The 144,179-nt window shown below is 33.6% G+C and overlaps 1 pseudogene; it reads left to right on the top strand.

The window, feature by feature from the left end:
* The first annotated feature begins 138,179 nt into the window (after positions 1-138,179).
* On the top strand, positions 138,180-138,798 carry LOC119530793 (annotated as a pseudogene).
* Positions 138,799-144,179: the final 5,381 nt, after the last annotated feature.

Here is a 144,179-nt window from a genome sequence, read left to right as displayed (position 1 = left end):
GGACTACAGAAATGCTCAGCAAGATTGATTGTATAGATTTAGAAATAGATAGCATAATACTGTGTAATGGTAGCACAATATTTTAAGTACATGGAACAAAGATGTCTGCAAGTAAAGCTGAAAGAGGTGGCATAGTGGAATATATGACACCAGAGGTAAAGATAGATGATGAAGACTGTGACAGTATAACTTGGCAAAAATTGGAGTGGCCAATGACTGTTGCTAAACATACAAATACAAAAATATTCTCACATGTGGGAGAACAAATGAATGCCAACCATGCAAAGTGTTGAAAAAGGGATGTTATTTGGGAAAAAACATAATCAAAGCAAACTGGAGTCTATGGTCAACAGTGACATTATAATATGCTTCCATTACATGTAACAAAGGCAATATACCAAAGTTAAATGTGTGTAAGAGGGGGATATAAGGGAGGGATATGGGATTCTTAGTAGTGGTGTTGTTTTCTGCCTTTATTGGTACATTGTATTGTATGACACTATTTTTCTTTTTATTATTGTCTTTGTCATTACTCACCAAATAAAACTCTTTCATAGTAATCAATATGTTCAAGTACTGACTGTGGTTGATAAATGTACAACTATATGATGATACTGTGAACAACTATACAATGTGGATAATTGTATGTTGTGTGAAGATATCTTTACAAAATTGTAGGAAAAATATAAATAGAGGTAAAAGTGCTGGGGAAAACACGAGGGGGGGATGTACCTGTTTACTGTTGATGAGGAGGCAAAATAGTGTATTCTTTCTGGAGGTCACTATGGTGGTTCCACAAGAAGCTAAGTATGTGGGGGTCATAAGTTCCTGCAAACTTATTATGCGGTATGTACTTGAAAGATCTGAGAGCAGAGACATGAATGGACACTTGCACATTGGTGTTTATAGAGGCAGTATTCATGATTTGCAATGGGTGGAGGTGGCCTAAGGGTACACTGACTGAGGAACAGAATGGTGAACTGTGGTGTATGCATGCAATGGAATATTCAGCAACTACAAGAAGAAGTGAAATTGTGAGAAAGGCAAGGAGGAGAATGGATCCTGTAGACAGCATTTTGAGTGAAGTAAGCCAGAAACAAAGGGAAACACTATAATGCCTCACCAATATGGACTAACTACAATGTGTAAACTCAGCCTAACAGGGAAATGATTATCATAATGGTCCTTATATTGTAAGCTTTTATAGCAGTCAAATCTATTTCTGAATTGTAATGGCTATCTCCAAACTCTGAGATGCTGATCCCTTTGTTTATAACCTGATTGGTCTCTGGAACTTTGAGTATCTGTGTGACACCTGACACTCAGAACTAGAGCTTGGCAGATATGAATGTCAGTATTAATGCATACAGCAACAGTTTAAAAAAAAAAGGCTGAAACAAGAGCCCAGACTTCAATTATAGATAAGAATGAAGCAGATCTGGTTAAGACTAGGGCAAATCAGGCCAAAAGGTAAAGGTTGTAACTGACTGTGTGTTAAAACTTCAACTTCCATGTGAGACCAAGGGAAGAAATCTTTATTTGGTGTAGGATCTATATTTTCTGAATGATACAATTTCTATAGTCAGTTTGTTCAAACACCACAATTACATGGAGCTTTGAACAGGAAGTGAGATATGGTAGGTCTGTATAAGTTAGATTGAAATAGCAACACATCCCAAAGTAATTTAGGCAGAGAATAAAAATAAATATTCAGGGCCTTCCTGAGGAGCTAGGGGAGGATGTGGAGGTATTGGACTTCCTCACCTGGATTGTTGCTGATGTTCTCACAAATACTGGGGACTGATGGCTTGATGTGCTGGGCCCTCTTTCTCGGGGCTTGCCCCTATGAAGCTTGTTACTGCAAAGGAGAGGCTAATCCTGCTTATAATTATGCCTGGGGGTCTTGCCCTGAGTGCCTCTTTGTTGCTCATATATGGCCCTCTCTCCCTAACTAAGCCACCTTGGCAGGTGATCTTGCTGCCCTCCCCTCTATGGGACCTGACTCCCAGGGGTGTAAATCTCCCTGGCAACGCAGGATGTGACTCCAAGGGATGAATCTGGACCTGGCATCATGGGATTCAGAGCATCATCTTGACCAAGGGGGGAATGCAAAATGAAATGAAATAAAGCTTCAGTGGCTGAGAGATTTCAAATGGAGTCGAGAGGTCACTCTGGTGGACATTCTTATGCACTGTATAGATAACACTTTCTAGGTTTCAATATATTGGAATAGCTAGAAGTAAATACCTGAAACTACCAAACTCCAACTCAGTAGACTTGACTCTTGAAGACGATTGTATAACAATGTAGATTACAAGGGGTGACAGTGTGATTGTGAAAACCCTGTGGATCACACTCCCTTTATCCAGTATATGGATGGATGAGTAGAAAAATGGGGACAAAAACTAAATGAAAAATAGGGTGGGATGGGGGAATGACTTGGGTGTTCTTTTTTATTTTTATTTTTTATTGTAGGGAGTTTTGAAGCTGTGTATACCTAGAAAAACATGTTTTTCAATCTAATCCATTCTTATGGGTGTGACTCCATTGTAAGTAAGACTTTTTGATGAGGCTATTTCAGGTAAAGGGTATGGTCTAGCAATCAGGATAGGTCTTAATCCTATTCTGGATTTTTTTATAAGTGGAATAAATACAGATATGAGACAGAGAAAGCCACAGAAAATAAGAAACTGAAATGGAAACTAGCTTTGCCATGTGACAGAGGAACCAAGCATCACTGACAGCCCCAGAAAGCCACAGTTTTGGGGAAGAAAGCATCATGGTGATGATGCCTCGATTTGGACATTTTCACAGCGTCAAAACTGTGAACAAATGAATTCCCATTGTTTAAGCTAAATCACTTCATGGCATTTGTTTGAGCAGCCCAGGCAACTAAAACAACACACTGGTGAAAAAGGGATCAGGTAAAATTGGAGGGATTTTTAGTCTTAGAGATGAAGGGGAAGAAAGAATGGCATCAACCATTAGCAAAATATTGTAATACCAGATGTGAAGGTTGTGGCCCATGTCCTCTTTCACTTTCATCTGCCCTAATTTAGTCTGTTTCTTTCTTCCACAAGAAGCTGCTGATAAGGCCCCAAATGATACAGTTACCTTAAAAGCCATTTCCCTGTACTTGCTATACAGTTGTTACCTTGAATCTATTGCCAGTGCTTTTTTATCCCTCTTAAAAATAAGCTCTTATTTTATATTCATACTGTCATCTTTGATGGAGTGTACCTGATGTTCCTCCGAAAAGCACATTTCTCTCTTTCCTCTGAAAACTAATTTTTTAAGTTAAAACTTTTCCTTAATAATTGAGGCTGTCCTTTTTCACCTACTACTTAAGGTTCATAAAACCAAGATGTTTATTTGTTTGCAATACTATATTTGTATCAAAGAAAATACATAACTTTGGAACTCCTAGGTTATATACATGAGTAATATGGAATAAAGGAGAGATGAGCACTGTTTGCCAGGTACATATGCATGTTTATATGTACATGCCTGGATATGTGTGTGAATGTAATACAATGTGTGGCATTAAGCTGGGTAGCATTTTTGCATTTGCCTGGCATAATTTGGCTGCACAATTCTTAGTTAATATAAAAAGTGTGCAAAAAAACACAATTTCATATTTCTTGTGATTTTTGTTTCCCTTACACATGTCAACAAAATATATTACAAATATGAACTACAACAGAGCTAAATTTTATTTCTAAGTTATATTACACTTCCAGCCTCAGAATGTGCTGAGATTTCATCTATCAATTTTTTCCAGCTTATTATTACTTAATTACAGGATATATCTTTAATAATTTATCACAAGGTTATTTACAATCTTATTATTAATTTCTTTTTTGTTTTCGATCAGGAAATACTATAACCTAATACTAGTTTTCTTGAAATCTCTCCTACAGTTTGTTTGTGGTGGCTAGATCTCATCAATATTCACCACTACAGTCTTTCATACCAAGACTTGAATTGAGATGGAGAAATATTACATTATAAGATCAAGCAGTTTGAAATTTTTATTCAACCAGATTGCATCTAAAATTTTATTTGCATAAAATAAAAATAATAGACTCTTTTTCTAGGGAATTGCTAGTAGTATTTTCAGCTGGAATCCATTAGTATTGCTGGATGCATTTTATGACTAGGACAGTAAAGCAGGTGCTGATGTTTGTCAATACCATATTTATAGTATCTGCAGACACACTAAAAATGAACAAACAGCTTTGATCTGGATAAAGTGAACTTTGCAACTGCATATTGAAGATATAATTGTATAAAGACTCCCTGATGAATCAGGATTTTAAAAAATAATCAAACAAAATGTGTCTACAGAAAAAATACAAAATTAAACTCAAAAGAAATAATACACAACAGTATCCCTCCAAATGCTACTAAGGAATAAAAGGGGAAAATGACAACATTTTGTACTATTTAAGAATAACATGATAAGCTTGGTCAGCATAGAAAGATGAGAGTCCAAGAACAAGCTGACTGGTTTGATCATGGCAGAGCATGGCTTTTTCTCAAATAATACAAATACAATTTTCAGAAGATTTTTTCATTTACATATAATATATACACACATGTGTTTAAAGTATATACATGTTACATCTATATATACATATGTACATCATATATATGATATATATGTATATGTGATATACATACAGAGGCAGAGAAAGGGAGTGACACAGAGAAAGAGATTGAGAGAGAGGGAGGGGGATTCTCCACTCATTTCACATGAACTCAAAGCTGAATCCATATGTTACTAATCAAACCTATTATTACTCAGGTAATTTACTCAAATTTGTCACAAATGTTGACAACTAAGGAATATTTAATTTACCTAGATGATTTTTTTTTTCTGAGTAATGTGTTTCTAGATCAGCATTGTCCAATAAAAAAATAAGGCGTATTTCATATGCAATTTAAAATTCTTTATCATTCTCACTAAAAAAGAGATACAATTAATTTTACTATCATGTTTTATCTCTCCAAATATAATCAATTTATATTATTTATTTTAACCTATAATTGGTGTAAAAATTTATAAATTTTATAGTTTATTCTCACTAAGGCTCCGTAATCTAGTATGTACTTTATACTGACGGCACATTTCTATTAGGACTTAAAGGGGATTTGAAATGTCTGACTGTAACTGAGCTTTTGTCTAGTTTTCCCTGCATTTCTATCCATTTTTTATATATGTATTTTGAATTTCTGTTATTAGGTGAATAAATATTTTGGATTGTTTTATCATCTTGAGAATTAACTCTTTTATCATTATGGACATAATGCTCTATATCCCTAGAAATATTCTTTTGGTGTGAAATCTATGTGCTCTGGTATTAATAGAGACTAACCATTCTATATTTCTGAGATTAACATGCACATCCTTTTACTTTTCCCATCCTTTTACTTTTAACCTTTTTGTGTTTTTATATTTAAAGTGGATTATTAAAGGCAGCAAACATTGGGGTTTGCTATTTTATCCAGTCTGACACTCTGTCTTTCTTTGGAGCTTTTACATTTACATTTAATGTGATTGTTGGTACGGTTAGGTTAAATCTACCATGTTGCTCATTTTCCATTCATACTTTTTCTTCTTTCTCCATCCCTGCATATTTTGTATGCTTGCTTAAGATTTTATTTCCTTTTTTTGTTATTTTAGAGGCTATTAGCATGAATAGTATACGTCTATACAATGAGAATGTGATGTTATTTCACATTCTAATTTCAAGTGACATTACAGTATTTCTCCTATAATTTAATAAAGCCTACAAAAGTGTTCTATTTCTTCCCTCTCAGGCTTTCTGCTATTGTTATCAAACAATTTACTTCCACATTGTATAAACCCAATCAGACATTGTTAGGGTTAGATGATCTTTTTTTTTTTTTTTTTTTTTAGGTTGTATTTTCACTTCTTTTTTATTATTCATTTTATTGAGATATATTCACACACCACACAGTCATACGAAACAAATCGTACATTTGATTGTTCACAGTACCATTATGAAGTTGTACATTCATTACCAAAATCAATCCCCGACACCCTCATTACCACACACACAAAAATAACCAGAATAATAATTAAAGTGAAAAGGAGCAACTAAAGTAAAAAAGAACACTGGGTGCCTTTGTCTGTTTGTTTGTTTCCTTCCCCCACCTTTCCACTCATCCATCCACAAACTAGACAAACGGGAGTGTGATCCCTATGCCCCCCCCTCCCAATCCCACTGTCCCCCCTCATAAGCCACATTTTTATACAATTGTCTTCAAGATTCATGGGTTCTGGGTTGTAGTTTGATAGTTTCAGGTATCCACCACCAGCTACCCCAATTCTTTAGAACCTAAAAAGGGTTGTCTAAAGTGTGCCTAAGAGTGCCCACCAGAGTGACCTCTCGGCTCCTTTTGGAATCTCTCTGCCACTGAAGCTTATTTCATTTCCTTTCACATCCCCCTTTTGGTCAAGAAGATGTTCTCCATCCCACAAGGCCGGGTCTACATTCCTCCCCGGGAATCATATTCCACGTTGCCAGGGAGATTCACTCCCCTGGGTGTCTCATCCCACGTAGGGTGGAAGGCAGTGATTTCACCTTTCAAGATGGCTGAGCTAGAGAGAGAGGGCCACATCTGAGCAACAAAGAGGCATTCGGGAGGAGGCTCTCAGGCACAATTATAGGGAGGCCTAGCCTCTCCTTTGCAGCAACAGTCTTCCCAAGGGCAAATTCCATGGTAGAGGGCTCAATCCATCAAACCACCAATCCCCTATGTCTGTGGGCATCTTAGCAACCATCGAGGTAGGGCAGGCCAATACCCCTGCATTCTCCATGAGCTCCTCAAGGGGGCTCTGCATATTTTTTTCCTTTTTTTTTTTTTAACTTTTGTTTTCCTAAATCAAGTGTATGAAAAATTTGAAAAATTAAAAAAAAATTTAAAAAAACATACAATTAAAGAACATTTCAAAGAGACCATAACAAGGGAGTAAGAAAAAGACAACTAACCTAAGATAACTACTTTACTTCCAATGTTTTCTTACTCTAACCCAAGAAAGTAACCTAATATAGCAACATTTCTGTGAACTTGGTCCTACTATATCCATCAGAAATTAACAGACCATAGTCATTCCTGGGCATTCCCAGAACATTAAATTTACCCATGATAGCTTATCTGTTCTTCTTGGATTATTGTTCCCCCTTCCTTAATTGCTCTCTATCTCTAGTTACCCTACATTCTACATTATAAACCATTCATTTTACATTTTGCAAAGTTTACATTAGTGGTAGCATATAATATTTGTCTTTTTGTGCCTGGCTTATTTTGCTCAGCATTACGTCTTCAAGGTTCATCCATGTTGTCATTATGTTTCACAACATCGTTCCTTCTTACTGCCATGTAGTATTCCATCATGTGTATATACATTTTATTTATCCACTCATCTGTTGAAGGACATTTGGGTTGTTTCCATCTCTTGGCAATTGTGAATAATGCTGCTATGAACATTGGCGTGCAGATATCTGTTCGTGTCACTGCTCTCCGATCTTCCGGATATATACCGAGAAGTGCTATTGCTGGATCAAAGGGTATCTCTATATCTAGTTTTCTAAGGAACTGCCAGACTGACTTCCAGAGTGGCTGAACCATTATACAGTCCCACCAACAATGAATAAGAGTTCCAATTTCTCCACATCCCCTTAAGCATTTGTAGTTTCCTGTTTGTTTAATGGCAGCCATTTTAATTGGTGTGAGATGGTATCTCATTATGAACTTAATTTGCAACTCTCTAATAGCTAGTGAAGCTGAACATTTTTTCATGTGTTTGTTGGCCATTTGTATTTCTTCAGAGAACTGTCTTTTCATATCTTTTGCCCATTTTATAATTGGCCTGTCTGTACTATCGTCATTGAGTTGTAGGATTTCTTTATATATGCAAGATATCAGTCTTTTGTTAGATACATGGTTTCCAAAAATTTTTTCCCATTGAATTGGCTGCCTCTTTACCTTTTTGAGAAATTCCTTTGAGGTGCAGAAACTTCTAAGCTTGAGGAGTTCCCATTTATCTATTTTTTCTTTTGTTGCTTGTGCTTTGAGTGTAAAGTCTAGGAAGTGGCCACCTAATACAAGGTCTTGAAGATGTTTTCCTACATTATCTTCTAGGAGTTTTAAGGTGCTTTCTTTTATATTGAGATCTTTGGTCCATTTTGAGTTAATTTTTGTTTAGGGTGTGAGGTAGGGGTCCTCTTTCATTCTTTTGGATATGGGTATCCAACTCTCCCAGCCCCATTTGTTGAAAAGACCCTTATGACCCAGTTCAGTGACTTTGGGGGCCTTATCAAAGACCAGTCAGCCATAGATCTGGGGTCTCTCTCCAAATTCTCAGTTTGATTCCATTGATCTATATGTCTATCTTTGTGCCAGTACTATGCTGTTTTGACAACTGTGGCTTTATAATAAGCTTCAAAGTCAGGGAGTGTAAGTCCTCCCACTTGGTTTTTCTTTTTTAGAGTGTCTTTAGCAATTTGAGGCATCTTCCCTTTCCAAATAAATTTGATAACTAGCCTTTCCAAGTCTGCAAAGTAGGTTGATGGAATTTTGATTGAGATTGCATTGAATCTGTAGATGAGTTCGGGTAGAATTGACATCTTAATGACATTTAGCCTTCCTATCCATGAACATGGAATATTTTTCCATCTTTTAAGGTCCCCTTCTATTTCTTTTCGTAGAGTTATGTAGTTTTCTTTGTATAGGTCTTTTACATCTTTGGTTAAGTTTATTCCTAGGTACTTGATTTTTTTAGTTGCTATTGAAAATGGCATCTTTTTCTTGAGTGTCTCGTCAGTTTGTCCATTTCTAGCATATAGAAACATTACTGACTTGTGTGCATTAATCTTGTATCCTGCTACTTTGCTAAATATGTTTATTAGCTCTAGTAGCCGTATCGTCGATTTCTCGGGGTTTTCCAGATATAAGATATCATCTGCAAACAATGACAGTTTTACTTCTTCCTTTCCAATTTGGATGACTTTTATTTCTTTGTCTTGCAGGATTGCCCTGGCTAGCACTTCCAGCACAATGTTGAATAACAGTGGTGACAGCGGGCATCCTTGTCTTGTTACTGATCTTAGGGGGAAGGCTTTCAGTCTCTCACCATTGAGTACTATGCTGGCTGTGGGTTTTTCATATCTGCTCTTTATCATATTGAGGAAGTTTCCTTCAATTCCTACCTTTTGAAGTGTTTTTATCAAAAAGGGATGTTGGATTTTGTCTAATGCTTTTTCAGCATCTATTGAGATGATCATTTGATTTTTCCCTTTTGACTTGTTAATGTGTTGTAATACATTGATTGATTTTCTTATGTTGAACCATCCTTGCATGCCTGGAATGAACCCCACTTGGTCATGGTGTATGATTTTTTTAATGTGTCTTTGGATTCGATTTGCAAGTATTTTGTTGAGGATTTTTGCATCTATATTCATTAGGGAGATTAGCCAGTTGTTTTCCTTTTTTGTAGCATCTTTGCCTGATTTTGGTATTAGAATATGATCTTTTAAAGATACTTAACAATGAGAAAAATTTGCTTTTAACCAGGTAATTACTTTTTTTGAGGCTCTTCATTCATTTATGTAGATCCGTATTTATATCTGTTATCATTTTCCTTCTACTCAAAGAACTTCCTTTAATATTTCTTATAGAACAACTCTTCTGGGAATGAATTCTTTCAACTTTTGTTATGTCTGAAAGTGTCTTGATTTCATCTCTTTAATGGGGAAAGAAATTTAGGATGACAGATCTTTTCTGTCAGTACTATAATTAATGTTACCCACTGTCTTCTAAATTGTGTGTTTCAGATGACAAATCTGCTGCAACCCTTACCTATGTTCTTCTGTACACAATGTGTCCTTTTGATTCCTGATTTCAAGATTTTTTTCTTTATCACCGTTTTTTAAAAACTGGATGATGCCCTGGTTTAGTTTTCTTCATATATATTTTTGCTTGAGATTAAGTTTTTTTGTGAGATTATAGCTTTCATCAAATTTGTAAACATTTGGCCATGGCTTTTTTTATTTTTTGTTTTCTGGAAAGGAGTCCCCATCTCCACCCCCAATTTTTGAAAAACCGTGGCTCCTTGATTTCAGTCCATTTGTAGTAATATAAAACAGTCAACTGTGTTGATGATGTCAAAAGAAGAATGGATGTAGATTATGAGATGTTTGAAGCTGAACTCAAGGAAGAAACATTTTCAATATATATCCAGTTTCTTTTTTCCAATTATGCTATTTCCTTCAGTTCCTTGCCAGTGTAGAGCCTTTCTTTTGCTGGAATGCTGACCATCCAAAGGAGCAATTAAAGCCTATAGAAGTTGGAAGCTTTTTGATATTTGTTTTGTGACCTGATCAGACTCTTTAGTATCTTGGAGTGACTAACTCATGCCAGGTTATTTTTTTTAATACAATTTTATTGAGATATATGCACATAACATGCAATCCTTCAAAGTCTATAATCAGTTGTTCATAGTGTCACCATATAGTTGTGCACTGATCATCACAATCAATCTTTGAACATTTTCATTACTCCAAAAAATAAAATAAAAATTAGAATAAAAAAGAACACCCAAAACATTCCATGCCCCTCCTCCGCCAATTGTTCATTTACTTTTTTTCACACTCATTCAATGCTTTTTTTCCTAACTTCATCAAAAAATTAAAAAAAAAAACAAACATTAAAAAATGGCCATGCTTTTTAAAATATTTTTTGCTCCCACTTGCTTTCATCTTCTTTGAGGACCCCAGTTACATACTTAGTTACTTGAAGTTGTCCTCCAATTCACTGATGCTTTATAAAAATATTTAGTTCTTTTTTCTCTCAGGATCATTTTTCAGCACTGGATCATTTCCAGTGCTGTGTCTATAGGGGTTTGTATTTGGATAGTTCCTATTGATGGATACTTTCTATTAATATACTCACTAATCTTTTCTTATATAGTATCTTCTTCTGTGATATTCATTTTTCTAGCTTAAAAGTCAGGAAATTACAGCCACAGGCCATAATCAGACTATTTTTTTGAATAAAGTTTTCTTGAAACACAGCTATATCCATTCATTTACATGTTATTTATGACTGATTTTGTATTAGTTACAACAGAAGCTATTAAAAAAAAAACCTAAAAAATATAAGTCATTTACTATCTGGCCCTTTTCTGAAGAATATTTTTGACTCTTACTCTAGTGAATTGAACATGTATAATACTGTTATACTAATTGTTTTAACACCCTTTTCAACTAATTATATAATCTTCGCCGTTTGGGAGTCAACTTCTCCTCATTATGGATTGTATATTCCTGCTTCTTTGAATGCCTCCCAATTTTTTATTGGATACCAGACATTGTGATTTTAAAGTGCTGTACATTTCTGTCTTCCTTTAAATATTCTTGAACACTCTGTTCTTGGATATGGTTAAGCATCTGGAAACATTTTGATCTCTCAGTTCTTTTTTCTAAGCTTTCCTTTCTTTTTTAGTGGGATTAGGGTTAATTTTCCCCACAATTACAGCAAGAATCATACTGTTCTAATTGATGCACTCTAAATCATGAGCTTGTCCAATCTTAATGCTGGGAATGGCACATCCAGGCATATTTGAGCTCCCAGAACTGTAATCTTATTCCTGCTTTGTTTCTTTCCTCAACATCTTCACATGCATGTTATAACCAAAGATCATACTCAAAAGTAAGTTCTCAAAGGGACCCTCTGAAGATTTCTGAAGTCCGCTGTCTGTCCCTTTTCTTTCTATTATTTTTACTTTGCCTCACATGTTTTATTCATCTTTGGACTTCCAGCTCAAAGTGATAGCCAGGCTCTGCCATTGTTTACCCTTCCTTGATCATGTCATTAAAATTTTCTCTAGGCAGTAAACTATTCTAATTGCAGGGCTCACTTTGTTTCCTATCTTTCATTCTCTGTATTATTTCCTAATATTCACTATCTTGAGTGCCCTTTTTTCATATATTTTGCCTAATTTTTAAAAGTTTCAAGTAGGAAGGAAAACTTGGTCACTTTTATTCCATCTTGACTGGAATTGGTAGTCACTTCTCAATGTTTTCTTATGTCTCAAATAGCGTAACCTGAAGAAGTAGGAAGAAAGACCTATAATATCCTTCTTACCTTCCTCCAAAAGTCTCTCACATTTAAATTTCACCAGTTTGAATTAGGTGATTAGTGATGGGACACTCTCAAATCCCTATTTCCATTTCTTGCATTTTATCAGAAAAACAATTATCAAATCAACTTCTATCTTTTTCAAATCCAAGACGTATTTCCACTATAATAGCAATTCTCAAATTTTCTGCTTGATGGATAACATTTTTCCCAAATTTGGTGGTCTGATGCAGGTTTTAACTTTTAAAATATTTCAGTTACTTTAAAGTTAATTTAGAAAAGCACAAGGTATTTATATCCCTAGCTTAAGTTTATATATTTTAAGGAAAACATATAAAAATTTTCAAGAGACATAAGTAGTATATGAATATTACCTAATCTTAAAGGTACATTTATAATACTATTGAAATACTTTTTGTTTTTAATGAATGATGAAGTGTGTGTTTTAATAACATCTATTGCTTTTCTAATTTAAATGCAATATGCATTAAAAGACAAAAATGTGGAGAGATTAGAACTGCCAATAGCCCATCTTTATCAGTACATCTTTCATGATGGGATATAAATTTTCTCTGAAAGGCAGTTTCTAAAACTTTATTTAAATGTCTTTTTTTTTTAACCATGATTGTTCTGTCTTATTGAATTTTTTTAATTCAGTTTTATTGAGATATATTCACACACCATACAATCATCCATGGTGTATAATCAACTGTTCACAGTACTATCTTATAGTGCATTCATCACCCCAATCTATTTGAACATTTTCCTTACAGCAGACAGAATCAGAATCAACAAAAAATAAAAATAAAAAAATAAAAAAAAAAAAAAACACCTAGATCACCCCCTCATCCCACCTTATTCTTCATTTAGGTTTTGTCCCCATTTTTCTACTCATCCATCCATACACTGGATAAAGGGAGTGTGATCAACAGGGCTTTCACAATCACACTGTCACCCCTTATAAGCTACACTGTTATACAGTCATCTTAAAGAGTCAAGGACACTGGGTAGGAGTTTGGTAGTTTTAGGTATTTACTTCTAGTTATTATAATACATTACAACCTAAAAAGTGCTATCTATATAGTGTGTAAGAATTTCCACCAGAGTGACTTCTCGACTCCATTTGAAATCTCTCAGCCACTGAAGCTCCATTTCATTTCATTTCACATCCCCTTTTTGGTCAAGAAGATGTTCTTAATCCCATGATACTGGGTCCAGATTCATCCCTGGGAGTCATATCCTTCATTGCCAGGGAGATTTACACCCCTGGGAGTCAGGTCCCATGTGGCGGGGAGGGCAGTGAGGTCACCTGCCAAGGTGACTTAGAGAGAGAGGACCACATCTGAGCAACAAAGAGGCACTCAGGGGGAGACTCTTAGGCACAATTATAAGCAGGTTAGCCTCTCCTTGCAGCAACAAGCTTCATAGAGGCCAGCCCCAAGACAGAGGGTGCAGCACATCAAGGGGTCAGTCCCCAGTATTTGTGAGAGCATCAGCAACAATCCAGGTGAGGAAGTCCAACACCTCTGCATCCTCGTCCAGCTCTTCAGGGGGGGCCCGAATATGTTTTTATTCTCCACCCAAATTACTTTAGGATGTGTTGCTATTTCATTCTAATCTATACAGTCCTACCATAGCTCACTTCCTATTCAAAGTTTCATGTAATAATAGTGCTCAAACAATCTGACTGTAGAAGTTATATTGTTTAGAAAATATAGATCCTACACCAAATAAACATTTCTTCCCTTGGTCTCACATGGAAGTTGAAGGTTGAACAAAGTCAGTTTCAACCTTTACCCTTTGGCCTGATTTGCTCTAGTCTTAACCAGATCTGCTTTATTCATACCTCTAATTGAAGTCTGGGCTCTTTTCCAGATTTTTTTTTTTTTAACAGTTGCTGTACACATAAATACTGATATTCGTATCTGCTGAGCTCTAGCTCTGAGTTTCAGGTATAACACAGATACCCAATGTTCTAGAGACCAATCAGGTTATACATTAAGGTATCAACATCTCAGAGTTTGGAGATAGCCACTACAATTCAGGAATAGATTTGACTTCTTAAGAGCTTACAATCTAGGGACCATTACAGTAATCATTTCCCTGTTAGGCTGTGCTCTAAGATTTAATTCTGAGTTTACACATTGTAGTTAGTCCATATTGATGAGGCATTATTATAGTGTTTGCCTTGGTTTCTGGCATACTTCACTCACCAGGCTGTCTACAGGATCCATTCAACTTGTTGCACATCTCACAGCTTCATTCTTTCTCATAGTTGCTCAATATTCCATTGCATGCAAACACCACAGTTCACCATTCTGTTCCTCAGTCAGTATACCCTTAGGCCACCTCCACCCTTTGCAAATCATGAATGTTGCCTCCACAAACACCAATGTGCAAATGTCCACCCATGTCTCTGCTCCTGATCCTGCAAATACACATCCCACAATGAGGTCACAGGACCCCATGGTCCCACACACTCAGCTTCATGTGGAGCCACCACAGTGACCTCCAGAAAGGCTACACCATTCTGCCTCCTCATCAAGAGTAAATAAGTACATCCATCTCTCTATGTTTTCTCCAGCACTTTTACCTCTCTTTATATTTTTTCCTACACTCTTATAGAGATATATTCACATAACATATAATTATTCACAGTGCACAACCAGTTGTTCACAGCTTCATCACATAGTTGTACATCTGTCATCAAAGTCAGCACTTGAACATATTGCTTATTATGAAAAAAATGTGTGTTTTTTTTGGTGAATAATAAAAAAGATAATAAAAAAATAAAAGTCATACAATACAATAGAATAGTAAGGAAAAAAGCACAATACTACTACCAAGAATTCCATACCATTCCCTTGTATCCCCAAATCATACTCATTTAATTTTGGTATATTGCCTTTGTTACTTTTAATGGAAGCATACTGCAATGTTACTGTGATGGTTAGGTTCATGTGTCAACTTGGCCCAGCTGTCTGGTCAAGCAAACACTGGCCTAACAATTGCTGTGAGGACATTTGTGGCTGGTTGGTAAACCAACAGGCTGGTTTGTTAAATCATCAGTCAATTGACTGCAGCTGTGGCTGAAGACTCACCAAAGGGCGTGTCTTCCACAATGAGAGAAGGCAATTGGGTGGATTTAATCCAATTAATCAGTTGAAAATTTATAAGCCAGACAGATGGAAGACCTTCAATTCTTCTTCAGCTGCCCAGTGAAGCATTTCCTGAGGAGTTCGTGGAAGATCCCAGTTCATTTCCTGAGGAGTTTATTGAAGTTGCTGGTTTGTTTCCTGAGGAGTTCATCAGACATTTTCCTTGGAGTTGACAGTTTGCTGACTGCTCTACAGAATTTGGACTCATGCATATCCACAGTTGCATGAGTCACTTTTACAAATTTGATAGTCAGAGACACCGCTCATTGATTCTGTTTCCCTAGATAACCCTAACAAATACAGTTACCATTGACCATAGACTCCAGTTAGCTTTGACTATTTTTTTTTCCCAAATGCCATCCCTTTTTTTTCAACAATCTGGACAGTTGACATTCATTTGTTCTCCCACATGTGAGAACATTTTTATATTTGTACATTTAGCAACAGTCATTGGCCACTCCAGTTTATGCCAAGTTATACAGTCCCAGTCTTCATCATCTATCTTTACCTCTGGTGTCATACATTCCCCTATCCCATCTCTTTCAGCATTACTCACAGACATCTTTGTTCCATGTACTTACAATATTGTGCTACCATCACACAGTATTATGGTATCCTCCTTCTATCTCCTGGTAGCCTGTGTTATCAGCTTTTAACTCTAAAAGTTTGCTTATTAGTATTATTTCATATTAGTTAGATCATACAGTATTTGTCCTTTTGTTTCTGGCTAACTTCACTCAACACAATGTCCTCAAGGTCCATCCATGTTATTATACGTTCCATGTCTTTGTTCTGTCTTACAGCTGCATAATATTCCATCATGTGTATATACCACAGTTTGTTTATCCACTCATCTGTTGATGGACATTTGGGCTGCTTCCAACTCTTGGCAATTGTGAATAGTGCTGCCATAAACACTGGTTTACAACTGTGTGTTTGTGTCTTCGCTTTCAGTTCTTTTGAGCATATAACTAGCAATGAAATAGCTGGGTCATATGGCAAATCTATACTTAGCTTCCTGAGGAACTTCCATACTGTCTTCGAGAGTGGCTGCAACATTCTACATTCCCTCCAGCAATGAATAAGTGTGCCTCTTTCTCCACATCTTCTCCAGCACTTGTAATTTTCTGTTTTTCAGATAATGGCTATTCTGGTACGTGTGAGATGATATCTCATTGTGGTTTTAATTTGCATTTCCCTAATAGCCAGTGAAGTTGAGCATTTTTTCATGTTTTTGAGCCATTTGTGTTTCCTCTTCAGAAAAGTGTCTGTCCATGTCTTTTGCCCATTTTTTAATTGGATTGTTGGTCTTTCTGTTGTTGACTTGTAGGATTGCTTTATATATTTGGGATATTAAACCTTTATCTGATACGTGGTTTCCAAATATTGTCTCCCATTGTGTAGGCTGCCTTTTCCACTTTTCTAACAAAGTCCTTTGACATACAAAAGTGTTTGAATTTGAGGAGATCCCATTTGTCTATTTGTTTTTTGCTTGTGCTTTGGGTGTAAGGGCTAGGAAACCACTCCTATAACAAGATCTTTAACATAATGCCCTATGTTTTCTTCTAAGAGTCTTATGGTCTTAGCACTTATATTTAGGTTTAGACCCAATTAGAGTTAATTTTTGTATAGGGTGTGAGGTAGGAGTCCTCTTTCATTCTTTTGGAAATGGATATCCAGTTCTCCAAATACCATTTATTGAAGAGGCTGCTCTGTACCAGTTGATTTGGCTTGACTGCCTTATCAAAGATCAATTGTCTGTAGATGCCAGAGTCTGTTTCTGAACACTCAATTTCAATTCCATTGGTTGGTATCTCTGTCCTTATGCCAGTACCATTCTGTTTTGAGAATTGCAGCTTTGTAATATGCTTCAAAGTCAGGTAGTGTGAGACCTCCCACTTCATTCCTCTTTCTCAAGATATTTTTGGCTATTCAGGGCACCTTGCCCTTCCAAATAAATTTGGTTATTGGTTTTTCTATTTCTGCAAGTAAGTTGTTGTGATTTTAATTGGTATTGCATTGAATCTATAAATCAGTTTAGAGTTGACATCTTAATTATATTTAGTCTTCCACTCCATGAACATGGTATGTTCTTCCATTTTTTATGTCCTATTCAATTTCTTTTAGCAGTTTCTTGTAGTTTTCTTTGTATAGGTCTTTTGTGGCCTTTGTTAAGTTTATTCCTAAATACTTGTTTTTTGGGCTGCTATTGTAAATGGAATTTTTTTTTTTAAATTTCTTCCTCTTGTTGCACATTACTTGTGTATAAGAACACTACAGATTTCTGAGTGTTGCTCTTGTAGCCTGCCACTTTGCAGTATTCACTGATTAGCTCTAATAGCTTTGCTGTAGATTTTTCTGGATTTTCTACATATAGAATCATGTCATCTGCAAACAATGAAAGTTTTACATCTTCCTCTCCAATTTGAATGCATTTTATTTCATTTTCTTGCCTAATTACTCTAGCTGGAACTTCCAGCACAATGTTAAATAACAATGGTGACAGTGGGCATCCCTGTCTTGTTCCTGATCTTAGAGGGAAAGCTCTCAGTCTCTCTCCATTGAGTACAATATTAGCTGTGGGTTTTTCATATATTGCCTTTATCATATTGAGAAAATTCCTTTCTATTCCTATCCTTTGAAGTGTTTTCATCAAGAAAGGATGTTGAATATTGCCAAATGCCTTTTCTGCATCAATCGAGATGATCATGTGTTTCTTTTGCTTTGATTTATTGATACAGTGTATTACATTAATTGATTTTCTTGTGTTTAACCAGTGTTGCATACCTGGAATAAACCCCACTTGGTCATGGTGTATAATCCTTTTAATGTGCTGCTGGATTTGATATGTGAGTATTTTGTTGAGGATTTTTGCATCTATATTCATTAAAAGATTGGTGTATAATTTAATTTTTTTTAGCATCTTTGTCTGATTTCAGTATTAGGGTGATGTTGGCTTCATAGAATGAGTTGGGTAGTCTTCCATCCTCTTAAATTTTTTTGAAGACTTTGAGCAGGATTGGTATTAGTTCTTTCTTGAATGTTTGTTGGAATTCACATGTGAAACCATCTGGTCCTGGTCTTTTCTTTTTTGGGAGCTTTTTGATGGCTTAATCTCTTTACTTGTGATTGCTTTGTTGAGGTCCTCTATCTCTTCCTGGGTCAATGTTGGTTTTTTATGTTTTTTTAGGAAGTTGTCCATTTTGTGTAAGTTGTCTACTTTATTACTGTATAGTTGCTCATAGTATCTTCTCATTATTTCCTTTATTTCTGCAGGGTCAGTAGTTCTGTTTCCTTTCCCATTTCTGATTGCAGTTATTGCATCTGCTCTCTCTCTCTCTTTTTTTTTTTTTTTGTTAGCCTAGCTAGGGGTCCATCAATTTTGTTGATTTTCTTGAAGAACCAGCTTCTGGTTTTGTTGATTCTCTCTATTGCTTTCCTGTTCTCAGTTTCATTTATTTCTGCTCTGATCTTTGTTATTTCTTTCCTTCTATTTGCTTTGGGGTTTATTTGCTGTTCTTTCTCTAGTTCTTCCATGTAGACAGTTAATTCCTCAATCTTACTTTCTCTTCTCTTTTAATATAGGCATTTAATGCAATAAATTTCCCCCTCAGCACCTCCTTTGCTGCATCCCATAAGTTTTGATATGTTGTGTTTTCATTGTCATTTCCCTCGAGATATTTACTAATTTCTCCTGTAATTTCTTCCTTTACCCCCTGGTTTTTTAAGAGTGTGTTGTTTATCCCCATTCCTCCACTCATCCATACACTAGATAAAGGGGGTGTGATCCACAAGGTCTTCACAATCACTAAACTAAAGGACAAATGGGGTAGGATGGGGGGATGATTTGGGTGTTCTTTTTTCACTTTTATTTTTAATTCTTGTTCTGGTTCTTTCTGATGTAAGGAAAATGTTCAGAGATAGATTGTGATGAATGCGTAACTATGTTATCATACTGTGGACAGTGGATTGTATATCATGGATGATTGTATGGTGTGTGAATGTATTTCAATAAAACTGAATTTAATAAAAAAAAGAGTGTGTTGTTTAGTCTCCATATATTTGTGAATTTTTCAATCTTCTGCCTTTTATTTATTTCTAACTTCATTGATATGATCTAAGATAGTGTTTTTTATAATATCAATATTTTTAAAATTTTGAGTCTTGCTTTGTGACCCAGCATGTGGTCTATCCTAGAAAATGTTCCATAAGCACTTGAGAAGAATGTGTATACTGCTGTTGTGGGATGTAATATTCCATAAATGTCTGTCAAGTCTAGTTCATTTATCATATAATTCAACATCTCCATTTCCTTGTTGATCCTCTGTCTGGATGTTCTATACATTGATGAGAGTGGTGTATGAAGTCTCCAACTATTATTGTGGAATTATCTACTTCTCCTTTCAGTGTTGCCAGTGTTTGCCTCAGGAATTTTGGGGCACTCTGGATTGGTGCATAAATGTTTATGATTGTTACATTTTCTTGATGAATTGACCCTTTTATTAATATATAGTGTCCTTCTTTGTCTCTTTTAATTGTTTTACTTTGAAGTCTACTTTGTCTGATATTAATATAGCTACTCCTGCTTTTTTTCTGGTTGCTGTTTGCATGAAATATCTTTTTCCAATCTTTCACTTTCAACCTATTTTTGTACTTATGTCTAAGGTGAGTTTCTTGTAGGCAGCATACAGATGAGTCCTGTTTCTTAATCCAATCTGCCAGTCTGTGTCTTTTTATTGGGGACTTTAATCCATTAATATTTAGTGTTATGACTGTAAGGGAAGTACTTTCTTCTATCATTTTGTCTTTTGGACTTTATATATCATGTCTTATTATTTTCCTCTCTTTTTACCCTTCCTGATAATCTTCATTTCTACACTCTTCTCCAAATCTCTTTCTCCACTCTTTTCCTATCACCTTGTAGCACTCTATTTAGTATTTCTTATAGTGCCAGTCTCGTATTCATGAACTCTCTCAGTGTTTGCTTGTCTGAAAATATTTTAATCCCTCCCTCATTTTTGAAGAACAGTGTTGCTGGATATAGAATTCTTGGTTGGCAGTTCTTCTCTTTCAGTATGTTCAATACATCATACCACTGTCTTCTGGCTTCTATGGTTCCTTCAGAGAAATCTGTGCATAGTCTTATCCAGCTTCCCTTGTATGTGATGGATTGCTTTTCTCTTGCTGCTTTCATAATTCTTTCTTTGTCTTTGACATTGGACAATCAGATCAGTAAATGTCTTTGAGTACGTCTGTTGGGGTCTATTCTGTTTGGGGTATGCTGTATTTCTTGAATCTCTAATTTTCTGTCTTTCATAAGAGTTGGGGAATTTTCAGTGATTATTTCATCTATTATTCTTTCTGCCCCTTTCCCCCTCTCTTCTCCCTCTGAGACATCCATAACACATATGTTTGTGCATTTCATGTTATCACTCAGCTCCCTATAACCCTGCTCATATTTTTCCATTCTTTTCACCATCTGTTCTTTTGTGTGTGTGAATTCAGATGTCTGATCTTACAATTCACTGATCCTTTCTTCTGCCTGTTCAAATGTACTGTTGTCTCCCTCCATTGTCTTTTTCTTCTCCTCCATTATGCCCTTCATTCCCGTAAGTTCTGTCATTTTTTTTTCAAGTTTATGAATTCTTCCTCATGGTCATCCAGTGTCCTTTTTTTTTTAATTTAATAAATTTTATTTTGAAATAAATTCAATCTTACAGGAACAGTTGCAAAAACAGTACAAACCCCATAAATAGAACTCCATCATATCCTGATCCCCCTCCTCCAATACCCCAATCCATCACCTTTAAGATCCTGTCGCACCACTATTTCTTTCTCTCCCTCCCTCTCTCCCTCCCTTCCTCCCTCCCTATCTATCATCCATCATCTATTGCTCTGTCCTCTAAACATATGAGAGCAAGCTGCACATATCCTTGAACAAATAATATAATTCATCTATACCTTTCCCATGGACAAGAACATTCTTTTATGCAATCTCATTAAGTGCAGGTAAGAAGTTCAAGAAATTCAACATTGATATAAAGCTTACATTCTATATTTCCTTTTTTTTCTTCTTGTGTCCCATCTGTTTCCCTTTGAGCATCCTCTCCTCCATCCTCAGATCCCATCCAGGATCATCCTTGGCATTTAATTGTCATCTTTTTAGATTGTCTTTTTTTTTTAATTGTGGAAAGATATATATAGCCTAAATCTTCCCATTCCACCCCCTCCTTAGCATTCCATTAGTGGGATTAACCACATTTAGAATGTTGCAATGCTATCACCTTCCCACCATCCATTTCTAGTAGTTTGCCTTCACCCCAAACAGAAACCCTACACTCATTCCTTAACTCCCCATTGCCCCTTCCCCCACTTCTTGGGACCCCTACACTACTTCTCATCTCTATGGTTATATTCTCTGAAACTTTCTTTGTGTTTACCATGGGGTTTAAATTTAACATCTTAAATCTATAACAATCTTGTTTTTCTTTAATACCAACTTAACTTCAATATGACACATAAACTATGTTCCTATACTCCATCATTCCCCCACCTTTATGTAGTTCTTGTCAAAAGTTACATATTTTACATTGAGTCCAAAACCATTGATTTATCATTACAGTTCATGTATTTTAGATCCTGTAGGAAGTAAATAGTGGAGTTATAAATCAACAATACAGTAGTATTGGTATTTATATTTATCATGTCATCGTTACTGGAAATCTTTATTTCTTCATGTAGTTTCAGTCAATTGTTTAGTGTCCCTTACTTTCAGCCTACTCAACTCCCTTTAGCATTTCTTATAGGACTGCTTACTGGTGATGAAGTCCCTCAGCTTTTGATTATCTGGGAATGTTTTAATCTCCCTCTCATTTTTATCCTCCAGGTGTTTTTGAATTCTCCAAGTCTCTGATGGTTATTGACTTCTATTTGTATTCCATTGTGGTCAGAGAATATGCTTTGAACAAGTTCATTTTTTTTTATTTTATTTTCTTGAGGCTTGTTTTTATGTCCCAGGGTATGGTCCATTCTGGAGAAAGATCTGTGATCACTAGAGAAGAAAATGTGTGTCCTAGTGACTTGGGATGTAATATTCTACATATGTCTGTTAAAATTCTCTATATCTCTCTCTCCTTTCTTTGTTTCTCTGTTGGTAGGGCTCCCTTTCATATCTGAAGTAGGGCAGGTTTTTTATTAGAAAACTCTCTTAGCATTTGTCTGTGAAAAATTTAAGCTCTCCCTCAAATTTGAAGGAGAGTTTTGCTGGAAGTATTCTTGGTTGGAAATTTTTCTCTCTCAGAATTTTAAATATGTCATGTCACTGCCTTCTCATCTCCCTGGTGGCTGCTGAGTAGTCACTACTTAGTCTTATGTTGTTTCCTTTGTATATGGTGAATTTCTTTTCTCTTTCTGCTTTCAGAACTTGCTCCTTCTCTTCAGTATTTGACAATCTGATCAGAATATGTCTTGGAGTGGGTTTATTTGGATTTATTCTATTTGGAGTTCGCTGGGCATTTATGATTTGTGTATCTATATTGTGTAGAAGATTTGGGAAGTATTCCCCAACAATTTCTTTGAATACCCTTTCTAGACCTTTACCCTTCTTTTCCCCTTCTGGGACACAAATGAGTCTTAAATTTGTATGTTTTGTTTTCTCTATCATATCCCTGAGATCCATTTTGATTTTTTCAATTTTTTCCCCATTCTTTCTTTTTTCTTTCATTTTCTGTTCTGTGGTCCTCAAGGAGGCTGAGTTGTTGTTCAACTTCCTCTAATCTTGTATTATGAGTATCCAGAATCTTTTTAATTTGGCCTACAGTTTCTTTAATTTCCATAAGATCTTTTTTTTTTTATTTTCTCTTGCATTATCTTCTTTATGCTCTTCTAGGGTCTTCTTTATGTCTTTTATATCTTGTGGCATGCTCTTCTTCATGTCCTTTATATCCTGTGCCATGCTCTCATTGCCTGTCTGTAGTTCTTTGATTAATTGCACCAAGTACTGTGTGTCTTCTGATCTTTTATCTGGGTGTTTGGGTTTGGGTTCTCCATATTGTCTGGTTTTAGCATATGCTTTAAGATCTTCTGTTGTTTTTGGCCTCTTGGCACTTGCTTTACTTGATCTTTAATTTGTCAGAATTGCAGCTTGCTGGCATACAGTTTTTATCCTGTGCCATGCTCTCATTACCTGTCTGTAGTTCTTTGATTAATTTTGCCAGCAGATGGCATTCATGAGTCACCTATTCCCCTTATGTCAGTTCTCCCCAACTTTGTGGTGTGTGGGGATCTGATTCTTGTGGGGTCCAATTGGTGCACTTAATTTGGGTGTGTTGTCGATGCTGTCCACCCTGAATGATGGGCATGTGCCTGAGTGGTTAGAGAGGAAGGGCAGCTTTAATAATCAAACCTCCCAGGGGTTCCTGGAGATCTAAGGCTGTTCTCTGCTGCTGACCCAAAATTCTTTGGTATTGGCGTGGGATCCCTAGAATTTCTGAGTGTTTCCGCCTTCCCTGCTGTACTCTTCCAGGACCTCTGCTGAGGGAGGGAGGGCTGTGCCACTTCACAAGTGTGCACCGGCCTCCAGGGAAGCCCTGGGATGCTGGGCCATGCAGGGGCATTCCCAGCCCACTTCAAAGATGGTTGAATGGGACACATTAACTTCCCCCTTTCCCTACAGCTCCATCCTCCCAGCTCCAGGACAATCAGCTGTGGGTGTATTAAAGGCCACTGTCCATGGCTGATATTGTGGTGTGTGAGCAGTGCTGTAGGAAAGACTCCCTATTGTGCTGGGTTTCTTGGTGCAGCTTTGTGCTGTGGGTTTGGCCCCAGGCAGGAGTGCTCCTGCCCACCAGGGAGATGGCTGCAAGTCATGTGTTTTTTTTTTTTTTTCTCCTTTTGGCTCTCCTGTGCCCCCCTGGGCCTGAGACAATCAGCAGTGGGTGTGGGTAGGGGTATCCTCCATGCCAGACACTGAGGCATTAGCCCATCCTGCTCCCATCGTATCTGCAGTTGCTCCCGGGCTTCTGTTTTTTTTTAAAGTATTAGTTCATCTCTAAAGACCAACCAGCCATTTCCCCACACCGCAGCATGGCTGAGGGACTTTCAGCTGACTTGCTCACTCGTTTCAGAATGCAGACTCCTGATTTCACCAAATGCACAGCCCCTGTAGATTTAACAGACCTTATCTGGCTGGTGCTACTCTGGAAGTGGTGTTCTGGGTCACTTTCTGGTTTTTATCTAGCATTTTTCAAGGAGATTTTTTTTTGCCCTGTCTCACCTAGCCACCATCTTAGGTTCTCCCCCGTGTCCTTCTTATATCCTTCATCTCTTTTGTTATGTATTCCCTCAGTTCATTAACCTGATTTTTGAATTGATTTAGATTTGTTTGAACATCTCCAATTAGCTCTTCCTTCAGCTCATTGAATTGATTTAGCAATATTTGCTTCAACTCCTGTGTCTCAGTTGAACTATTAGTTTGATCCTTTGGCTGATCCATATTTTTGTGTTTCCTAGTATGGCTCATTATCTTAAGCTGTTTAGGCATCTGACTTTCTTGATTAATTTATTCTTGAGCTCATTTTTACTCTTTTCCCTATGATTTTCTTGTTGGTTGGCTTTGTTCTCTAACCTTTGGTGTTTAGTTCAGCTTATTTTCAACCTTTAACTTTGATTCTCTTTAGTTGATCAGAGTTTTTCACCTCTTGTTTTTCTGTTTCTTGCCCTGCTTCTATGTAGCCTTTTTGTGTGGTGATCTCCACAGATATTATCAGTCCCAGTCAGATTTTCCTAGTCCAGAGAGGCTCAGGTCTCAGAAGGAGGGTATGGAGTTTCCTTGAAAATAAGACCCTCCTGTGAAGCCTTTAGACTCTGCTTCTCTATGCTGTCCAGCAGGTGGCACTTGCCAGTCTGCAGTTCACTCACCAGTGTAAGGAGGATGGGAGCCTTTAGTTATCCAGGTGACCCTAACCCTGTCCAGGACATGGCTGACTGAAGCTAGTTAATGAATTCTAAACCCCGGGTTCTGAGTTTCCCAAAAGGGCTGGGAAGTTATGGTGTTTGGCAAATTTTCTCCACAAGTAGTCTTATTGCTTTGTCTCTCAGAGCTATCTTAGCTCTGCTCTTGCCCTGACCCAAATAGCAAGTCTTTGAGGCTTTCTGTAGTGAGCTTCTTAGAGTAATTGTTTTAAAAAAAGAGAAAAAAATTAAACAACAAAAAAGGAAGGACCCAGTATGGATGATTTACAGTCTTTGCAGATCTAATGGGCTATTGAAATGCTAAAAGACCAGGAGTTGAAGGTGATTAAGGTGCAACCAAGAAAGCAGAGAAACTAACTTTTCAGACAAATGCTCTCCCTCCCCGGATTTGCATATGTGTCTGATTCTGTTTGAGCCCTGCCCTTCTCGATGTTATGTTCACTGACTCCAAAATGTCTCTGTTTTTATTTTGTTTTCTATTTTTTTTTTTTTTTTTTTTTTTTGCTGTTTTGCTAGCCCTATCTCCTCTCTGCTGGGCTGACTACTGCCAGATTTTCAGGTGTCTGCTCTCAGTTTATCTATGGCTGCAGCTTTTGTTCTCCCTCCTGGTTCCCAGCATGGACAGCCCCTCCTCCCTTGGGATTGTGCCTGGCAGGTAGGGGCATGGGACCCCTGACCATGAGAACTTACAGATTTTGCTGATCTCGACTGTTCCACATGTTTGTGAGTGTTGTATGAAGTTTATCCAATCCCAAATTCCTCTGTGATGTAGGGTCCACAAAGTTCCTGGTTTTCTACCAACCGCCCCAGAGGAGTAACTACAACCTAGACCTCACCACTCCATCAACTTGCCCACTTCCTTTATTCTTAAATATCTTTTATAAAGAAAGTTTGTAATCCAGGTTTTGTTCTGAAAATAATTTTAACTACAGAATAATAAATGGCTGAAATACAGATTTATAATGAAAATGCTGACAGAGTCTTAATAGCATTGTTACAAGTGTGAGACTATAATAGGATAAATAAGGAATGAATCACAGTTATATGTTGTTATATGCAAAAATACATTATGAATTTTTATAATGTCAAAGATGAGTGAATATCTGTAATCCTAGTTAAATGACACTATAGATTGACTTATTTATTATAATTGTCTTTAAAACGCATTCATTTTTGTTTACAAACTAAAAGATGATCACATATGTTTTAATCATAACTCATTAGTTGTGGTTTGTTGTTGGTTATTTATTCTTGTAATTAGTCATTCCAGAAGTGATTTGGCAGTAATTATATACACTTTGACATCACAGTGAAAGAGTAAATGCTATTAGCATTTAATATATGATAGTAAAATATTGAATCTTTCAAAAACTCTTACATATATGTAAAGTTCTTCAAACTAATACTCATTGGAAAATTTGTACTTCCTACATCTGTATGGATGACTATCATTTTACCTCTCTCATTAACTTTGTAAATATATGTTGCAGTTCCTTGACATTATATGTTATTTAAATAAGTGCTTAAAGCATCACTTTTTCACAAAATGCATATTGATATTACTTGTTGACACAAATTCATGGGATGCAATTTTATTTAGATTTTCCATATATATTTGATGATAAAAAATATTGGATTTCTAATCATAAACACATGATGTGCTCACATTCAGTTTTTGAAAGTTATGTATAAAAAGTCAAATATCCTTGGGGAAAATACATTGCTAATAAATGAAAGAATATTAGGTAGATAAACCAGGATTCAATGGACTTATTAGTTTAGAGTTTCCAAAAATATACTCATCTCAAGAGTAACATTTATAAACTGAAACAGTATCTGTTAAATATCTGGAAGGATACAGACAGCAAAATCAAAATGATTTAACTTCAGAGTATATTGATGAAACTATACAGGTGTTGGCAGTATAAAGGAAACACATGATGGGATAAAACATCAGGAATGAGCAATTCTGGGAATCTGTTACTGTCTCCAAAGACAGAAGAATTAATAAATCCCTGGAGAGATCTGAAGCCAGAACAAACTGCAACAGATACTAGCTAGATCCTTAAAGTAGATTATCTAATTGAATTTGATAATCAAAAAAATTCTATAAAGTAGGAATATAAAAAAACTTTTTCAGGTTTGTAAACTGCAGTATACAGAAGTTTAATGATTTGCTCAAGTCAAAGTATTCAGAATTTGTGTAAACAAAATTTGAAAACGTGTCATCTGACTTGTACAGCCTTTTCCTAGCTATCTAACTTGAGCTAACTAGTTGTCTAAACTTGATGGGGTGAGTGGGAGCCACAATTTTTGTTACCAAAAAATAAAGGTTTTTATTAATAATATAATTGGAAAATTGATTATTTTTTTAATTTTCCATTTGTTCTTAATTTGTTTTGTTTGATGTTAGTTGTTTGAAAATTTTTATATAATGTAACATATCTTTTGAACTTCATAAGTTTTATGCTCTATTTTATAAATGAGATTCTAATTAAGTAACATAATATTTTAAATGAAAATTATTGACAAATTCTTTAGCAAATCAATCTGCAAAGGTTATGAAAAAGAAGATGGGGAAGAGAGATGATATAATTTTTTTTCTTTTAAATAAGGCACAATCTCAAGTCACTTTTGCTTGAGAAATGTAGGAATGAGCATGATAGTTTATTAATTCCCTGTTTTTATATTGCAAATTGCTCATTTAAAAAAAAATTGGATGAGACATTATATCTTACTAAAAATACTCAGTAAAAAATGCCTTTAAAACAAATCTGACATTAAATACCTTTCTAAATCCCTTTGTTGTTCATTGTAAAGCTCTCTCTTGTCTCTTTTTAACTTATTTCATCGAATGCCTTTGAGCAGGTTGAGAAAAAATGTGACTTAGTGATTCAATAAACAGTTTCAGTATACACTGTTACTAGGGAACACGGGTTGTAATGACACACTCACTCCTTCAAATATCCCTATAGTTGTGTAATGCATTACCAGACTTATCACTATATTTCAAACATCTTTTTTTTTATCATCTTAGACTGTGTTTAAGGAAAACACAAATATATGTGAGGATTGTATAGTTCTTTTTTTTTTTTTTACTTTGTTTATTTAGTTACATTAAATAACTTTGAAATGTCCATGATATTTCATGGCACAAAGAACTTTCTGAGTACAATGTTTGCCCAGGATTATAGATATCTCTAGATCCTTTTGGTTTCAATGACACTACATGGTCATTTCAGGGTCCAGTTTTGTTCTTGCTTTTTGTTTGTTTGTTTTTTCTCTTCTGTCTCCCTGTTCACCTTTCAACCTCCTTGAAAATATCAACGTCTTTAACACACTGAGTAACATAACAAGGCTGGGGTGGTTGGAGCCATTAACTCTGTGTGTGGAATACAGTGTCTAAGCAACAATAATAAAACTCACTAAGGTTGTTCTGCCTTTTATTACCCATGTGCCTACAATTCCATCATCCCATAAAAAAACCTTTTGTTGGTCAAATTTAAACTTGCTGCCATTACTCTTGGTATAAATATATGCATTTGTTGATATATAAATACACTCTGGAGATAGATATTTATGGGTACATATATAAGCTTCAAATTAACATCATACATTATTTGTCCTTTAATAAACATTGACATTATATAATGCATTCTAAATGGAATTATTTTGGAGAATGCTCAGTTATATAGCCATTTTCCTGAATGCAGTGACTCATCTGAACATATATTTTTCATAATGATTGGGAATTACTAGAACTTGTTTTGTGTCCCTGTAGAACTCCTCATTCCTGCCTTCAAAATTAGCAGTGATATTATAGTGATTGTAAAGAAACAGACCTTGAGTTACTTCAATTCTGTCATTCTATGCAGCCACTTGGAGATCATATTTATTTTTAACAATTAAAATTGTGAAGAAATGTTAACCTTGAGGTATTATATTTTTCATGTAAGTGTAAAGTTTAGTCCATAGATGAAATATTTTATTGAATTTGAATTATACTTTGAAATTTATTTTAATTATTAATTGCTTTAAAACTAAAAAATAAATCATGAAACTCTTGTTATTATTCAATATGCAAGATTATTGTGAAAAACACTTTTGCCCTGTAGAGGTGGGGAGAATTAAAAAATGATATACATTGGCTTCAAATACCCTAGGTATGATTCTGAACATATCTATTAAATATTTGTATGCCTCTGATTTCTGATGTTTGTGATATTTTTTCCTGGCACTGCACACATTTTATGAATGAGCTCTTTCCTTAGTCTTTATGCCATGTCATCACCAAGAGTGCCAATTCAATCACATAAATATCTATCAAATCCATCTACATCTCTACAGCCTCACTGCCACTTCTTTAAGTTAAGACAACCCAATATATTTTTGAAATTGCTTCAGTGATCCCTTTGAAAGTTTCCTTTTCATGTCTTGTATCTTACTTTCATCTCTTCTGTCATAATGATCTTTTTATGATTCGAACAGCATTATTCAACTGTCCATTGCCGTCAAACTCAAAATTCCTTTATATAGCTTAGAAGTTCAAAAATTAATGTGAACCTCTCATCTCTTCATCTCTTCACCTACCATTTATACAGAATCAATCCTTATGGAACTATTCTTAGGTATTCAAGCATTTAATATTTATTTATCATACTAACTTTATTTTAAACATTGTCTACCATTATTTCTTTCACTGGGTAGTATCTATTTATACTTAAGGTTTCACCATACATATTACCTCCTTCAAAAGCATTTTTCAGCTCCTAAGAATTTCCTGTTTTCATTCTTCCTAATACCTGTACTTCTCTTGCCACATCTAGCTGCAGGCTTCATGCTGGAAGGATCTTTAATTGCTCAGTTTACTTTTGTTAATAGGAAATGACAATCTAATGAACTGATGTTTTAGTTAACTTTTTTTACATAATAATCCACACTGAAATTTAAAACAACAATGATTTATTATTTCTCATGATTCTGTGGGATGTTTGGGCAGTTCCTCAGCTAATTTGCCCTGTACTCATTCATGCACAACCTGGGGCAGGGCTTAGCTGGAAAGCTGGGAGGGTCAAGCCTCTCTTTCCATGTATTTCTTACTGGGCTTCTTACCAACATGGTATTGTCAGGGCAACATTACAAGAAAGTGAAAGCACAAGCTCAAAGCCTAGCCTTGGGAGTTGTATAATATCACTTCTATTGGTTTCACAAGTCATAAACTCAACTCATAATGAGGAGTATGGGAATAAGCTTGGCCACTTGATGGGAAAAGCAAAATAGTTGCATGGTAAATAGGTATGTAAACTAGGATAAAAGGAATTTGTGACAATATTTATGTCCATATTTTCCAAATCACTCTAGCCTCTTTCCGATTTACTCTAGCCTCTTTACTAATATCTAATGGGTTAGAGATTAATATTTTTGGCTTATGCTGATTGAAGCTGTATGCATGCCATATCAATTACTAAATCTAGTTTTCTTTTCTATCAAGAATATTAAATCAACGTAGACTTAAAATCAGCACTGTGACCCAAAAACATACTCCTGATTTTCTTCTTTAATGATATATTTTCAGTCAATTTCACCAAGATGGCTAAGTGACCACTGTAGATTTGCATTCTTTTTCAATAATGTCAACTTTTTGCTGGACTGCCAGAGAATAGGTTTACTATTCCCTCTTACATCTAGGTAAGCTCATGGTATTTAATTCTGGCCAAAGAAATTAAGGTTTAAGAGATGTATGCTCCTTCTCAACCTGGGCATAAAAAAACTCCTTGGAATTCTGTTATTTCATCTCTCATCTGTGGCAGATGAGACTTTAAAGCTACCTGTATAAATGGAAGAATTTTCATTATCTTTCATATAAATAACACAATGGAGCAAAATCTTCTGATCCCATCATTCCCACCACTAACTCAACTCATATAAGTATGAAAAAACTTATTTTGTATTACAAAAATGATATTGCTTGGGTTATCTGTTATTTCAGCTAATATTTATTTTAACTTAGATATAAGGATCTTCATTCTCTTCAAAAGCAATGTCATAATATTAGTTAAATGAGTTCTAGACAAATATGATTGGTCAGGTGTTTTATTAATGTGTGTGACAAATATAGTATAGAACAATATAGACAATAGGGAAAATTAATAGAACTGTGAGATAATAAGGAAGAATACTATTTTCAGTGCAATCACTTCAAGGATTTATATAATAGCATATGAAATACTGTAAAGGATAAATATTAGGTGCTATATGGTGAAAATAGTAACATCAGGAAACCACATCAATTCAGACAGTGTGCTAAGTTTGTTGTACCAGGCTCCTAAATGAAAACACCTATGTCAAAGAAAGTAACAGTCAGTGTTTAGCTAAACTTAAAATAGCCACAACATCCAAGAAAATAAATATTTTATAACAGTGATGAAGTTACCTATCCCAATTATCTAGCAATTATTCCCCAAAATGGAATTTTCAATCGAAGTATAACAACATTGAAACTTATTCTTTTTCTTTCTACTGGACTTCAAATTTTGAATTAGATTCCTGAAAGACATATGCAATTTTCTGTCAAATCCCTATATGACTCTTAAAACTGAACAACTATACATGTCCTTCTGTAAGAATCAGAAAACAGGAAAGAAATAGTGAACAAAGAAAATTCTTTAGCAGTTAAGCAGAAGTCTAGTCAGAACAGAAAATGCTCCTCTTTGAGAGATAAATATTACATCCATAATGATACAAATTTTTTTCACACACATATTTAGTAGTCTGTATTTCCCAATTTTGTTCAACAAATATATATGCTATAATTAAATGTATATGGTGAGAAGCAATGCAGCCAAAACATAAAAAAGAAAATTGATTAATTAATTAACTTCTTGGTAAGTTTGGTTCTACTTAACAATACTTTACTGTAGGCTATTTGATCATGATGATACACATCACCTGTGAGAATCATTTAATGGATTAACCTATAATATATATTCTGTTTTTAAATTTTGCTTATATCTCAAAAATAATGATGTGGTCTTTTATTATAAAAATATTATTGGATATTTAATGACAAAACTTTAAATATACTAAAAATAACAGGATAGAATATTAAACTGATACATAAGATTAGGACTATAGGCTAAAGCATTTATTCAAAAAATTCTGACTATTCTGCAATGAAAACTATTTTGAACTGGAGTAATTAGGAAAGCCTTACTGATAAGATAGCTCTTGAATTAACATTTGAACACTAGATGGGAAATGATTAGGGATACTTATAAGGATCAAATTTCAACTTGTGAATCAGCACAATATTATTTTCATATTTAGTTGTTGTGATGGTTGGGTTCATGTGTCAACTTGGCTAGGTGACCCAGCTGTCTGGTCAAGCGGGCACTGGCCTGAGGATTGCTGTGAGGATATTTGAGGCTGGTTAATAAACCAACGAGCTGGTTTGTTGGATCATCAGTCAATTGGCTGCAGCTGACTGATGACTCATCAAGGGGCGCGCCTTCCACAATGAGAGAATGCAATTGACTGGATTTGGTCTGGGTGATCAGTTGAAGGCTTATAAGCAGGACGGAGAACCTTCACTTCTTCTTCGGCTGCCCAGTGAAGCATTTCCTGGCGAGCTTGTCGAAGTTGCTGGTTCGTTTCCTGAGGAGTTCGTCGAAGTTGTCCGTTTGTTTCCCGAGGAGTTCATTGGACATCTTCCTTGGAGTTGGCAGTTTGTTGACGGCTCTGCAGAATTTGGACTCGTGCATACCCACAGTTGCGTGAGTCACTTTTACAATTTGATAATCAGAGACATCTCTCATTGATTCTGTTTCCCAAGAGAACCCTAACTAATACAGTTGTCAAGAAAATAAATTACTACAAATAATATGGCATACAATTTGATAGTATCTTTTAAAAATCTTAAAAGATTTCATGCTTATAAGCTAGTAATAAAGTTCTATGAAATGAATTCAGGAAGAAAAAAAGGAGTAATTAAAGGTCTAGAGAAGAAATTCCTAGCTGTGACTTTGCTACTAAATATGTGATTTTTAAAGATTCACTTAGTATCTCTTGACTTCATTTTCCTCAATAGAAAAATGGAAGGATGGGTAGAAAATCACTTTTCAAGGTCCCATTGTGCAATAAAATCCATGCTGACTAATGCACAGGAAAGAGCATATGGTAAGGGGAGTAGAGTTAAGCATGAGCCTGTGCCAAGCCCCTTACTTTGTTCTTAACTAGATTTCAGGATAAGTAAGATGTGGATATAAAGAAATAAATCTGTTAGATGAATAAATAGGTAGGCTGGTTTCTGAAAGAAAGTGGTGTATGGGCATAGGGACTTTACTGCATCCAGAGGGTAATGGATAATTAATATTATTTTTAAATACATGAGAGAAAAGTATGTAAATGATGGTGTGGGTGAGTTCATCTGACATATAGATACAGGGTACTTTGAGGACATACAGGAGGAACCACATAAAATTTTGAGTTGGTAACATTCATTTTGGATTAGAACAAGAATATTGTTGCAACAGTGCTATTATCTTTTAAAAATTAATGGAAAATGATATTATTTTAATAAGAATTAAAATTATTTAATAAGATAAAATTAAGAATTATATCAGTTTCCTGGTTGGAAAACATTTCCTTATTTTTTTAAATTTTCTATTAGAGTAATTATCTCAAATTGTTGGTCAGTAAACTCTGTATCATTTTTAGTTTTCTTCAGTAGTTCTGCATTTTCCATAATTTGGATTGCTTTTAAAAGTCTAATAATATGCATGACATGGTTCACAATGCAACAAATAATTTCAGCATTTGAAAATGAATTGTATATTTTACAATCCATAATTATGGATTATGCATATGTTTAGCAGTACATGGGGACCCAGACTGAAATCCAACTACCATCCAATAATGAAACTGGGGCATACATCTCTTCCCTGGCACCGGAACAGCTGAAGAAGCCATGACCTATATTGGGGAATGCTGTATATGATGGTTTAGGGTGACTGACAGTAGACCACGTTGACCCTGTCTGAATGGAATGACTTGATGGAATTCATGATGTGGGGTGGCTGCCCCCTTGAATTATGTAATTTTATTATTAAACTACAAAATAATAGTCTTTTCCACTGGTGAAATATCTCCAACCAACATGGGGCATATCCTTCCCCTAAGGGATGGCTATGGACCTGGGGGCAATATGATTGGCCCTAATTACCCTATAACTGGACAGGACAATATATATGAGAAAACCCCTATTACCCACTACCTTTTATGACTCTTTACACCATACTTCTAGGAATTGGGAAATGGTTAATGCTAGATATAGATATAGAATAAAACATACTCCCTGGTGGTATTATCCTTTAGCCATTCTTGGGCAGAGCTGCAACAGTTACTGAAAAATATATGGCAGCTTTAGCCAATCACACTGCCCACACACTTAATGATTTCAAAAGAACTATATCCTTGTTAAATGAAGAAACCACAAAGCTCAGGAAAGTAGTTTTACAAAATAGAATGGCCTTAGATATCCTTACTGCAGCACAGGGTGACACCTGTGCCTTAAATTAAGGCACACTGCTGCATATATATTCCTGATCATTTGCACAGTATTTCACAAGTTTTAAATCATATGCAAAAGCACATGCATAATATTGATCAGTTATCAGGAGACCATTTGTCTAAATGATTTAGTTCCCTTTCTTGGCCATGGCGGTATCTCTTTGTGGGGTAATCTCTGGGGTGGGGGAGGGGGCATTTATAGTGTTCTGCTATGTCACACTATTGTTGTGGAATATGGATATAATGCCTGGCATATGGTCAATGTAGTCTGCTGCATGGGGTGGATTGTGGGGACCCAGGCCCAGGGCCCAGACCCCCTGCCTTCCAGAGTGAAAGTGTGTTATTTCCTGTAGCCACCTACTTGACCAGGACAAATGTTAAAAGTCATCAAACTTCCCCAAGGGTGGCAGGTGGAGGGGAGAATGTATCTTAAACAAAGCATTGAAACTCCCCTCCCCTGATCACTGTTAATAACAAATCTCCACATCCCTGTGTCACAAGACCCTGCCTAAATTCTGTTCTCACACCCTATGAAATGTCCTTGTCTTAACTTTTATAAATCACCCTCTGGCATCCTCCACTTTTTGTGAGGTGCTAACTTCCATCTTTCCTTGGCTCGCCACCACAGAGAAGAGTCATCTCTCAGTAAGTCCTGTTAAACTCATGTCTAACTCCATGCCTAGCATGTTCTTTGGTCTTAGGGCTAAGCCAAACCAAGCCCTTCAAGAGCTGGGTTGGAACACGGTATAACTTTGGAATTCCTAGGAAGTATTATATAAATTTATTTTCATGCCTTTTCAAAGTAAATCTTACAATGAATATTTAAGAGTAGGGTTGAAAAATATGTACTTCTCTTCATGGATAAATTTCATGGTGAGACAGCATAAGGTGCAAGTTGCTTTTATTTCATCTTCATCTATCAACTTGCATTTAAATTAATTCATTAGTGTATTTCTTAAGTTTCAGTAAAATTAGCCCTCATGTTGTAGCTACAGTAAAACAGAAACCAAGATAACAGGAATTGGCCATATGGAGAAAATTATTTCAGATTATATGGAAAGATTGGTCACTGTGATGAAATAAGCCCTAGGTAGGGCTCTTTCACAGATTGAGACCACCTGCTTTCATCCTTGATATTCTCTTACTATCTGTGCTAGCTTGAATCTATTATGTACCCTGACAAAATCCATGTTCTTTTAATCCAGTCTTGTGGGTGCAGATTTATTGTAGGTAGAGTATTTTGGTTAGATTGTTTCCATGGAGGTATGACCCCACCCATTGAGGGAGGGTCTTAATTAGTAGTTTACTGGTGTCCTTAAGAGAGATGCTTAGAGAGAAAATGCCCAGAGACATTTTGAAGACAGCCATGAAACCAGATGCTTGGAGATGCAGACAGAAAGACATTGGGGGATGGTAAGCTAAGAGATAAAGCCCAAAGTTTGCCCCAGAGAAGCTAAGTGAGAACCCAGAGATGTTTAAGGAAAAAGCCACTGGAATCAGAAGCTGAAAGCAATGCAGTCCAGGCACAAAAGACCAGCAGACACCAGCCATGAGCCTTACCAGCTGGCAGAGATATCCCGGATGTCATCAGCTTTTTCTCAGACAAGGTATTTACCTCTTGATGCCTTAATTTGGACATTTTCATAGCCTTAGAACTGTAAATTTGTGAACTAATAAACCCCAATTCTAAAAGCCAATCATTTTCTGATATATTAAATTTTTGGCAAGTTTAGCAAACCAGAACACTATTGTTCAGTCTACCTAGATGCATCTCCTTCACATAAACCACTTTCTGGACTGTGTTATAGGTTCTCACTCCCATATTGTCTTCAAATTAGGGAAGGTGGGCTATGCAAGTTTGTTTTTAATTGAATTCTAAGAGCCAAAACAAAAATAAAAACATTGTCTATCTATATATATATATATATATATATATATATATACACACACACACATACATATATATATGATGAACAATACCCACTAAATACTCTGCATGTATATACTATTTTAAATAATTGGACTTTGTGCACATGCTTCTAACTACATCATAAACATTTCCAATATTATCAATTATTCTGAAACAAAAGCATTTTTAGTAAACTAGCATCCATCAAGTGGATGTACAATACTTTAAAATATAAATGTCTTGTTTCTTGCACAAATCAGATATTTTAGTTATTCATTTTTATTAAAACCAATACTAAACAAAAATGTCTTAAACACATTGGTTGTATCTGGGAATTTCTCTAGAGAAGCATCATAAAATGGGATTTCTGTGTGAATATGTGAATAGCCCATGGACTTCAATGTGCTTTGCCAAATTTCACTTTAAAAATTCAGTATTGAATACAATAACAAGATATAGATACAGGTATATAGATATTTGGATATAGATAAACACACACATTTCCATCCAACATATATTGTTGAATATTTTTCTTATTTCTAAATGTTAAACAACTTAATAGCTAAATAGTTCCTCATTTTTATATTTATGTTGTATAATATAGAATATATGTCTAAATAATATTTTTAACTTATCTGATTATTGAAATGGAACTATTTTATATGTTTATTCTTGAGTAATATTTATCATTTGCAAGTATCCTACAAACATTCTTTAACCATTTAAATTTCCTTTAATTATTTTCCTATTTTTTTCCTACAAATTTGAATATATTGATACATGTACATCTCAGCTCAGCTCAGCTCTTGATAAAACTGGAGCAGCCAGCAGGGTAGTAGACTAAGTACAGTGCAGTTCTGGAAAAGTAGAAAGCCTGGCGCTTCCATCTTTGGGAGGTAATAGCTGAGTTGGTGAGACATTCTGTAGGGATACCAGGGGATCATTAGGAAGAATTTGAGGGTACCATGGGGCATTTCACCAATGAAATGCTAGCACTATCAGTGCATCCTAGCCAATCCCATGGGACATTTTTCCATCTATGCTAATAGGCTTTGGAAAAGACTAGTGGAAGCTGTGGGCATTCATGGAGGTTACCAGGAGATTGTTTCCATATGCTTCGTGGTTCTGATGGGGACCATTGGTCCTTCTCTTTAGTCCCTGACTCCCTGGCAGAGCTGCTTCAGGGGTCAGTTTAGAGATCCGAAAGAGGGATTGGAAAAAGGTTAGTGTAACGGCTCCCTCACCATTGTTCTGACCTCTACAGTTGGACCATATTGGTCATCATTCTCTCTGTATTTGATGACTGTACTTGGGATGATTATCTAACAGTGTTCTTGCCATTTCTCCTTGAGAATGTGTTCTGTTTTCCATCAACTGGATCTATCAGTTTTCCACCTTCCAACAATTCTCCAAAAGATTTGATCTACTGATGGGAAATTTTCTTTTTTTAATCAGTATTTTAAAAATTTTAACTACATATGTTTCCATCATTTCAAGATACTTTGTGCAGTTTGTTATTCTCATCCAAAATCAAACATTCCCAGTTCCAATATTATATGGATCTAGGACTTTAATACTGTTGAATACATTTTTGAAATTAGTTTTTAAAAAATATGTATGTCCAGTTTATTGTGTTTATAAATTTGTAGTTTATGGTTGACCCACTTTTTAGGGAACATATGAAAAAACATTGAAAGTAAGAGATAGCTTGCTTAATTTCTCCAGTTATTTGCAATAGTGTATTCTAACCTCAAAACATTATTTCACCTAGTAAAATATAACTGCATCCATTTTTCCATTTCAATCTTATTTTAAAGCCATTACTCTAATATCATTGATAATACCATATAAAGCATACCCATCAACAGTTTTCTGTTCAGTTAATACCACTGCTATTTTCACTGAGTGTTAGTAGTTTAAAGTTACTCCCATGTAAACACAACCTTTACTAATTGAATTTAGTAAATAATCCCACATATCCACACTTGCATATTAAGATGATAATTTCTAGTGGATTTCACTTTGAGAATGTCCATTGTACCTACTCTGTAAAGAACTGTAGCACAACAGAGCTACCATGTGGACAGTCTTTAAATTAAGTTAACAGCAATATTATTATGACAGATATGAAAATAAAGCCTTAGCTTGCTGATGAATATCTTCAATATTAAATTACTTGGGTTTTGATTAATTCAAAGCTGTTATTAAGACATACCTAAACTCCTTATTAAATCCAATCAAGACTGATTTAGAAAGACTGAGAAGGTAAACATAATTATAATCAGTGTACTACCAGGAATATCAATTCTAACATGTTTGGCATAGTTAAGTTATATTTTAATATGATTAATAAACTCTTCTACTATTTTCTATTGCACAGTAAGAAAAAATAAATTTGATAATCTTTTAAATGTATTTTTCTTAATAGAAAGGAATTAATCAGATACAATTAATTCCATGATCTGATCGCTTTGTTTAAAGGAAGAATATAAAAATAATGAATTATGCTTCTAAAATATTTCCGGTATAAATAGTTATAAAACATAAAATTAAAAATGTGTATTTTAAATAAATTAGTATAATCTGAAATATCCGCAGCCCCTGATATAGTTGCAATAATGCAAGCAATTCAACAAAGTAAAGGAGACTGATACTCAGTGATTTATCATACCAACACTTTTTTCTCGATCCCAAACTCAGAAAAGAACCAACTGCAGTTTTCTTTCATGTGGGAAGGTCCCAATTTCCACTTGTTTTATTACACAGGATTTATTTGAATTCACCAGCCTACTGTCATAGTTTGGTTAGAAGGTATTTCAATTTGTTGCAAGTCCTAAACGTGATAATATACTACATTGATGGTATTGTGACAGGAACTGACAAATAAACTGGGACTGACTAAAATACAGTGGCAATGCATATGACTAACAGAAGCTGATTGATAAAGGGCCTACCCAAATGGTGAACTTCTTAGGAATAACCTAATAATCCCACTTCCTTACATTCTATAGGCAACTAAAAATAAACTGCTGCTATTGCTTATCACATGAATTAAGGCACCATATCTTATCAGGTTGTTTGGATTTTGGAGGAGGCATAGTTGATATCTGGTAATATTGCTAGCTCCTGTCCATAAACTGCTCAAAAGAAGGCTGTATTTGAATGGAGACTTAAACAACAGCAAACTATGTCTGAATTGTAAAATACAATAGCTTAATCAGTGCCTTTGGGCTGTTACAATACACACTCAGATATGATTTTGGATATATCTGCAACTCATGTTTATGCAGACTACAGGTTAGTTTGTAAAAAGTTTGTGATCAGCACCCAATGCAGCCACCACATTATGGATTAGAAAAATTCCAGATGTGATGGTAAAGAATGCACCACTACAGAGAAACTTATTGGCTTCCTATTGGGCATTTATTGAAATTCCATTCATGACTGGAGGATATAAAATATTCTTGAACCTTGAAATACCCAGAATGTCTTAGGTAATGTCAGAGAAACACTCTAATAAAGAGGGCAGTACCCAGATGAGTTCCCTAACAATTTGGAAGCAGTTTGAACAGGGATGTGCTACTGGAGGAATGCCAGGAGGTACTCCTTGTATTAATGAGCAGGTAGCCTCTTTTAGGGCTCACTTTGGAACCACCTGAGGAGCTGCTGCCAGATTCTATTGCTGCATGCATGATGCCCTTAGTATAATGCTTGACTGACTAAAAAGAGCTACTTGGTTCACAGGTGCAGTTCCAAGGTAGATGGACACATCCTATTTGTAAGAATGTCACACTAGGACCAACTGATGGAAAAATTCTAGTTGAAGAAGATGAGAATAATTCAGCTGAATGGACTGAATAATGTGCTCTTTTCTTTGCAGTGATGGAAGAATTGAATAGCAGTAAGAGGCCTAGTTATATAGTCAGCCAGATGATCTACGGAAAATTGGCTACTAAAATGATGCCTGTGTGAGGCATGGCCCTATGGAAATCACTATGGGCTTATAAAGTAGAATATATCAATGGCTATCAGGAAAAAAAAAATCCTTTTCAAGATTGGAAAGTGATTGGAACCATCAATTTGACATCCTGGTTCTCTCACTTGAGGGGGCACTTAGGAAATAAGAGGAAATAAGAGGACAATGGGCTGATTGTCAACATAGTCATCCTGTATCCTCTGAGGAAGAAAGTGCCAAGAAGAACTGTCCTGTCTGCCAGCCAGAACAACAGGGAATTCAGATGTGTATGGGGCAGATTCACCAAGTTGAAAGCCCTGCACAGAGCTGGCAAGTAGAGTACAGTGGACTACTACCCGTAGTACCTGTGTAGCCAGGTCTACAGGAATAGACACTAAAGGAATAGACACTTAATCTGGACTGGGATTTGCATACAGTAGATGCAATTGCCTAAAACACTATGAAAAACTAGGGCAGCATAAATGTGCCAATTTGTACCATGGAAATATATTTCTGCAGATCAAGGAACATACTTTATAACCATAGTGTACAACAATAGGTAAAGTAATATCACATCAAATGGACATGTCATGCTGCATATCATCCTAAGAATAGTTGTTTTATAGAACATTTGAATGGGAAATTGAAATATTTGTTGTCTAAAATGGAAGGAGATAAAGAAATAAAAAGCTGGCTTACACACCTTCATGGATGTGTGAAATACTTGGGGAAGAGATAGTGGGAGATAATTCTGGTATAACTATAATACTTATCCAGATCACCTCAAATTTCTTTTTCCTACCTGATGCAATGGTCCTGGTCCAGAGCTAAACTACAGTTGTCAGAAGCAGGGATAATCCCTAAGCAAAAACTAAAACTATATCTTTCAACCTTTATGCTAGAATTCCTAAGGACCTGATGGGATGGTTTGCAGTTTCACCTCATCTGGAAAAATTGGGTTTGGCAGTGAATGCAGCCATATTTCCTAGTGGTCAAGATAGCCCACCTGTTCTGTGCCTTATGTAGTCCTAACCTACATTAAGTAGAAATGGACTGGGAGGAGGGTACTCATTAGATCGCTATTGCTGCCAGCAATCTGGACCAGCCCAGTGGCTGAACATAACATCCTTGTCAAAGGTGGAAAAGTTTGGATTACAGTCAATGGCAAATGAAGTGAAATAACAGTAGATGATGGTAAAGGAATGAATAAATGGGTTTTGAATGAGGGAAATCCAATATTACATTTCTTTCTCTGGAAAGAAGCTCTGAGCAAGAAAATGATATTGTCTATTATCACAATTATACCACACGTCTGAAAGGATAAAACGGTAGGGTTGCCAAGACCACTCCTGCCTTCAGAACCTGACCAGCTTAAATGGAAGTCTGCAAACCTGAATGGAATTGTTTTCGGTGATAGTTTCATCATGTAATGTGATGATGAACTGGATCAATTGTTGCTTAGTAAGTAGAACTCTAAGAATATGTCATTATCTTTTGGCTCTTTTTAAATAAGCTGTATCAACTACAAAAGATAATATATGAAAAGAAATGTATAGGATCTAATCCCCCCTGGGCCTTCAGGGAAAGCAGTGCAAAATTCCTGACAAACTGATGACTGTGTAGCTATTATCAGTTACACAGTTAACTGAATATCTAATTCTTAGAAAGATCTTCAGGATATAATGGACAAAATATAGCAGCCTCTTACTCAGCATGCTACAGTGTTCTGTGCATGTGTCAACTTTGTCTTTGTGGGTGAAAGCTGTTAAACAGAATAGAGAAAGACAATGAGTTTCTGATGGGAATAAAGTGGTAAACTTCACATAAGAGATCTAAATTCTCCTAGGGAATGCCCCTATTCTGAGATGAGGATGGCAAAAGGAGGCTTTATGGCATACTCAGACTAAATTACATCTGAGTGTGACTATCACTCATCTAACTCAAGTTTGGGAGAACCAAAATTTTGAGGTGAAAACATGAGTCCTAACTGCAGGCAGGCCGTTAGCACACAACGGCAACATGTGTAAAGGATTGAGCAACATTGGCCCACAGGACAAGACTAGGGATTGAGGGGAGATAGTTACCAGTATAAGCATCATGGGAAAAGCTGAGTTTACTTTTAATGAAGAGTGACATTCAGAGGGAAAACTGTTCATTTATTAGGATAAGCATATTAGTGAGAATTCTCTTACGGAAGAAGACAAGGGATAGGAGTCAACCTGAAAAGATTATGAAGCTTTAGTGAAGTGGGTGGGTCAGACTTAACAAATAATGATGAATAATGCTAGGATCCAGCACCAGGAAAGGGCTTATATCAGGATTCAGCTATTTTGGTCAGTAGCAAAGAGTCAATGGCCCATCTCCACCTTAGCAGCTGAGGCTGAAAGGGCACACTTAGGGGAATCTATGAACCTATAGACTTATGGAAGTTCTCTGGGGGCACTTGTAACATGTATTAATTCACTATGACTGGCCCCACCTCACTAATAGATCAAAGTAAGACATATACTGTAATATAGTTAGCAGAGATAAGAACTACTCTGAACTGCACCCATGTCCTCCCCATATATAACAGCACACAATGCAAACCAATCTCAGTACAAACCTGTGAACTAAGCACTGGTTTGTCACCATATGTCCATATGACTTGTGGACAACTGTAATGATACCTGTCCATAAAAATATCTGATTTATGGGGAAAGACCAATTCTGTTGGGCAGACAAAAAAAATACCAATTCTAATTGATACATTCTCTGAAATGCACCATAATATTTTGCATTATCATGGAACACTGGCATTGTTGGTCAGAGTCAATTACTTATGTAAATAAGTCATATGATAAAACTGATACTGATGATCATATGTATTGGGAGACTGAATTAAAGCCTCATTAAGATTTATTACCAAGGAAAAGTGACTGTCCTGAGAAAGAACTAGATTTAGTTAACAGTTAGTTAATATGCTAAACAGTTACACACAAGTTTATACACAAAGTAAACCATGAAGTACAGGAGTAATCAAATTAGTACAAAAATATGAAGATATATGTAATAGCTTTATAGGATGGATTAGTTGTTTCTTTAAGTTTATCCTTATGCTACACTGACTATTCATGTTGATATTATTGCTGTATCTGTTACATAAATCCTATATTAAATATAGACACTCATGAATATATGATCATTTTTCTGTGAAAGACTAGGACAAGGTCCAGTGGGGTGGACTGTGCAGGAAAGAATTAACTCAGTGGGACTGAATTACTCAAAACTGGCACATTCCCAAGTAAGGGCAGTTTTTAGGACTGACCCTTGGCTGGCTATGGGAAATAAGCTCTGAGACGTTGAAGTATTCTGTTTAATAAGAGTGTTTTTGTTTGCCTGAGAAATTGGGCCACCCCAACCTAGTTTGATCAGATAATTTATATTAACACTGGCATTTATGGAGTCTATTTTTGGTCTGGGGGGGGCTAGAAACTGAGTAGATGCTGTCAGTCAGCAGGCACTGTATACTTACCTGGCTGACCTCCAATAAAAACCCTGGACACTAAGACTCTGGTGAGCATCCTTGGTAGGCAGCACTTCATATGTGTTGTCAGATGTCTTTGGGAGAATTAGTTGTGTCCTGGTGCAACTTCACTGAGAAGGGACACTTGGAAGCTTGCTCCTGGTCTCCCCTGGACTTCATCCCATATACCTTTTTACTTTGCCTATTTTAATTAGTATCTTTTGTCTGTAATAAACTGTAACCAGGAGTATAACAGCTTTTCCAAGTCCAGTGAGTCCTTCTAGTGAATCACCCAGACTCTTAAGCTATCTTGGGGACATCTGGCTCACCCTCTCTGGCAGCCTCTGATTAATGGCAAAACAAGGTCAAAAATTCTCATATTTTCAAAGCAGAATAGAAGACAAGTATTTTACCATCCGTTTAGCTTTTTAGAATGTAGTATCTAAACTAGATTTCCCATTAATCCTGGATCAAAACAGGGCTAAAAAGCAAATTCATCTCCTCTAGAAAAGTTCTTAATAAGGCAGGATAGATACTCTGATAGCAGGGGTTTACATCAAGATCAATATTCAGAATATGTCAAAATGGAATCAGCACATTTTTCTATAAAATTTAGTGTACATTATTTTTCAAAAATAATGCCCAGTTTAACCAAATATTTTAAGAGTCCCTCATGTAGCTTCTGACTAGTTGTTTAGTATCATTTATTGCTTGAAAAATTTATTTTATAATTGGTAAAAAATAAATTGCTAATATAATTTATTGCTGATCTTACAAAAATAATGTTACAAGACTGAATAAAGTTACAACAAGACTGAATGCATACTAAATCCTTTACATTAAGAGCTAAATCCTTTGCATCTCCTTTAGTCATTTGATCTATTTTCTGTTATACATTTTTAGTAGAAATAAATGAGCAAGCAAGAAACAGAGGCTTTGTGTAATTAGAAAATCTTACAAAGGCCACATCACATGTAGTTCATAAAGCTGGGTCTCTAATCTGAATTACATGAAAAAATTAATGCTCATGAACACTGTACCTTGTGTGAGTGTATGTGATGCTGGCAGTGGGAGGGGGGCAGGTATAGCATCTCTCAGGCAAACTTGATGCTTAAATAATCAAAATTGTCTAACACAAAATTACTTTGGAAATGTACAGTGTAGGATCTATTAAAATATTTTCACTGTTTTAATTTGGCCCTGACTTTATTGACTTAATTTTAGAAGAAAAAAGATATTGATTCAAAAGATTACTGAAAGAGGCATGACAAGATATTTGGCATCTCGGTTCTTATCCACTCATCAGCTCTGTAGTAAAAGTATGTCTTTCAATTTATTTAAATGAGAATATTTATTCTATATAAAATATAATTTTCTCCACTTGCAATGAAATATGGATTTAGAAACTTCTCAAATGCATAACTAGCATTCATTGACTCATTCATTCATCCATTCAAATCATATTTATTTATTTGGCTACTACTATATTCCAGTTATTTCTACAGACACTGGGAATATAATGGTGAAATAAAAATGATATCTTACCTCTTGATAATAGAGTTTGGTGGAGAAGTTAAATATTAATTCATGTAGAGGAAACATCAGGGAGAAAACCCCAATGACCAGAGGGAGCATAAATGTTTAAAAAATTAAGGAAAAAATAGGACAAAGCAGTAGACTGGGAATGCAAAAGACATTCAAAGAATTTCAGTATTTAATGAAGCACCAGTATATTTAAAAGCCACATCATTCTTTATGCAATGCCATATTTATTGGTCTTCATGCTAAGAGCAGGATATATTAGTAAAGAGTTTTAAACAGTGTGATGGTTTAGTTAATGTGTCAACTTGGCTTGGTTATTTGGTCAAGCAAGCACAGGCCTGATTGTTACTCTAAGGCTATTTCATGGATTTCAACCATTGGTCAGTTGATTGCGTCTGTGGCGGATTACATCTACAACCAAAAATGGAGATTGCCTTCAGCAAAGAGAGAAGTCTAATCCAATCAGTTTAAGGCCATAAAAGGAGAATGGATCTTTTCATCATTCAAAAGGAAGGAGTTTTATCTCTACTTCAGCCAGGCAGCTTCTGGGGAATTCATAGAAATCTTCACTGGAGTTTCCAGCTTATGGCCTGCCCTATGGAATTAGAACTTGACAATCTCCACAGTTACATGAGCCAATTCCTATAATACATCTCAAAATAGCTACATTATATATTGAATATGCAGTAGTTATTAATATGTCCCTTTGCCATCTTCAGTCAGAGTTTTCCACCAGAAATTCCTTTTTCTTTCCAAACAACCAAATCAAAAGACTTTCAAAAAATCAAAAGTATATTTCAAGAAAATATATGTAATGACTACCCCAAATTTTGTTTGACATTTGACGTTTCACATAGGAGGAAATTCCAAGGGGCTGCAGTTGTTTCTAATGTTACTGGTTTCTTTTTCCTGAAGAGAAATGACAAAATCATATTGCCAGGCAAATGAGAATTCCCACATTTTCTCCATATCCCTTATTCTTGCATCCATTAATGGAAGAAAATTGAAGAATACCATGGAAGAGGGAGGTAGAGAAAAGTGTGAAATTCAGCTCTGAAGGTAGTGCTAGCTCTAATGTTCAACTTAGCTCACAAATTTATGGTATCTTTTTATAATTATGTTTTATATAATTATAATTATATAATTATAATTATATAATTATTAATTATAACAGAACTGTCTTATCAGATGAAATCTAGACAGATGATATCTCCATTTGCTAATTATAACTGCTATTTAAGGATTTCTTAAATATATATCTTCAGATAATTACTTGAAGACACAGCCAAATTCAGAACATAACTTAAATTTGATTTTTCTTAAATGATGTAAAGACAACTTTATGATTTGTCTCTTACTTTTATATTCTCAGGATGAAACAAGGTCCCTAAATTATATTCTTCATGGAAATAATGGTTTTCTAAGAGTGTTCTATGAATAAAGTATGTTTTTCACCACTCTCTTAACAATGCTTGTCTGAAGAGTTATATGACACAATTCAACCAGACACAATGTATAGTGTGAATAAAAATATTCTTGCATTTTAATCAACCTGCCTGAGTAATTCTTTGACTCCTATTCATTTCTCCATTACTAGAGATAAATGCCTTTGTAATTATATTCTCTGCAAAAGTAATGAACACCTGTGCCTGATATGAATTATGAAAGGTCTCTTATTTTGTTCATGAAAAAAAAATGAAAAGCACAGTGAAATCCTGTTACAATAATCAGTCTGAGCTGTCTAGATGAATCATTGCTTTTGAATGATCACTACATGCCAAACTCCTGTCCCAGTGCTGAACTTCCAAAAAGAAAATTGCCATCTTGCATGGATAGTATCTTAAATTTAGAATCTACACTTGATAGACATATTATTTTGAACTCTGATTAGGATCCCAAACACCTGTAACAACCAAGTAGCTCTTGAAAGCTTTAACATTCTTTATTGTGGAAATATTCCATGATTATTTCTATCTTTATAGTGAAGGTAATAGCCAGCAGTCATTAACTTGTCTAAGGCAACATTTGAGAAGAAAGAGGCGGCACTAAAATCAATTAATCATCGCATTATCTATCAGCAAAATACTTGTTTTAAAAAGTATCTGTGCAAGGGTATTATCTACACAACTATGCAGAATTATGTGCATTTTTAAAGGAAGAAATTAAAAGAAAAAAATAAAAGATTTCTTCTAAAAGAATCTTTTCAGAATAATAAATGTAAAGTTGACTTGATTGAACTAGCCATCCCTTCAGGAAGGAGAACTAAGGAAGGGAATGGAAAGAGGAACAGGAGATCCTTCCACAGGACTTGTCCACTAAGGTAGCAGGATATGTATTCCTCCTTCTATAACTTAACGAGGACACATTGAAAGAGGACAATAAACATTAACCCTACATTGAGATGGATAAATAGATGACTATGATCATACATAAGTATGTAGAAGAGCTAGACGTGTTCATCGTAACATCAAATTAAAGACTTTCTGTACTGCATCATGGTGGGAAAAAATTAGTATGTCATTGTTGGGAAATTAGGAAAAACACTGAAGGACTTCGTAGGTCAAAATAATATATATCTGCTATAAAGAGGCATGATTGAAGTTAAAGGTATTAAATTAGTTTGGATCAAAATTTAAATTTTCTGTGTATTTAGTTAGGGCCTTACATATTAGGGACTCATAACTACAGGTTGAGTTGTGACAAAAGCTTAAAGGGGAAAACCGATGATACATACTGATAATGTAACTGTTTTAATGTGATAATTTTGCGATCATTAGTTGATATTTGCCTTTGTAGGATAAATGAAACTGACATTTTGCAAAAGAAGTTTAGGTGTGAACACATGTGGTGGCAAGGATATAGACTCATAGGAATACATAATTGAACATTTTCATCATTATAAATATCTCAAAAGGTGGACAAATTTGATTTATCATTCTCATGTCAATGAACATTTGGATTGTTCCAAGTTTGGGGCTATGCAATTATGTGGAAGTCTGTATTGATATGTTTTCATTTCTCTTTGGAAAAATTTAGGAATAAAATGGCTGGGTTTTGTGGTAAGGGCATGCTTAACTTTTTATGTTAAAGCATAATACTTTATAAATAGAAACAATTTTCCACACTGAAAAATGCATGCTTCAAAAATACTAACCCCACTATTTCTAGGAGTTTTCTTTTTCATAAATTCCTTGAAATTTTCTACATAGACAATCACTGTTTGTAAATGAGAGGAATTGTATTTCCCCCTTTTGTTTGCCATTTATTTATTTATTTATTTATTTATTTATTTATTTATGGGGGTATTACTTATTGCACTGTATCAATTCATCACTACAATGTTGGATAGAATTGATTAGTGAACATCCATGCCTTGTTCCGATCTTAGGGAGCAAGTATATTGTATTTTTCATTATTAAGTGTGATGTTAGAAAACAGTCCACAAGACCATCCTCACTCTGACACCAGTTTCAAGTTCAGGCATCTCCAATATCACCCTCAGCTTTGATTACTCAACTAGGGCTCACATAACTCACTGAAAGCTGTGACACTTATGGTTATAGTTTATTACAGTGGGAGGAAACAGATTAAAATCAGCTAAGGAAAGAGGCATATGGGGCAGAGTTCAGGAATATTCCAATTTCAAATTGTCCTTTCCAGTGGAATCACGGACACTGCTACCTTTTCCCAGAAACAGTGTATGACAACCAAGAAAGGTCACCCAATCCTTGGAGACCAGAGTTTTCACTGACGATAAGTCATATAGGCATGGCTGACTGCCCACATGTTTGATCTCAGTCACCATCCTCTCCAGCCATTGAGTTGATACAGTATGACAAAAAGTCTCCACCCTTAATCACACCCTTAGACTATCAGGTGTACTCAGTGTCCCCAGGCAAAAAGACAATCTTATCAGTTACTATATTCCAAGGATTTAGAGATTACCTTCCAGAAGGCAAGGGCAAAAGCTAGAACGCCTTCGGCAAGGTTTAATTTTTTTGCTATACAGATGCCCTTTTTCAGATGTGAAATTTCCATTCTATACCAAGTTTTCTGGTAATTTTTATCAAGAATGGATATTGGATTTTGCCAAATGGTTCTTATGTATCCTTTTTAAAAACTGTCTGTTAATATGTTGAATTGCATTGATTTTTTTAAATATAAAAACAATCTTGCCTTCCTGGGATGAACCCCATTTGTTATGATATATCATGTCATTTATATATTGTTGAATATGATTGGCTAGCATTTTGCTACAAAATTTTGTCTGTTCATGGATTTTGATTTTTAGTTTATTTCTTTTGTAATATCAATGCACATTGATCTCTTGGAATGAATTGGGAATTTCAGTTTTCTGGAAGAGTGTGTTGAAAAGGCTTTATGTTCTCCTTAAATGCTTGGTAGAATTCACCAGTGAAGTTTTCTGAGCTAGAGGTTTCCTTTGCTGGAATGTTTTAAAGCACCCATTAAACTTTTTAAAAAATTGAATTTAGACTATTTCCTTTATTCATTTATTTTATAGCTAACTTCCATAACCTGTGCCTCTTAATGAATTTATCCATGTATTCTAATTTATTGTTAAATTTGTTCATAATATTCTCTTACTCTTCTTTTATGGTTGGTGGGTCTGTACTGATTTCACCTTAGTCATTCCAAATGTTAAGTTGTGTTTTCTCTCTTTTGCCCTGAATGGTCCTTCTAGAGATTTATTAATTTTATTGATATTGTCAAAGATGTACCTTAGGTTTTAGTTATTTCTTTAATGATTTTCTATTTTCTTTTTTCATTGATTTAAACTCTTTATTTCCACTCTCCTGATATCTTTGGGCATAATATCTTCCCTTTTCTTTGTTGTTTTTAGTTTCTTAAGCTATATTCATTTATTTAAGACCATTTTAATTTTGTAATATGGAGCGTAATATGGAGCATACATGCTATAAATTTCACTCAAATCACTATTTTCGTTCACTCAGCATACTTTTTAATTTCCCTTTAATTTCTTCTCTGGCCCAGCAGTTATTTAGAAATTAGTTACTGTTTTCAAAAAATTTTCTTTTTACTAGATGTATTTTTGTTATTGATTTATGATTGATTCCCCTTGTGTCCAGAGAACATAATTTTTACAATAGTAATCCTTTAAAATATACCAAGAATTGTTTTATGGTCCAAAATATAATAAATCTTGGTAAATTTTGCTTGTACACTTATGAAGAAAATGGCCACCGCTGTTTTGCAGTGAAATATTCCATAAATGTCAATTAGGTTAAGTTGTGTTTGTGTGTATATGTGGAAGTGTGCTGATAAAGTCTTCTCTATCCCTGACTTACTATCTACTTGTTCCATCAAGTATTGAAAATAGAGGATTGAAATTTCTAATTTTCAGTAATTCTCTATTTCTCTTTTCAGTTCTATCAATTTTTGCTTCTTGTATTTTGCAGCTTTCTTATTAGGTGACCAAATATTTAGGATTTTTATGACTTCCTGATAAATTGAATCTTTTATAATGATGAAATGATTTCCTTTATCCTTGGCAATAATGTATTACACCGAAGTGTGGTTTGTCTGGTATAAATATAGCCACATTATCTTTGTTTTTATTAGTATTAACAGGACATATTTTTTCCCATTATTTTAGTTCTAACTTATTGTATTTTTAATTTAAAGTGTATTTCTGGCAGGCAACAAAGAATTAATCAGGCCATGTGTTTTCTTCAAGTATGACAATCTCTGCACTTTTATTTCAGTGTTTAAATCATTACACATAATATGATTATTTATATGATATGGTTTATATGTAATCTATTTGTTTTCTCTATCTTCTATCTGTTCTTTCTACCTCTTTTCCTATATTTCTGCCTATGTTTGGTTTAATTAAATATTTTTTTATGATTCAATTTTTATTCTTTGTTTATTAGATATAAATCTTATTTTTATTTTATCAGTTATGTAGTATTATAGTATACATTTTTAACTTATCATTTTAACTTTTAATTGGTCTAGTTATAGTACACCATTTCACTAGAATATAAGGACCTTCCAGTAGTTCACTTCCACTTCTTCCCTCTTGGTCTTCGTGTGAGTGTTGTATACATTTTATTTTCACATTTGTTATAAATCACATACTATGTTGTTACTTTTCCTCAAATGGTCAATTATCCTTTAAAGATAGTTAAATAAGGAAAACAGTCTCAAATATTTTCCTAGGCAGTTAACATTACCAGTCTAGTTCATCCCTTCATTTAGAATCATATTTCCATTTGTTGTCATTTTCCTTCCACCTGCAGGACATCTTTTGATACTGCTTGTAGCATGGATCTATTGATGATAAATCTATAAACTTTTTTAATGCCTGAATAAATATCTTAACTTCATTTTCTATCAGTACAGAATTGTAGATTGGCATTTTTTCTTATAGTACTTTAAATATGCTGCTTAGTATCCTCTCATTTGCATTAATTTTTTGTAGAAAACTGCCATCTTTATATTTGTTTCTCCAAGCATGATCTGTATTTTCATCTAGTTGTTTCTTAAGATTTTCTCTTTATCACTGTTTATATGTAATTTGGTTATGCTATACCTTGGAAAATTTTTTCATGTTTCCTACTAGTAACAGAAGTCTATTTTCTAATTCTTGATAAAATCCACCTAATCTTCAGATTGAAGTTGCCTAGAAATTATATATCAGTTTTGTTTAATTTCCATTTTTATAATATAAATGGTCTAATGCAAGAGTGCATAATGTCTGTCTAATTTTCAATTCATTTTTGTATGTCCATTATTGTGGTTTGGGGTGTGTTATAAGATTTAAAATTTTTCTCCAAATAGCCTTCATATACTTTTCTTAAATGCGTTCATAAATATTTTAAAAACATCTTTGTTGCCATTGATTGCATTCACTGTTGAAGAGAAAAAAAATATTTTGCTCAAAGCCTCTTTACCAAATCCCCTTAGTAATTCTAGAATTTTTGCTAGGATACTTATGAGTGTACATAATTTAGCATATGTAGGATCTTCAAAACAATCATCAATAATAATGATGATATCATAATTTTTTGAGTTTCTTCTGCTTTAATGGAATGACTGTAGTATTTCAGCATTTTAATGATGTTTGTGATTATTTTTGGAAGCTGGTCATTAGTAAAATTAATTAGTTTTATTTAATTCTATCCTCCTTGCTAAGAAAAAATTGCTTTTGAAATTTATTATTCTATAAACCAGTTTCTAGCTTACATTTTCTATTATAACAGTTATTTGTAATGGTGAATCATATATGTAATTAATCCAGAAATATTTATGCCTTTGAGATTTGTTTATATGTCTGACATTATAAACATAAATGTTTACATTGATACATAAATGTACAAAACATGTACTGTCACAATTCTAGGGAACCAAATTTTGTAAGACCTCTCTCAAATCTTTTATTTTCAATTCATCACTTATATGAAAATTTAAAATATGCTTACTACTTTGACATAAATTTATTAAACAAATCTATGTGGTAGACTGGGCATTAAAGTTTAGGGGACTACTAAAAATAAGACAGAATTTGTATCAGTTCTTTTCCTTGTAATAACTTATATTTATGCATATGTATAGCTGAGCCAAATCACCCCTGAGCCAGCCTAGTGCAGAGCCCCCAGTCAACCTAGATATATGAGCAAGTTTGCTGATCCACAGAATCGTGGATGATTCCAATCAACCAGAAGAATGTGAGTGATTCCAACATTGATTAACTGCACTCTATAAACACACAAGAAATAATGGTTTATCACTGAATGTTACAGAGTTTGTGGATTATTTGTTATACAAAAACCATTAAAAAATTTCATGCCTGTTAAGTGGAATGCTCCTATAGCAAAAACCTAAAATATTTGGCAGTGTCTTTTAAGACCAGACAATGAGTGGCAAGGGCCCATTTTAGGAAGTTGGAAAATGATAACCTGTGTTATTTAGTTGTACAACACATGGCAGAATTATGGCCCTTGGTAGTCTGGGAGATAGAAAATGTACCTACTTTTCAATTTAGGCAAATAAATCTGCAGATAAAATTTCAGAAATAGGAGCTAGCTTCTTTTAGCTGCTTATGATAATATATTACAAGATGGAGAAAAGAACTGGATAGTTTACAAGTAGAATATAGAGATTATATGGAGGATCAGGATTTCTGGATTGGAAAATAAAAATGTAATTTATCTCCAGCCTCTACAGCCAGCAAAAGAGTCCCAAATTAAAGTGAAGCCAAGAAAAAAATATCAAATGCAGCACACTTTCAGTAAGACATGGTTTCAGGGTGAAGACCAAATCAAGATGTGTGGCTGCAAGACCCTTTGATACAACTCCTGAAATAAACATCTACATCTGTGCATGGTAGCTCTCCTCAGGTTGACAAAAAGACCTCTGTGAAGATGAAGTATGCGATCTCCTTAACATTCCAAGCCCAGCTTATCATGGAATAAATATAGAGAGAGGGAGATGTCTTGAAAAAAATTGTTGGTGTTTCATTTGGCAGATTTTGAGTTGATAAGTATTTGGAGAAATTCTACAAAGGTTTTGAGAAGGCTGTATTTGCAAAAGCACTGCCAGCCTAGACAATCTCGATTCTGAGATTGTTCAAAATGTAGAAAGTTCTTTGGGCAAGCACCCTCAGAAACGTGCACCAAAAAAATATAACTTCCAATACTCTTTTGGAAGTGGCTAAGGAGGATGGTGGAGGGGGAAGAACATGCTAGAAGGCAGAGAGCAGAACACTGGGGAGCAATTCCCACAGAGAACACCAGGCCTAATCAAGAAACATTCTGCATCTCCAGAGGGGCCTTCCTGGCAACATTTTCCAAGTGAGATTTTGAAATTCCTTGTGGACCAGCAACTACTCCACACCAAACACTACTTGCTTTTCCAAATAAAAGTATATATTGCAGTGTATAGAGGGCATATAAGTTTTGTGTTTAGTTCATATAAGTGAGATCATACAATATTTGTCCTTCTGTATCTGGCTTATTTCACTAAACACAATGTCTTAGGTTCATCCATGTTGTTGCATATATCAGTACTTTATTCCTTTTTGTGGCTGAATAATATTGTATGTATATACCACATTTTGTTTATCCATTTATTGGTTGATGGACACTTGGGTTGCTTCCATCTTTTAGAAATTGTGAATAATGCCACTATGAACACAGCTGTGCAAATATCTGCTGGAGTCCCTGCTTTCACTTCTTTTGGGTATATACCTAGTAGAGGGATTGCCAGGTCATGGTAATTCTATGCTTAGCTTTCTGAGCAACTGCCACTATTTTACATTTCCACCCTGCAATGAATGAGTGTTCCTCTTTTTCCACACCCACTCCAACACCCACAATTTTCTGTTTTTGTTTTTGTTTTTTGTTTTTTTTTTAATTTCAGCCATTCTAGTGGGTGTGAAATGGTATCTCATTGGATTTGCATTTCTCTAATAGCTAATGATGTTGAGCATGTGTTCATTTGCAAAGAGAAAGATACTCTTTCTCAATAGCTCCAGTGAAAAGTCCCTAGAGTTACACTGACATGATGCATTTGGAGTATGCATTCTTTGTTGAACCAAAGGATTTAGGACATAATCATTGGCCAGAAGAGAGAATGTGCCTATCCACTGAATGTGGAAGGGAATGGAGGCTACTTGGCCCTTCCAGAACCACATGGCCTGAGGGTAGGGATGTCTGCTATCCAAAGTAAATTTAGGATGTTGTTTCAATAGGTTATGGATGATGTACATATGTGTGTAGCAAACATTGAATGGTGTGTGAGAAGTAAGCAAGTTACTGTCTCTGTGATCCTCAGTTTTCTTACATTTATAATGAAGATATTAATAATGCCTATGTAGCAGGTTAGTTACGTGGACTAAATATTTTCACAATGACCCAAAATATCATAATAAAATATTTTGTTGGTCTTAGTATTATTATATGTGCAATTTTAGCAAGTATAAATGTGCCAGTCTGAGTGTATTATTTCACCCAAACCTCGTTATCTTTGATGTAATCTTGTGTGGGCAGACCTATCAGTGTTAATTAGATTGTAATTCTTTGAGTGTTTCCATGGAGATGCACCCCACCCAACTGTGGGTGATGACTCTGATTGGATAATTTCCATTGGGGTGTTGGCCCACCCATTTAGGGTGGGTCTGAATTAAATTACTGGAGCACTATATAAGATCAGACAGATGGAGCAAGCTGACACAGCCAAGAGGGACACTTTGAAGAAAGCACAGGAGCTGTGGATGAGAGACAGTCTGAAGGTGACTGTTGAAAGCAGACTCTTGCCCTGGAGAAGCTGAGAGAGGACAAATATTCCAAGTGCAACTAAGAGTGACATTTCTGAGGAACTGCAGACTAGAGAGGAACATCCTGAGAGAAAGTCATTTTGAAACCAGAACTTTGGAGCAGTTACCAGCCACGTACCTTCCAAGCTAACAGAGGTTTTCTGGACACCATTGGCCATCCTCCAGTGAAGGTACCCGATTGCTGATGTGTTACCTTGGACACTTGATGGCCTTAAGACTGTAAATGTGTAACCAAATAAACCTCCTTTTATAAAAGCCAATCCATCTCTGGTGTTTTGCATTCCAGTAGCATTAGCAAACTAGAACAATGAATAACTCTTTATCTAATACAGACCTTCATTCTAGCCAGTGCAAGATGATATTTTACCGCAATTAACATAAGGATTTTACTTCTAGTGTATGTTGAGGACAAGCAGAAATGAAAGTCCATTCAAATCTCTGACCGTCTCTTACATCCTGAGCTTTGCTTTTATATAATCATCAAGTTCAAGAGGATACATTTCTATTTCCTTTATGACTTTAAAGGAAATCAACTGTTTTTACCATTACATGAACTGAGAATTCAATTTCAGATACTGGTTAGAAGAAATCAGGGATGGGAATAACCACTGTTATTCAATGACCAACTAAATGGTAGAAATAATTCATAGCAAGCAAATATATTATCAAGGCAGGGAATTCTAAATGATTAAAATGAAGCCTAAAAAAATCACATACAAGAATGTATCCATGGAAGATATTTCATCTTACTTCTTACACTGCTTTGTTATCTCTTTAAAAGGAAAAAATAGTTCAGAATGATGCAAGATCAGTTTTACAGGCTGAAGAAGATTTAAAATTGGCCAAAGATTCTTTGAAATTTTTCCCATCAAGAAGAAATCTTTTTCACTACTGCTTGAATTTGGGCTGACATGGAGATTTGATCTGAGTAACAGCCTGGGGTAGAATTCATGTGATGTGTGAATGCCGAGCATGGCTTTATGCCTTCTGTTCCCTAACAATGTGTTTGAGGGAAAGCTCTCACCAACACCTCGCACCAACTGCCAGACATGTGAGTGAGGCCCCTTTGGATCATTCATTCTCAGTCAGTGTGTCAAATAACTGTAACCACATTCATGATTGCAGGCAATATCAGCAGAAAACTGGCCCAGCTTTGGCAGCTCAAAGTCCAACCCACAAAATCATGAGAAATAATTATTTTTCTTTAAGCCACAAGATTAGAGGTAATTTGCTATGTGTCAAAAATAAACAGACAAAGACCAATTCAAATAACAAATTATGAATACTTTATGGAAAACATTATTAATTATGGAAAACATATAAAAGAGGATCTTTTGACATTGTATGTTTGAAATACACACACACACACACACACACACATATCTCTGTGTAAAGAATCTCCCTCTTTATAAAGAAACTGTTCATACAATTGTAACACAAGTAAATAAAAAATATTTTATTATTCCTATTTATAACAGCTACATGTGTGACAAATAATCTCTCACTATTTTCTTGATTCAGAACTTAATGGAAACCATGTAACTAAATGATTGTGCTTCACAGTAATTATTCACCCCTTTTTTGCGTTTGGTTTTCTCTCCCTATTAACTCACCAGAATCACTCAAGTGCATTATAAATAACTCTGAATTTAAATATGTTCTCTTTACTGGTGGAATTTGCAGTTATTGATTCCTTGTGGGTTAAAATATGGCCCCATCAAAGCTTTACACTGTTGACAAGCATAAATCAAGGCAAGAGGTTCAGTGCATATGTAATTGTACTAGATGCTTTTTATCGCAGAGAACAGAGACGTGCAGCCAATGCAGTAAAAGTGGAAAATCATGACTGTTTGAAGTCTGGTTAGCTGAGTCTCAATTTGTTCATGGTGTGTTTTATTGAACCACCTCCAACTTCAGCACAATCAGGAGGTCAGTTTTGATGTCAGTGGTTAAATTGATTTGAAATTATCTCATGCCTTCAAATGCTGAGTTGTAAAGACATTCTGGCAGGATGAGGAAGATGCAGTATCATTGAGAAAGGGATAGGTTTTGTAATAAATGTTTCTGAAAATATTTGGCCGTTTAAGTTTAATTATGCTTTATTGCTTGAATTGTATTATAAACATAATTTCTATTATGCTATCTCAACACAGAAAAAAGAACCAGGTATATATTAAAAAGTCAAAGAAATCTCAAACTTCCAGTTCTTTGCAAAGTTGAGCAAGAAATTATGTTTATAGTGGTACAAGAATACTATTAGGGCAATCCCAAAAGCAAGAGTAGGAAAATTAGTAGGGCTAAAACTATGGGTTCCATAGGGCAATAACTGTAAGTCTCAAAGCTCCATAAAAGTTGTGATTTGGACAAGTTTATTTTTCACATTGGATACCCAATGTCTAACGCTGTGTACAATGAACACAATATATTGTGAATAACATTTATTAAATTAATGGATGGCTGAACTGAGAAGCAAAACCTGTTTTAAAATTAAAATTTGAAAACAAACCACTATTGTTTTTATTTGTTTTCTTTATACAATAGAGGAATTTTGTAGATAGACTATATTTCATTGTTACTTTAATTTTATTTTTAAAACCAAGTCTTACCCAGGGGAGTGAATCTCCTTGGCAACGTGGAATATGACTCCCAGGGAGGAATGTAGACCTGGCATTGTGGGACGGAGAACATCTTCTTGACCAAAAGGGGGATGTGAAAGGAAATGAAATAAGCTTCAGTAGCAGAGAGATTCCAAAAGGAGCCGAGGGGTCACTCTGGTGGGCACTCTTACGCACACTTTAGACAACCCTTTTTAGGTTCTAAAGAATTGGGGTAGCTGGTGGTGGATACCTGAAACTATCAAACTACAACCCAGAACCCATGAATCTTGAAGACAGTTGTATAAAAATGTGGCTTATGAGGGGTGACAATGGGATTGGGAAAGCCATAAGGACCACACTCCACTTTGTCTAGTTTATGGATGGATGAGTAGAAAAATAGGGGAAGGAAACAAACAGACAAAGGTACCCAGTGTTCTTTTTTACTTCAATTGCTCTTTTTCACTCTAATTATTATTCTTGTTATTTTTGTGTGTGTGCTAATGAAGGTGTCAGGGATTGATTTAGGTGATGAATGTACAACTATGTAATGGTACTGTGAACAATCAAAAGTGCGATTTGTTTTGTATGACTGCGTGGTATGTGAATATATCTCAATAAAATGAAGATAAAAAAACAAAAAAAAACAAAAAAAAACCAAGTCTTATTGTTACCCTTTGAAAATGAGGCATTCTCATGTATAAAACTGAAGCATTGAAGTCACATGCAAATCAAGCTGAAGTAAACAGAGATATTTATTTTGTAGTCTCATCAAAATTCAGTTGTAATAAATGATTTGGGATTCTGAGCAAAAGCCCAATATTAATGGTATGTGTATATCTAAAAATAAGATATTGATATCTATATCATCTATCTACATGAATATACATTGTATGTGTATATAAACATAAAAATGTATGTATATATTCATATATGAATTTTGATTAATATAATGCAATATGTTATCTGAAAATGACAATAAAAATAATTTAATTTCTTGTATATTCCAAATTTCTTAAAAGTATCACTATTGAAATTGCTTCAATAGTTTGTTAGGAATACTGTCACTTTCTTTAAAAAGATAATTCAATTTTTCAGTGTGTGACATCTGTTTCTATAAATCATTTGAAAAAAAATTAACACTTAGATTTATAAAATCCAGTGAATGTGAAATATTATTAAATTACCATACTAAATTACTAAAGTTCAACAGAAAGATAAATTTATAAAAGTATCCAAAGCAGTGACATAATACCTAAGACTTAAATGTCTATTCCAAATGTATGGTAGACTATGTTACTTTACTTAACAAATTTAAGGAACAGAAAAATTTCCTGTTGGTCTTTTAAGGAACCAAAATGACTAATGTAAACATGCCAAGCAAGTGTGATAATATTTTCTTGTTATTGTCAAACATTTATGCAAATTATTTTTAAAATTTTGTGATGTGAGAAAATTTCTAAGTGATGTGAAAAATAGGCAATTTTATTTTCTAATGCATAGAAAAAGATAAACACCCATTAGTCAGGTGTCATTTGAATAGCAATTAATGGTTAAAAACAGCAATTCCTGATTTGTGGTCAGGGATACTGGAAGCCCCCAAGATCCATTCAGGGGTTACATAAGGCCAAAACTATATGCATATTAATGACAAGGTATATTTTGATTTTTTATATCCTCATTCCCTCATTAGTGTACAGAGTACAAAAAGCTCATTGATAATGTTTCCAATTTCATATTGCATTAACACTTAATACACTATTACTTTTTGGGCTTTCGTGTAATATCAAGTTAGAATAGCCACAATTATCTGGAAAGACTATTGAATCCTTTTCCAACTATCTGTGGGAGGACAAATTTTCTTCACCTACTTAAACCAAAACAAAACATCACAACAGATGGGAAGCAAAAGCAGATATGATAATCCAGCTGTCTTCCAATAAGGCAGGCATTGAAGAAATTTGCAGAAATTTAAAACAATAGTCTTCTTCTCACTATTATTTTTGTTTTAAAAAAATATTTTCTTAAAAATATATTTATGTTAACATGCAATTGATTCATTTATATTTTAAATAAATGAAACATATTTGAATTTTTATTTACTTTAAGTTTTATATGGTAACTATCAAGAGCTAGAGCCCCATGAACAAGACCTCAATATTTTGGAGATTGAATTGAAACCAAAAATTTGAGGAAATCTGGTTCAAAATATTAAATAAAAGAATAGACATTGGTTAGAGTATATTTATCTTTGATCAAGAAAGCCATATTTATCTGTACAATGTTTTATTTTATTTTTATGACTTTCATTTTGTTGCTGTCTCATCAAATAATCACAAGTTCATCACTGTGCTGTAAAAAAATAGAACCAATATTAATGATCTATAAGGAGGAATTGCTTAATATATTTTGGAACAAATGTAGAGTGAAATACTAAGTGAGGATTAACAATATTTGTGGCTAAGTTATTCCGGATATATGTTTACAACCTATTTTAAATTTCTGTTTCATGATTTTACAGAATAACAAAACTGGTGATTTCTGCTTTTTCGGATTGAGCAATTTTTACTTCCTACTTTTGAATATTCTGTGTTATTTTCCTGAAAAATTTTCCATTATAAGCATGTATTATTTATGCAAAAGAAAAAAAAAAAGAAATTTTAAAGAATAACTTCACTTATTTGACCTTCTCGAAAAAATAATGCTTTTAACAGAAATATTCACTTTTAAAAAGCACTCTTCTTCCAGCTGATAAAAATTATAAGATTTGACTGATAAATATTGATTTCTCTTAATATATTTTCAGAAACAAAAGGTTCAATTAAGTAATTATAGCTCAATATAATACTCTGGATAAAAGTAGAAGCTTCTTTATGATTTTGAAAGTGTCCCTGTAACTACATCTCCCAGTTCCCAGTGTTGATGATAGGATCCCTGGAATTAAGTTTCTTAGCTCCCAGTAAAGTAATAACACTATACTGTTATCTCTAACCTCTCCCAGCTACGCTCACCTTTCTGACAAAGGGAGGATCCCTCAACTTCCAGGCTTTGGTCAAAGGTTTCCTGACCAAATGTTTATCCCTACACATCTTAGTGACATTTTAGCAAACCCAAGTAGGAAACTAAATTGCACTCCTTAAACATTTGATTACACTCCCGAACTTTTCTCATTTCCCAAAGAGTTAATAAATGACAGCTCCCTGATTTTCCTTTGTTCCCCCCCAATTCTCTTCCATCCAAATAATACATATAAATCTGTTTCTTGCAGTCCTGCAGGGAGGCAAGTCTTAGACTGTGAGGTCCCTGTCTCCATGGCCTATTAAATCACTTTCCTTTGTGACCAAACCAGTGTGATAGTCATTCTCATTGCCTTGAGCAAAGACTCAAAGACCTGCAGGGTCCCCTTCAATTTTTGCTTACATCTCTGAGAAAATTGGAGAGAAAGGATTTTTTTTTTTTTTTTTTTTTTACTCTGGTGCATTGAGAAATCTTATATTTTGATTGGCCTTAATGAATTTAAAAAGAGGTACTTAAATTATAAGTATTTAAACTAATGTTACAAATTAGTTTATGCTTGTGGTGTCTATTTTTACTATCCCCTACTTTGAACTCATCTAAGAAAAATTCTTAATGACTTCAGATTTATAAGCAAAAGTAGCAGTATATGAGAACTGTGAAGCTTAGAAATATACAAACAGATCACACTAATAAACTGTTTAAATATTAAATAGATTATATCCACCAACATTCCAAAGCCTAAATATAAATTTGTTCCTTTAACAAATAACAATATGCATTATCCTATAAAATAATTTTGTTCTGGGGTAAAAATAATAGCCACAGAAAACATTAGCAACACAAACCCCAAATTTGATTATATGCTGTGGTAAGAGTAGCCATTGCACAGTTTCTGATAACATTTTGTGTAAGGACCAACTACTGTTTTTGTAGTGCTTGACCTGATGCCACTTGAATTGCCAGAGGTGACCTCCTTTAAAATACTTGTAATGGAAACACTAAGAAGAAACTATGATTGTTGCAAAACAAATATGTGACCTGAAGTTTATCCTGCTGAGATTTTGATAATTCTATTTCAAAACTAGAGGGTGAAAAATTTGTAATTTCTAAAGCATGAAGTCCCATACATTTACCCTTATGTGCATGTACCCCACCAAACAATGAGTAGGTATGGAAAATAAACCCATATGCTATATGAGCTTCTTGCCACATGTTAAAAAAAAAGGAAAAACCTTTACAATCAGGAAACTATAACGTAGGAGACAAAATATGTTTCAAAAAATCCAATTTAAAGAAGGCTTGGCTATAAAGGGCCAAATTAGTTTTATGTCATTAAAAAAAGTGGATCTGTTGTTTATAACTATAGATAACATCAGCATAACTATAAGTACTTCTTCAAACAACAATAAAGATAGTATGAAAATTCTACCTGCATTGTTTTTACTTTTTGAAATTAACTTGACATGGCCTATATTTTTAATCTATAATTATTAAAAATGCTTTCTTTCAGGTGGCTGTGAAACACAGGTTCATGGCACAACAAAACTTTCAGCAAATGATCCCTTTATTACTTGCACAGAATAAAGAGTCCAGAAGAGGCAATTAATCTCCTTGTCACTTGCAGAGCACATAAAGACCAAAAGAGCAGAGGAAAATGACCCATTACTGTCGGTCATCTGGGGTGGCCAAAAACAGCTCTGGGTTGGGGAAGATAGATGGCAGTTCGGCACTCCCCACTTCACTTCAGACAAGAAAGGCAAATCTATACTGTTTGAGTGTGTTTTCTTATTTAACTTGGGGACAGGGTTTAATTGGGGGTGTGTGTGTTGCACTGAGAAATTCTGTTCTGATAGCAGCATCTGGGACTGCTTGTTCCCCATTTCTGGTTTAAGGTCTGGCCTGCCCTTTTCATTAGACTTAACATTTCCCCTGGCTAAGGAATGTCACATAATAGAAATGGAGGTGGGTGTAGGTGAGGTCTGGTGATGGCTACTTAATCAGTGACTGTGATTCCCTGGCTGTGATCATCTGAATCCAGTATCTGAATATCTAACTCCTTCAGCAAAATAAAAGGGAGACAAAGCTTAACTGGAAAGAGTAAACAACCTCCTTCCAAGGCCCTCTGAAATGTGTGGAATCATATATCTATCAGTACTCCTCAATCCTTTAAATGTCTTTGTATACAAATAGCAAATGCAACAACTATAGGAACTTTTCCATGCAGTTCCTCTGGAGAAACATTAGGTTTTAATCAAAATGACATAGAAAATTCACACATTTTCCCTGAAGATATACAAAATATATATCTTATACATAGTTTTTTTATTTATTTTTGTTTTTTAAAATATTCATTTTATTGAGATATATTCACATACCATGCAGTCATACAAAACAAATCGTACATTTGATTGTTCATAGTACCATTACATAGTTATGCATTCATCACCAAAATCAATCCCTGACACCTTCATTACCACACACACAGAAATAACAAGAATAATAATTAAAGTGAAAAAGAGCAATTAAAGTAAAAAAGAACGCTGGGTGCCTTTGTTTGTTTGTTTGTTTGTTTTCTTCCCCCATTTTTCTACTCATCCATCCATAAACTAGACAAAGGGGAGGGTGGTCAATATGGCTTTCCCAATCTCATTGTCACCCCTCTTAAACTACATTTTTATACAAGCGTTTTCAAGATTCATGGGTTCTGGGTTGTAGTTTGATAGTTTCAGGTATCTACCACCAGCTACCCCAATTCATTAGAACATAAAAAGGGTTGTCTATATTGTGCGTAAGAATGCCCACCAGAGTGATCTCTCAGCTCCCTTTGGAATCTCTCTGCACTGAAGCTTATTTCATTTCCTTTCATTTCCCCCTTTTGGTGAAGAAGATGTTCTCCATCCCACGATGCCGGGTCTACATTCCTCTCCGGGAGTCATATTCCACGTTGCCAGGGAGATTCACTCCCCTGGGTGTCTGATCCCACATAGAGGGCAGGGCAGCAACTTCACCCACCAAGCTAGCTTAGCTAGAGAGAGAGGGCCACATTAGAGCAACAAAGAGGCATTCAGGAGGAGGCTCTTAGGCACATTTATAGGGAGACTTAGCCTTTCCTTTGCAGTAACAGTCTTCCCAAGGGCAAGCCCCATCAAACCACCAGTCCCCTATGTCTGTGAGCACATCAGCAACCATCGAGGCGGGGCAGGCCAATACCCCTGCATTCTCCACCAGCTCCTCAAGGGGGCTCTGCATATTTTTTCCTTTTTTTTTTTTTTAATTAACTCTTTTTTTTAAATCAACCGTATAAAAAATAAAAAAATTAAAAAAAATTAAAAAAACATACAATAAAAGAACATTTCAAACAGACCACAATAAGGGAGTAAGAAAAAGACAACTAACCTAAGATAACTACTTTAAGAGACATTCCCTATAACAAAATGTTATATTGTGTTCAATTTTATAAAAGGAATATATCATATTCTGCTTATACTCCATGCAGTTATAATTTAAATACAATCTAAGAATTTTTTATTATTGCTCAAATGAAAAGAAATGAGCAATTTGCTTCTTTGTTTTCTGCACCCGTGAAATAGTATCTTTTTTGACAATACTTCATTGGAGAATGACTGTTGTACCTTAAATAAATATTTGAAAGCAATCACAGAAACTCTAATAAATGACATGGCAAAGCATATAAACCATTCTTTTGAATACTGAAAGGTAGTTTAGTTTAATTAAAATTTTAAAAATTGTTGGTTCCTAAACTTTTAGACTCAAGAACCAATAATACAAATACATGATTTATTTTGAAAGCCACACAGAAGAAAAATGTCCCAAAAATGTTTTATAGATGTAATCTGCATGTATAGGAAAATTATATCTCAGATAATTGAAGGAAAATTTTTTGAAAGGCAAAATATCTTTTCACTTTAAAAGAATACTTAAGGAGACTTCTTATCAAGATGGCAATACCTCTCACTACTCCATTCCATGAATCAATGTAAATAATCTGTCTTCCCCAAAGTGGAAAAATCTTATAACATTCCTTAAGTTTCACAAAATATAATAACCACTTCCCATGAACTCAAAGAACACATCACTGTCATGCCATTATTGGACCAGACTGCTTCCAGTCACCAAAGTCCAAAAAAGCCCTCTTCTGAGGAAATCTTCCTCTTTTGAAAGAGGTAAGTAAAGGATTGTATTAATGCACCCCCAATAAAACTCCTTAATCCAAAAGGGGCTAAGAAAGACTGGGATCTGTTCATGTGGAATATGTTTAAAATCACAGATCAAGAGCATTCAGACGTTTCTAGAAAGTTTCAGCTGTGGGATAATGGACAATTAAAAGCTCTGAGTTAATCTTCCCCCTCCATAGCAGCTAGAACCCAGATTCAACATTCTCGTGAAGTCATCCCTTGTCTTACCTGGGAAAGAGAGTTTTACAGCATTTTCCACCTTCCAACCCATCATGTACACCCATTAAGACAAACAAGGTATACTTTGAACATTTTTTTGAAATATTCATATTACTATCAGAGTAAATAATTTTGATTCAAATATTTTAGATTCATTGGTACTATAAATAATAAATGTTTTAAATCATCTGTATGATTCATGTATTTTAAATATGATTCATAGTTTGAATCCATAAAAATAAACATTCATAAAACTGCAGGGATAATTGGAGAAATCCATCATCATAGTGAGTGATTTAAATAAACTTCTCATTAACTGATGGATAAAACAGACAAGGATTAGCAAAACAGTGATTAACAATACAATTAACAAGTTTGGTCTTGTCAACATGTAAAGAACTCTGATGTCATTAATTATAAGTATACATTACTTCCAAGCACATATGGAACATTTACATATATTATGTTATAATCCCAGTCTTAGCAAATTTCATAGGCAACTTTTTGTACATACTATGTTCTCTTGCCACAATGCAATTAAATTGGAAGTTAATATCCACATGATAAAATTTCAGACCCAATATATTTGGAAGTTAAAATAAACACAATTGAAAATGAATCATACGTCAAAAATAAATAATTTACATTTTGAGATAATTAAAATTAAATACATTTAAAAGATGCATCTCAAAACCCATTGGCTATCATGGAAGTATTATTTCACAGGACATTTTTAACTATAAATGGTATTACAGTGGACAAAATTTAAATATTCCTCATCTGGCAGGCCAAGTTTCCAACATATAAAAGGTGGATAAAGAACTGAAAAATGAACCCAAAGTAAGTTGAAGGAGTCTATAGTAAATATAAAGTAGAAATCAATGAAATAGGAAAAAGGAAACAAAAGAGACAATTCAAATGAAGCTATAAGTTTGTTCTTTGTAAACAATCAAAATGGTCATCATGTGTGATTAAGAAATCTAACTATATTTTAAAAACAGACAACAAAAATGCCTTTTGGTTAACTAGGAATGAAAGGAACTCTTTTCTCATAAATCATATATTCAGTCATGTTAACTTATCAGATCTTGTAAGCCCTATATTTAAAATAAGAAAGAAGATAAATGACCTTTACCAGATCTTGTGCAGTATAATAGGAAAATAAAATGATTAAAGGCATAACTGTTGAAAAGATGGAAATAACACTATCATCATTTGCAGATCACATGCTTACCTATGTAGAAAACCCACAAAGTCTACCTTCAAATCACTAAAAAGAATCAGTGAACATACCAGTTTGTCTAAATATATGAAGTCAGTTGCTTTTCTGTACAATGCAATTATTAGTCCATGTATAATTAGACTCAGCAGTAACTAAAAACTATATAATACATAGGAATAATTCTAATCAAAGAATGTAAAAATTATAAATAAAAATTGTAGTCTTATTGAAAGCATTAAAATGTCTGAACAAACTGAGCGCTATCTTGTGTTGAGAAGGATGACACATATTTTAAAAAATCTTAATTCTCCTTAAGTTGTGTTAAAGATATAGAGAAAAACAAAAATCCCATCAGGTTTTTATGTAGATATAATTTCACATGCTAATTCTGAAATATATAATACAGAACAAAGGAACATGAATAGCCAGTACTATACCAGTTACTGTAAGTAATCATAAGGAAATAGTACTTGTACTGTTACAAGATGCAGGAATTAATATAATTTAGCATTGCTTCAGGGGTAAACAAGTTGAGATGGAATAAGATAGAGATATCCACTGACATATGGAAATTTGATATAAATCATTGAATGATTTGACTGCAGCGATCTTAAGAACTTTAATCAAAATAATTTAAAGAAAGTAAAAATTACCTATAAACTGAGAGAAGACATTTAAAACACATGTTTAAAAACCCCAAACATTTATTTAACAATATACAAGGAATCCTTTTATGTATCAATAATTGAAAGACAAACCTAAGAATAAAAATACAGAAATAAAATCAAAATGGCATTTTACAGAAGAGTACAAAAATATGGCCAATAAACTTATAAAGAGGTGTTCCTTCTCCTATTATTCAGTGAAATGCAAATTGAAACCACAATCACATGCTGTTTAATGCTTACTTGGGGGAAAGGGAGGGTGGGGTGGTGGATTAATATCATCTCATGTATTATTGGTTGGGTATGAATTAGTTTTACTTTGGAAAACGCTTAGGCATGATCTTGTAAAGGTGAACATTTGTATACCCTTTGACTCTGAAATTCTACTATTAGGTATATAAACAGAAGAAAGTTTAGCACTTGAAGACATGTATCTAAATACAAAAAAAAAAAACAAAAAAACAAAAACCTGGAAACATCTGAAATGTCCTTCAATAGCAAGTTGAATAAGAAATTTGTGATATAGTCATATTGCAGAGAAAATAAATAAATTGCTACATGCAACAATTAATAAATTTTAAAAACATAAAATTGAGAGAAGAAAGCAAGTCCACAATAGGCTATACATATACAGTGATAGCATTTTATGAAATTCAAAAGCCAACAAAGAGAAGCAAAGCTTCTTTTTAAATACCTTAAAATTCAAAATTGAAATTCAAAAGCCAATATAAAGAAGCAAAGCTTCTTTTTAAATACCTTGAAGAAATAAAAACAAGGCAATAATACAGTTACCTATTGAAAGGAGTTTGGGGGATAAGAGAAGGAGAAACACAAAGGTAGATGGAAGTAACAGGGAATGTTCTAGTTCTTCTGTTGTGGGTTCACAGGCGTTCACTATGAACAAATGAAGGATGTAAAAATGAGGCCAACAATCCACGCATAGACCAGTGGTGGTAATGTATTGTGGGATAATGATTATGGTTAACCAATGTCATGTTCTTAAGTTTCAAATGCAGGCAAGCACAAAAAACATAAATTCCAATAACATGTCCAAGACAAATGAGGTCATAATAAATATAGGGACAGTTGGATACCTCTCCTCTCTGACTTGGTTTCTCCATGCAGGTGGACCTCAATCCAGTGTAAAAGAGCAATTTCAAAACATGGAATTAATTTCATAAAGAAACATTGTTTTGTTGAAAGTTTGCTGATAATAAACCCTGCTGCTTTTGTCCTTCTCGTCCCAGCAGTACAGCACAGCTCATCCTTGCTGTTCCATAGAGTCAGTTCTCAGAAACATCTAATACAAAAGAAAACCTAACAAATGCAAAAATCTGACCATAGGCGAATCCAAAATGGAAAAAAATATTACTTAAAATATAATAGCAGTTTAGTAATATATAATGAATGCATATTATACAATATAATTACAAAATAATATGATATATTATTATATGTAATATATTATATACTGCATATTATTCCATATTGTTATATATTTGTATATATACAAAATAATATTATGTGATATATAATAAACTGAGAAGAAATTTCAATAAACACAGAGAAGAAACCTAGAAGTAGTCTCTCCTATTTGGACCCCCTAAATTCTCAGCTCCTCTTGTAGCAACAGGATTGCTCCATTACTAACCTGTTTACATAAACTTCACCCAGTTTAAGAACTGAAAGAAAAATTCTGAGTACATCTAGATGGAAAAAAAAAATAGGTGTCTTGTCTGAAGATATTTTTGAATATAAATGTCAGAAACTCAAATTTAAACCAAATAAATTAATAAATTAAAATGATAAATGATAATTGGGCAAACATATGCTTATGTCTCTGTTCAGGGCAGCAGCAAACTCAGGGACACTGGAACTGGAACTGGAACTAAACTAGTTGCAAGGTTCTTCCTTTCTCTTCTCCCTGACTCTCTTTATTGGGAAATTCATTACCTTCTACAAAATTCCTTTCTTCCACATGATGGGTTATAAGGGGGAAACAATATTAACATTCATATTTAACAATTTTGCCATCTATATGGGCCTGTGAGTTAAGTTCTCTGATCCACAGTTCAAAAATTCTGGTGGATTTAGGGAAAATGGCTCTTCACAACTGAATTGAAAGGAGTAGAAGAAAGTTTGCTGATATGAAGAAATGAGAATATTTATGGATAGATAATGAGCATCCTAAAGCAAAATTAATGTCCAGTAGAGCAAATTTCTTATGTTTTAGAGAAAAAAGAAAGAGTTTGGAAAAAGTAAAAAGAAGGCATGGATGACTTAAAAATCTTGAAGAGGCAGAAGGCATTTTTAAGCATGAGACAAAATGCAGAGGACATGAAACTTTCACTAATATAACTAAATACAATGTCAAAAAGGAAAACAATTTTTCAAAAAATATGTCACAAGCAAATCACTCTAAGAAAAACTAGGAAATATGTGCTAGCCAAAGGGTTAATTTCTTAATTTACAAGGAACTATTTCAAATCAGTAAAAGAAATGAAATACATGAACAAACATAAAACAAGCACCAAAAATGCAATGTATTAAAACCATTAATATATACTCTGCAGGAATTTTAAATAAAGGCAAGCCACATAACATGTTTATCTCATGTATCCCCTCTTAGGTTGGAAAAAAAATAAACCTTTGGAAATTACAGTCATGATGAAGACAACTCTGTGTAATTATTATTATTCTCATTCTTAAGTTCAAACTGAACATGTCCAAAGTCACACATCTAGTGAGTAGAACTAGCTTTTGACCCATGTATTTTGGTTCCAGAAATTTTGCTGTTATCTAATATGATACACTACCACATATATTCTTTTCATGACTATAACTACAAAGTAAACTTGTATATGGTTGCATTTGTCTAAAAAATACAGTGATATACACTCACTGAATCATTAAGAATGGATACCATTCTAAAATGAGTACACAATTATTTATTTTTTCAAATTTTCATTGGTAAGCTTATATTATTGTTTTGAAAAAATAATACTTTAATAGAATTATCGATCATCTTCAATGAAAATAAATGGAGAGTCTCAGACATATACTATATTTATGGCAGGTTTACATACCAACTTCAGTTTTTAACATCTTAACATTCCCCAACAATCTGAGTAATTGTAACTCAAATTTTATGTATTAATATCTACATAATTTAACATATATATATTAACTACATATATATGTGTGTGTATTCTCAATATGTTCCAAATAACAGAACTACCATATGTAATAAAATTGAAGTGGATAGACACAAAGACTAAAACAATAAAACCACTCAAAAAGTAAATGTCAGTTTATTAAACAATTCATCATTAATCACACTTTTCTCCTCAGGTCTTATACTTTCCAAAGTAAGTAATACTTTCATTACCTCCAAAATATACCTTGAATTGGTCTTTAACTCCGTATTTTTCCTATTGTCATTCAAGTCCATGTGATCATCCTCTCTACCTTGAAATTAGAATCTGAATTTCCATTTTTGTTCTCTTAGTGTCAATTCTTCACAAAAATCAGTCCAGAGTGCATTTTTTTCTTGTAATGTTTACCACATCCTATTCCTTTCCTGCTTAAAATCTCTGTTGGATCCCCAAACACAATTTCCAAACACAATTACAGTTAACATAAATTTACATTTCTTATAATTTTATAAATTGCAGCATGATCTCAACTAATGCTTAACTCTCAAATCTCATCTTGATGAACTTTCCATCTCCTCACTAGAATTTAGCCTCCCTAACCTTCTTTTAGTTCCTTGAGTACCCTTAACTCACTTTTGTTTTAGGGGCTCTGTTATAGATATTAATTATGACCAGAATGTATTTTTTTTTCTTTTTTATGATTCATGTTTTAACTCAAGCATCTCATCCTCAGAGAGATGTGAGCCATGACTAACATAATGAAACCACCCAACCTGATTATTCTCTATTTGGTTGCCTTGATTTGCTGTCTTCAGAGAGAGCTTATCTTTTTTTAGTTTTCTTTAATTGCTTATTTTTTCACTCTCTCCATCCACTCTCCATAAAACTTTTGATACAAGAGGCAAGGAATCTTGTCTGTAAGTATTTTACTGAATCCTTGTGCAAAAGAACAGCCCCTGCACATTAAGTACTCAATTATTGTTTGGTGAATCAATAAATAAATGCTCAGAGAAAAACAAAATTAAAACTGCCTAATTAAAGCAGTAATAAAACACTTCAAAATATATTGAATGTTTGAGATTGATCCATTGCTTTCACCTCTTTGATAATAATGATAATGAAAATGAGTGAATAAGCATTCCATTGCTGACATCAAAGACAAAAGGGAAACAACCTAAAAATAAAGAAAAGCAACTGATGAATGAAAGATAGAAATTAATGAGTTAAAATAATGAAAGACAGTAAAAATAAATAAAACAAATTGCAACCTTAATAAAGAATATTAAAGCAGTATTCAATCAAGGTAATTGTTAAAACTCAAATAAGGATGAAAAGAAATGAGATGGCTATAATATCACAGGTGCTGAAGAGAATTTAAAAAGAAAGAAAAATAAAAAAGAATGAAAGAAAGAAAACCATGCATAACCTTATGCTAATATTTCAATATAGCAATGGAATAGATGTTTTCTAAGGAAATCTATCAAAATAGATACAGGAAATGTTAATTTGTTTAAAAACTGTGACAAAAACACCGTGTTGCAATACTAGAAAAGCACGCTATGTAATCTACAGACATGGGATTGCATCAAGGTGCTTCTACTTACTATCTATGTGAATTTGAGTCCAATATAAGATATTGGAATAATACTACTTGCTACAGCATTGCTGGATTCAATTGAGTCCAATATAAGATATTGGAATAATACTACTTGCTACAGCATTGCTGGATTCAACAAATGAAAGTTAATGTGATAATATATGCAAATATCCTGATATATTTTTGACACATAACAGGCATTTATTTAATGATAGACCTTATGAAGGTTATAATTATTATAAGCATAATTTGCAGATGAATCATCACCTGTAATAAAACCATCAGACTCAACATTTAATAGGTGAGTTGTTACAATCTTTCAAGGAACATATATATCATTGCCATCAACAATTATCTTTTATTGTGGAAATAAAATACTATTAAATTAAACCTCATATCTGCTAAAATTGAAATATACTAAAATTTTTTTTTTTAATTTCAGGGATGCAAGTGGGGCAGGATAATTTATTGAGATATTAATTGATGTTTTCTTCTCCTTGTACTTTCCTTTTACCTTTCAATCAGTTGTTCTGATCTTTGGTTTCCTTGCCCCCAGGAGAGACTTGTGTTGCTGGGCTAAATATTAGTAGACTATGCACAATTTGCATTCCTGGTTTTTGATTTCCAGAAACTTGATATGCCTTAAGGATTTTTGCTAATATAAAGGAGAAAGAGGTGACAGACAAAAAGAGTGGGGGAAGAGGGATTCCCTAAGATTCCAAAATAGATGGCAATGTGCAAAGCACACTATGGCTGGCTCCCTTGAGACAAGCCAGGATACAAGTGGGGAAAAATTAAAATCCAGGGCAAGCCTGCATCTTGCCCTTAGGCAACGTGTTGGACCCTGGGCACCATTGTTACCATAATCAGCAAAGATTTCCAGGTCCAAGTTTGTGAAGAGTAAAAGGTCCTCAATAATTATAGATTGATTTTCCTAATGGGCTATTGGCCCACAAGTTCTGAGCCAGATTGAATCTGATTTAAAAACTAATAATAATCCTTTAGAATGTGGTATCTTTTGTATGCTGAGTTTTGAGAGTAAAGGTCATGCACAGAATTTTAATATTTTGTAACAATAATTCATCACCTAAAGAGATCATTGTAGAAAATAGTGCCTTAAATATTGGGATAAAAACAAATTTGGGGATATTTTACATTTCTTCTTGCTGCTCTTGGTATTCCATCCATCTGGGTTGGAAAAATCTTGGCAATTCTGCTCAACCCTCTATTTTTAACTGGATAGAAAAGATGAAGTGCCCAATAGCTCAGTCATAGTCCAGAAGAAGCCAGCAATACTTCAGTAATTATAAGCTACACAAGCTGAAGTGAGGACCGCCTGTGCCTGTGAGGGTAACCTTTCCTGGCCCAAGGATCAGGGATAACATGGACTTTGCCCCTTGATGCCACTTCCTTCTTTTTCACAATAGCTACTATAAAAGGCTACACTTTGAAGTGCTTAGTTTAAAAAGTGTTGGTTGAACTAAGCATAGTGGTGGGAAAGAAAGGAAGAAAATAAGTGAAATAAAATCTTCAAATTAATCTGAAATATATCCTGCAACAGAGATGTCATGCTGAAGGATTTGTTGATTAGAACAGATGCTTGGAGTTTAGTAATTCAGCAGACCTGATGAATGGAGGACTCTATAATGCATATAAGGTGTGACCCTGCCTGGCTAATTCCAGTGCTGCTTGGTGCCTGGTGAGGGAAGGGGCACAGAAGCACCAGCTTTCTACTTGGTTTAGGCATTGGAAAAAAATCCAAGGGCTCCAAGCACAGCTGCTTTTCAAAGATGTTGATTTGTGATTTAAGAATTGATCAAAGATTCATTTGTCTCCCATCACTTGCTCTTGTTCATCCAGTTAGGGGGTGTACCGGTTTGTATATATTATGTTCCTCAGAAAAAGCCATATTCTTAAATGCAGTCTTGTGGGGGCAGATGTATTAGTGTTGATTAAGTTGGAACGTTGGATTAGGTTGTTTCCATCGAGATGTGACCTGCCCAACTGTAGGTGATAGATCTGATTAGATAATTTCCATGGAGGTGTGGTCCTGCCTGTTCAGTGTGGGCCTTGATTAGTTCACTGGAGCCCTAAAAAAGCTCAGACATAAGGAGCTAAGGCTAGCTGGAGCTGAGACGGACATTTGGAAGATGGCTGTTGTAAGCTGACACTGACATTTTGGGGAACACCACTTTGAGATGCCAACTGGGAGCAAGTGGACACTAGGCACGTGCCTTCCAAGCTAACAGAGGTTTTCCAGACACCACTGGCCATCCTCTAGTGAAGGTACCTGATTGTTGATGCCTTACCTTGGGCACTTTATGGCCTTCAGACTGTAAACTTCGTAACCAAATAAACCCCATTATAAAATCCAATCTATTTCTGGTATTTTGCTTAAGGGCAGCATTAACAAAACAAAATAGGGGGTATTAGTGAGCTTCTGCTAGTATCACTTTTTTGATGTGTGTGTGTGTTTTTTTTTAACCCCAGTAAGTGGAGTTGTGAGTTGACTACATTGAAATGTAGTGAAATATATTCATCATTATTCTCTTACTTTTTGTGATATTCAAAGTTCTTATAGTTCTTTGGTAACTTCAGTGCACACATGAATGAGGCAGAGGAAGGAGGAGGAGAGATTCCTGCACAAAAGTGTGAATCACATTTACTTTTGTCAATATACATAGTTGTTTAAAAGTATATTAGCCAGTAATCCCCAATTACTTTAATCAAATGTAGCATCTTGCAGATAAGTACTGTCATCTCTAGAACAGTTTCCCATAAGACATTTCTGTCTGTATTTTCTACAATTCCCAATGACATTTTATATACATTTAATGAATGCTGAATTGTTGAATAAATTGATGAATAAATCAATTAACTTATAAAGTATAGAAACATAAGGCTGGGAAAATGATTAATAAGATGCAAACATCTTGTGAAAAGGAGGCCATTAAATTTGATTTCACCAGAAGAATCATTTTAGTACAGAAGGAAATGAAAGTGTGGATGGGTAACATAAATATATTTTAAATATCCTTGTTACATATTTAAAATTTTTCTATGTAAAAAAACACTTTAACTTATTGTAAATGGTTGTGCATTATATATCATTGATTCTGTGTTAAATAAAAGGCTTGGGGGACATAAAGGAAAAATACTGCTTGGATAATGCTCAGTACCAAGTGTTGGCCACTCTAATTTATTTTACTGAAAGCTCATGCAATAAAGGATTAATTCTAGGGTCTATTAATAACCGTATTTTAAGAAACAGTGGCTATTGTACTTCAGGTACAAAGTTGAGTCAGCATCTTCCAGTTCTGATTTTTTTTTTATCCTGTTTTTATCTTTTCCCTGTGGAGCAACCAGGGATACATACACTTTCTATTAACTTGAGAAAGAGTAATGGCTTTTCTAGTATATGAATTAGCAGCATTGAAGTCTGCAATTACAGCAAAAAGAAGAAGAAAAAAAATTAAGAAGTTTGTCCCAGTTTCACTTGAAAGCACACAACTTATGTCCATTTTTAATGAAAAGAGACAGGTACGGTTCATCTTCTATAGGCAATGTCTTGAGAGAGAAAGTAAACTCTGGTAGATTTGACAGACCAGTAGGAAAATAAGTGTTAGGGATTGGGAAATAGGAGATTTGGGTTGAAGACCCAACTATCAACTAGTTGTTGATGTTAGATCACATTTTAATTTCACAGAACTTCTTTTAAAAGGGTGTAAGTTATCACAGACTATATATCTCATCCAGTTTTAACTATTTCCATAATGAAAATATTATAATTTTGTTTTAATTTAGGCTGTTTTTGGCTCTATTTAGACTGTTTGAGGTAGTGTACACAAAAATAAGAGATACAAGCCCTGATACATGTGCTTTTCTGCTAATTAGAATATTGGGCTTATAAAACAATGTGACATATTTCCAAATAGATAGGATTTTATCAGAAAGTGTCGGTTGAAGTTTGTATAGTAATCAGTTTTTAATAACAATATAATATTGTTTTACTTTACATTTAGCAATTAAAATATATAAAGCTCAGACTTACTAGGTTATTTACAAGAAATGTGTTTCATAATAAAATTTAGGTTGGAAATTTTGGCTTAGGTGACAACCCTGTGTGGTAATTTCTATCCAACATGTTGTGTCTGGTAGTAATAGCTCCTGCCTCTCCTTAATCTCCTGATGTGAGAGCCGGCCTCCCAGATGACCCCAACTAATTCCTGCCTGCTGATATTCATATCTTATATAGTCTCTCACACATCTCCAGGGTTGGTCTCTGAGGTGAGTGGAATATTGAGAGAAATGTTGTCAACTTTCTTGGGACTAGGACCTGGAGATTAGGTTATTAAAGTTTCTGTGACCTCTGCTTTGGTTGCTCTCTCACACAGTTTTAGATGATTCATTCTGGGAAAAGCCAATCATAAGCAGCAGTCACATGATCCTCCTGCCAACAGCCACATGAATGAGCTTGGAAATGGATCTGGAAGTCCCAGTCAAGTCTTCAGAAACTTCAGTCCCAGAGGACAGCTTGACAGAATCTCATGAGACACTGGAACACAGGACCACATTTTGTACATTTTGATGTTCCTGGGCCATGGCACTTTTGCCTTTGTGTGCTCTTTCTTCCATTTATAAGCAAACAAACAAACAAATAAGTAAATAATAATACAGGCACATACACACCCATACGTGTATAAATGTGCATAGTATATTGTATTTATGACTGCATTGTTGTAGAAAGGAATTTATTAATATGGTAAATAAAAATATTTTGTTTTTCCTAAAATTTCATCTTTTTTCTTCAGATTTTAAAAGTAATTAAAACATTTTCATAGACTTCTAAAAGCATTTTGGGCCCTATTACAATGCGTACTATTGTATAAGTCAAACCTGCCTGCCAGATCCAGAACCATCCAGCTAAGCTGCTTTTGGATTCCTGACACTCAGAAAGTATATAAGAAAATAAAATTTTGTTGATTTTATTGGGTCAGTTTGTTGTACATCAATAAATAACTAGTGTATATGGGAAATTGTTTTATTCTACATTTAAATAAATATGATTAAGTTTTACTACACAGGTGTAAAATAGACGAAATAGATTGAAAAAGGACATCCTTATTTTATTGTGAGTTTGCAGTTTCTTTCTTATTTTAGGGCTACTTCCTTCTATATAAACATTGCTGAAAGTGTTTAATTTGTAAACTCCATTAACCCTGAAGGATTTTTGAAAGCACTTCATTTGCTATACCTTTACTACCTCACCTGTCCCCAAGATTCTGAGCTGTTCTATCACAAAAATTTGCCATGACTAATTTTGTGAACTTTTCAGGGATTTAAGTCTAAGCAAGGGTCAACAAACTAGGGCCTGTAGACTACATCTGGCCTGCTGCCTGTTTTTGTAAAGAAAGTTTTATTGGAACACACCGACACCCATTCCTTTCCATATTATCTGTGGCCAATTTTGCTCTATGAGGACAGCATTGTGTAACTGTACAGAGACTTTGTGGATTGTGAGTTTAAATATTTATTATCTGGCCCTTTAGAGAAAAACTGTTTGTATACCCTTGGTCTAAGCCAGGTCTAATAATTCTGTAGTGAATTAAACTTATTCTCATTCAAATCATATGAATAAAATAAGGCCCAAGGAATTCCATGAGAACAATTCTAATAAAACTAATTTATCCTGTGTTTTCTCCTTTTTTTAATCCATATCTAATAACTCATAAATTCAAAGAATAATGATAATAATCTATGCCTCCAAGCATTCCACATTATTACTTTATTGCAACTTTAGTAAAGTGGTGTTGTTACTTCTGTATGTATTTGGTTTTTTGTTTTGGAAAAGATGAAGGACACAGAAAAACTTCTAACATCATTGAAATAGTACCTAAAAGGCTTTATGTAAACCTTCTGCTATTTTTCTTTGAAGAGTGATTTCTCCAAAAAATTTTAATATTAGCCTTCTTTGGTAACTTAGAATAAAGCTTGTTAAAATGTTTGATGTATATGAATAGTGGATTAAAATTTTCCTTAGCCAAGAGTTAGCTTTTGTCATTACAAATATTGTCCTTATAAAGTAAACCTTTATGTGTTCATTTATTCCAAGATCTAAACTCTATATTTCTAAGAACTATGGAGCAGGTTGATTGATAGTTATTTACAGTTTTTATGAACTTGAACTTCCAGTTTGGGATAAGTATACCATATACTTAAAGTGATTGAATATATAATGCAGTCTCTAAGTGAATTACACAAATATATATCTAACAGGTAAGATATAGTACACTAAAATGTTTACTTTTCAGTGTTTAATTCTGCTTAATTTATAAAGAAGAGGTTAACTAAAATGATTTCATGTTACTAACATTTTATCCTTAGTTTTGGTGTTTTAATTAAGTGTATAGATATTTCTTTACCATGTGTTTCCCAATGCCTGATGCATGATTTCAATTTACAAATGCTAATTGAAGCATAAACAACTTGCTTCTACAGAATTACACATAATTATTGCACATTCCCTTGTTCATGAAAAGAAACATATTGTCAATTATACCAATGATTTTGCAAATCATAAGAACACATGAATAGGATTCTCTAAAACTGGAAGCCTCACTCTAAGATTAAACTACTGTGCATTCTTATCAACCAGAGTTAAAAACGGAATGCCCAGAAGTATACAAAATACAAAAAACAGGTTATTTCCAAAGAGTGCTATTGAACCAAAATATTGGTCTACTGTATTCTCACATCTTTCAATTCTACCAAAAATTTCAAAATTAATTATGGTGATAATAAGTATACAAGCAAATTACTAACACAAAAATATTCTTGAAATAGATCTGCTGCATGCAAATGAGTGCATTATACTTATTAAAAAGATCATAGGCATGCATACTTTGTGGGGTTACAAACAAAACAGCAGTTTTTAAACTGAAAAGCTGAATGAAGTTTTTCTCCACTATCAATTAATTGGAAAGTAATTTATGTTAAGAATTATTTTTAGCTGCCACAGAAAACTCTGCAATTTATCACATCAAATACAAGAACAATTAATGTTTATTCCAAAGGTAGTCAGTAAATCCAGGGCTATTCACATGCTCAATCATGTCGGCAGAAACCCAAGATCTTTCCAGCTTTCTGCTCCTGCTACCTATTTTTACCAGCAGCAAGACAGCTGCCACAGCCCTGGATATCATCTCGTCATCTCATCATCAGTATTCCAAATATGAAGAGGAAAGGGCCGGATATTTGTTTTTATTCCTTCTTTGTAAAGAGACCTCCCCAGAAGCCTTTCACAGCTCTTTTCCTTTCTTTAACTAGTTCCTTGTCACATAGCTGTCCCTAGTTGAGGGAGGCTGAGAAACTGGCAAAAGGGAATGAGAGTAAGATGATTGGCTTCACTGGTAATGATTCATCTCTAGAGTCTCAGTTTATTGTTGACCTAACCAAATTTGGATTGTATTAGTGAGAAAGAAGAAGAGGATGCAATCTACTATGTCTGAAAAAGAAATACAGCAGAATAACAATTTTTACTTGCTTTACAATTTTGCTATTGAACATAATAATCTAGTGAAATTTAGGATTATAAAACTAAGGCTGACCTTCACAGCAATTGAGAATTCTCAAACACTAAATTTTAAAATACCCCACATAATTCTCTTCCAAGATTTTTAATGGATTATAATATTAATACATAGAATACATATCATTCAATATTTCCTTTCTTTTGGTTTTATAAAGCAAATAAGTTCTTAAACTAACATTTTGTCAAATTCTTTAAGAAGAACTCACAGTACTTGTATAAAATCTTTTATATTATTAAATATCTACATTAAATATGAGTTTTAAAGTCAGATGAGAGAGGATAAGTCCTGAGGTTTTTTTGTAGGTGATTTTTTTCTGTTGCTAAATAAATTTAGTCAGGAATACTGTCTGTGCTGGTTTCAATGTATTATGTCCCCCAGAAAAAACCATATTCTTTGATGCAATCTTGTGGGGCAGACATTTATTGCTGATTAGATTGGAATTCTCTGAGTGTTTCCAAGGAGATGTGCCCCACCCAACTGCAGGTGATAACTCTGATGAGATAATTTCCATGGAGGTGTGGCCCTGACCATTCAGTGTGGGCCTTGATTACTGGAGCAGTATATAAGCTCAGACAGAAGGAGCCAGCTTGCTACAGCCAAGAGGGACACTTTGAAGAACGCACTGGAACTGAGAGAGGAGCTTCAGCTTACAGAGACACTTTGGAGATGGCCTTTGAAAGCAGACTTTTGCTCCAGAGAAGTTAAGAGGGGACAAATGCCCCAAGAGCAACTAAGAGTGATATTTTGAGGAGCTGAGGCCTAGAGAGGAACATCCTGGGAGAAAGCCATTTTGAAACCAGAACTTGGAGCAGACACTGGCCACGTGCCTTCCCAGCTAACAGAGGTTTTCTGGATGCCATCGGCCACCCTCCAGTGAAGGTACCCAATTGTTGATGCATTATCTTGGACACTTTATGGCCTTAAGACTGTAACTGAATAACCAAACAAACCCCCTTTTATAAAAGCCAATCCATCTCTGGTGTTTTGCATTCTAGCAGCATTAGCAAACTAGAACACTGTCTGTGCTGGTAGATAAAATAATGAATATTTCATTCAAATATAAAGTTGAAATTTTCATGGGTTATCAAATAAAATAAAATTTGGACCTAAAGTCCAGATATTTCTTAGGATACTAGCCAATAAAATCAGTTGGAAATTGTGTGGATGGATACAGGGTAAGGGAGTAATCAAAATGCTTTGATATTATAAACTGTAAATTGACTGATATACTATCTGTATTTATCTGAAGTACTATGATGCTTATCAAGTTATTTGATCATGATTATTAATAATAAAATACTATCACTACTAAGGGAAAAAGTTTAATCCCAGGAGAGATGAAGTAGGAAATAAATAATTAGCAAAATCCTAGATAAATTTTCCATTTCAGTGTTTTCAATAAGGGTCATACAAAGGCCTTACCATGAATGCTGAACACTTCATATAATGAGGTGCTTTTCCTTAGGACAATGAGGCACCATTAGAGTTAATCTTTCAGGCCTTATTTTCTATTTGGTCTAATCTATCCCTAATTACCCACAGAATCTTCTTTCAGACAAGGACCATAATCTTAAGACAGTGAATAAAACTAAGGGGCACACATTATGAGACAAAAATAGAATATGGCTACATTGTCTCAACAGGGATGGAACTATGCATAAGTTTTCTTAAACCTTACATTACAGAGGGGACACCTGAACCAAAAAGGCTCTACACATGGCCAGGTAATGTGACTTACTGGAAGCATTTCCTTTTTCATTGTTCTACCTCTAAAACCCCCTACAAAATATGTCCAAGGAAAAGAGCACTATATAAAGAACTCTTAGGAATTTGCTATGAAATAGAAAACATTAGAGGATATTTAAAAAAAAAAAAAAAAAAAAAACACACATAAATTTTGCTGTTAGATAGTCTCTCAGAAAGTGAGTCAGATATACAAATAATATAACCTTCTCTCCCAGACAACACATCTATGTCATGTTTGTCAGTGCATTTACTGCTTCTTCATCTATCCAAAAAAAATAAGAGCATCTTCCCCTGAACTAACATGGAAAATATAAGAATTACTTAATGGGCTCTGTTAAAAAAAGTCAAATACATCAAATTGATCAACCTTGAAGTATAATGTCACAGGAAATGTTAAGACCCATTATCTTCTCTGAGAGAATGAAAGCTGTCTTCAGTGTGTTATGGGTCAGCTAAAGCAAGCTTCTTCCAGATGTTATGAGTGACCCAGACTTCAAACAATTGATGCTCATGGATAGATTTGTTGGTTGAAAACAACTCTCCTCATTTTTCAGTCAGACTCAAAAGCTATCAATTTTTTACCATGGGAAAGTGTAAGTTATTTGAATCATTGTATTAGTCAGGATCAAGTCAGGAGAGATAATTGTTTAATAACCGTTTCAGTTAGCTTTGACTTACTATCTGTCCTAGCACAGAATCATGTATAGAGTGTGTGCTGATTAAATATTTGGTGAATAGTTATTTTATACCCTACACTTTTCATAATGTTGTGCTGTTGGGACTATGGAGAAACCATTATGGGTGGTATGGTCCATGATCTCCAGAACGTGTAATCAAATTAGAAATATAGATTTTATTTATTTTACACACTTTTAAAAATTTATATAATTTAAGAAACACTTTATTGTATGATTAGAAATATTTCCTAAAATAACATATGAAAGCTCAAAATATGGGCTCATCCTTTCTAAGTTGTCTGTTTCTGACCTTCAACCTTCTAGTGTCTCCAATTCCTTTACAAATGCTCTCACCAGCTCATTATCATGATATCAGAGACACTTACGAGCAATCTGCAGTGTCTGGGCAACCAGTGATCTTTTTACCATGATACATTTTAAGGAAAGAGTTTCCAGCTAATTAAAACTACCTGTAAATGTTTTGATTAAATATCTTCTAAGTAAGAAGAAAAATATACATAAATACAAGGATGCCAAAGTTAAAAGACAGTTAAGAATCTTATCAATCATGTCAATACAATGGTTAAATGCATAAGACTAATGAAACACTCATCAACAATGAGTTTATATTCTGTTCACTGATGCAGCTATTCTTAGTCCTCCAATGATTTACTCTTTTGAAAGTCATCGACAGACTTTCTTGGATTTAAAAAAAAAAAAGAAAGGAAAAGAAATACAAGTGTCTTTTGTTGTGAAGAAAGATCACCTGTTTAGATATCCTGAAATTATCTTCTTTCTGCTTCCTGCTTTTATTCATCTGATCAAACTGTTTTTTACAATGATGCAATTGTTTATATATTTACACTTTATAAAGTAAACATTGCATAGTTATCAGAACTGGACACATACAAAACACCTTAAAAAGTATAAAATACAAGTAAAATACATGAATTAATGCAGTTGAAAGAATCTACTCAAAACACAGAAGCAACTACACATAGCCAAATAATTAGTAGTCTCTGTGTCAGAGAGACTAAGCTCTAGGATCTTTAAAGTTCAAGAAAGCCCTATGTCAGTGGCACAGCCTAGTCCAGGCAATAATCCAATCAGATTTTTCAAGAGCCTCTATTATTCTTACAGGGTGTTCATACTCTTGTCACTCCTGCCTTCTGCCTACCAGGTCCCAATGATTGGTGAAAATGTTATCCATCCAAAATTGCTGAATGTATATCTAGGCAAATCAAAGATCAAATTCACAGGGCTCATTTTCCTAGTGTAAAATTCTCCTAGCATTTCCATTCCTGTGTTACTGGGTTCTATTGCTATATCTGCAATGGCTCCAATGAAGTTCACCGAAACCATAAAGAGTGGCTGGAAATGTGTTATAACTTCAATGAATTGAAATTCATGGAGTTTAAACTTACCTAAGTTCACAGAACTAATTTGGATATTATAACTAATAGTTCTTCTGCAGCTTCTAGTATGAATATCAAGTATTCTATCATTTCTATTTTCCAAGCATTGTGCTCATGCTGAATAAGCATTATCTCAATTAATACTGTCAATGATCCAATAATTTATCTACCGTAAGCCCCAATTTAAAGACAAAGTAACCAAAAATCAGGGAACCAAAGAATCTATATAAAGTTACAGAGTTTGTAAATAATTCTTAGATTGACAATAGTGCTGCTCCATTTTTGATAATATATGGAACAAGTAGTTAGAAGGTCAAAAAGCAAGTAAGGCTCTATAGACCACATGCTAGGCCATAAAACAAAACCTCAGTAAATTTGAAAGAACAGAAATAATACAAAGTATGTTCTCTGATATGATGGAATGAAATTAGAAATTAATAACTGATAGAAATTTGAGAAATTCACAATATGTGGAAATTACACAGCCTATGTTTCAATAACCAATTGGTTAAAGAAGAAATCCAAGGGAAATTATAAAATACTTTGAGATAATGAAAATGAAGATACAACGTACTAAAAAGTACGGGATATAACTAAACCACTGCTTAGAGGGAAATTTTAGCTGTAAGTTCCTGTGTTAAAAAAGAACAAAGATCTCAAATCATTAAATTTATCTTGGAAAAAGAAGAACAAACTAAATCTAAAGTAAGCAAGAGTTAGGGAATAATCAAGATCAGAGTGGAAATTAATGACATAGAGTATAGAAAAACAACAGAGAAAAATCATTGAAAACAAAAGCTAGGTATTTGAAGAGATTGGCAAAATTGACAAACCTTTGGGTAGATTGATTAAGGAAAAAAGGAGATACAAATTATTGGAATCATATAAAAATAGTGGCAATATTACATTAATAAAAATATTATAGAGAATATTATGAACAGCTGTATACCTATAAATTAGATAGCTTAGATGGAGTTGATAATTTCATAGAAATGCACAGAAAATGAAACTGGCTCAAGAAGAATACTTGAATAGACTCTGAATAGACCTCTAACAAGTATACTGATTGAATTAGTTATTGAGAACTTCCCATAAAGGAAAGTCCACTTCAAATTGCATTTACTGGTGGATTTTACCAATCTCATAGAAAAATTAATATGAATTTTTCACAAACATATCCAAGCCACAGAAGAGGAGGAAAAGATTTCCAATCCATTCTATGAGGCCATTATAACCATTATAACACTGACACTAAACAGACACATTTTTTTTTATGAATAAGGATGTAAAAGTCCTCAACAAAATGCTAGCAAAACAAATCCAGCAGCATGTGAAAGGAATTATACAATATGACCAAGTGGGATTTATCCTAGGAATGCAAGGTTTGTTTAATATGTAAAACTCAAATAATGCAATGCAACATAAAAAAAGAATACAAAACCACAAACTATGTAATCATCTCCTTAGGTACAGAATAAGCATTTGACAAAATCTAAAACCCTTTCTGGAAATAACATATTCCAACACACTAAGAATAGAAAAGAACCTCCACAACCTGATAAAAGACATCTACAGAAAAGCACAGCTGACTTCTTATGTAATGGTGAAAGACTGGATGCTTTCTGTGTATGGTCAGGAACAAGACAAGGATGATTGCTCTCATCACTTCCATGCAACCTTGTACTAGAGGGTCTCCCAAGGGCAATTAGGGAAGAAAAGAAGGATAAGTCATCCAGATTGAAAAGGAAGATGTAAATTTATATCTATTTGCAGATGATATGATCTTATAGATACAGAAAAACCTAAGGAATCCACTAAAAACTATTAGTGAGTTCAGCAAGCTTGCCCAATACAAAATCAGTATACAAAAATGAGTTCTATATCTATACACTAGCAATGAACACTTTGAAAATGAAATTAAGAAATGAGTTCCATTTGCAATAGCATCAAAAAAAAAAATAATAAAATACTTAGGAATAAATTTAACAAAAGAAGCCAAAACCTGGACTCTAAAAGCTAAAAAGTATTGAGGAATGATAGTAAAGAAGATATCAATAAATGGAAAAAAATATGTTCCTGGTTTGGAAAACCTTAATATTGCTATGATAGCAATATTCTACAAGTTAATCTACATATTTAACATGATCAGATTTAATTCCTACCAAAATCCTAGCTGGCTTCTTTGTGGAAAATGATAAACTGATTATGAAATTCACATGGAATTGCAAGGGAACAAGAATAGCCAAAGCAGTCTTAAAAAGAAGAACAAATTTGGAGGAGTCACACTTTCCAATTTCAAAACTTACTACAATGTAAGAGTTATCAAGACACTGTGGTACTGGCATAAGTATAGACATATAAGATAGATAGATAGGGAGACATATAGATATAGATATATACATACATTTATGGAAAAGAATTGAGTTTCCAGAAATAAACTCATATGTTTATAGTCTACTGATTTTTGCAAAGGGTGACAAGACCATTTAAGAAGGAAGAATAGTCTTTTCAAAAAAAGACTGCTGGGATAGCCAAATGCAAAAGAATGAAGTTGGATCCTTATCAGACACTATATACAAAAATTAACTCAAAATGGTTCAAAGACCATTGGACCTGAAACTACAAACATCTTAGAAGAAAACTTAGGGATTTTCTTCAGAAATTCAAGGAGATGCTACCCAAAAGGATTGGCATTGATATGCTCAGCGACGCTCCCTTCAGTGCAACAGAATGAAAGAAACAGAGAATGAATCTGAAAGAAGATGAATTTGCCTTAGTGGTAGCAAGACCATGGTTTGACATGAGTGAGTTTCTGTAAGTATGATTTATGAAAGTAACTGGTTAATAGCATTGAAACTATAATGCCATATTATGTCTTCTTTCTTTTGGTTTCTTCTATATTCTTTGTTTAGTACATTATTAAAGTCAAGTTTTAGATGTTAGATCTGATACATTTGAATATATAAATTGCAATATAACTCTAATGACACCTTCAACATGCTTGCTTTTCCTACATGCTTCACATTTTATGGTATACATATCAGGAATTTACTGACAATATTTCAGAGTAGTCATCCCAGTGTAAAACTGCCATCACGGTCCACCTCACACCCAACTCTCAAATCTCACAGAGGTTTCAACCTTGCTATAGCTTTTAGTAATTCTATGGGAAACATATTAACCCTAAGATTTAAAATTCTTTATAATACAAAATGATCTGACTAGACCAATGATTTTGTATGATATTAGATTTTAGAATATAGTACACCAGAGTTGGAAGGAATAGAACAAGTCTGCTCAAGGAGATTGCTCAGATTTTGAAATCTAATCTCACTGATGTGGCTACACATTATGCCTTATTTGAAAGACTATTGATAACATATAATTGAGTATTGGTGAACAGAGTCCACACCACAGAAATGTACCTGGTAATTAAAAAGCCAAAAAATTGATCATGTCTTGGACTAGGTCAGATATGTACTACAATGGTGAAGCACCAATCCAGCAAACTTCACTCAAAAAGTGGAATTAGGAAACTTGAAGATGGCAGTATAGGGAGGTTGGAATTTAGTTAGTCCTCTAGAGCAGCTAGTAAATACCCGGAAACAGTTAGTAATATTCTGGAACAACAGTTTGGGGGACATCCATGACCAGCCACACATCATACACCACCCTGGAAAGGGTGAAAGGGTTAAGGCCACAGTGTAGAACTGTAAGTAAAGCACCCCAAATGGCAGAGGCTGGTACCCTGCCCTAACTGGCATGGCAGTCTGAGCTGGAGCACTTTCCTTTGGTTAAAAGAAGCAGTCTCTACTGGGAGCAAGGGAAGACAGATCAATCAGGCTCTAACTGCAGTTTTAATTAACAAATGTGGACTAATGAATACAAGCTATGAGCACAGATAAACCCAGAACAAACAGGAAAGGAACCCTGAGGTCTCTCTTGGTAGGGAGGAGGTGTGGCTGACAGAAAATAAAATAAAATAAAATAAATTATATTAAATGAAAATAAATTAAATTTATAAAACAGAGGCTTTGGAGTCAACCAAGATCAGAGTACTGGAAAGGGGCTCTGGCCCTAGAAAAAGATACACACATAAAGCTGGGTACCAACTCTGCCTCTTAACTGGAAAAACTGGGGGGCTGGGGACTGGCTTTGAAAGGGGATTTCTTTTTTTCTCTCTCTCTTTTATTAAACTATTCCAAGTAGCTCATTAGAGAAGCCACAGGCATTTTCAATTGTCAGTGTTGACCCAGGCAAGGGTGGAGTTTAGATATGTCTGAGAGACAAAGTAAGGAGTCAAGTAAAGGAGATAATTTCCTAAAGGGCATATGTTCCCCAAGAAAAGGGGTTTGGAGCCCAGCTCAAGTTGTGGCTCTCCTTCAGGAAATTCAGACCCTAGGGCCTGGGGTGGGGTGGGGGGACAGAAACAGCTTAAAGAGGCTTCATACTCACCCTGAGTCTCAGCCATGTCCCCAGCAGGGACAGGGTCATTCTAAAATGAGAACTAAAGTCACAACACCTCTATATGCCAGTGGGGAGCTGCAAACTGACAAGTGCCACTTTCTGGGTAGGATAGGAAAAACAGTGTCTGGAGACCTCACAGGAAATTCTGACAACCTGCTGGTTCCATCCTCAGGGAAACTTGATAGTGATTATCCCCTACTCCTGATACCTGAGCCTGTCTGCTCTGAGAAAATCTGTTTCATATTGATCATATCTTGATAGACCCTCTTCAAAAAACAAAAAAGATTCCATACAGGCAAGACAAGAAAAAGAATAACAAGAGCTGAAAAACTCTGGTCTGTTCCACAGAAGCTATGCTAGAGGTCTAGAATAAGTTTAACTGAATGTAAAAGAATAGATAGAGAACAAAGCCAACCAACAAGAAAACCATAGGTAAAAGAGTGAAAATGGCAGTTAGAAAAAACTAATCAGGAAACCAGATATCTAGGTACCAAAACAAACAAACAAACAAACAAAAAATTATGAGTCACATTAGGCCTGTTCAAAGGAACAAGCTAACACTTCAGATATGGCCCATTGAAAGGAACAAACTAACATTTCAAATGAGATACAGGAGTTGAAACAACTAATTAAAGATGTTCAAACAAACATGCTAAATAAATTCAAAGGTCAAATCATTGAGTTGAGGGAAGATATGGCAAAAGTGATGAAAGATATAAAGAAGACATTGGGTGAACATAAGGAGAAACTTGAAAGTTTGAAAAAACAATTGTCAGAACTTATGGGAATGAAAGGCACAATAAAAAAAGATGAAAAACACAATTTAGATTTACAACAGTAGATTAAGAGGCAGAAGAAAGGAATACTGAACTCGAGTACAAGATATCTGAAATCCTACACACAAAAGAACACATAGGGAAAAGAATGGAAAAATACAGGCAGGGTCTCAGGGAATTGAATGACAAGATGAAGTTCATGAATATGTGTGTCATGAGTGTCCCAGAAAGAGAAGAGAAGGGAAAATGGGTAGAAAGAGTATTAGAGGAAATAATCACTGAAAATTTCCCATCTCTTATGAAATACATAAAATTACAGATTCAAGAAGCACAGCATTTCCAAAACAGAATAGATCCAAATAGACCTACTCCAAGACACTTACTAGTCAGATTGTCAAATATTAATGACAAAGAGAGAATTCTGAAAAAAGCAAGAGAAAAGCAATCCATCACATGCAAGGGAAGCTTGATAAAGCTATGTATGGATTTATCAACAGAAACCATGGAGGTGAGAAGGCAGTGGCATGACATATTTAAGATGCTGAAAGAAAAAACTGCCAATCAAGAATTCTATATCTGGCATAACTGTCTTTCAAAACTGAAGGTGATTTTAAAATATTTTAGACAAACAGACATTGAGAGAGGTTTGTGAATAAGAGACATGCTCTAAAAGAAATACTAAAGGGAGAACTATAGGAAAATAGAAAAAGACAGGAGAGAGAGGTTTGGAGAAGAGTATAGCAATGAAGACTATCAGTAAGGGTAAAAAGAGAGAGAAAAATAAAAATAAAATAAGACAGGACACACAAAATACAAAAGACAAAATGGCAAATGGTAGCACAATATAGTGAGTACACTGAACAAAGCTGAGTGTGAGTGGTTTGGAAGAGGAAGTCTATGGGTATGTATGACATCAGAAGGAAAGAAAGAAGATAAGGACAGTGATTGCGTATTTTAGCAAAACTCAGAGTGGGCAATAATGATGATTAAATGTACAAATATAAGAATGTTTTTAAGTGAAGGAGAACAAATGAATGTCAATGATGCATGGTGTTTAAAATGGGATGGTATATGGAAAAATACAATCAATGCAAATTAGAGTCTATAGTTAACAGTAACATTGTAATACACTTCCATGAAATGTAACAAAGACAATAGACAAAACTTAAATGTCAATAAGAGGGGGATATAAGTATGAGATACGGGAGTCTTGGTGTCGTTGTTGTTTCTCCTTTTTATTTAATTCAATTTTTTATTTTGTTTACTTTTTTTTTTCTCCTCTCCCTCTTTCATTGTGGAAGAAATGGAAATGTCCCCATATAGATTGTGGTGGTGAATGCATAACTATGTGATTATACTAGGAACCACTGATTGTTTACTTAGGATGGATTGTGTGGTGTGTGAATAAAGCTTTTTTAAAAAATAAACAGAAAGATATAAGTTCTGGAGAAAATGTGGAGAAAGGGATGTACCAATTAACTTGGTAAGGAAGAAAAATGGTGCAGCTGATCAGGAAGGCAGTGTGGTGGTTCTAGAGGAGGTTTAGTATAGCATGGCCATATGATCCTGAAATCCTGTTATTAGGTACATATTTGGCAGAGCTGAAAACAGGGACATGAATGGACATTTGCATGCCTGTGTTTATGGCAGCAGTACTCATGATTTGTGATGGATGCAAGTGGCCTAGGGGTATATCAACTGATGAATGGAAGGGCGAACTGTGGTGTACACATACAATGAAATATTAAGTGGCTGCAAGAAGTAATGAAGTTGTGAGGCATGCAACTATATGAATGAAACTTGAAGACAGAATGTTGAGTGAAATAAACCAGAAATGAATAGACTAATATTATAACACCTCACCAATATTGACTAAATATAATGTTCAAATTCTGAGACTTGAATTTGAGAGCATAAGTTATCAGGGGAAGGCTTACTGTAAATGTTCCTAGTTTGTATGTCTCCCTGGTAATGTGGGACATGACGCCTGGGGATAATCCTGGTCCTGGCATCATGGGATTGAAGAAGTATTCTTGGACCAAAAGTGGGAAGAGAAGTGAAACAAAATAGAGGTTCAGTGGCTGAGAGATTTGAAGTAGTGTCAAGAGGTTATTCAGGAGGTTATTCTTAGATATCCCTTTCTGGTTTTTAGTGTATTGGAATAGCTAGAAGGAAATATCTGAAACTGTTGTACAGTAATCTAGTAGCCTTGATTCTTGAAGATGATTACCTTATAGCTCTTAAGGTGTGACTGTGTAATTGTAAAAATTTTGTGACTGACACTCTCTTTATCCAGTATATTGACAGATGAGTAAGAAAACAAAGACAAAAATAAATAAATTATAGGAGGGTATAAAAGCTATGAGATGTTTTGGGTGTTCTTTTTCTATATTTATTCTTATTTTTATTTTATTTAGAGTAATGAAAATGTTCAAAAATTGTGATGAATTCAGAACTGTATGATGACACTGTGAACCAAATATTGTACAGTTTGGATGATTATCTGGTATGTGAATATATCTCAATAAATTGCATTAAAAATATAAAAATGCATGAACAGAATGTTAAAAGAGTCAAAGGGAGAGAGAGTACTTGGAAATTTTGCTGTTTTTTTGTAAAAATAATGACAACTGGGAATTATTAATATAATTATTACCATTCTAAAGTAATACGTTTCTCTAGAATAATTTAAGAATTTAAATATTGAGTGCCCATAAGGCTGAAAGATTGAAACTTATAGCTCTAAATGCATACATCAAAAAGAAAGAAAGAGCTAAAATCAAAGAACTAATGGAACAACTGAAGAAGCTAGAAAGTGATCAGCAAACTAATCCCAAAGCAAGTAGAAGAAAAGAAATAACAAGAATTAAAGCAGAGATAAATGATATGGAGAAGAACAACAACAGCAACAAACAACAGAAAGAATACATAAAAACACAAGTTAGTTCTGTGAGATCAACAAGATTGACAAACCCTTAGCTAGACTGGCAAAGCCAAAAGAAGAGACAAGCCAAATAAGCAAATTAATAAATGAGATGAGGGACATTACTGTGGATTCTGAAGAAATTTTAAAAAATCATAAGAGAATACTATGAACAACCGGATGCCAACAAACCAGATAATTTAGAAGAAATGCATAGTTTCCTGGAAACACACAAACAACCTAGATTGACCAGAGAAGAAATAGAAGAACTTAACAAACCAGTCACAAGCAAAGAGATCTAATCAGTCATCAAAAAGCTTCCTACGTATAAAAGTCAAGGGCCAGATGGCTTCACAGGGGAATTCTATCAAACTTTCCAAAAAGAAATGACACCAATCCTACTTAAACTCTTTCAAAAAATTGAAAATTGAATACTACTTAACTCATTTTATGAAGCCAACATCACTCTAATACCAAACCAGATAAAGATGCTACAAGAAAGGAAAACTACAGGCTAATCTCCCTAATGCATATAGATGCAAAACTTCTCAACAAAATACTTGTAAATAGAATCCAAAAACATATTAAAAATCATACACCATGAGCAAGTGGGTTTCATTCCAAGTATCTAAGGGTGGTTCAACATATAAAAATCAATCAACATAATAAAACACATTAAAAAAATCAAAAGGGAAAAATCAAATGTTCATCTCAGTAAACACTGAAAAAGCATTTGGCAAAATTTGGCATCTTTTTTTTTTTTATAAAAACACTTCAAAAGATAGGAATGGAAGGAAACTTCCTCAATATGATAAAGGGCATATATGAAAAACCCACAGCCAGCATAGTCCTCAATGATAAGAGACTGTAAGACTTCCCTCTAAGATCAGGAATGAGACAAGGATGCCTGCTGTCACCACTATTATTCAACATTCTGCTAGAATTTCTAGCCAGAGAAATTCAGCAAGACAAAGGAAAAAAAAGGCATCCAAATTGGAAAGGAAGAAGTAAAACTGTCATTATTTGCAGATATGACCTTATATTTAGAAAACCCTGAGAAATCAGTGCCACAGCTACTTGAGCTAATAAACAAATTCAGAAAAGTGGAGGGATACAAGGTTAATGCACATAAGTTAGTAATGTTCCTATACATTAGAAATGACCTAACTGAAGAGAAACTCAAGGAAAAGATTCCAATCTCAATAGCAACTAAAAAATCATGTACCTAGAAATAAACTTAACCAAGGATGTAAAAGACCTCTACAGAGAAAATTACATACCTTTACTAAAAGAAATAAAAGAGGACCTAAAGAGATGGAAACATATTCCATGAACATGGATAGGAAGGCTAAATGTTGTTAAGATGTCAATGCTACTCAAACTAATCTACAGATCTAATGCAATTCCAATAAAAATTCCAGCAACCTACTTTGCAGACTTGGAAAAGCTAGTTATCAAATTTATTTGGAAGGGAAAGATGCCTTGAACTGCTAATAACATTCTAAAAATGAAAAATGAAAGGGGAAGACATACTTCCTGACTTAGAAGCTTGCTGTAAAGCCACATTAGTCAAAACAGCATGGTATTGGCACAAAGATAGACATATTGATCAATGGAATCAAAATAAGAAGTCAGAAATAAGCCCCCAGATCTACAGTTGACTGATTTTTGATAAGGCCCCAAATCCACTGAAATGGGACAGAGCAGTCTCTTCAACAAATAGCTCTTGAGCATTGGATATCCATATCTAAAAGAATGAAAGAGGGACCCTACTTCACACCCTATAGAAAAATTAACTCAAAGTGGATCAAAGACCTTAATATAAGAGACAGTAGCATAAAACTCCTAGAAGATAATGTAGGGAAATATCTTCAAGACAGTATTAGGAGGTTGCTTCTTAGACCTTACACCCAAAGCACAAGCAATGAAAGAAAAAATAGATAAATGGGAACTCCTCAAAATTAAAAGTTTCTGTACATCAAAGGAATTTGTCAAAAAGGTAAAAGGAAGATTTGGGCTATATATATCTTTCCACAATCGAAAAAATAAATAAATAAATAAGACAGTCTAAATAGACGACAATTAAATGCCAAGGATGATCCTGGATAGGATCTGAGGTCAGAGGAGAGGAGGCTCAAAGGGACACAGATGGGACACAAGAAAAAAAAAAAAAAAGGAAATATAGAATGTAAGCTTTATATCAATGTTGAATTTTTTGAACTTCTTAGCTGCATTTAATGAAATTGCATAAAATAATGTTCTTGTTCATGGGAAAGGTATATGTGAATTATATTGTTTGTTCAAATATAAGAGCAGCTTGCTCTCATATGTTCAGAGGACAGAGCAATAGATGATGGGTGTTAGGGAGGGAGGGAGGGAAGGGGGGAAAGAAAGAGGCAGTGGTGTGACAGGATCTTAAAGGTGATGGATCAGGGTATCGGGGGAGGGGGGTCGGGGTATGATGGAGTTCTATGAATGTGGTTTGTACTGTTTTTGCAACTGTTCCTGTAAGATTGAACTTATTTCAAAGTAAAATTTATTATTAAAAAAAAAAAGGTAAAAAGGCTGCCACCTCAATGGGAGTAAATATTTGGAGATATATATCTGATTAGAGACTGATGTCTTGCATATATAAAAAATTCTACAACTCAATGGCAATAGTACAAATAGCCCAATTATAAAATGACCGAGAGTTATGAAAGATATTTCTCTAAAGAGGAAATACAAATGGCTAAGAAACACACGAGAAAAGTGTTCATCTTCACTAGCTATTAGGGAGATGCAAATCAAGACCACAATGAAATATCATCTCACACCAATAAGAATGGCTACCATTAAACAAACAGGAAACCACAAATACATGAGGGGATGTGAAGAAAGTGGGACCCTTATTCATTGCTGTTGGGACTGTATAATAGTATGGCCACTCTGGAAGACAGTTTGGTGTTTCCTCAGAAAACTAGGTATCAAGCTACCCTACAATCCAGCAATTTCACTTCTCAGAATATACCCAGAAGATCTGAAAGCAGTGACACGAACACATATTTGCATGCAGATCAATTGTTCATAATTGCCAAGAGATGGAAACAATCCAAATGTCCTTCAAAAGGTGAGTAGATAAGCAAATGTGGTATATACACATGATGGAATAGTACGTGGTGGTAAGAAGGAATGAGGTAGTGAAACTTGACAACATGGATGAAACTTGAAGACATAATGCTGAGTGAAATAAGTCATAAACAAAAGGAGACATATTGTGTGTTGTCATTAATGTGAACTGTGTGAAAAATGTCATTAAGTGTCATATAATGTAGAATGTAGGGGCCCTGGAGATAGTCAGAAGTTAGTGAAGGGGGATCAATAATCTAATATGTACAGATATGATAATGAAGGTGATCTTAATGGTATGGGAGTGGTCAGGTATGACTAAGGTTGGTTAATGGGATTATAAGTATCAGTGATGCATTGTAGGCAAACATATTTGTAAATGGTTGCTTAAAGGTATGTAACCCTTAGAGTAGTATCACAAACCTAAATAATTGTTAGCATGATATAAGGTATGACACTGGTGCAGAGACTTAACAGAGTGGTATGGAAAAACTATCCACTATGTATTAAAAGACTATATTTAATAGGAATATCTTACCAATTCTACACTAATACTAGAGATGAATATTTAGCAGCTCTGGGATGTATTGCATTATACATCTTTACATGTATACATGTATACATGTAATACATTATACTATATTTAATAAGAATATCTTACCAATTCTACACTAATACTAGAGATGAATATAAGAGCTCTGAGATGTATTACATTATGAAAATTGTTTAAAGCTGAGAGTGATGAGAATTGTACAACTAAATGAAGATAATGTAAGTAACTGACTGTTTATCCAGGGATAGAATATATATTAAGCGAAATTAGGAACCTGCTACTTAACAAATTAAGCCCTAGACTTGAGGCTTGCTCTTGTGAAATTTAGGGTTGTAAATAGGAGGCTGAGCCCTCCTATAATTATGCCTAAGAGGCATCTCCAGGGAACCTCTTTTGTTGCTCAGATGTGGCCTTTATCTCTCTAAGCCGAACACAGCAAATATATTCATTAACCTCCCTACCCCCACAAGGGACATGACTCCAAGAGATATGAATCTCCCTGGTGACCTGTGATATGACACCCAGGAGTGAGTCTGGCCATGGCGGAGAGGGATTGAAAATGCCTACTTGACCAAAAGGCAAAAAAAAAAAAAAAGAGAAAGGTAACAAGCTGAGGTCACAGTGCCTGAGAGATGAGAGGCTATTCTATCTTGTGCAGGCTCCAACTGGACATCCCAAATGGCCACAGTATCCCATGCTCTTACCAAAGGTAGTCTCCAAATACCTAGGTCCCTACCTAAGATTCTGTAAAAGATTCACTTGCTAAGTTTTATCTTTCAGAAACTTAATTCTACCAGAGTGTTCCTATACCAGACAAGTCCTAAAACCCAGAGACAATATCCTTTTTAATATCAACAATCATGTGTAGACCCCTTTCCCAATCTTTCTACACTCCCTTTCAATATGAACAAGTTAGGGTGATCACTGCCTAATAGATACCCCTGAAGATAGAGAAAGAGTTTAAGTGAGAGGAAGGAGTAGCAACAAACAAGATATTTAATAAAGGTCTATGAATGCTGAATCTTTGTATAATTATATATATATTTTTGGTTGCTGGGGTTTTGGAATGGCTGGAAGGAGGTAAATTATATGGTGGAACTGTGGCCTATGGCATCCTTTTGGATTTGCTCTGTAGCTGCTCATTGAATTGTGCCTTGGGGTCCTTCACCTTTCTGTGTATACCTTGTATTGCATATTGAGGAGGGGACTGGGACTGTGGGACTGTAATCCATGGCAATTTTGGGGATTACCTATATAACTGCTTGTTGAGCTGTACATTGAGAGATGACACCATTCTGTATGTATGTTATATTTTACAATAATGGAAATGGTTGAAGTTGTGGAACTGTGACTCATGACAGTCTATGAAATTTGCTCTCTGGCTGCTTGTGGAATCATACTTTGAGAGTTATCACTGTTATGTATATATGTGAAAGCTCACAATTATATATATATTAAAAAAAAAAGACTGAAGGACCCTGGTAATTATAATCAGTACTGTTAGTTATCTGATACATGATAGTTTGTTAAATTGAATCATAATAAAATTTATGTTGTCAGAAATGAGTTTAATCTGGCCAAAAACATTGACATGTACATTTGTAAAGACAATCTTATAGTAAACAATAAGAAAACATAAATCAATTATCATAGCCTTCTGTTTTAGTTTGCTAAAGCTGCTGAAATGCAGATACCATAAAATGTGTTGGCTTTTACAATGGGATTTATTAATTTACAAGTTTACAGCTCTGAGGCCAAGAAAATGTCCAAATCTAGGCATCATCTAGACTATAATTTCCTCTTGAAGACAGGCTGTGGGCAATCCGGGACCTCTGTCAAATGACAAGGCCCATCTCAGTGTCTGCTTGTCTCTCTCATCTTTTCCGTTTTTTGCTAGTTTCAGCTTCTTGCTTCCATGGCTGTCTCTTTGAGATTCTATGGCTTTCTCTCTGTGTGCTTCCCTGAATTTCATCCTCTTATAAAAGACTCCAGTAAGAAGATAAAGACCTACCTGGGGCACACCTCAGCCGAAATAACGTAATCAAAAAGTCCCACCCACAATAGGTTTATACCCACAGGAATGAATTAGCTTTAAGAACATGGTATTCTGGGTTACATAACAGCTTCAAACCATCACACCTTCCATGCAAAATTTCTGCTACAAATTTGAGGTAATGAATACTATCCAAAGGGCATACAATCATGTAATTAAACATACTTGTTGCAATACTGTGGCTCACATTAGAATGGTCAAGTTTCTTTGGAAATATGCACTTTGTTAGACATAGTGTCCTCATTAGATCATAAATATGAAGCTTATGTAGTATTACACAAATACCCGTAAAGTGTATAGTTTAAAAAATGCAATAAATTAAAATGAAAACTGAAAACTAATATAAATATGTAACTGCAATTTGATTTGTTTAGATCATTGAATTTGTGTGTGTTTGTGGTGGACAATGCTTGGATTCAAGTCTCAGTCCTGCAACTTCATAAACATCTGCCATTGCATAGTTACAGAAACTCTTTTTGCCTCAGTTTCTTCATCTGTAATATGTGGAGACTAATAGTCCAAACCTGGAAAGGATGTTATGATGATAAAATAAGTTAATATATTTAAATTATTTAGAACAATACCTGGAATATATTAAACACTAGATGAATATTTACTTTTCTATCATTCTTTAGACCTATATTAAAACTTCTGTTTGAGTAGTAAAAATAACTTTGACTATAATAAATTCCATTGTAAATAAATTTTATTTTTTAAAATCTGTCAAATATGTCTTTCAACTTTATGTATTGATTTCCATTACAATAATGGATAGCTCAAACCAGAGCATAGAAGGGGAACCAGGTAAGTCTAGCAGATGTTCTGTTGTGAAAAACTGATGAAAGACAAAATGGTAAAGGCTGGGCAGAAAATGTACCTCACTGAGACACAAGGACACAAAGGAAATAACAAAAAAATTCTAATTCATATTTTAAGCACTGCTAAAGATGAGTTGTTTTCTGCACACTAGATATTTTGAAAGTAACATCAGTTATAGAACATCAGGTGAAGGCTATGAAAGGAAAATAGAGTGTTCTCAGTATAGTGTTGTTCTGAACAGCTCCTTTGGAAGGGAAAATAGAAGGGAAAACTGTCCCTCCCCAAGAGATCTCTCTTCAGGTTTCTTTCTGTTAATTACATTGCTCTTCCCCACAGACTCTCAGGCTTGAAACCTAGGATTTTTTGTCTCATTCTGACTACTTCTTCATTCAATTAGCCTCTAATTAGATTAATTTTTCTTTGGCAAACTGTGGAGATTTCTTTCCCTCCCCACTGTTAATACTATGTTGGATATGGCAGTTTTTGCAATTACTTCAATAATAATTCTTTTTTTCTAGTTCTGGTTCTACAAATTGGTACAAAGTTATCCTGGATACACAGCAGTGCATGTAGGGATTGTGTAAAACCACACTGAAGATACCATAATGGATCAGTTTCTGATGGCTTCTGTAACAAACTACCACAAACTTGACAGCTTAAAACAACCACATTTATTTTCTTACCATTCTGGAGGTAATGTGTTTCACAGTGCCAAAACCAAGTTGTCCACAGGGCTCTTAGGAGATACCTTTCCTTACCTTTTACAACCTTTCCTTGCCTTTTCCAACCTCTAAAACTGCAGTCCTTGCATTCTTTGGCTCATGACACCTTCCTTACCTTCAAGGACAGCAGGGTAGCATCTTCAAATCTCTCTCTGCTCCATCATCACACCATCTTCTCTGTAACCAATCTCCCTCTGCCTCCCTCTTACAAGGACAACAGTGAATGCATTTAGGGCCTGCCCAGATAATCTAAAATTATCTTCCCATCCTAAAATCCTTAATTTAATTACATCTGTGTTGTTTCTTTTGCCTTGGAAAGTACGTTCACAGGTTTCAGGGATTAGGACCTGGATTCCTTTTGGGGATGTTATTCAACCTACTACACACACCTTCTTGAAAGTATGAATTCATATGCTCTGTTAAAATAAAAGGATTTGTTGTAAAGTAAAATACAACATCAAATAAACTGCTATGGAAAAGCACAAAGCTTCAAAGAAATTCTACCTCCCAGGAATGCTCTCATTCCCAATAGAGAAACCTGATCACACTCTACTTTCTTCAAAATAACTTCAATGACAACCTATGAGCAGCACTAACCTCTTTTGCTTTAATTTATCCTAAACACAACCTAAATCTAATGTAATTACTATTTGATCATATTCGTAAATCACTACCATCAATGACTTCTGATTGCTATCAAATAACATATTAATTTTTTTAGTGGACATAAAAGTGCATTGCAGTTTTTTCACATATTAGTCTTCTGTACCAATCTGCTTCCCTAAACAGGTCCACCAACTTTTTACTAAGCTAGATATAGACAGAGATATATAGATATAGCTATAGCTATAGATATAGATTAATCCTTGGTACTTTCCTTTTCCAATTCAAATGTGATTTTCTCCATGGAAGCTTTACTATTTACCCTACTCATAAGTTCTTTTGCTCCTTTATTACTACTATATTAATTCAAATATTTATTTAATAATTATAAATGCTTCACATTTATTGTGAAACATATACATTAGTGATCAGCAGTTTGTTAAAGAGAACAAAATAATAGCCTCTGTGGTCCTCAGGCAATTGAATCACTTTATGGAGTGAGATGCTGCAACGGTGCATCATGGGAACACAGGTTGAAGGCACAACAGAAAGTTTCAGCAAATAATTCCTTTACCATACAGAAAAAAGTTTCCAGAAAGGGCAAATCTCCTTTCAATTTACACAGTACAAAGAGTCCAAAAGATCAGGGGTAGAAGTCCCATCTCAACTCATCTCCCAGGGTGGCCAAAAACTGCTCTGGGTCAGGGTGGATACTTGGCAGCTCAGCTCGCCCCACTTTGTGTCAGAGGAGATGAAGTTATATTGTTTGAGTGCTTTTTTTTTTTTTTTCACTTCAAGGGTAGGGGACCCTGCCACTGAGAATTCCTGTTCTGATAAGAATCTGGTGCTGTTTGTTCCCTGTTTGCAGGTTTGAGGTTGGGGGGGGTGGTGCTTTTCGCTAAATAACATCTCCCCCAGATTGTGCAATGACACACAATAGCAAAGAAGTTGAAGGCAGTGGAAGGCTGGAGGATGGCCATTTAGCATGTGTTTGTGTCTTCCTCAGAAAAAGAGGTGGGGGTAGGTGTGGGCTGGGCAATGGCTGTGCAACAGGTGTTTGTGATTTCCCTAACACATTAGATTCCAATCTTTTTATACTATGGCACTGGAGCAGACACAGAGTCACTGGGGCAGAGACATGGTAAAGTGGCCTTCTACCTGCTGACAACAAAAGCACCTACACCTGACTTAAGTAAGTTGAACAAAACATCTGAATATGCTATTCCCTAATGGATATTTACTATTTTATTTAGTTAAAAGAAAACTCTAAGGCATTTTTTTCTGAGAAAAAACAAATGGTTTGGTTCAACAGTCCTCCATTGTTAGTCAAAAGAAGTGGTTGAAAGTTACTTTCTGATACCACCATCCTCCCAAACAAGTCTTCTTTGTTTTACGGATTAACATACTATAAACACATCAGTTTCAACAGAAAACAAATGCCTGAGATAATTCTATATGAGGCAAGAATAAAGAGGAGTATGAAAAAATCACTCAGAATAAACTTGGAGCTTATGATGTAAAAATGGGGAGGGAATAAGAACCTTTGGATAAAGTAAGTGGTGCATTATTTCCTAATACAAATACTATTAAGGACACAATTGCATTATATATAGTTCTGTTTATTAATAAAAACCTATAATGTCACTAATTTAAATAAAAAAGAATAACTAGCTGAATCTTCCTCAACAGCCAATCTATTTGAAATGTAATTCTAGTTTTTAAGCATTCTGTTCCTTCTTTATAATCACAAGAAGTTTGGTAATGGTATCCATAAATTGACAGTGAATCTCTGGGGATAATTTAAAGAGAAAAATGGAAGAAAAAAAAAGAGAGGAAAATTAGATGGGAATAAGGTCATTTTCAATGAAGACTTGGAAATATATTCAAAAACCTTTGCAGAAAATATAAATATAAAGATTTTGATGACTAAATTTTGCTCTAACTTATAAGAAGGTGAAGACAGAGTATTGTGTATTTGTGAGAAGGTTAAAAAATATTTAAGTATGTTGCATATTTCTATCTGCAACCAAGCAAATAAATTGACAAGTTCTTGAAACTTTAAGGGAAGGAATAGCTTGAATTGTTTTGAATCAAATAAGGTATAGTAGATAAAAATATGGTTTGCCATGCTCATGAAAATGAAAGTAATGTGAAAATGCCATGTGTATTACATTTAAGATTTTGTATCCCTTATTTTATTTTGTTTAATTTAAGGTGTTTGTAATATTTATTATCACTATTACTAACGTCTTTTGTTTTCCATCACTATTACATGACTTTTCCATAATATATTTACCTAAGAAAATTTCATAGGGATCTTCAGAGCCAAATTTGATGAGGAAAAAACTTTAGTTCAAACTATTAGTATAATATAAGGCCATTTATTCTCATCATGTCATTTTGTATATTTATGGAAATCCACATTTTAAACATTTTCTGCTTCTTACTAAGCAAAATTTTTTAGATAAATAGACCCCACTTATTCCTCAAATCTAGATTCTAATATCCAAAGTGGAAGCAAATAAGTAAGATGTAAGCCTGTTCTTATTTTTTGTGGTATGTTTCTTCATCTTTTGTATACTGCTTTACATTTTACTTCTTTACTTGTTTGTAACCATTTCTCTGTGTGTTTGTTTTTTATTTTTTAAATATTTAAGCCATAAGTTTTAAAGTTAAATTAACTTGGTCCTAAGTTTCAGAGAAGAACTGGGTGAAATGTGATTCAACTTACTTTCTGTCTTCTAGTAAAATAATTGTCCTGGTTATGTTAAACACTTGCAAATTATCCTTTCTTTAAAGTAATTAATGTTTGGAGTAGTATTCATAACGTGTCTTCTCCTCACTGCCCTCACTAGTAAGCTCTAACCTCTTGCAATTGTAGTCACTATGGAACTAGAAAAGAAGTACATCTGTATTTGCCAGTCTCAGCTAGAAAGACCTTCCACGTTTGCCTCCTCTCTTTAACTTATTCTTGATTACCATAATTAACTCCATCATCTGTTGATGCCTTATGTTATGGAAAATGTCCAGAAAGAACTACATGTATTGGCATGTTTCACATTCATCCTTCCTAAATATGTTTTCCTTTACAAATCAAAAAATGATTCTTTGAGCCTATATCATGTGCAGCAATCAGGTAACATCTGTCCCCAGCTCTCTGTTAATCTATTCTGCAAAGAATTTTCACTAGATGAAATTTCAAAGATTTCAAAATGTACCTATTCATGCATTTTAAGATGTTTGAAATCAAGATATGACTTACAATCAATGGCATCTTACAAGCACTCTGCCAGGTCACTGGGTATTTTGTTGCCATTAGCTGGGGAGCATCACCTTGATCATAAAAGTTAATAAATTTATATATTTTTGAGTTACATGAAGTTATATGCATTTGACTACTAAATATATTGAGTTTACTTAACTATTAAAATTATCTTCAAATGTTTTTGACTGTGTAATCATGAGAAAAAGCTTCAAATAAATTCAGATTGGAGGGTATTGTACGGGGTACCTGGTCAGTGTTCCTCAAGGCTATTATGGTCATAAAATAAGAAAAGACTAAGATAGTGTCACAGACCAGAAGAGACTGGGGAGCCAGGACTACTAAATAAAATGTAGTAACCTACTTGGAAAGAATGAGATTAATGGAAAGACTAGTGAAATCCAGATAAAGTCTAGAGTTTAATAATAGTAGTATAATATGCCAAATTGTTCTCTTAGTTTTGACAAATTTAAGATGGGAATGTGAGAAGTCAGCAATGGGGGAAACTGGATAAGAGGTACATGTGAATCTTTGTAATATTTTTTACAACTTTTCTATAAATCTAAAATTATTCAAAAATTTAAAAAATGTAATAAAAATAGAGTGTGATTGATCATTGAAATGGAAAGATTGTGTTCAGAGAAAGTCATAAAAACAGAGGTATATTATTTTGAGGCTAGTGAAGCAAACACTCATCATTGTAGAAATGATAGCAATTTCACATTTTATAACAAAGCAACTACTAAGCGATTTAAGGAGACTAAGAATGGACAATGGGTAAAGATGTATTCATGCCTGAGTAGTGAGTTTTGTGCAGATGAAATCACTAAAATTATACAGCAGAATACAAATAAATTGACCAGTCCCTTACAATAGGCAAAAAGAATTCAAAGCTCCAGTAAGAGCTCTTGTGACCCATCCATGCACTGTACAGGATAATGAATGTCATTTTGTCCAAAGCATTGCTAAATTTGACTGAAACTTCTTACATAATAACAACATGTTATTCAACTGAAGAAATTAAAAAGAAAACTAGAAATTTTGTCAAATAAAAAAGAACCTCACCATTTTTAGAAAGACTGTCAAGTGTTTGAATTTTAAGTAAAATTCTGCATCATTAAAATTCTTGGAAAAAAGGAAATTTTGTGACAAAAATAAAATCATCAATTCTGGATCAGTAAGTGACTTAGGGGTATAAAATTCTAAATGTACAGACATTTTAGGAATTTGTAAAATGATTTTGTATATTGTATTTTCTTTTTATGAATGTACAAGGATGGTATTTGATTAACCAGAAACAAGTCTAAATAAGTACAAAAGGAGCTCTTTCAATATGGATAAAATAAAAATGCAAATTGATAAAAAAATGTGCAATGGTTTAATCATCACTGTTAGCTTTCTTTGTGCTACATGATATAATGGCATGTCTTATGATCTATTAATATTAGATTTTGGAAATATGTAGTCTGTGCTAAACATACATGAATCTAAATTCTGATTGGCATTCACTTGCATAGACAAAGCAAGTGATAGATGTATGAATGGATAATGGATAGATAGATAAATAGCCATACACTTTCATATATATATATACATATTTTTTCTTTACTTTTGGATCAATTTTGACTTCTTGTTCCTTGATGTAATAGTTTCCACTTTTTCATTTGTAGACATAATTTTACAGTTTTTGTAACATTACTACCATCTCCTACATATTATTATGAATTTTCAAGAGGCATAATTGTGTCATGCACAAAAGATGACAGTATTTTTTTCTTTGTCATCTTTATATATTTTGCCTTTTGATTGCTTTATTGCAATGGCTTGGAACTAAAATACAATGTTGAGTAGAAATGGTTCTCAACCTCATAGAGCTATCTTTTAATCTTTTACAATAAGTAATTATTTTAAGAATTAATAGATGCTGATTTTTATCACATTTTTCTTTGTCTACTGAAATAATTGTGATTTTTCTATTTTATTTTTTAATATGCTGAATTAAATTAATTGATATTCTAATGTGAAATTAGCATACATTACTCAGAAGTTGAAAACCCAATCTGATCATGGCATATGATTTATATATTGCTGGATTAGTTTTGTAAATACTTTATAGGATTTACATCCCTGAAAAAGATTGGATTGTAATTTCCCTTTCTCATGATCTCAATCTCCTTATTTGTTTTTGCTAGCTCCTTATTTGTTTATGCATCATTTTGCTGATACTTAAAATGCAGTCTAAATTCTGTAATGTTAAATGAGGCCTTTTATTTTATTTTATTTAATAATATTTTATTTTATTTAATAATATGCTTTACTTTAAATATGACTTTTTTTCTATTAATAAAGCAACCCCAACTTTCTTTTTCCACAAGTGATTTTATGGTATATTTTCCACCCTTTTCTCATGCTATTTTTTTTCCCAGACTTCAGATATGTCTTTTGTTGAGAACTTGTTATTAGATTTGGTGATGTTATACAGTCTAAATATATTTCTTCTTTACCTGGAAAATTTCATCTATATAGTTTTATTGAAGTTACTGTTTTATCTGATCATATTTATTCTTTTATTAAGTGCTTTCTAAATATGGTGTCTGTTCTTCATTCCTTTTCTCTTATTTGCCTTCTTTTGGATGAATGGGATATCTATTTTTTATCTTACTTTATACTGTACTTGAAAAGTTATAAACTCTATTTCTATTCTTTTAGTATTATACTTTTGGGGTAGTCCAAACACCATTCAAAGCATGACCAAAGACATTTCAGGTGATGCTTAATCTGTCAGCCAAGGTCCTGAGTCAGGATTGTAGATTAGGACACCCAGCCCACCTGCAGTGATTATGCTGTTGTTATTATAAGCCACTGAGATTTTGATTTATTGTTACTGCACCTTAACCTATCTTGTCCAACACAAAAATAATTATTATGGATAGGAATGATCATTCAAAAATTAAAGATGTGTGTGAATTTATTTATGTGTGTGCATGTGTGTATTTTGTAAGGAAATTATTTCAATAGGTGGGAAAGGTGATGAGTCTATTTATGTGTTGGCATATTTGCTAAAATTTTGTTTATGGGAACTTGGGAAGGATATCAGGTATGTAACACACTTGTCATTCTAAGGAAAGAGTTTTGAAATAGAATGCTAATACTGTGATTTGATATTTGTGGTCATATTTGGCAAAGTAATTCAAGGTAAAACAAGAAAGAAATATGCTCAGAAAAGAACTGGCTAGTTTGAAAGCAAGAATGGAAAAGACAAAAGGAAAGCCATAAACCTGGGAGCTTGCTGAGTTGGAAAGGCCATTCTTCCAAATTCCAAACAGTGAAACTCAAGTAGGAGGAATGCTTTCAGCAATAAGTGCCAATTAAGCATAGTGATTCACCAAGGATGAAATCAAGTGTACTGTGGCCACATCCATTAGTTTACAGTCAATAAATGTATTAAAACTTCTCAGAGTTAAGATCCAATAAGGGTATGTCATTAAATAAATTACTTCAGTTAGAACAGGAATTCAGTGGAAAGAAATTAATGATTTGATTTTTCTACTAAATAAAGTCTGACAATTCAACATATTCATAAGTAAGATGAGAGATAATCATAGGGGAAGAATCACAGAAATACAATGAATATAAGACTTGTACTTGACTTAGACCGAAATCTAAGAGCTAAAACTATAAAATTCATGGGAAAAAAAACACAGAATCTTGGTTTAGGCAATGATTACTTAAATATGATATAAAGAGCTCAAGTGATACAAGAAACAATGATAAATAAGAGTTATTAAAATTAAAAACTTTTGTGCTTCAAAACACACCATTAAGAAAGCAAAAAGAGAACTCACAGACTGGAAGAAAATATTTCCAAACCAAATATCCAATAAGAGACTTACATATAGAATATATAAAGAATGCTTAAAACTCAATAATAATAATAAAAACAAACACATTTGCAAAGGGTTGCAATAGACATTTCTATAAAGAAGAAATAGTGACCAATAAGTATATGAAAAGATGCCCAACATCATTAGTTATTAAGGAAACACAAATGAAAACAATGATTAGATACCATTTCACACTCATGAGAATGGGTATAATCAAAAAGACAGATAATACGAAGTATCAGTGAGAAAGAGTAAAAATTTTAAATCTCACATATTGTTGCTAGAATTATAAAATGGTGCAGCTATTTTTCCAAAACAGATAAACCTCAAAAACAGTATGCTAATGAAGGTAGCCAGGCACAAAATAACACATGTTTTGTGATTCCATTTCTATGAAGTTTCCAAAGAAAAGGCAACTCTATGGAAACAAAAGGAGATTGATGGTTGCCTATTGCTGGGGGTGGTAATGTAGAGTGACTGTAATTGGGCCTAAGTTTCATTTAAGAGTGATAGAAATATACCAGATTTAGATTGTGATCTTGGTTGCAAAACTTTTTTTTTTTTTGCAAAACTTTTTAAACATGATAAAATCCATTAAATTGTACATTTAATAACAGTGAATTTATTATATATAAAATATACTTCAATAAAATTATTTATTAAAATAAGTATATATGATAGCAACTCTGGAGGCACAATTAGCACATATACTTGGCTGGAATCAAATACATAAGAAGCTGACTAAATTGTTGAAATTTATATTGCCATAATAATAACCAGTTTGAAATTAAAATTGCAATGACTGTGGCTCAATTCTGTTGGGAGACATTTTTTCATATGTTTCTTGGTTTTCTGCATGTCTTATGAAGTGGGACATTGTCCTTTGTTTCAGAATATCTTCTCAAGAATATTTTGCATAGCAAACAGCTTTGAAAGATATGTTTCTATAGAAAAGGGCAGATTTGCTTACAGTATTGGAAGATACAGACAATGTGTCCCTCCAGAGAAAAGGCAAGTGTGCATTCTACTAATCTCAAAAAATAGGATACATTAAAATCAAGGTTCCTCCCCTGTAACGCAACACATTGCATATGTAGGTCCATCTGGCCCTCATCATTTCACATTATGAGAACTGGTTCTCAGGAACTGGCATGAAAATTGTGGAAACTCTGGCTACTGCTAGTGCTTTAGTAATAAACTGTTTTTCATCTCTGACCTAGGAGTCTCATGTCTTCTTCCAGCATCCATGTTTTTAGCTTGCAGGTAGGGTAAAATCTCATAACCTTCCCAACTCTTGACAAAAACAGCCATATTCACCATATATGAAGTGGGTTGAGAAAGCTTCTTATCCATCACTGAGAGTATGTTCTCCAGTTCCTATTTCAGGTATGACCAAGATGGAGTAAGGGCAGAATGAGATAGTTTTTAGGGTTACTCACAAATGTGTTAGTTTTCCTTGTGATTACATGGTGGATTGTTTCCACCTTTTATTCCCTTTAAAATTAGGCACCAGCTTATGACTTGCTTGGACATAGGATATGTGATTGGAACTGACATTTCATTTCTGGAAGGACTCCATAAGAAAACATGTGTCTGCTATTTTCTCTCACTCAGCTATGGCAATCCACAGCATTTCAGTTGGATCATGGTCCTTACATGACTGATGAAAGGCATGCAGTATACAGAAGAAAGGAAAGTGCCTCATAGCTACTCAAAGATGTGATTGCCTCATAAGCCAAGGAAGTCTGGAAAGCTTAGACTTTCAAATGACACTTATAAAACTTACCAGTGAACACTAATTACATCCATCCTTTTATTGTTTTAAGGTATGAATATATGTGGAAAACCACTAATATTGTTTTAAAGTTGGCATTAATTCCAATTTACCATGCTTTTTCTTTCTTTTTCCTTTTCTCCTAGATTCTTCTTGCATCTCTGACCTTCTACTTGGGTCATTTCGTTCTGCCTGAGGAACATAGAATTTCATGGTTTATAGTTTTCAGCTCACCCAGATCCATCAGTTTTCTGCTTAAAATAAGTTTATTTCTTCTTTTTCTACAAAGAAATTTTCTGTGGATGTAAATCCTATGTTGTCATTTGTTACCTTTCAGTACAATGAAGATATCGTTTTACTGTCTTCTGGGTTCTAGTTTTGTTTAGATGTCAACTCTCAGTATAACTGTTAACACATTAATGTTTTCACCCTCAATTGTTTGTATAATTTTCTTTTTGTCTTTTGTTTTCTGCAGTTTCAATATAAGGTTCCTATATTTGGATTTCATTTTCATTCATTTTTTTTTTCCTCTGCTTCATTGAACTTCTTTACTTTGTGGCCTTACAACTTTCATCATTCTATGAAATCCTCAGTCATTAGCAGTCCAAATATTGTCCCTGTGGCATTATCCCTTATCCTTCTGAAACTCTATTTCCACCCATATTAGACTTTCCACTTTATCATCCAAGTACTTTGCATTCTCTTCTATATTTTTAATCTTTCTATCTCTCCATGCTTCAAATTATGAAAATCCTATTGACTGATATTACTGTATAATGATTGTTTACTCAGCTATATATAATCTGTTTATAATCTCATCAGTGGATTCTTAATTTCAATTATTGGATTTTTCAGCCTAGAATAACTATTTGGTTAATTTTAAAATATGTTATCTTACTTTTTGTAATTTGGAGTATGTCCTGAAATTTTTATACTAGGATTTTGTCTTCTTGATAAAGTATGCCTAGTAACCAATAGTGTAATTATTTAGTTACCTGAATTTCCTGTTCATGTCTTTTAAATGTTTGTTATTTCTACTGATTCTTGCTATTCTCAGAAGTGTTGAGTCATATTTAATATTATACTGGTCATTTATTTAAAAGATATATGCATACATAATGAAGGATAATGTGATTTTATATTCATTTGCCTTTTCATGGCCACTTGGGTCATTAGCAATCCAAGGTGCCTTAATTCATGTACAGCAGCACCCAAAGTTTTCATTGGATAGTTGTTGTCTGGGTAAGGGCTGGATAATGAATCCCTTTAGGGTCCCTGTTTCAAACTGGGTGTGGATTTTTCAGGGTTCCAAATCTTGTCAGTCTCTGGACTCTGTCTTTATTTTTCAAGCTCCTTGAGGCATCAGAAGTACAGCTCAGTCTCTAAGCAACCTCATCTGTATCACCAAACTTTCTCAGAGCAGGTTTGGTACCTGTGCTGGACTCACATGCCCAGGATTTATCCCGTTACTGGGCTGTGATGCGATAATTCCTCATAATTTTTAATATTGATGCTATATTTTTAAAGTAATTTGTGTATACACTTCACCCACTTTTTAAAAATTGTCTTCAGAAGCAAGGTTAGCATGAATTACTTAGTTTTTCATACCAGAAATTGTAATTGCCTATATATAAATAGATTCTGTTGACCAAAATAGATACTTTGTAGGACAAGAAAAACAGCATATTCCTATTTGTTTGTGTGTTTATTAACTTATTTTTTCTGTGTTGAAGAGGTGAGATGGGCTATATTTTCATGGGTGCATGCATGCTTGTGAGTAGAGTAAAAAAAAGTCTGGGAGATATTCTCAAGAAATAAGCCAAAGTTTGGAGGAAGAGAGAGCTGGTTACAGATCTAAGAAGAAAAAGGCAATGTCTAATCAGAGGGGTTCCTAGTAACCACTCTAAATTATTTCCAAGTCCTGGAATGATGGGAACCAAAAACTTATCAGTTAAAAGCCACTAAACACACCAAATATTGTATCAGGATATAATTAACACCTTGGCAGGGGTCTCTGTTATGGAGTAGGAATAAAATACATAGGAAAACTACCGTGAAAAATTGAGTGGATAGTGGCTTATTCCAGCATTGAGACTTTTCACCAAGAGAGTTTGTCCTTGAGATGACACAGCCCAGCACAAGAGAGCATTAAATATTTAAGAATATCACAACAGTAGAGAAAAATAAAGCACTTTGAGTCAAATGATGCAAATCCTCAGATAGTAATGTTGCAAAGGATACAATTGGTAATATACCACACAGGGAGTCTTTGCATTTCAACGATGCATGCCCCTAACATACCTGAAGCAGTTTCAGAGCAATCTACTTCTATGGATGAAATGTAGATAATGGTTTAAAATAGAATTCATGGGAAAATGTGTTTACTAAGACAACACACAAATATTTTTTTTGGAAAACCTCATTGACTACATTCACGAACACTTACCATTATGGATAAACACAAAGAAACACATACACTATTGATTAAATTTATCAGACAATTAATTTTGCCCAAAATATAATATCCTAATCTGAAAATCCTGAAGAAACATGAAAATAAGTGCCTATTTTTTAAAATGATGTGTCAATATGCTACTATGCCCTATATTTTAATTCCTTAAATTTATGATTTGTGTTTTTTGTCAAGTGCCAAAGTGTATAATGGAAGTGATTAAGAATCTCTGTTACTTTCAGTTGTAATGAACTACTTAATCTGCAGGAAAGATATGCTGTGTATAATACAAACACACATATAATTTTATTGACTCATATTTGCATTGAATGAAGAATGTTCAATCAATCTCACATCTGGAAAGAGATAAGCATTTTGCATTGCTTTTTAGGACAAAACAGAATTATGATGCTAAGTGACATATAGTGCTGGTGATTTTTGTATGTCTTTGGAGTCACTCTCTGCATTTAGAATGGCAATTTTAAAAAATATTATTATGAATTCAATCCAATGCCAATTGTATTTGGCATTTTCTTCTCTATGAATTGCTTTTATGTATCCTACAGGCATTGAAAAAGGATAAACATTGTATACTGCTGATTCAGATTCTTGAGTAATTTTCCTTGAGAATTTTTACATGGCAGAAATAGAAATATTCCTACAGTTCTAATCATATGCATCCTATTATTTGAAATCTACAAATATGTTAAATATCCTTAGCTCAATTCAGCAATTTGGTATTTTAGACTGTTATATGATTCAGAGCAATGATATTTTTTACAATTTTCATCAATGATAAAATATTAATCTCATGTACAATATCTTAAACCTAGTCATAAAATCTTAAACAATAAAGCATAAAATTTCAAAAAAAAATGCTGACATAATTACTCTAAAATATTTTGTGGGTATTGAATTCAAATATACATTTCCCTGTACATGAGGCAAAAGTAGGAATTGAGAATTTTTGTTTTTGCAATGTTATGTTCTTGCATCTCATTTCATAGTATCACAAAAGATACCTTAATTTTGTAAAGTAGTTTATGTATTACTTTGGCCTACATCAAGCTAGTGTCAATCCAGAGTGCTTAAGTGTTTATTTGGTATTTCTGTTTCTTTTGGTTGTTGCTTAAATGTCCTTCTACAGTGCTAGAAAAATTTACTATTTTCATGATATAGCCTATTAAATAATACTGGGTATCATACATGCCATGAGTAAACAATGCATGATATATATCTGATGGTTATAAAGGATATACAAAATATATGGAAAATTCATTTTAAAAGATAAGAACATGCTCTATGCTGATGACAATTAGAATGTAGTGACATTTATAATTATCAGAAAAATAAATTATTAATGTCACCAACTTATCATTGTATTTGAAATGTATTTTTTTTTACAATTGAAAGTCACAGACTATTTAATATAATGTATTAAGAATACCAAGGCTAGGAGAAGAATAGATGCTACAAGAAATTTATCATTTTAAATATAAGGAATATTTTGGATTTTGTTTTTATTTCACAGCTTTATTAAAATGAAAAAGACTACATAAATTATATTTTTAAAACATATTGCACAATAAGTAGTATTGATGCTGATCAAAGGTAGGGTTCTCTGCCCAATGTTCCTAACAGCCAATCTATCACACTGAGGTTTCAAAGGGGGGAGTTTATTATTATGTGAATCAAGGAGGACAGATGACCTAATGGCCTAAAATCTCTCTCTCCAAAATTCAGTAACTCTGATAGTTTTATAGTATCAAAACACAGGTAGGTTTTAGGATAATGAGTATATTTGCTCAAGATGACAAAGTTAGAGATGATCTAATTATTGAGCATGTACAGATTTGTTACATGCTTGGTCACAGAATGCATGTAAGAAAATGGCAGCCTTAATATGAAGATGGGTGTGATTTTTAGTTTTATAATGAAGTATAGGTCATTTATAGGTTAAAATTTAAGCTACTGAATATGTCAGGGCAGGAAATTTTGTTTAGATCTAGCTTTGTCTAGTAAAAAAGTTTAGGAATTTAGGTGGGGAAATTCTGGGCTGACTCAAGTTCCTGCATTAATAAACATCAGGGGGTTGTCTTTGTGATCATAAAATTCTAAAGTTGTAAAACAAGATAAAGAGGTACAAGTAGGGCCAGTCACAAGGTTTTTACAATCACAAGATAACGGTTATACAGTTATACAATCTATCAGTGATCAAGGCATCTGTGTTACAGATCAGTGGTTTCAGTAATTTCAGGTATTTTCTTTTGGCTATTCTAGAATATACTACAAAGTAAGAAAAAAGCATCCAGATAATGATTCAGTCATCTCAGTTACCTGTTAATTTCTGTTACAGTATCCTATAAATGAAATATTAACTTCTAATTAAAGGACTTTTGGAGAAAATAAATTTTATCATTACAACAATTTTTTACTATCTGGTTTTATATACAATTTTTTAAATTATTGAATTTCTAAAATATTGTTCTTTGAGCCATGTGTTCCATTGTTAAAATAAATAAGTAATTACCAGTTACTTCCATCTGTCAATTCCTTTTCAAAGTAAATGCATATTATCACTAAATTCTAAAAGCTTGAAATTTGATCAAGAAAGTTGATAAAATGCACATATTCACTTCTATAACAAATTTTGTGGAAATGGCCAAAAAAGGATAATTTTCTAAAAAAGTAATCGGTACCAAAAAAGAAAGTAAATTAAAGAGGAAGTTGCACCTTTAATTGCCATAACTACTAGAGAGGACTATTGTAAAGGTTGAGGTGTTAATAGGGATGCCACAACCTCAGAGGTAAAGAAGAAATGAGTAAGAGAATACCTTGGGATAAGTTTTGTAAGGGTAAAAATAAATTTAAAAAGACAAAAATATTAGTTTTCCCTAAAGAGATACAAGCTATGCTCTCTTCACTCTTCCTAGATCATTCTTTAGAAAACTTGTAAATCATGTCCTTTCCCCTTTAGATGTATATAATTTTTTAAAAACTAAATAAGACTTTTGCCAATTTTATAACCCCAGGCAGTATTTCTGAAGAAACTGGGAGCCATCTCTCTGAAACAGAAATATCAATTAAGTTAGCACCCTCTCCCATTTGCATAGAAGTTTAGCTTTGATGTGTGGCTCCAAGTTTTAAATACCTACCTGACATAGGGATAGAAGTTATTTGATTCTTTTGGATAGAGGCAATTAGCAAACACAAAGACCACTCCAATTACCAGGGGAATTTAAGATGAACTATGTTTGACAGAGGAAGTTATTATTTACCTTGAGAACATGTGTATAATGGCTTTATCTGCTTTGTTATACAAAAGGCTGAGGTTTCTTTGCAATCTCTTTAACAGATTGCCTGTGATGTACCACATTCTGGTTTAATGCTTCTTCAATAATAAAATTGTTTTTCTTGCTCTTCTACCTTTGTGGAGAGGTTTTCTGGGTTAGGAGGGGATTTTGTTTTCAATTTTACTTCCGTAATATTTTCTAAGCGATTATCTGAGAACTAGATTTGAAGAAAGTGGAATGATGCTAATGAAGGAAGGTTAAAGGAAGCATTAATATCACTGGGTGCAAAAAGTGGTGATGAAAAGGAATTAATTGCCACCAGGTAGATATGGAGCCACAAGGTGTTTTACATACAAGGGAAACAAGTTATTTGAACAACCTATTAGTAGAATGACTTGTCTCCCCAAACCAAAGCATCAGAGACAGGACACAATATACTGAAGTAGTTTCCATGTTCTGTTGCTTGTCTTTCAACTTTTTATTCTGATGAATTTTCTGGACAAAAGTTTTCATTTTGGATTTTCAAATTTATCAGTCCTTTTGTAAAAATTTCAGTGTACTGAGTCTTGCTTAAGAATAACTCTATTCCCCACCAAATACTAAAAATATTCCATTGATTCTTACAGTAGGAATGGGCTACTTTTTCCAAATGAAAAATGTCATCTATTTCCTTTTGTAATATCTTATTTAATATGTACCATTATTCATTTATATATGAATATATATTTATTATATAAATTAAATATGTGATATCAAACAACTTTAACCTATCTGGTTCTAAATTCTTCAATTGAAAAATGAGAATGTTCACTATCCAGCTCTAAATATCTTTGACTTATGATAACCTGAATTTATCCTGTCCATTCTTATCATTTGGAAAATTGAACACCAGTTAAGTCATGCCCTATGTCATCAATTAATAATTCTAAAAGTAGAGAAACTTGAATTAAATATGAGCTATCATTTTAATGTCTATAAATTTACCTAGTGAATATTCAGTATAATAGAATTACTTCTAAATATGAATAAAGCAGATCTTGAGGTACATTTTTTTGTAACTAGCATTCAAAATGAATAACTGGAGTAAAAATTTATGATGTAAATAACTTTGCAACAACCATTCAACACCATTAAAATATTTTCACATACTTTTGCAATCTTAGGAAATATATAGTGAGGACCAAAATATATATATATAATTTAATAAATTCAAATTGCCCAAAAAGTGATATCTACAATAACAGTATAATATGTACTTAGTATATTATATTGCACAGTTCAAATTTTGTATTTAGTAGGGTTCATACCTAAGAACTTAAACAGAAAATACTTTCTGACAGTGTGTATAAGTTTGGATAACATCTATTTGAAGGCTTGTATGAGCTGGTGATTTTGTAATTATGGAGAAAGTTGTACATTTTCTTTTTTGAATAGAATCTCTTGATTTTCAAAATGTCTTTTGAATAGAATTTGGTTTACACTTTAATTATGTGCAACTCTACTCATATTCATTTTACAATTGAAATATGAACTTAGCTGTAAAATAGTTTCACTCTTTTAAAATAGTAATTTAATTCCTGATGCTAAAAATGAACCTAATCCTTATTATACTTTAAAAATTAAGAACTGAATGAATGCTATAAGTTCCATACAGCTAAAAGGTTGAATGAAACATTCCTTAATACATAAAAGAAAATTACCTCTTCAATAGATGAAAGAAAGGAACTGGTTCCATTAAATAGCCCCTTTTCTTCAAAATTAATGCTGTACAGTCCGAAGTCATGTTTTGAAACTTCAATGGTAATATGGTTCTATTGTGCTTGCATTTTGGATTTTAAAACAAGCTTTCCCCAGTCATTGTATAACTACCCACATCAGCCCTCTCTCCTTCACATTTTGCATTCCCCTGCACTGTTTTGAATCCTTGTCACTTAAAAGTTCATTCCTCCAAAAAGCTCTTCACTGAACTCACCTAGATAGAATTACAGACCTAACATATAGTATAGTACCCTTTGCTGTCTTTACTGTTTTCCTTGTCTTGCCATATTTACTTACTTGTTTTGTTCACCCTAGAGGTTATGTACCAAAAAAATCTTTCTACCTTGTTCAACATTGACTACTGAACATTAAACTCCAGGTTTCAAAATGTAAGTGTTGAGTGATTAAATAGTTGAATAGAAACTGTCATGAAAATTCAAGACATTTGTTATCAATAGGTGTTGATTAATTATTTTCTAAATCATTGGGAAACTAATCAACCTAAAACAGCTTTGTTATACATTTATCACTTCTCTTATTTCTAATTTATTCACTTCATAAATTCATTCATATATTTTTGCCTTTACAATGTATAGAGATTAGCTTCACACATTTATTAGTAAATATGCAAGATTTAAGTTTTTATCCGAAAATTCAACTGCTTAATTTTAATTGATGACATGATAAAATTTAGTTTTTTGTATTGGGGAACTCTGTATCACATTTTCCTTATTATTCAGGATAAATTTCATTTGTGAGAATCCTGTGATATCCACTTTTGTTTTTCTATTAAATTGTAATGGAAAATATTACAGGCTAGAAAAATATGTATTAATTGCTTATTAGTTTTTTTCCAAAGTAATGTTAATACTCTGAGAACAGTTGAACTAAAAAAGTAACAGATACATTAGATGTGCTCACATCTCTGAGTCCAATTAGTCTTTCACTAAATTTAGCTTTCCTGGAAAATACATTTTAAAACTATGATTTACTGAACACAGTATATTCTAAACATTAATTAGATGCTTATGTGCAATTTTCATTTACTCATCACAACTATATTTGAAAGATACCATTATTCCAATGTTATCATAGAGGATAGAAAACCTTAGAATTGCTAAGAAATGTAGGTATGGTTGCTACCTAATAAGTTAGACTCAATACTTGAACTCAGTCTCTCTAATTTCAGAAACTGTGTTCTTACTTCACTGTCCTCTACATCCTTCCAGAGAGAGTATAGCACTTTCAGCAGTGAATTGAATTAATGTGCATACAAATTCTCTTATTTTCTCAGAAGAATTGTATTTCTTTGTTTAATAGAGCAATATATATATGAATCCTAACAATGGTGTCTTAGTTGGCCTGAGCTGCTATCACAAATGCCACACAATGGGATTGCTTAACAACAGGAATTCACTGGCTCATGGTTTCAGAGGACAGAAGTCCCAAAAAGAGCTGTTGGCCAAGCCATGCTTTTTCCTGCAGTCTGTAGTGTTCAGGTGTTGGTTGCTGGCCATCCTTGGGGTTCATTGGTTTTCCTGTCACATAGTAATGTCTCCCTTTTCTTCTTGTTTCCACTAACTTCCTGCTTCCAACTCCTCCCTGCGATTTTCCTTTTATAAGGCCTCTAGTATTGCAGAATAAGACAAAACCTCATTCAGTTCAGCCATACCTTTACTGAAAATAACATCTTCAAGAGCTCCTACCTACCATGAGTAACCCATCCACAGGAATTCATATTTAAATTAAGAACATGTCAAAATCAGAGTGTGTAATTCAATCTATCACAAATGCTTAGTAATCTTTTGAAAATTAATTTCTCACCAATTAAAACATGAGCTCTTCAGAGCTATGAGCTTTCAGTAAATCATCTTCATATCTTAAGTGTCTATAATAGGGCCAGTTACACAGTAGATGTTGAAGTTTTTTTTTTTTAACTGAAATCATTTAAATAAACAGTTTTTGCTTCAATTTCAGTATTTTATATAAAAAACACTTCAGGAGAATTATCTATATATTTTCATTAGGCTCAAGTCCATCCCAAAAGCATTTTTGAGAATATGTTTTCAGTTTATTTATAGGTCTTTAATAATTAATTAATTTTCCTAAAGTTTTACCATTCTGAAACATAAAACAAACTCAAATCTTCATTAAATTCAACCCACATAATTAAGGTAAAATTTTATTACTTTCTTTAGTGCTTTTCATTTTTTTAGCACTCACCTTTCTGACATTAGAAAAAAAAATCACCTCCATCTTTGAAACGTTTGCATCATACTCTGATATGAGTGTACCATAATGATAGGATCTATTGTGGTCTAGAGTGAAACTGGAGTTATTAATCTATTCCAGGACATGGTGTCTTCTGATACATATTTAATAACTTTTTAAGAGGTAGATAATATATACCAATTAGTATCCTAGAACACTAAACAAAATAGCTTACCTGGTTTACTTGTATAAAGTGAATACTCTAATTATAATTACTTAGAATAAATTTTAAGTGACAAATTTAAGTGAGAACCAGTACTTTTTGAAGTCCTCTGATACTGTTTAAAATTGATATTTAGAAATAGCTTAGCTCTGATGATCAATTGAAAGCAACTCCAAATTCATTGCTGCTATAAGTTTATATTGCCACAGAAGCAAAACAAAGCAAAATAACATATTTTATTCTACTTGTTTCTGTTTTTCTAAGCTTTTACAAGATTACTGCTCAAATAAGAAAACATTATTTCTACATACTATTTAAGATAATCATGTTTTGTAGAATGCCAGTTTAACAGTATTTTCCAAGATGCTGATTTAACTAAAACCTGGAACTGATATAAAATTGATTTTAATTCATGAATAACCATTGAGTAAGTAGATAATTTCTGAAAAAGAGAGAATATGGAAACATTCAGTATAAAGCAGAATTGTAAACTTATATACTTTTACTTCTTATTTTTATGTTCTACAGAGACATTATATCTTAGGGTCATGTTACTTAATGTGTTTATTTTTGCTACTTAAAGAAGAAAATGGATGTGTGTAGCTGTAAAAAGCTGTGATATGTGAACTTAAGACATTGCTAGTCTGTTAAAATGCTTGTGTATGGCAGGGAGTTCTCAATTATTTTCTGTGAAATAAGTTAGTTACTTTGGTTAAAATTAATTAATATGAGTGATTGAGTCTATGCTCAGAGCAGTAGTGACAGAGTAATGCAAATGTGCATGTGCTTTTATTTTTTCAGTGAAAAACAGTCACTTGTTCCATTCAAAAAAGTAGTTTGTTCTACCCTTTTGGTATCATAGACTTTCTTGGTCTCAAAAAACTGCATTTACAATGTTGTGCAGTAACTAAGGCTATATTTCTCCAAAATATTTCCATCGATCCAAAGTTACAGTCCTTGTACTTACTAAAACTCCCTAAGAAAATTTGATTATGTGGATTATAACAATCAATATTTACTATCTTGAAATTTCAAACTGTGAAAAAATTTAGATACATATTTGTAGATTTGACTGAAGATACCAATGATGAACACAGTAATTTAAAAGAAATGACATCTTGGAAGCATGAAAATAGTTTTGACTCCATGAGGCCCTCCACTCCAGATGGAAAATTGCTGACCTAAAGTATCAATTTGTTTTAGACTATGAGCCAGCATAATGAAGGATAAAATATAGAATGTGAATTTTATCTGTTTTGCTTAAATGTTTGTAAGGAAGCTATAAAATGTGTTAAGATCATAGCAAATTCTGCCCTGACTTGGTGGGCTTACAACTCCAGTTTACTGATTAATGTTTTCCCTACAATATGTAAAGGTTTTCTTTGCTTTATATGATATTCTTCCTAGTTTGAAAAGATTTTGTGTCTTACCAGAATAAACTTTTGTGCATTATGTTGACTTTATTGCATCCATGATTATTTAAGGAAAAAAGGAGCATAAACAAGGTTTCTCATTTATGAAAGAGCTAAAGATTTTTCAATTTTAATAACTTCCATACATATTTTTGAAATACTTTATTGTCACTTGGATTAAAAGTAACAAAGTACTGTTTATTTGCATATATCTTAATTAAATGTACCATTCTCCTCAGAGAACTTTTAAAATATTCAATAAAATTGATCCTGAATAAAGGGAAAATAAAACACTTAGGATATGCTTTACACCAAAAATGATTTTTGAAATGTACTAGAGAGCCTTGGAGAATCAGAGATCATTTTGATCTAAGAAGAGAGATTCTTGAGATAATTACTATTGTTTGATGTGTTACTATTTTAAGAGTTGGGAATAGTTGTTTAATAAGAAGAGAAACTCAGTCTGACATAAAATTTGTGTAGGTAAAATAATATTAATATATAAGTATTTCAAAAATGCTATAAATTATTGGAAGTTTCTGGCAATATATGAATGACTCCATTGCCCATTATATATTTTAAGTGTTATTGAGGTGAAATTCACGTAACATAAAAAGCACTATTTTAACATGAGCAATCCAGTGGTATTTAGTGCATTTACAATGTTGTGCAGTAACTAAGGCTATCTTTCTCCAAATTATTTCCATCAATCCAAAGTTACAAATTTTTCTATACCCACCCTTTGGCAAACAGCAATCTGTGTTCTGTCTCTATGGAGTTATGTATTTTGGATATTTCATATAAATGGAATTATACAATATGTGACCTTTTGTTTTTGTATTCTTTCACTTAGCATAATGTTTTGAAGTTTAATCCATACTTTACCATGAATCAGTACTTCATTACATTTTATGGTTAAATAATATTCCTCTGTATGTATATACAACTATTTCTCTATCCACTCATCTGGTGATGGACATTTGAGCTGTTTCTACATTTTGGTTATTGTTAGTAATGATGCTATGAATTTAAACATGTACACTTACTTGTTTGAGTCCTTGTCTTCAGTTCTTTTGAGTGTATAACTAGGAATTGAATAGTTGGTCATATGGTAATATACCTTTACCAGAGATCTTTATTTCTTCATTCAGCTTCAAGTTACTGTCTAGTGTCCTATCACTTCAACTTGATACATTCCCTTCAGCATTTCTTGTAGGAGGGTCTACTGGTAACAAACTCCCTCAGCTACTGTTTATCTTGGTGTATATAATTTGTTCCTTCATTTGTGAAGGAGAGTTTTACCAGACATATTATTCTTTGTTCACATTTTTTTCCTTTCCAGTGCTTTAAATACATTGCACCACTGTCTTCTGGCCTCAATGCCTTCTGACATAAAATAAGCTATTTATATTATTGAAGATTCCTGGTATATGGTGAGTCACTTCTTTCTTGCTGCTTTCAAGAATCTCTCTTTGTCCTGGCCTTTTAAAAGTTTGATTATAATTTGTCTCAGTGTGGATCTCTTTGAGTTTTTCTTACTTGGAGTTGATTTGATTCTAAAATGTGTAGATTCCTGTCTTTCAACAAATTTGGGGACTCTTTTGGCCATTCTTTCTTCAAATATTCATTCTACCTTTTCTCTTTCTTGTATTCCTACAATGTGTATGCTGGTCCACTTGGTATTCCACTGGTCCTTTACCCTAGGTTTACTTTTCTTCATTATTTTTTTTCTTTCTGCTCCTCAACTGTAGCTTGTGTCAGTTCTTCAGGTGAGCCTCAGACATTTTAGAGCATTCAAACACAATAATTTGTGAATAAGTTCTGTTCTAATTCCTCTGGAACCACTGGACCATAGTTCTATCCTGAAAACATGAGCTGCCATACTCAAGACTGCTGCTGAGCCAAGGAGAGAGTGGGGCAAAGGCAAGTAAAAATGCCACAAAGTTTTCTCACCATCTAAAAATTTCCTTTTTTCTTGATTCTACATTAGTTTGCTTGCTGTAAAACTTACTCTGTTTTCTAGAGTTCTGACAAAGTTGATTCTGTCAGTGTCTGCTTGTTTTTAGTGTTTCTGTGGAGAGATGGGCGTTTAGAGTTGCTTTCTCTTCAGTTTTTCTGGTGCCATTCCATCATATGACTTTAATCCCAGGGCAAACACTGATCATATTTTTTACAAAATAATTATGAATGTATCCTAAGAGATAAATTTACTGTCTTCCCTTCTATTAGTATTGGATACAGCAATACATTAACAATAGCCATTAAATCACTGCTAATTATGCATAGTTTTGTTTTGTTTTGTTTTACTCTGATTTTTCTTGAAGGCTTTGCTGTAAGTTATACACCAGAATTTGTGTGTTCAACAAAGAATGACACTCTCAAAATCTCATGGAAAGTAACTATACCAGGCATTTAAAACTACTGCAACTTAAAATAAAAGATTTGTAAGTGCAGGCTTCTGAGTTCACACCATTTAGATACTTGACTGTACTAGTGTTGTGAGCCCATATTTCTGGAGCTAATTTTAGTCTAGAATCAGATGGCTTCATGGAAGCAAAATCCTAACTCAAGTTCCAGTGAACAAGAATTAATTACAAGGACTGAATAGGTTGATGAAGGAAATTTTATTGTAGTTGTTTAGAATATTGAGATTCTCTTAAGGTTATATTTTGTACATATCTGAGAAAATATTTTCTCTTCCATCCTAAATACTTGGTAACCCACAACAGCTTAGAAAACTCTAGCTTTGTAAACTAAAATGAAATGTTTTAAAATAATTCTTACTGACCCCCAATAATTTAGTAACTTACTACATCTTTTTACTTTTTGTGGCAATATATTTATTTGCAAATATTCGGTAAGAATTCATTCACATATTTTCTGAGATATTATAAGACAAATCTACTGTGCAACCAAGACCTTACCATGAGAATGCTGCTCATTTGATTGTGTGGGACAGAGTACTTTTAAGGATTAAAAGTTGGCTGTACTTATGGAATGAATGCTTACAAAGCCCTTCCAGGAAAATTGGCTAGTACATGGGCCACAGAGTCTCAGCTTGAGAGGTGGTAAGGAAGGTCACATCTTGGTAGGCCAAGAACATGAGTAAATTTGGGAGATTTAAGAAGAGAAGATTCACCAAAAATCATAGGTATTGAAGATGAAATCTGGTGGGATAATATCTCATGATTGGTTTCCTACCCAGAGGATAGTAAATGAGTGGTTTTTAAGAGTCCAATACAAAAATCCTTCTGGAACATTTCAGATAATAGTTAATTTTATTGCATTAGGAGTTGTTCAATGCTATGTGGCCCTTGATTTGAAAAAGCAAACTGAAGAAAGTTGATATGGTGAATTAACACTCTTGCTGTATCTACATAAACAATCAGAATACCATAAGGGAACCAGGGTTTTTGTTTTGTTTTGTTGTATCAAGAACAATCCTTCCTTCTGATTATTATGGTCACAAGGTGAGGAGACTGTCAGGAAATATGATAAAATATTTTGAAATGGGCAAAAACTGTTACAGATATCCTCTGGATCACCCTTTAAGATTGTCTGCTGAACTATTTACAACTCTGTAAATTACAAAAAAATGGATGATAATGCAAATGATTCTTGTCCACACTAATGCAAATGAATTTTGTACCATTGAAAGCAACTGAATATTTAATTGTGAGTATTGACAAGTTTTAGATCTAATTGTAAATTTATTTCAGTATTCCTTTTTGTCTAACTGGCCATCCAGTCTTAATGGTTCCTTCACTAATTAGTTAAATTTGCACATGTATTTAAAAAGTACATAAGGTGACAGAAAATTTTTCCTCTGACACCTTAAATACCAAAATAGGTTAACAAAATCATCATGAGTTTGATAAAATAAGATTATGACTTATCAAAGGAATTTATTCATCTGTAAAGGCAATGAAATAATATGTTCAATATTTTCAGGGAATCAAGGTGGACACTTCTAATATTACATTTTTTGAGACACAATATTATTCTTGAAGAACATAGGAATCACTTAAAATACTAAAAAATCTAAATGATTGTAGTTTATCTAATTATAAATGTAAATGCAATCAGTGATAATAATTTTTAAAATATAAGATATTAGATTATAATAATGAGAATGGGATCATCATCATCATCACCTAAAAAAGGATCATAGATTTTATTAACTATTAAAAGAGAGGTTATCAAAATATATTATTATTATAAAGGATCAAAACGCATTTACTTTAGATTCTGATAAATAATGAAGTAATACATTAATAGTCTTTAAGAGAATATTAAATTAATCAGAAATATCTGTGTAAATATTACAAATAGTACTGCATATTATAAACAAATTAAACATTATACATATAGCTAAAACAGAAAGTAAATTTAACATAGAGTTTACAAACAAATCAGAGAATAGAAAATGTGGCATATGGTAAAGGAATTTGCAATAAGTGAATAAAAGATTTGCTTTTCAATAAATATTTAAAGCACTAGTTAAAGATTTTGGAAAAATACATACATAAGCTCCACGTTGTACTACTCCAGGAAATACCATTAAATATTGTTGTCTGTGGCAGCACCTTGGAAAGTGTACCTAGTGCAAGCAATGCTGTGGATTGATACCTATAACAATCTTACTCCAAAATTAATTTCAAATGTGTTAATCATTTAAAATTATAGCTGAAAAACACACAAAGTGTTAGAAAACATGAGAGAACAAAGAGATAATTTTGTGGTAGAAAAATAATTTACAAGTATGTTCCTTAGTACAGAAAAATCAAGTAAAAGAAAAATAGACAATTTAAACATTTTTTTAAAAAAGAAAAACAAAACTGTCAGAAGTTGTAAGGCAAATAAATGAATGGAAAAATTTTCAAATATATGATGGATAATACGTTGTAATCCTTAATAAACAAATACACCTCTAAATAGTCACAGTATACAATTAAAGACTTATTTGCATATATTTATTTATTTGTTCTCCCAATACTATGCATTTCATAGGGGAGATACTCAGTAAATTTGATCAACTTTATAAAGCACAAATGGGAAGACAAATACTGTAATACAAAAACAAGTGAAGCATATTAACTTTTAATTTACAAAGAAATATTCCAAATTTCCAATAAACAAATAAAATGTTAAATACCACTAGTGATCTAAAAAATGCAAAGTAAAATAAATATTTTTTCCTTTATCAAACTTGCAATAGCTAAATTAAAATGCCCAGTGTTGGCTAGAATTTCTGGAAGTGTTAATAGTACCAATGAATTCAGGAATTATATCACCAGTAATTAATACTAAAGCAGAGTATTGTGTTTGCAAATTTAAATATAGAAGTGTATTCTAAACAGAAGCACAAAGATTGTAAACCATAGAATTTCTAGGAATAGAAGATATTTAAATAAATTATAACATGTCTAGTCAATGGAATTGTATTCAGTTAAAAACAGCAATGCACATGTATGCATATAGAAATGAAAATATAATGACATAATGCTAAATGAAAACATTTGGTACCCAAAACTCTGTTTGTGTTTGTATATAAAATTGTAAAATAAACTAGGTAATTTTATCAAAAATTTTCCTGCAACACCCACAAGATTTAAAATATTAAACAATATTTTCAATAGGAATGTAAATAGAGGGATATGTCTGTTTATTGATAGGATTGTATTTTTAGAGAGGTGTATGGCACCCATTTTTCTATTGGGCTCCCTTTTTTTCCATGACAAGATACATGGCCCAGTTACTAGTCCTTTTGCAGCAGAAGAAAGTTGCTGAGTCACAAAAGTCCATTCTGTTGCCCTTTCCCCACGTACCTGTTTGGGTGGGGGAAGGTTTGGTTATCAGAGTACTCTCAAAATAAATAAGCTGTGTACCTATAAATTAAACAATAGCTTACAATATTCCTATTCTTCTTGTTCTTCAAAGCAAGGCTAACTTTCTGCCAATTTTCTCCAAGATTATTTCTTCATGTAAAATTATATTTCTCAATAACATGTATTGAATTTTATCATGTGCTTTTATCTGAACACATTCAATTTATCATAAGGCTTTTCTCCAGCAATCTTTTAGAATGTTGAATCATATAAATAGATATTTCTAATATCAAACCCTCTGAACAATCTGAAATAAATCTGTTTTAGTCATTATGTTCTATATTTACTTTTTATACTCTGCTTGAGATAATTTCTAATATTTAATTTAAAATTTGCAATACATAATAAAAGTGAGAATACCTAAATTTTTCTTTTACTGACTTTGTTTAGGTTGGGTATCAACATAAAAAGAAACTTTGTTAACAAATTGCATGGGATTTCCTCCTTTGTTAGATTTTGTGCAATGACCCAGTCAGAATAGAAAGGAGTGAGGCTTCAATTACCTTCATAAAAATGTATGACAATCAAATGTTCCTTTGACCAAGTCTCAAAGACTTATATAAGAAGTTAATTTACATTTGGTCTACATTTTAAATCAACATGTTATCTGTATTTGAACTAAATATAGTCTGTTTGACTTTTTACTCTCCTTCCGCAAAAACAGATGACATATTAACACGCGCTTTTCCCTATTTATTAATTTTGTATAGACTTGTGAACATAACTGCTTATTTTTAATAAAAATAGTGTATGTTTATCTTTGTCCTAATAAATTCTCCAATTGTGTTAAATCTTAAAAAGTAGGGTCCTCGACTCCCGGGGTTGTAAATCTTCCTGGCAATGCAGAATATGACTCCCGGGGATGAATGTGGACCTGGCATCGTGGAACTGAGAGTATCTTCTTGACCAAAAGGGGGATGCAAAATGAGACGAAATAGTTTCAGTGGCTGAGAGATTTCAAATGGAGTCGAGAGGTCATTCTGGTGGACATTCTTATGCACTATATAGATAACACATCTTAGGTTTTAATGTATTGGAATAGCTAGAAGTAAATACCTGAAACTACCAAACTCCAACCCAGCAGTCTTGACTCCTGAAGACAATTGTATAATAATGTAGATTACAAGGGGTGACAGTGTGATTGTGAAGACCTTGTGGATCACACCCCCTTTATCTAGTGTACGGATGAGTAGAAAAATGGGGATAAAACTAGAGGACAAATGGGGTGGGATGGGGGGACGATTTGGGTGTTCTTTTTTCACTTTTATTTTTTATTCTTGTTCTGGTTCTTTCTGACGTAAGGAAAATGTTCAGAGATAGATTGTGGTGATGAACACATAACTATGCTATCATACTGTGGACAGTGGATTGTATACCATGGATGATTGTATGGTGTGTGAATGTATTTCAATAAAACTGAATTTAATAAAAAAAAAAAAAAGTAGGGTCTTCAACATAGATTTGATAGTATTTTATGTTGCCACATATATTTATCCTATCTATTTAGAGTCTAAGTATTTTTAAAGGTATGCTCTACATATTTAACAAGAGTAAACTGATGCAGCCACATTTTCATATTGTGTATTTTTTATATTATAAAATGAAATCTGCCTAAAGATTGAAATGTGCAATCTACTAGGACTACTAATGATATTAAAATTACTACATTGGTACATATATCACATGAACATTTTCTTTCTGTCTTAAGGAGATATATGAAACATTGCATTGTCAAAGAGCCAGAGGATGCTTAAATTTTATGGTGCCTATGTGATTTTTATATTTTGTAGGAACATGTAGAGTTAGAAAGACAACTCTAAAATTTTTATGGACTGAAATAAAAACATTATAGCATATGAAAATATTTGACTTACATGCAAAATCTCTACTGATATTTATGTACAAATGAGGTTGACATGTACTTATTTTTTTTTTAAAAAGCAGAAACATTGTAAAAGCAAGTGTACCTTACTATTTATTTACCCCACAGGTGAAAATCACTGAAAAGAATTACCTAGCCATAAACATATAATTTTTTAAAGTCACATTTTGTGAAAATGGATTGCTTTGACAACGTCTTTTAAAATATGTGTGTTTGCTTTAATAAACTATTTCAGAACTATTCTTTTATATTTTTGCATGAAATGTCAAGTAGCTAATTCTTTTATAATTATTCTTTTCAATTTTTATATTGCTTATTGCCATATACACATTAAGATTTCGTTTTTAAAAATAAATTTTATTATAATCAAAATAAAAATCATTGTGAATAAAATCACTACTTAATTTGATTCAATTATTCCCATTCACTCTTGAAATTCTAAATATAATTTGAATAATAATTTTGAATTTTTCTAAATTGTAATGATATGTTTTTTTGAAAGTGCTATTCATTTTCAAGCACTTTGATGACTAATGAATTGATTGGCTAATTAAGAAAAAAAAATTAAAGTAATCATGCTGCTTCTGGGCAGAATGGTAAGTTTCTATATTTTATACTTGATAGAAATGATTTATTATAAACCACAATTACATTAGCCCAATCACCAATGAAGAGAATGTAATAGGATTTATCTTTTTAAAACTTTGATTAAGGTAAGAAATATAAATAGTATAAATAGGGGAATCCATTCATTTCTTTTAACTTTTCATTTTGAAATTATTTCAAACTTACAGGACAGTTGCAAAAATGATACAAACCCCATCAGAGAGCTCCTATTATCTATTTATGTTTGGAATATTTGAGAGCAAATTGCACACATCATACTTCCTGAACATGTAATGCTTACATATACATTTCTTAGAAACAAGAATATTCACTTATATAATCACCTTAAGTGCAGTAATCAAGTTAAAAATAATTTAACATTGATATATTCCAATTTTATCTTATTTCCTGATAAGGTGCTTTTTCACCTTTTCTCCTCCATTCTTTAATAGGAATCCAATACCATGTCTTGCATTTAATTGTCATTCTTTCTTTCTTTCTTTTTTTTTTTTTTTGGAAATTGTGGAAACAAATTAAAACATGAATTTTCCCATCCTAACCCTATGCAAGCATACCATTCAGAGGGGTTAATCACATTCACATTCACAATGTTGCACTATCTCCACCACCATCCATTAATACAACTTTCCCTTTACCCCAAACAGAAACCCCACACTCATTTTGCTTTAGCTCTCCATTGCCCCTACCCTCAACCCCTGCTAATCTGTACTCTAATTTCTGTCTCTATGAGTTTGCATGTTCCCTTACATTATCTTTGTGGTAATCATAGTTTAATTTAACATCTGAAATCTATAGTGATCTCATTTGCTTTGATGTCAACTTAACCTCACTGGTATACACAAACTATGTTCCTGTAACCCTCTGTCCTGTACCTTTATGTACTTGTCACAAATTATATATTTATATATTATGAGTCCAAAACCATTGATTAATCATTATATTTTATGCATTTGCTTTTTGATCATGGAGGAAGTAAAAAGTGGAATTAAAAGTAAAAATACAGTAGTAGTGGTATTTATGTTTACCCATGTCATTATTTTCACGAGATCTTTATTTCCTCATGTGACATCCTTCAATATCTGGTGTCCTTTCCTTTCAACCTGCAAAACTCCCTTTAGCATTTCTTGTATAGCAGTTCTAATAGTTATGAGATCCCTCAGCTTTTGTTTATCTGGAAAGGTTTTAATCCCTCCCTCATATTTTTATACTTATAGTTAAGGTTTATTACAATAAAGTTTTCAGAGAAAGAGCAACAGGAAAAAGATATGTAGCAAGCAAATTCCAGAGATGTCAGGTTTGTTCTTTTTATTTCCTCCCTAATTTTTAAAAGATAGTTTTGCTTATATAAAATTCTTGGTTGGAAATTTTTTGCTGTCAGCACTTTAAATGTGTCTTCCCACCACCTTTGTACCCCCATGGTTGCCAATGAGAAATTGACACTTAATCCTGTTGAGGTTCCCTTTTCTGTAACACATTGCTTTCAGAATTTTCTCTTTATCTTTGGAATACAATTTGACTATACCATGGCACAGTTTGGGTCTATTTGAATTTATATGGTTTGAAGTTCATTAAGCATCTTGAATGTATATACTCATGTCTTTCATTAAATCTGGGAATTTTTCAGCCATTATTTTTAAAATATTCTGTTTGCCCCCTTTTCTCCTTCTTCTGGGACTACCATGACACATATTTTGGTATGCTGGGTGGTGTCCTACAGGTCCCTCAGGCTTTTATTCAGCTTGCTTCATTCTTTATTCCTGCTCCTCAGATGGGATAATTTCATTTATCTTAACTCAAATTTCAACAATTCTTATGCAAACTCCCATCTGCTGTTGACCTCCTCTGGGAATTTTTAATTCCTGTACCTGTAGTCTTTGCTCTGTCTGGTGCCTTTTCATGATTTCCATGTCTATATTGATATTATTTTTTAGTTCATCTTTATTTTCCTGATTTTCCTTAGCTCTTTGAGCATATTTAGGTCCAACTTTAAAAGATCTTTGTCTGTAATGTCCCAGGTCTAATCCTAATTGATAGTTTCTAATAATTTAATCTCCTCCTTTTCCTAAACCATAACTTCCTGTTTATTTGTGTATACTGTAATCTTTTGTTGAAACCTGGGCATTTTGATATTTTAACTGGTTATCACTGGAATTTATTCTCTGAGGCATTTTTTCCTTATGCTTGTATCAGCTAGTCTTATGACAGGACTTTCCTTGAATGTCAGGAGCAAAAGAAAGAAAAGTTTTTCCCGTTTTTCCCAATTTTTGCAGATTGACCTGTGTGAGAGATCTTCAGAGCTTATTCATAAAATGAGTTTAGAGAATATCTCCAGGCCAAAACATAGGGGCCTCCCTGGTGCTCTCTGCACATCTGTTTTATCTTGGGTATGCACATTTGACTCTAGGAATTCCCATACTGACATGAATACAAATGTCCCCTCTTCCCTAGGCAAGAGTTTCTTCATGGACCCAGGAACTGCACTTTATGCCTTATCAGCAATCCCTTTACCCAGGTAGCCACTTGAATGTCCTCCCACAGCTTGTGTAGGAAAGTTCTGTGGGCCACTTTATACACACAAGGCAAGTTCTGGGACAGCAAGTCCCTCAAGCCATCATAGCTAGATTGGGCCAGACATACATGCTCCCTGTATGTGAATGAAGGTTACTCTTTTCACTTCAGAACTGGGACCAGGGATCTACACAGGGAGCATAGCCATCTCTGCACTAATCTGGTGAGGGGCTGGAGGGTTCAGCCAGGACACTAGGAGATCTTATGGTTTTTAAGTGATCTTTTTCTTGATTCAGTGCTCACCCTATTCTGCAATCCTTCAACTATTTTCCGGATCTTTGAGAAAGTTGTTTCTGCCAGTACTTTCTGGTTGTTCAAAGTTTATGTTGATGATGGTGTTCTGAAGCTTCTCACTCAGCCATCTTGATCAGGGCAGAGGATTCTTTCTATTTTCTTTAAAAAATATTTATTGATTGGCTATTGTCTCAGTAACTCAATAAATATTTTTAAATGAATATAAGATGGTGAGACATAGAGGTGACAAAGCAGTCAAGGGTTATCTGAGGAAAGAGATAAATAAGAAGACAAATAATTAAATAATAAAATTTCGATGTGTAGTTTACTGTGTGAGAAAATCAAGCCAAATAACAAACTAGATCTTGACTTGGTGTTAGGGAGCATAGCTATTTTATATAGTGCTTTCTGGGAAGTTCTTTGAGGAAGTAACTTGTGACCAGCAGTCCTAATTAAAAGAAAAAGCCAGCCATGTGGCATTATGGAAAAAGAGCACAAATGGCAGTAGGAAGAGGATGTGTGACAGAGTTTGAATGACCCTCTGTTCCAAGAATACTCCTTCAGCTGGTTGAATGAAGATTGGTTGAAGAAGTCCCAGAGAAGGCATATAATATATTTTGGTTTTATTGAAATGAAATGGAAAGCCACCGGAATTATTTGAAGTAATGGAGTAATAGGACCAGATTTAAAAAAAATAAATAAATAATGTGTTTATTTGTTTTTGTTGTTTTTTTTGTTTGTTTTAACACACAGCAGTCTGACTACTGAAGGCATGAACCACATCCTCTTTAGTGAGGACACATGTTAAAAGAGGGAGGTCTTAAACAGGGCAGGTGAGTGGGAAGCTGTTTTGATTAGTGGCCAGTGTTGGAATTGGCAAGAAGAGGTCAAACTGGGTATTTATTTTAAAGTCAGAACTTGCTGATGCACTGGTTGTGAAAGTAAGGAAAACAGAAAAAAAAATAATAATAATGAGATTTTCTGTGATTTTTCCCTAAGCAATAAAGAGAATACTGATGTCCTTAACAGAAATAGAATTGACTGGAGAAAAAGAGGTTTGTGACCAGGGTGGCAGATTGTCATAATCTATTGAAATTTCAAAAAAGTGAAGTAGAAATTGTGTGAAAGAGTGTAAAAATAAGATAGAGAACCAAAGCAAAACAAGGGGGATGCATGAGATAAGACATGCTACATAATTAAAATGTAAATACTCAGTGTTTGTTTCTATAACTATTTGGAATCTGACTTTTCTTCTCATAATTACTTGAATGTGTTTGAAATCAATTATATCCCATTTCACTTTTTTATTTTGGAAAGGTTGTTCTCCACTGTTATGCAGCAGGGGAAATTGTCAGGGTTTTTAGATTCAAATTTCCTCAACTCTTAGATTCAAACTGCTGGTGATTACCTAGATGATAACAGTTTACTACAATAGTTCCCAAACTCATAAAGCTATGTTATATGAACACAACACTTTACATATATGCAAAATTTGGCTATAACTTTTGTCCCTTGTTTAGGAAGTATGAATTTGGAATGTTTTGCCTATTTCTAAAGTTCCAGCTATTTGTTAATGCTTATTGCTATGAAAATAAAAAGAGCTAGAAAAAGCCCTGATGCACTGACCTACCTCAATAGCAGATTTCATAGAAGAATTTTCACAAAAATCTAATCATGCCTGGTCTCTATAAAGGGCGTTAAGGCAAAGCTGACAACTCCCAATAATATAAAATGCCATTAGTTATGTATATTTCATATATAAGGATCTTAAGGGAATTATAGAATTAATGGTTTAACACAAGTAATGAAATAGAAATGAGTAGCTATTTTAGGTTCATTTTTTTTTTTTACCTTACATTCAGAGCCTAAATTCTCTAAATTAATATGTCTAGCTTTAGAAGCATTTTAGTAATACCTAGTGAATCATGTAATCATATATAATTTTTCTTCCTGCTGTAATTCTTGATGGCTCATCCATGGATGAAAAGGAATGAAACATATGATTAAACAAAGTATAGTTTCATTCAGAGTTCGGCAAAACAAGAATTTATAGAATAAAAAATTGTTTACCATAAAATAAAATAGTAGTTATTTTTGCAATGCATGTATATATTTTTCAATAAAATGATTTCCATAAATTTTGATTTACTTAAGTGCTGGATTACACATGAGATATGGTTTATTGAATAAATGTTCTTAGGTTTATTGCTTACCAATATATATTGTGCAAAAATACATACAAAAAAGTAGGAAGTTTCCAGTTGATTTTTATTCCAATATTATAATTATGTTCCAAAGAAACATACTGTCTTCATGAAACAATAGAAAAATAAATAAATAACTAAATAAAGGAGAGAGGTTTAAAATTCCAATTACTTCACTACTTATAACCTCTGTTGGTGAGTGTATCAAGTCCTTCACAAGACATGTCCATCTCCTAACCCTCAGTCCTGTGGATCTGAACTCATTTGTAAACAGATCTTTGAAGATGCTATTAGTAAAGGTGAGTCAGGTGTGAATGTGAACCCACTTGTAAATGACACCTTTAAATGTGTTATTGTTAAGATATTAAGATGAGGCCAAACTGAATGAGGATGGGCCTTAATCAAATACGACTGGAGTCCTTATAAGCAAAGGAAGTTGGACAGACAAGTAGAATACAGACAAGGAGGCAGATCATCATGTGAGGAAGGCAGAGATGCAAATACTAAGGATTCCTGAAAAGCCGCCACCAGAATGCTACAGACTTCAGAGAAAACAAGGCCTTGCTGGTACCTTGATTTTGGATTTCTATTCTCTAAAACTGTGAGTCAATAAATTTTGTGTTGTTTAAGCCAACCAGTGTGTGGTATTTGTCACAGCAGCCCTGCCAAACTAAGACACCCCCTTTTTTTCTTTCATACTTTTACATGTATTATGCACTCCAGTTATTTTTATGAATATCAGAATTATACCCATAAGAAAATATACTATCTAGCTAATATTAATTTCTAAAACAGCACTTGTTGACTCCACAGAATGTTACTTCTTTTATAAGGCAAAAAGATCATTTCATAGTATATCAGACTTCATTAGATTTTTAAGCAATTATTAATCAAGCAGACTTGGGTGATTTCTTACAAAATTATAAAGCAATATTCTGCTGAGGCTTTGAAATTGTATTTGACTTAAAAAAATCTGCATATGATATATATCCAGACAGGTAAATTATATAACAGGAATATTTCATTTTCTGTGTAGAAATGACCATATGTATTCTCAGTATTCTTAGAGAAACCTTTATTCATTTACACATGAAAATAAGCAATTTTATAACTGAAATGCACACATGATGCCATTTTTTTTCAGCAAATACAGCTTAAAAATCATCAAGAAATCTATCAGCTACTGAAGTAACATAGTAGAATTCCCCAGACTCCTTTAATTCTATCTTATTCATAGTTTCCCAGACAATTTTCAAAAGGAAGCTTTCCAGATTTTGCTAAATCCTCCAAAATGCCATTGTCTTCCATCTAAAAAAGAGCATTTTATTTTCTGACAGTATATAGGCATTTCAAATAAGGCTAAAGCTAGTACATCCCCCAAAGGATATACAGTGGAACATACATAAATAGATGCTCATAAACAAAATATGGTTTTTAAAGTTGCTGTAAAATAACATTCTTTACTTGTATGGACTAAATTTTGAAACAGAAAATTGTTTGCACCACAAAATTGAGGCATTTCTTTCAGAGGCAAAAGAAAAATTCATGATTTTGCTTCAAAGGCAAGAAGTTTTCTGTAATACTTTTTACCAGAACATTGTTCATCTTGCTTTTGTTGGGTACGACTATGATTCTCAAATAAATTTGGGGGAGGGAGGGTTGAAATTTTTGATAAGTTGCTGCATACAAAGCCCAAAACAAAACAAAACAAAACAAAAAAAAGAGAGAAACTCAATTTCTTTACTAAAAGCTAACTAATATCTCAGAGATTAGAACAGCTTTTGGAGCAAAAGTTGCAAATTTTAGCATATGGTTGCTAAAAGCAGTCTTTTAAAAATCTTTTTGTGTAAGTTCTTATTTGAACTTTTTGGTTATGTGTTTAATTTTTGGCAATCTATCTCTCCCTCTTTTTCTTTGTCTCACCTTCCTAGCTCTATCTTACCTACTCTCTTTTTTCACTTACTCATGTTTTTCATTTTACAGATTACCTTCTGATTTTGTATATCTTCACCTATTCTTTTAGTCTCTATTGTAAATATTTCTGCCCTTATTTTATGTATCCTTGTTTGTTTGAGTTGCTTTTTTCTCAAATTCATGTGTTAATATTTAACAGATTTTAATTTTTAATCACTTCTTTAATTACAATTTTGGTAACATATTGAAGAAATAGCAAGGTAATATGAGAAGAAATCTCAACCTAGTTTGTGGAGATCAAACAAGGAAATGACATTTAAGCTAAATTGTAAAGAGAAAGCAGAAATGAATCTGGTCAATCAGAGTGAAAGAAATTCTACTCAGAGTGAATACTTTAAGCTGAGAGGCCTTTGGCAAAAAGGAGCCTGGTTGTCTTGTGAAATTGTAAAATTTGTGGAGAAAAAAATAGGGAAAAAGAATTAAAGTCTAGACAGACGCATGTAATCCATGCATATGGTGTAGAAGCAAGAACAGTCAAGTGTTGGCTTAAGACTTTACCAAAATTTCATAAAGTGAGAAAAGCTCAATAATATTGTTATGGAAATATGAACATTAAAGATTTCATAGGGTGAACTGTTGAAAGTCAAAGTTCAGTTTTGTTCCAAAAATTATTCACTGTGCAAATGCTGAGAAAACAGGTTATGTCAATCATGGGACAAGCTTTGTTTGCCTCTTATATTGCCAGAATTGTTACAAGTTGTTTTTGTGGGTTTTTTTTTTTTTCAGTAATTGAACTTAGCAATAGTACTTCCATTCTTTCCTTCATATAAGTTCGTAAGACAAAGCAGAAGGATAATGACAGCAACACATGATGTCACAGGTGGGAGAGAATGAGAAAACTATTGATTTTTTTTTCCCACTTAGAATTACATCATTTTGAATTATAATGACAGAAAAGTTTATAGATAATATCTAATTAAAATCAATATTTTTATCAGATGAAATTAAGGTTTGGAGAATTTCTGTGAACTTATTTCTAAATATTGTCAAACCAGATACAGAATTTCCAATTAAAAAATCTGAATCCTAGTTAGTCATATCTCTTTGGGTCAGTGTCAAAGAGATGAAAACGTAGAGATATTCTCAACTCAATTTTCAATAAATAGTATGAGAAAAGAGTGTAAAAACTAGATTATCTCAAACAAGACTTTTAAGTTTATAAGTGACATAAAAGTATTCCTAATTCTGTACCATATCACTCTGAGTTAAAAATAATTATCCCTATCTTATAATATCTTAGTTAGAACTTGAGTAACATTTTATGATTCAAACCTGTAATTAAGCCAAAAGCTCTGGTTGCATTGCAAAAATAGTACAAATGTACTCTGGATCAAATAAGAACTCTCAATTAGTCAGTGTAATTGACAAAATATGTTTTTTTGCAGAGAAATGACACTGGATTTTGTTCAAACATATTTTAATGGAAGAAAATGATAGCTTTTACATCAAATTGATTTATTTCCCTGAGAAATGATGTTCCAAGATATGCAGGAGTACAAGGATCAGTATAATAAGCATGATCTTAAGGAAAATTACTATTTGGCAAGATGATGGTGCAGACCATTGGAATGCATCATTCATCTGCACATTTTTCTATGTTGATTGTGGTGGTGTAGCAATACATTAAAGTAAATTTTACATTCCTTCTCTGATATTTTACCTGTAAGAATGGCAAAACTTGTAAGGAACTTTTACTAACAATGATTTGTGAAGTAAAGCATATTTTATATAGACATTTTGGAATGCAATCTAACAATGTATATCAAAAGCTGCAACACAGTCAACAAATTTTGAACTAAATATATGCCTTCTAAAAACTGACGCAAAGGATAATTAAGATGGGCAGAGATGGAGGTATGAAGTCAACAAAACAATGTGAGGAAATTCCATTTTGATTAATGGTTATATCACAGGTATTTTCTTAAATAAATGATTGATTTATTTCTTTGACTGAATAGGCAAATTGAATTGCCTGAATTTGTAATCTGTGTCATATTATAGTTTTCCTCCTCATGCTACTTCACCTAATTAAAAATCCATGGTTGGGAGTCTTTTGGGGGGTCTATGGATGAGCATCAAGTAGCAATTGGAATTGTACACAAATTCTGCAGGTACATGCAAATGGGATCTATGCACAGAGATCTGTGACTCCAATACTACAAGCTCTTAAGTTATTTAAAATGAGAAACTCTTTCCTTGAAGAGTGATGAAACACAGTCATTGCAGTACATTGCGCTCCATAGAGGCAGTGCTGGGGCAGGTGTGACCAGGGTGGGCACTGGGTGACTCTGCCTTGCGGAAGAAAATTAACTAGACATGGACAAAGGAGACCCCAAGAAGCCAAGAGGCAATATGTCATCATATGCATTCTTCATACACACTTGCTGGGAGGAGCACAAGAAGAAGCTCCCAGGCGCTTCAGTCAACTTTTCAGTTTTCTACAAAGTGCTCAGAGAGATGGAAGACTATGTCTGCTAAAGAGACAGGAAAATTTGAAGACATGACCAAGGTGGATAAAGTCCATTACGAAAGAGAAATGAAAACCTATATACCTCCTAAAGGACAGTTCAGGGATCCCAATGCATCCAAGAGTCTTCCTTTGGCCTTTTTCTTGTCTTATGCTGAGTATCGCCACCAAATCAAATGCGAACATCCTGGCGTATCCATTGGCGGTGTTGCGAAGAAACTGGGAGGGATGTGGAACAATACCTCTGCAGATGCAAGTAGCCCTGTGAAAAGAAGGCTGCTGAGCTGAAGGAGAAATACTAAAAAGATATTTCTGCATACCGGGCTAAAGGAAAGCCTGATGCAGCAAAAAAAAAAAAAAAAAGAAAAAGAAAGAAAAAAAAAAGGGAGTCGTCGAGTCTGAAAAAACAAGGAAAAGAAAGAGGAGGAAGATGAAGAGGGCGAAGATGAAGAAGACGATGATGAATAAGTTTACTCCTCCCCACCTGTACTCAATGCACTACTTCTAAAGAAAAAAAAATGAAATGCAGGGCTAAGGTTTGTTTTAAAACTGTACAGTGTCTTTCTTCTGTATGGTTAACACTGTACCGAATGTGTCTTTAGATAGCCCTGTCCTGGTCGCCTTTTTAATAGCCACTAATTTTGCCTGGTACAATATGGGGGTTGTAAATTTGCATGGAAATTTAAAGCAGGCTCTTGTTGGTGCACAGCACAAATTAGATATATACGGGGATGGTAGTTTTTCATCTTCAGTTGTGTCTGATGCAACTTATCCAAAAGAATTGTCATTCTGTTAACTGAATACCACTCTGTAATTGCAAAAAAAAAAAAAGTTGCAGCTGTTTTGTTGACAGGTGGAATGCTTCTAAGTAAATACAATTTTTTTCATTAGTATTGTCCTTTTAATAAGTTTGAAAGTATTTTTCTTGAGGGGAAGCTAGTTTTTTTGCTTTTATGTATTTTGAATCAGATGATCTTATGACTGTTCTTTTAATGTAGTTTGCTCATAAAAAGCAATCTTCACACTTGTGATAGGGGTAATAATTGAATTGTGACAGTTTTCATCCATAACTGAAACTCAGAAATCTAAATCAGTTGAAATCAAACTTTGCATAGCCTAGTTACCACATTTACAGAGTGAAGAGTAATTAGTCACAGGATGGGATTATTAGAGTCAAACATTCTGCAAATCTGTCCTTGAAGGACTAATAGATAGAAAGGTATATTCTAATCTTTACATGAGGACTCTACATTCTTTAACTCCCGTTACCATGTAATGGCAGTTATATTTGCGATTGCCACATTAAGGAAGACCTAAGAATGTATCCTCAAAAGCATGAGCTTAAAATACAAGACTGTCACATTCAACTTTGTTGGTGTTAGCCCCACCCACCCAGGGCTCTATGAAAGTGCTAGCTGTAAATGTCTTTCCAATTTATTTAAATATGGACTGCTTAGGAAATTGAGATTTTCCATTATAATTAAATATTTTTAATTAATTGGGCCAGCTTTTGATATGATGGTGCCATATTTAAGTAGTGTAAGTTTTCATGTATTATGATTTGCCCCTTTATGAATGAAATAGATACAAGGAAAGAAGACACTTGAACTTTGTATCTCAGTACCAGTTATCCAATTTATTCAAATTTAGTTTTTCTTTATAAAACCCAAACTCATTCTTTAGGGTCATTGTTACCTGCTTACGGAATAATTTGTGACTTCATGGTTTCCGAGATTATCGTTCTCTTAAAGTGCCAGTGTGTTATAATGCTCTTGTAATTTTACATGCTCTTGTGATGGAGTACTGTTTTGTTATGTTATTTTGATTTTTGGATTCTTTCTATTTGCAATTTTTATGTATGATTTCAGGAGGAATGCTGAACATCTGAGTCCTGGATAATACTAATAAACTAATAATTGTAGAGGTTAAAAATAAGAGTGATTAAAATTTTAAATATTTTATATTCCCCCAAAAGATAATACACAGATCAATTTTAAATATAAGTGATAGCCTGTGACACTCCTCGTGGGAGGTATCGGAATTCTGAGAAATATTGGAGAATTTTCCAGGAAACATTTGAGCCTTATAGGATGGTTAACAATATATAATTTTCCCCAATAAATCAGAGTCTATTAAACATCTCTCAGGACATGGCAGATAGAATTTGTGGGAAATGTTCAGAGACATTTTATAAAGGGCACATTTGCATGACTGGCAAACCATTGTTATAACTTTTCACAGATATCTGAATCACAAGCAAAGACTGAACTGAAGAAATACAGTTGAGGAATTCTTTTTACTTAGTGTGTATTTTGAACAAAATAAAAGATGAGAGACAACAACCTTGATACGATAAAAGATGAGTTTGATGAGTGCCAGTAATGAGTCAATTGATGAATATAAACCAAAATGGGATGTGGATTGGATCAGGATATGATACAATCCAAAGAGTGAAAGAAAGAGGAAAGTGTGGCATAGTAAAAAAAGTATATATCCTAATCATTGTTGTTAGAGGATTCATGAATATAAATCTGATGAGGAACAGGTAGTTTAAATGAGACCTGTTATATCTGTGAATAATTCAAATTTTGCTACATATGTTTTAGATTAAGTTTACTATGATATAATTATTAGCATGTTTTATTATTTTTATATAATCACTTCATTATCTTTTTAAAATTCCTGGTTTATTTTGAAAACATGAAAACTTATCAGGTACTGTCAAGGAAAAAATTTAGCATACCCATTTAACCCTTGAAATTTTTCTCAGGTTGCCCCAAATTAGACAGATCAGAACTATAACAACACTTTTAAATGATCCTTAATGTATAGTGTATAACAAGGTAATCTATCTCTTTATAAGAGGGATTCGAGTTGAGTAGGTGCACATTTAAGAAATGCAGGATTCAAATTTTGTTATCTTTTGCCCAGCCTTGTTTAAAAACAGAATGGATAAAATGGATAAAATACCTAGTAAATAAATGAACACAAACTTTCAACTCAAAAATATTATCTTTACTCAGATTTAATGCTGTTAATGTTTTAATAGTCTCTGCTAAGAAGTTGTTAATAAATTGAAGAAATCATTTTAATTAATTTTTTAAGTAAGCCAAATGTCTCAAATAAGGTAAAATTGAACAATCCTCTGGAATATATTGAAAGTTAACCATTTTATCAATTATTAATCACTTTAGGTAACTGACACAAATTTTACTGACTTTCAAATATTTACTTATGCTTTCCCACTTTAAATTTAGTTCTCACTACAAAAGCTCTATATGGTGTCTGATGTTTTAAAATGGCTATTTCCATTTTACTGTCTTTCAATTTCAGATGTTTACGAAGGGCTTTATATAAAGTAGAGTACTTCTGGAATCTTCTAAACCTAAAACAAAATGGTAAGTTTCATTCTTCTAAAATGAGCCATACTTAAAATTATTTCTCAAAGGTTATAAAACTTTCATCATGAAAGACATTCAGTCAATTGCATGGGAGAATTTAGGAGTTCATCATGTACTTTAAATTACATCAGTTCTAAGATTCCATGTTTTTATTATTTTTAAATGTATCCCATATAAAACATTTTTTAAAAAAGTAACAATAAAAGTATTGATTGTACATAATTGAATCTAGAATGATTATTCAAGAAATTTAAAAAACAAAATACTTTTCCAAAAGTTTAATTGCTAAAAAATTAACTAATTATCAAAGAGATTATCTAAAGTTGCTCTTTTAAATTTAGATTAAACTTAAATTTCATCTTGTGAAACACTATGTGAACTACTATGCTACTTAAATTTGCCGCAGCATCACATGCTTTATACTGCTTTATAGCTCTCTTAATATATTCATCACACTATATTAAAATTATTTTATTTTAGTTTCTCATACATTACTATATATTCCTTGAGCTTAGATGTAATGTTTTTCCCTTGCATATACACAGAATCTGAAACCAATTAATTAGTGGATTTCTCAAAGTAAAAATATTTTGAGCAGAAACTCAGAAATAAGGAATATCTCTTTGGAAAGTCTAGATCATAGATGAAAAATAATTGCAAATCTTTATTTTGAAATATTTGTCTACCTCATGCAAAATACTGGAGAGAAATGCACAATTAATTGTGTATCTTTTAGTTAAATTGTCAATGTTGTCTTGACATAAAGTGTCTAAAAATTAATTGAAACCTTCTTATTTAATTGAATGCTTCTTATTTAATGTTAAAGAAATACTTATGACTTGAATAATGGAGAAAATTCACCAAAAAAGAATGAGCTTTAATTTCTATCTAAGAAGATACATAATTCTCTAACTTTCTTTAAACTGGGCAAGCCAATTTTATAAGTAGAAGTGGCATTATTTTACTGAAGAACAGTTTTAAAAGGAAACCCCTTAGTAAGGTTTCCATTGAAAGTGATAAATTCATAATTATTCTGCAATTTCCATGGTGGCAATTAAATTATAAGAAGTAAGCAGATTTATTCTTGTAGAACCAAACATTATCATTGAAGATATATTCTACAGCAGAGATCCTCTTCTCTGTGTCTGTTATTTAAAGAATATGGCAAATATTATCTATTGTATCTAATTTAGATATATATTTTAAAACTTATTGTGCTGTGGTTCCCTATTTCTGTTTTACTTAACTTCGTATATATGATGATATGTATATACATGTGTGTTTGTGGGAATGCATGTGATTCCTTTAAAGGAAGATGAATAAAAGGAGGAAATATATATTTTATGAACTTTAAAATATAAAACTATGTAAATAGTTAAAATAAATCATATAAATTTAGAGCAGAAAATACCTTCAAAACTGTAATATCTAATCACTTTATTTTCAAAATGAAAAAATAGTGACAGTAGAAGCAAAGTGAAATCCCTTAGGTCACCTAACTCCTACTTCGCAGAGCAAGAACCAGAATCCACCCAATTTTCCTGACTATAAAAATTTTTATATTACCACAATTTCATAACAAATTAAATAATATATGTATATTTTATGCAATTTTATTGAGATATTCACATACCATAGAATCGTCCAACATGCACAATCAGTTGTTCACAGTATCCTAATATAGTTGTACATCCATCACCAAAATTTTTGGAACATTTTCATTACTCCAAAAAATAAAAATAAAAATAAGTATGAGAAAAAAAATGAAAGTAAAAAGGAACATCCAAAACATCTCATACTCCCTCTCCCCCCCTTATATTAATTTACTTTTTGTCCCCCTTTTTTCTATTCATCTGTCCATACATTGGATAAAGGTAGTGTGAGGCACAAAGTTTTCACAATCACACAGTCACACCATATGAGCTATATGGTTATATGACCATCTTCAAGAATCAAGGATACTGGAATGCAGTTCAACAATTTCAGGTATTTTCTTCTAGCTATTCTAATACCCTAAAAACTAAATAGGATATTGTGAAAGAAGGGGAACACACTCCGTCCTCAGTGTCCATGCAAAAAGAAAGTTTTATTCTGCTCCTTTCTACAGGTCTTTCTAGCATACAAAGTAGTCTCCTACGTGACTGCTCTCAGGTACATTTTTTTCTAAAGCTATGAGGTGTATTTACATATCTTTAGTCTTAAGGGACAATTTCTTTGGGGGCTAGACAGGAAACAGCAGGGGCAGGGGGCAGGAGGCAGGAGACAGAAGCACAGAAGGAGCCCAACAGGAGCTCAGAGATTATTCCCTCATCTAAATTACAGCCCGCTTTCAGACGTGCAAGGCTTTTGGCCTTTCCCTAGCTCCAGTGTCCGCCTTCAGACATCTGTAGCTTTGGAGAGGCCCTGCTCTATAGTTTGTTAAGCCAGGGGGACTACCATGTCTCCACA

The sequence above is a fragment of the Choloepus didactylus genome, chromosome 4 (genome assembly GCF_015220235.1).
Source record: "Choloepus didactylus isolate mChoDid1 chromosome 4, mChoDid1.pri, whole genome shotgun sequence".
Classification (NCBI taxonomy): domain Eukaryota; kingdom Metazoa; phylum Chordata; class Mammalia; order Pilosa; family Megalonychidae; genus Choloepus; species Choloepus didactylus.
This window is presented reverse-complemented; position numbering and strand designations above follow the sequence as displayed.